General features: G+C 40.7%; 4 protein-coding genes and 1 pseudogene across 4 annotated transcripts; 3 read left to right on the plus strand and 2 right to left on the minus strand.

Moving 5' to 3' along the window:
• The first annotated feature begins 2,177 nt into the window (after positions 1 to 2,177).
• Positions 2,178 to 41,743, plus strand: LOC101616762 (transmembrane serine protease 11E). The gene is made up of 10 exons (XM_045130408.1): positions 2,178 to 2,204; positions 14,514 to 14,635; positions 24,825 to 24,946; positions 27,315 to 27,382; positions 28,386 to 28,549; positions 30,618 to 30,656; positions 33,026 to 33,206; positions 35,734 to 35,993; positions 36,877 to 37,019; positions 41,321 to 41,743. The coding sequence occupies exons 1-10, from the start codon at positions 2,197 to 2,199 to the stop codon at positions 41,480 to 41,482; spliced, it is 1,269 nt and encodes a 422-aa protein (XP_044986343.1). The 5' UTR covers positions 2,178 to 2,196; the 3' UTR covers positions 41,483 to 41,743.
• A 12,766-nt stretch (positions 41,744 to 54,509) lies between these two features.
• Positions 54,510 to 70,334, plus strand: LOC101617052 (transmembrane protease serine 11B). The gene is given in 13 exon segments (XM_045130158.1): positions 54,510 to 54,538; positions 59,669 to 59,788; positions 61,853 to 61,968; positions 63,048 to 63,163; positions 63,449 to 63,516; positions 64,357 to 64,501; positions 64,674 to 64,776; positions 64,890 to 64,928; positions 66,585 to 66,707; positions 66,710 to 66,755; positions 68,259 to 68,575; positions 69,434 to 69,576; positions 70,173 to 70,334. Coding segments are annotated over 13 exon segments (1,527 nt in total).
• Positions 70,335 to 73,451: 3,117 nt separating this feature from the next.
• LOC101607179 (60S ribosomal protein L30-like) lies at positions 73,452 to 73,766 on the minus strand. Its single transcript, XM_012950367.1, has one exon. It carries the CDS (start codon positions 73,764 to 73,766, stop codon positions 73,452 to 73,454), a length of 315 nt encoding a protein of 104 aa, XP_012805821.1.
• A 7,424-nt stretch (positions 73,767 to 81,190) lies between these two features.
• Positions 81,191 to 98,390, plus strand: LOC101617341 (transmembrane protease serine 11B-like protein). Its single transcript, XM_045130159.1, has 10 exons — positions 81,191 to 81,320; positions 84,497 to 84,661; positions 87,973 to 88,091; positions 88,180 to 88,247; positions 91,110 to 91,270; positions 91,941 to 91,979; positions 94,978 to 95,152; positions 96,545 to 96,804; positions 97,279 to 97,421; positions 98,229 to 98,390. Exons 1-10 carry the CDS (start codon positions 81,191 to 81,193, stop codon positions 98,388 to 98,390), a joined length of 1,422 nt encoding a protein of 473 aa, XP_044986094.1.
• A 17,879-nt stretch (positions 98,391 to 116,269) lies between these two features.
• On the minus strand, positions 116,270 to 116,383 carry LOC123453481 (annotated as a pseudogene).
• Positions 116,384 to 144,179: the final 27,796 nt, after the last annotated feature.

Here is a 144,179-nt window from a genome sequence, read left to right on the forward strand (position 1 = left end):
AAGGGAGGGAGAGAGAGAGAAAGAGAGAGGGAGTGGGAGAGGGAGAGGGAGAGGGAGAGAGAAAGAGAAAGAGAATGAACGCGCCAGGGCTTCCAGCCACTGCAAATGAACTGCAGACACAGGTGCCCTCTTGTGAATCTGGCTAACGTGGGTCCTGGTGAATCAATCCTTGAACCCAGGTCCTTAGGTTTCACAGGCAAGGGCTTAACTGCTAAGCCGTCCCTCCAGCCCAAGTCATTTTATTCCTTTATAGACCAAATGGAGAAGATCTAGCGCTCACTCAGCTACTGCCACCAGGGGTCAAGCTTCTCATTGCTCTTCTCCGCATACCAACGTCTTACCCACTGCTGATTGTTCCGTGGGCCCAAGATGGCCACTGTAGCTCTGTGTATCACAGTTAAAATTAAAAAAAAAAAAATAGTGAGAAAAGAAAAGATGGAAGTAGCAGTGGAAGGGATTTGTTTGATCTCATTCCTGGAGTAGCTCTTTCTGTTCATTGGCAGAGGGCACAAAAAGACCCCCAGCAATCTTCCTTCGGTTCTGTGTTAGCTAAACTAAGTTGTGTTCACTCCCTGATCAAAGACAGTCTTACCAAAAAGCAACTGACCAAGGGCCTTGGCAGGGGCACATCCCAAATAAATGAACAGAACTATGATACTATATATTGGATAACTTCCAATAAATATGCATACCACTCACCAGCGTACAATGACTTAGTGATCAGAATATAAAGGCTTCACCTTTTAGGCTGAGGATAGAGCTAAGTTGGTGGAGTAATTGTCAACATGTACAAAGGTCTAGATTTGATTCCAGCACTGCATACAACCAGATATTGGGGTACATACATGCAATTCTAGCACTCAGGATGTCGAGGCAGGAAGATCAAGAGCTCAAGGTCGATCTCTGTATAACAAGTTGAGGCCAGCCTGGACTATATAAGATCATATCTCACGGAAAATGAGTACATCTCTGTAGCCACAAGTCCAGGATGCCTCAGCACAGAGGTTCCTCATGTTACTGTTAGAATGATTCCAAACCCATCCTTCATGGTGAAATCCACTTCTGCATCTGAATGTTCAAGAAGCCTTTGGCTTACTGGATGTGAAGCCAAATCACAGTGTTTATTTGCTTTCTTTTGGTGATTTAGGAATCATCACACATATTCCCTTCCCTCTCTCCTTTTTTTTTTTTTTTTTTAAGGTAGGGTCTCACTCCAGTTCAGATTGACATGTAATTCACTCTGTAGTCTCAGGCTGGCCTCAAACTCTTAGTGATCCTCTTACCTCTGCCTCTTGAGAACTGGGATTAAAGGCAGCGTTCCTTTGTGTTAAGATTTCCTGGCCAAATGGAATGAAAGACTAAGAAAAATGCCAGCATACTGTTGAAGTGCTACAGTGTCATGAGTGCACACAAGAAAACTACCCAATCTGGTTGTGGGGATTAAGAAGGTAATTTAAAGATTATGCGTCAAGACAACACACAGATATTACACACAGTGCACAAACACATTCAAAAATATATTACTTACTTTTCATAAATACAAAAGTAATGATTTAGTTGGTATGTCTGATTCCAGTAAAGAAACAGGCTGTCTCAATAAGAGGTTAGCATTTGTAAATGACTTTCCTAGAGTCATAATACACATAATTCCAAGATGTTAATGCTTTTCTAATGTCTAATTCTTTCTAACAGCTGGTTTATAGTTAATACCAAAGGAAAACTGTCATTATCTGCATGACTGAGCAGAAAATGTGTCGGATTAGTTTAAAATAATATTGGTATTAGGCCTCGTCTAGCAGTTCACTGATAATGCGGGCATTGACCAAGTCATTTCAATCAATGAAAACTCAATTTCTTTCCTGGGAAACTGGGGAGGTTAAAAGAGGTGGCTGTAGAATTCAGTACCTGAGCTTTCCCTAAAACTCTTGTCATGTTCACATTTTTAAATTATTTTGACAACAGCTTAGAAGTTCCCACTCCTAGAAAGTGCTTGTGAATCATTTTGATTCTTACTCCCTATAAAATTTGCCTTCTGTTTTCCTAGTCACTCAGTCTCTGCATCAGCCGAGACCAGTCAGACTGGTTCGCTGTGGATCATCGGCTGCCTCCTTCCCCTCAGTGCGGCCTGCAGAGTCAGAGGCAGAGCTGGGTGAATGCACGGGCCGGAGCCACGGGCCTCTCCCTTGCGGGTCAGCCATGTATCGGTGAGTTCCCTGCCCCCTTCTGTCTCAAGGTAACTTGTACTTAGAAGTGCCACAAGCCAAACCAAGAAATGCGTGGCTCTCCAACTTACTGTCTCTAACAGACAAGCACTGTTGAGATCTTACATGACCTTATGTCAAGAACTAGACCTCACTTCTTGTGGTTGTCCACTCTCATGAGGGCATCACAAAACGTAAAGGTGGCTGCAGCCACATAGCTCCTGCTTGTTTCAGGAGTCATGGAATATTAGTAACTTGGGCTTTATTGGTCTTTAAATGATCTTTACATCTTTAAAGCGCCTTCTCTAATCTTATATCTTTCATGAGAAAGATATAGATTGGGCTCATACAAAGCGAAATTGTTTATCTCTGTAGTTCAACATAAAAATTATGGGTATTTGACAGAATAAGAAGCAATTTAGGATAGCTGTTTATACAAGTAAAGATAAATCCAGTGATGGAGCTGTAGTATCTCAGTGGTACAATACTTACTTGGCATGTGAGAGACCTTGGGGGCACTTCCTGGACACACCCCCACCCCCAGTGGTGTGCCTGACCATAACCATTTTCTATGTTGTTTTCTTTTACTGTCCGAAAGTAAATAGTAGGAAGGTGTTAGTGTAATAATTTGGACTCAAAATCATCTTGTTTTCATGTTAAAACATTTTCTCTGACATATTGTCAAATCTTTTTTGTTTGATTTATGCTTTGAGAAGAAACTAATATAAAACCTCCAGTGGCATCTGTTGTCTTCATTTAACAAAATTACTTATATTTGTTTTGTACAGAGTGCTACATACACTCTATGCATTTTAGCAAAGGGACTAAGAGTGATGGATATTATACACTTAGGGATATTTCTTAAGGCCTTCTTCATTTTGCAAGTATTTCTTTATAATCCTTGATGGCTTTGTGTTTTCTTCACGATCTTTAAGAACATTACAACAGAAACAATACTTTGAGAAAGGGCCTATCATGCTCAACAGACTAAATAGACTCTACTAGTTAGATCTGACTAAATCTGGATTTTATTGTAAATGTGTAGAGATACTATCATGAAAGGTCTGTCACATTGACTTATTTCTAGATGCTAATATGGGACAAAAGATGTGCCTATTTAAAAATATCCTACTTCAGAATACATGGAAATTATTCTCAAGAATAAAAAAAGCTTAGCCGGGCGTGGTGGCGCACGCCTTTAATCCCAGCACTCGGGAGGCAGAGGTAGGAGGATTGCCATGAGTTCAAGGCCACCCTGAGATGACAAAGTTAATTCCAGGTCAGCCTGGACCAGAGTGAGACCCTACCTCAAAAAAAAAAAAAAAAACCAAAAAAAAAAAAAGAATAAAAAAAGCTTTATAAAAAACCAACCAACAAACAAAAACATCTTAATGTGCTGAAGATTTTATGAAAGATAGAGCAAACTATGTTAGAATGGGCTTACCTGAGATGTAATGCTAAGGTAGAAAGGGATCGGATTTATTTTACACATTTGTTGGGTTGGCTTTAACAAGAGTGTGTGAGCAAAGAGGCATAACTGAAGGATATGGAAACAATGTCTCTTTGAGGGCTGAGAAGACTTGTATTAAATGGTATACTCCATCCTCTTCAGCCAAATTCTGACAGCCATTTCCCCCATCCACATAAATAAGAATCACTAATTAAAAATTGAAAGGTTAAAAAAAAGTCTCAGAGCATTATTCTTCTTATATTGTAGTTTTCTTCAAACACTTATTTTATATTAATGTTTGATCATGAAGATATTATTAACACATTAGTTTCATAAACACACATAGAAGAAGGATAAAGAAAATCCTACAAGGGAGTAGTTTATAAGAAAGATACTTAATAGGAAAAGAATGTGTCTATTGAAAATTCTTGTTAAATATTTTATTAGTGATGGGATATGTGCCATGTTCATCATTAACCAATGATGGTGAGAATTAAAGGTAAAGAGATCAAATTTATAGGAATTAACATCTATACATATTTAGATAACTGAAGGTGATGTGAGTAATACTCAAATGAAACAAAAATATACAATCTTGATTTTTACTTTCTTAAGTACTATCTTTCAGAGTGGTTCATTTACTTCTCTCCTTAGAGTTGATATGTGCTCAGTAAAAATAGAGATATCTAGCTCCCATTCCAGAAATCCTACTGAATCTGTGGTTGAGATATGGGAACCATATTTTAAACATTCACACAATGAAAGCTTACCTCCTTAATGTTTGAGAAGAACTGATGTGGTATGGACATAAACAAGAAAGGAAATTGTAAGGCAGAACGAAATAAATGAAATACCTCAGCTGTTAAAAAGAGGTCACCCTTTGTTTTATTTAAATTGGTATAATTATATCTTAATGGGAGATGCTCTCTCCCTAGTCACCTTTCCCTCTAAGGGAGAAAAGCACTCACTTATGCAACACGGTGATGGTGAAGGAGTCGAGGGTGATTACAGAAGGCATAGAAACTGAAGGGAGGAGGATATTGGGGTAGTTTGTGTCAAACAGGAAGGCTGGTCTTACCTGTACCTTAAAAATTTGTTTGTTTATGGGAAAAGCTTCCCCATAAGACTATGTCACGCCCTGAGATTAGTCAGTAGTGACTGAAAGGACTCTCCATTGGCAGATAGGCCCAAAGTTCTTCCTCATCTCTGCTACAAGCGTTTACTTGCACTTGTTCCTCTCTTACTCAAATCTGCCCTGATTCATATGACTACCTTTCATGAGTTCTCGTTGGGTACTGTGTCCTAGGCGGACTTATGTTGTGTATTTTACTAAATGTCATTTCACTAAACTTTGGTGATTTCTTGGCAGATATAGGTGACTACATCCTAGATGGTCCAGGCTTCATAAATGGGTTATAGGTTTTGACCCTTTATGGTTTTAAAGTCTGGGCTTTTTTGTCCATAACGCATTCTAATCTAGTTTAGTATGTGTCTAGTATATGCGGGAATCTAAATATAGGATCTTTGGAAAGTTTAACAGAGAACTGGAAAAGTACATACAAACACGGAGAAAATATGTATATAGACAAAAAGACAGATACTGTAAAGGTCAATAAGAAATTGTGCATGCATATGTGTATGGAGGAAGTAGAGGTATAGTTTTGCTTTCATTTGTAGGATTTTAAAACACTAGAAGAGGGCTGGAGAGATGGCTTAGCGGTTAAGCGCACTTGCCTGTGAAGCCTAAGGACCCTGGTTCGAGGCTCGATTCCCCAGGTCCCACATTAGCCAGATGCACAAGGGGGCGCACGCGTCTGGAGTTTGTTTGCAGAGGCTAGAAGCCCTGGCGCGCCCATTCTCTCTCTCCCTCTATCTGTCTTTCTCTCTGTGTCTGTTGCTCTCAAATAAATAAATAAAAATTAAAAAAAAAAAAACACTAGAAGATGGCTTAGCAGTTAAGACACTTGCTTGCCAGGTCTGCTGGCCTAGGCTCAATTCTCCAGTGCCCATATAAAGCTGGGTTCAAAGTGGGCATGCATGTAGTGTTTGTGTGCAATGGGAGGCCTAACACACGCACACACGCACGCGCGCGTGCGCGCACACACACACACACACACACCACTTTAAAGAATCCATTGATCAACTTAATTTTTCAAAAACTGTCTTGGTATGAAAGGAGCACATGACAGCTTTTCCCACTATCTCAAAGATGATCAGTGACTATGAGCACAGACCTCACGTTACCTCACCACTGTTTTCTAAAGAGATTACAACATTTGCTATATTGTGAAAATTGAGGTCACTTAAGTGTAGCCTTTCCTGGAATTGATTCATTAATCAATACTTTCTATCACTTGTTTAATGGGCCTTTGCTTTTCTGTCAGTGTCTATTTTCTTCTAAAATGCTATTGTTTCAGCACAAACATGGCACAGATTGAAACATTCAAGAGAAACAGTGTGTTGTATGCCTCAGAATCAGCAGTGAGGTTTACACACAGATGGCTTTCTGCAAAAATTGTGTGGGTTGTGGGGTTGTGGGGCGGGTACCCTGCGCTGTGTGTGGAGGACTGGGCCCTGTGACCTGGCTCTGCAGTGGTAGAGGAATGGCAGCAAGAAGTTCTTGAGCTGGGCAAGGAGGCGCACGTCAGCAGGGCTTCCCCAGTTCAAAAGGTCATGAGCAGCCTGGGCCATTTAGTGAAACTCCTGCTCAACATAGTAATGGAAAAACCAACCCAAACAAAGAAGTTGTTCAAGCACATTTCCTTGGCTCACATAAAGGAAGATAATGGGTGGGAAATGGAAGGAATGCTCTCATGGATTCGGGCTTGGTGTCATGGGCTGGAGGTCAGTAAATCTAATCAGACAGCAGGAAGGATTTAAAAAGAGGAGGAGGAAATGGGCTGTGGAGACAGCATGACATCATGCCAGAACCTGTAAACTCGGTCTTCCTCCAGGTATGTACGTGACTTGCATGGGAGGGTGATTTCTCAGAGCTTTGGAATGATAATTCTGAGGGGATGGAACTAGTTTTAGGGAAATCCAAAATACCACATAGGCATCATTAAATTCTATCTTGTAACCTTTCATCTGGTCATGTCAGATGATATCTCTGTTTTGCAGCTGAACAAACAAACAGGGGGATTTTGTACTTGGTTTAAAGTCGAGCTGTGAGTCACATCAGGACAAAGTAATAACTGCTGTCAGATACTGTACCAGCTACCTTTCCTCAGTGTCAGGTATGCTGATCTTTGCAACAACCCGGGTGATGGCATGCCTCTCGTATAGGTGACTATAAAGAAGCAGAGGCTCAAAGGGACACCATTTTTTCCAGTTGGTAATAAATGATAGAAATGGGAATCAACATAGATGTGTCTGGATGCAGAGCCCGTTGTTAACCACAGTGCTTAAGCATCATTACAGAGTCTCTGATGCTTAAATATATGGGTTCACTGGCTTAACTACCCAATTGTACTAAAAGTATAAGATTTATACTTTTGAGGGATCATTCAGGTATTCAATAAGTATTCTTTAAACTTGACCTTTGCAGCTGGTAGACAGAAGCATTACCATGGCATTTTAAAGAGTAAGAGGTCAGAACACGGCTAGGTCAGATTATTTGCATAGGGCCACAGGACTAGGTGAGTCAGTTGGTACCAGAGATAGAATCTGACCTCCTGGTACACCTCCACATCGTTAAGTAGAAGAGCCAAATTGACCCAGGTAAATACATGACCCAGGAAATGCTGCTGGTGTCATGACTAAAACCATTTGAAAATTTTATGACCCTTTAGAAATGTATCATGCACAACATGTTTGAAATGTTTATACATTGTAGAATGGCCAACTGATGAATAAACAAGTGCATTTTTTTCACATAGATTTTTGCAATGAGAAGTTAATGTCTACCGTCCATTATTATTTGTGTGTGTGTGTATTAATGTATATGATGGGTGTGTGCATATATCTGTATGTGTGTAGATGTCTATGATGGTTATGTGTGCATATATGGATATAGCACACCATGACATGCGTGGAAGTCTGAGGATAATCCACGGGTGTTGCCCTCTCCTTAGGCCCTGCTTTAAACATGGTCTCCCTTGTTATTTTGTTTTTGTTTTTGCATTTTTGGTTTTTCGAGGTAGGATCTCACTCTGGTCCAGGCTGACCTGGAATTAACTCTGTAGTCTCAGGGTGGCCTCGAACTAACGGCAATCCTCCTATCTCAGCCTCTTGAGTGCTGGGATTAAAGGCATGTGCCACCATGCCCAGCAGTCCCTTGTTATTTTGTTTTGGCCATTTTGGCATCATATATGCCAGTCTAGCTGGCTTGCAACCATCCGTATTCTCCTGGCTCCACCTCTCCAATACTGTTGTAGGTGCATTGGGTCACAGATGCATGTACCACTTTGCATCTGGCTGTATGCAGGTGCTGGGGAGTTGAACTCAGGCTGGCTGGCTTGCAAGTGTCTTTAGCTGCTGAGCCATCTCCCCGGCCATTCCTTCAGAACAAACTAGACCCTTCCAGGGCTAAGCATCTCTGGGTAGTCAGGCAGCCCTCTCCTGTTGGCCAAGATGCACATCTGTCAGCGCAAGCATTCAGTCTGTGAGGCCCAAAGACAGATTTGCTGGTGTTATAATAATCACTATCATTTCTTTCAGACATATGCAGGCACCGTTCTGCAATATGATGTGTGTTTAATCTTTACGACAACCTATAGTCACATTACACCCATTTTATGGATGAGGAAAAATGCTCAAAAAGGTACCTTTTTTCTAGTTGGCAATAAATGGGAAAACTTGGAATAAACACAGGTCTATTAGACTCCAAAACCCACGGTTTTGTGTGTGTGTGTGTGTGTGTGTGTGTGTGTGTGTGTGTAAGGTAGGGCCTTCCTCTAGCCCAGGCTGACCTGGAACTCACTTTGTAGTCCCAAGTTGCCTAGAACTCACGGTGGTCCTCCTATCTCTGTCCCCCAAGTGCTGGCATTAAAGGCATGCGCCACCACACCTGCCATGTTGTTTTTATTACCTACTCACCAGGTGGCACAATAGCGTCTCTGAACTTACTCCTCGTAGCTAACTAAAACTCTGTATTTTAAAAGTAGACTGGGGGCAGAGTTAATTTTCCTTGGCCTTAAATCAGTTAATTTGTCTTAGAGCTTAACTGTTCCACTGAACTCAACACAAAGGAGGCTTTGGCCTTCACAGAGGTCTGAGTCCTTAACTAGACCGTGCCCACCTTGGCTGACAGTGGTCATCGGGTGACTCATAGATTTTGAGCAGCAGGCAGGCCCAAGGGTTTAGGCTTGCTCACGGCTTCTCTCTCCAGCCAAACCCCTTTGTCGAATGCCGATCTTTCATGTTTACAGCAGCACTTCTGTGTGTTGATTGGGGCTGGGAGCCTCCTCTGCCTGTCTTGTTCTCTCACAGATGCAGGCAAGGTGCCTTGGGCACTCTTCAACCTACTAGAAAAGCAAATTGATTTCATGTTTTGGGTCGGTAGCACCATCTGACAACACCTAACGTTCACTGAGCATTTACTGTATGCCTGTGAGGAACCACTATCTCTGTAAGTGTTATCGCATTTGGCCTTGAAAGAATCTATGAATTAGGTTATATCACGACCCCAATTTGTTGGTGGGGAAGTGTGGATGTAGCTAGGGGAGTAACTTTCCCAGCATCACCTAGCAAAGGAGAGGCACAGATCGGGATAAACCCAGGTGGTTTGTAACCAAAGCTTAGCCTTTCATCCACCTGGCGAGTAAACAAGTCATTTGCTTGAAGTGATAGAACTTGTCACAAGAAGATCCTGGGCTAGAACCTTGGTGTCTTGAAATATTACTATTAAATTTATTATTTATATGTCAAAAAATCACATTACTATTAGAGAAAATTAAGTAAAATATTTAGTATTGTTGTCATATACACACTCTGCAAGAAAATCAGTAGTCTTGTATCTTCTCTTTTTTTTGTTATTTTGTTTTGTTTTTCAAGGTAGGGTTTCACTCTAGTCCAGGCTGACCTGGAATTCACTATGTAGTCTCAGGGTGGCCTTGAACTCACAATGACCCTAACACCTCTACCTCCCCAGTGCTGGGATTAAAGGCATGCGCCACCATGCCTGGCTAATAATCTTGCATTTTGATGTCCCCCCCTCCCCCTCCTGCCCAACAAATATCTCTACCTAAAAATGGATTTGAGGGCTGGAGAGGTGGTTCAGCAGATAAGGTGTTTTCCTTCAAAGCCTAACCTTCGGATTATGATTCTCTAGTACCCATGTATTTCCAGATGAGCAAAGTGCACCGCGCGTCTGGAGTTCGTTTGCAGTGGCTGGAGGCCCTGGTGTGCCCATCCTCTCTGTCTGTCTCTCTTTTCTGGGTCTCTCCCTGCTTGCAAATAAATAGTAAATAAATAAATTCATAAGATAAGAATCTGGGATGCCATAAATTTATATATAAAAAATACTTTGACTCCAATTGATTCGTTTTGTGTGCTGCGATGGTGCCAAACGCAGCTCTGAGTGACAGGAACCCAGCAGATCACATAAGAAATTCCATTTTGTTGAGCGCAAACTTGGCTTAGAGATAGACAGGGATGGGATCATGTGAACATGCACCAAGAAGTTAGGAACCTGGGCGCCTCTTGTTACTATTGGAGCCGTGCTACCAAAACGAGCTCGCGCTTTCTAAACCATGATCGGACAAGTGTCCCTCCGCCCGGCTGAGTCCGCGCACACTAACTACGAGACATGCACCAGGATTCTGGCCACCACACTGGCTCCACTGGACACAAGTTATTCGTATGGTGACTCTGTTTCATCGTGGCACTGGGGACTGGGCCCAGGCGCCAAGCAGGGTAGGCAGACACTCTCCACTGAGCTGTATTTCCAGCCATCATTTTGCTTTTTAAACTTTGAGACAGAGATTCACTAGGTGGCTCAGGCTGGCTCGCCTCAGCCTCCCGAATATTGGTATTGGCTATGCAAGAAAGCCTGTCTTCATGAAGCAGCTATGCACAAGGGACACTATTCTGCATGTTGTCATGTTCCCTAGCCAAATACCATGGAATTTTTTTTTCCCCCAAGGTAGAGTCTTGCTCTAGCCCAGGCTGATCTGGCTTAGTGGTTAAGAGCTTGCCTGTGAAGCCTAAGGACCCCAGTTTGAGGCTCGATTCCCCAGGACCCACGTTAGCCAGATGCACAAGGGGACGTGCGCATTTGGAGTTCGTTTGCAGTGGCTAGAGGCCCTGGTGCGCCCATTTTCTCTCTCTCTCTACCTCTTTCTCTGTCTGTCACTTTCAAATAAATAAATAAAAGCAAAAACAAAGATTTAATAGAAAAAAAAACGAGAGAAACTTGATACCATTGAGGGTATCAGACTTCATCAAGTCTGTGAGAGGTTGAAGATGGGTGAGAAGTTCAGATAAATTTCAGATGTTGGAAATAATGCTTAGACAAGGGTTTGTCCGTGACCAGGAAGGGATTAGTTATATAAGTGACTGTTGATATGATATGATATGACATTGATTTAGCCCTCCATTTACTGTTATTCTTGAGAACATTTTCTAACTATATCTAATTTGTAGCAATTTAATACTGAACTGCTTGGGAAAATGTAACTAAGAAACAATAAACTACACCTCAATAAAGGTAAACTTAAGAAAAAGGTTACATTTTTTTTTTGAAAAGCAATACAATCAATTAGGAAAACAGATAATTTTTTTCAAATATCAAATGTCTTGCAAATGTGGTTGTTATCACTATCTTTAGTAATTGAAGTAATTAAGATAATCATTCTTGATATTAGTACAATGAGATTTTTTTTTTTTTCACTTGGGAGCTCAAAGTACTAAAATGACTTAACATTTTTTACCTTCACATAGCTTATCATGTTAGAAGTATGGAGTCACAATCCTCGCTTTTCTCATGGAGAAAACAAGAGAGAGTGTTGAATCTGCTGGGATATAACTATGTGATAAATAACTTGGTGGCCATGCTCAGAAACATGCTATCTTAATTGTTTATCTGAATTGTTCTTGACTAGAATCTCTGTTGTCTTCGTCCCCTGAGAACATTTTCTAACCATATCTAATTTGTAGCAATTTACTACTGAACTGCTTGGGAAAATGTAACTAAGAAACAATAAACTACACCTCAATAAAGGTAAACTTAAGAAAAAGGTTACATTTTTTTTTGAAAAGCAATACAATCAATTAGGAAAACAGATAATTTTTTTCAAATATCAAATGTCTTGCAAATGTGGTTGTTATCACTATCTTTAGTAATTGAAGTAATTAAGATAATCATTCTTGATATTAGTACAATGAGATTTTTTTTTTTTCACTTGGGAGCTCAAAGTACTAAAATGACTTAACATTTTTTACCTTCACATAGCTTATCATGTTAGAAGTGTGGAGTCACAATCCTCGCTTTTCTCATGGAGAAAACAAGAGAGAGTGTTGAATCTGCTGGGATATAACTATGTGATAAATAACTTGGTGGCCATGCTCAGAAACATGCTATCTTAATTGTTTATCTGAATTGCTCTTGACTAGAATCTCATCTTTGTGCCCTGGTACTCCTCTAACCACCTCAGCCAGCACAAAAGCATGTCACTGAAATAATTGTCAGCAATAGAAATCAGGAAAGGGGGCACTGTGGGCGCGTGACACCCAGTGATAGGAACCTTGTTGGAAGACATGACTAATATTCCTCAGGGGATTTTAATTCTTTTAAAGTGTTCTCCCTCTCTCTACCTCTCTCTCTGTTTCTCCTGCCCCCCACATCCAAAAGCCTATTTGTTAAAAAAATCCCACCATAAAATCAAAATACCCAGAAATTCAAGTGAAAACTTCTCTTATTTCTTATTCTACTTCTTACTGTCAGAATTTCAACATCCCCTTTATTTTTTCTTTCTACCCATGACATTGTCTTATTTTTAAAAAACTAATATGTAAAATGCATATTCTTCAATACTACTTTTTTTCATTGAATATATTGACCTTTTCCACATCCGTGAGGTAAATTTACCCTCATTAATTTAATGGCTGTGTTATTTCTTCTCTGTCTTATTTAAAAGTCACTGCAGAACAAATACAACTCGTCATTGTTTGCAACTCTACACAGTAAGCACCTGATTTTTACCATATTCCATCATGTTTTCTACAAACACGAGTTCATGGGCTTCATCTGGTGTGCACAGAGAAGCCCTCCCTGCCCCACCCGCCTCTCCCCCATGTCTAGCTTACGTCTGCTGGAGGCATCTCCTTCCTTCTGTAGCAGGTGAATAGCAAGCATTCAGAGACAGAGGGACAGCGACGGGGTGGGGTGCTCTGTGGGCACAGTTGTGCACGGAAGGACGAGCTCCTCATGGGGACGGACTTTTAAATGGAAGTAATTGCCATTCTAGGAACAGGTGTTTGGAATCCTACTCAAGGGAGAGCCAGAGAGCAGAGTTCAGGAGAGGAAGATGCAGTTTCCCTGGCTCCTACCCATGGGAATATCAAAGGAACAAGAGAGGAGAGCAGGTAGTCTCTTGGGCCAATGAGGACAAACGGGTGTCTTTGGCAGGAGCAGAATACTGTACTGATGATGACACCATTAACTTATGTGACATCGGTCCTTAGAGTCCTGGCACAGGGATGTAATGACAGTGGGGCAGGACCAGTATGACAATGACATTTCCTGGTCCTACATCACCAGGTAGTGAGTCCTCTCAATTTCTGTAAGATTTTCTGTGAAGGGCTTTGTGGTTTGCAAAAGATTTCCCGACCTCAAAGGGGTGCTTGAGACAGAATGGTGTCCTAAGTCTTATTGATAGGTGGAGGAACTTAGCTCAGCATTTAAAGGATTTGAGCCTGAGTCACAGAGCTGGTAATAAAAGCGTTGGAATTACAGTCTTCTTTATTCTGATTCAATCCTCAGCACTTCTCCATGAGAACAGCACATCTCCGTCCGTCCCTCACGTACCAGGCTGATAGCACCCTCAAGAAAAGGAAGTGCATGGTGCTGATGTTAGGGGCCCAAGAAAGCACATAAATAAAAAGTTCAGAATAGCAGTATCATTGTCAAACTCCTTAGCCAGCATTGACTTGTATTTTCTCTAGCTTTTGAGTTTGCTTGCCAATGATGATAACCTAAGCAATTTTATCAATTAAACAAAAACCAGGTTATCACGATTTCTAATACACACACATATGCAATTAGTGCACAGACATATATGATTGGGTCATACTTGTAGGGGAGTGGGAGAGGATGAGATTACCTTATGCAAAGAGGATTTCTTGCAGATTCCCTGAAGCATAGAGGTAAAAAAAAAAAAAAAAAAGTATGAGCTCAAAGACTTAGGTTCTTAGGAGGAGGGCTCTGGTAATCCTTTCTGTGTATCTTCAAAGTTTGGTCTGAAATAAATCAGAAAATTAGAAGGCAAGTTAGGGTTATGTCTACGGCATGGTATAGTTTGAGCTGAAATCCACTTCACAGGCTGTATGGAATTCTCCAGTGCTACCAGCAAGCTTTATACATGTAGCTCCCACAGTCCCCAACTCTGTGGCTTGAACACAGCTTGCTCAATCAATCAGCGAACGCCCACAAGAGCTTCCTGAAAGAAACAGCTTCTACCGTGAGCGCTCAGCATTATTAAGCCTTACTAGAATCCTATCAAATAAGTGCTGGAGCTGTCGCCTTCATGCTATGAGCAAGGACACTATGGCACAGCATTCTCTTGGCGGTGGATAGCCAGAAGCAAGATTGACCTCAGCAGCTGGGGAACCATGTCAACCCCAAACCATTGGAATGTCTTTGATTTCAGGAGTAGGCATGTCGTGTGCTGTGATATAATCCGTCACCTCGCTTTCTCCCTCAGGCCAACTGTGAGGACCAGGAAAAGAGCTTGTGTGGAGCCCTGGGTCGTTGGTCTCATCTCCTTTCTTTCCCTGATTGCCCTGGCTGTGTGCATCGGCCTCACCATTCATTATGTGAGATACAGTAAGTGTGAGCTGTCGGGCATCCATCATGCGATTTACTCTGAATATTTTCTTGTGTGCCTGCGTCCCTGTTTTGATTTTCCTTGGGCCTGCTCATTCATCAGGAAGATTCATTTACATAGCCGAGACAAAGAAGTCTGTCTGTTTTGCCTTTCCTTTTAATCCTCAAAAGCCAAGGAGGCTTCGGTTTTCCATCTTTGATGCAACAATGCTTACATGCCTGCTAATTTTCATAAGAACTAATAAGTGATAATGGAGTCCTAAGTAGAGAAGATCACAGGTTAGAATCCACTGCCTTGTATTGTCTGAGGTCACAGGGCAATCACCTTGAGTGAGACTCCTCCTCAAAAAACCGAAATAAATAAATAAATAAGTAAAATAAAAAATAAAATAATTTTAACCACACGAAAATCTTGTCATCCCAGTAGACATCATGGAGAAGCAGACTCTCTTCTGGGCTAGTAAATTGGAAGGGCATACATGGTGGTATAGAGCTAAGTTCTCATGTGTGTCATTTAAAATCTCATCCTGGGATATATTACAAGTGATTGAAGAGGACAGGCTATGCTGAGAAGGCTAATTATGAAGAGATTCGCTCCGTGGTTATCGGGTATCCCTCTGCCAGATGAGCTGCTAGTTACTGTGTTATTAGAAAGGTCTCCAGGGCATGACAGATTTATTCTTCTGAGGCATAACAGCCCTTCTAAAATCTCTGTATACTGTGCCTCGGGTTTTAATTAGTTGACTCAACTCTGACCTTTGCATTTAATATCTCCCACCGTGACTAGATTGGGCTTTGATGTTCAAGGCCTTGAAACCATAGAAGCTAATCACTTGATTCTGATTAATTGGGAATTCGATGAAGGCACTTTCCTGTACAAAGAATGATCTGTAATTTGGTTATCTTCCTCCACTATTCACATGAATCCAACCTCCATGTCCAAAGCAAGGTGGACGAATCATTTCTGGATAGTTTAAAGAAAAATCAAGTACTTAAAAATAGAGATTTTTTTTTTCTATAATAGAATGTGCCCACATGCATTTCTTTAAAATTGAGGTGTCTTCATTTTCAGATGAAGGTTTCTCTGCAACATGCATTTATTGATAAAGAATTGCTGAGGTAGCATTACAATTGTACAGTTCTGTTATGAATATACTGAGTGAGCCTCATTGTACTGTAAACATCACTAATTCTCCCCACAGATGTGTAAGACTTTGTTTTGTTTTTTCACTTTTGTATTTCTAGAATTTTGCAGAATTCTGACATATATTAAGTACATATTTATTCAATACTGAGTGATAAAAACAAATAAATCATGCCTTTATTTTCTGAAGATGTTCTGACTTCACAAGGAATTCCTGGGAAGGCTAGGGCCTTGCTGAGAGAAAACGCTCCTCGCTCCTTCTCCCTTGCCTTCCCGAGCCAGCTTCTGCAGACCGAGGGGCTCCTGTGCGGGAGCAGCACTGACAGCGCTTCCCGCAGCCTGCTCAGGCGCCGTGCTGTTTGGATGATCAGTTCAGAAGCATGGACGGCGCCCACGCCACGCACCTGGATAAACAATGACTGCAGTGGTGTGTGTTACTGTTTTCCATGTGTGCCGGGCCACCTGGGGCGTGTAAACTAAGAACAGGCCAGCTATAATTATGAGTGTTTAGGACTTACAGTCCAAGATAACCAAACCAAGCACATTTTCTACATAAGGAAAGATGAGTGTCACCAGATTGGGAAAGAGCATCATTTCGAGGCTCATTTTCTAAAGGCCTAGGCAGCTTAGAATTCTGTGTGTCCTTTGCATCCAGGGTCACTGGGGCTCTATTCTTTCTGCTCTGTGCTTTGGATATAAAAGGGTGGGTTTGTCAATGAGTGGCATCACTGTAAGTTGTAGAATTACAACGTTCCTCTATGTTTTTCTTACTTTGCTGTTAATAGTCTCAATATTTTTATTTATTTTAGACATAGCATACACCTAGAAACTGAATATATGTATGTGTTCTTTTTTAAAAATTTAAAATTTATTTCTTTGTGTGAACATGTGTGTGGGCATGCCAGGACCTCTTGCCATTAAAAATGAATACCTGCCGGGTGTGGTGGCGCACGCCTTTAATCCCAGCACTCGGGAGGCAGAGGTAGGAGGATCTCCGAGAGTTCGAGGCCACCCTGAGACTACATAGTGAATTCCAGGTCAGCCTGAGCCAGAGTGAGACCCTACCTCGAAAAACCAAAAAAAAAATAAATAAATAAAAAAAAATGAATACCAGATGCTCATGCCACATTTTTGCCTTCTGACTTTATATGGGTGCTGGAGAATTGAAGCACAGCCAGCAGGCTTTGCAAGCAAGCACCTTTAACCACTGAGCAATCTTCCCAGCCCTGCGTGTATTCTTTTTTTTTAAATATTTATTTATTTCCAAGAAAATAAAGAGAAAGAGAGAGTGAGCAAGCGAGCTTTTCAGGGCCACTAGCTGCTGCAAACAAACGCGAGATGCATGCTCTGTGTTGTGCATCTGGCTTTACTTTGGTACTGAGGAATCAAACTCGGGTTGCTAGCTTTGTAGGCGAGTGCCTTAACCACTGAGCCATCTCTCTGGTCCCTCTGTGTATTCTTAATAACTAGAGGTATGTATGTATATTCTAATAACTAGAAATTTCCACAAATGGACAATATGTAGTAACACTTAGTGGCTGGCTTAAGTGTACAGGGCAAAGTAAGACACCGGTGATCCCTATGACACTACCAATATTTGACCATGATCTACACAAATGGTGTTTGTTTGTTTGCTTGTTTGTTTATTAGTTATGTGCACAGTGTGTTCACTGCCGAGGTCCAGCTTCAGCACGGTTGTAGTCTCGCAGGGGACGTGTGCAATCAGCGATGTGAGGAAATGAGGCGGACCAGGAGTTCACGTGAAGCACACTGGACACAGAGCAAAGCTCTGCTTCTTTATTTTTTACTTTTATAATACATTATTGTTTTTTTTGCAAGCAAGACATAGCAACTTATTCATGTAGGTTCTATTCTTTAAGAAATCTTGCACAATATTCCTCTTTTCCCTTAGCTTCCCCTGCTTCTGCTTAAGTCATGAACCTCTTGCCCCATAGACATTCTGATAACATCTTAAATCTAAGAAAGTCAAAGATTGCAAGCTGGTTAATATCTTACCCAGGCTAATGGAAACTAGCCAAGAGCCCCGATAGGCAGCTTTTGTGGCTATAGGTGATGGACATATTTTGACCTCAGAAAGGGCAGTGTTAGCCACTCTACATAATATTACCTTGCGGCCCAACAGTATGTTTCTCTGTTTCTAATCCAGTACTGATTTAATTATCTATGACCTTTCTTTGTTACTCCATTTTACAGTTTGGTCCTGACCTTGCAATTCTCTCCGTAAAAGGAAGATTTTGATATTTAACTCTTTTCACATCTATCCAGACCATCTTTACTCCATTAACACATGCCCCTTTATATGGTAAAGGTTGATCTATCTAACCAGTGTTTTGCATTGATGTCTTTCATTTAGGAGCCCACCAGACTATTGTTGATTCTAAAAGTTACATACTCTGTTTAACTTCCTTGTGTGGACCCAACCCGATTATTGAAAGATGTTTGCTTTTGCTCCCTAGCATTTCAGGCTCCTTTTCTAGTAAGTCATCTGTAGGTTCAGGAAATGTGCCCGTTAATTCCTGTAATCACCTTGACAACAAGAACTTTCTAGTAGGCGGTGTGTCTTGGGAACAGTTGGTAAGGCATGTGACATAGCATTGCGAGGAACACGTCTCAGGTGAAATGTACATCGGTGGTGTTGAAACCTTGTTCAAGCTAGTCATAGTTTCAGGATCCATAGTCTGTTTACCTGTTTGAACAGCCTCAGAAACTCCTGTTCAGTCATTGGTGACTGTATAAACACCTGAATTGGATTTCCCTACACTGAGAAGGGGAAAATGAAAGCAAAGATAAGCAACAGTATACTTATTATAATTCCAAAACTTCCAAGAAAGAGATAGCAGAGGCTCGGACTGTGCGCAGCAGGCGCTCTAGGCGGTGGCTGGAAGACCTCCGGCTGTGCCCAGGGAGGTCTCGGTTCCGCAGCTTCGCAAGACCGAGTCCCATCAGCGCCACACTGCAGCGTCAACTGCTGCAGCTGCTGGGCCACCGCCAGTATACAGTCACATTGGTCCCATCCTTAGCCTCCTCCCTGTCCTCCCCCATCTGCAGGGACCCTCCTCATTGGGGAATATGAGTTCGTGCATCGTGGGGGTGGCCATCAGTTACGGGTAAGAGGCCATGTCTCTGTGCATGATGACCCAACATGTGGCTCTGACCATCTTTCCACCCCTCTGCAAGTTTCCCTGAGCCATGTTGGGTTCATTTTAAGTCTCCTTCAGTGATGTAGTCTTGGGAGCCTCTGGGTATCCGGTTTGATAGGAGTTGAGTGTTCTCTGTGTCTGTCTCCTGCACCCACATGCTAGTACCAGGTTCACCAAGAAAGCAGCACTCTTGCTCATTGCCCAAAATACTCTTAGTTTCAGCTGGGGCTCTGGTGAGGTACGATGGGCTGATTCTCTCCTCAGGATCTGCATCCATATTAAAAACAGAAGCAAATTCTCCAATGGAGAGTGAAGTCAGCACCAGTTAAATGGGATAACTATTGTTATTTTAGAGAGAATTTAATAGATGCAGGCCATTTTGTAGCCCATGATTGATGGGAGCTTGTTAATGGAGAGTAGGGATATTTTTTTGGGTATAGTTCTGATTTGTTTCCCAGAACCAGCTATGGGTTCTGTTCCATTGAGCAGATCTGTTAGCCCAACCAAGAGCAGTTGGTTACCCACCATGGCTGTGTGCCACTATTGCACTTGTGTGAGCATCACAACATGTTGTTTGCTGCTGAGTAGCTTAGACCACGGGTTGCTTAGACAGATGTTGGTCATTTTCCCCCAGCCGCTCATGTAGCACCTTCTGGCACTAGACGAGCTAACTGTCTAGGGACTGAATCTCTTCCAGATTCCAGCCAGGTCACTCCATGTTCTGTACCTGCAGCATATGGTGTCTTCAGCAGTAGGGTCTTACCACTAACCTTTGGTAGGTCATCAAGTACTCTGACAGAAATCTGTCTTCTTTTGGGAAACCTTGTAGGTCTCTCTGATCAATAGCTCATTGTGGATGTTAGCCACATGCTGGTACTGGGAGTTACAAGCCAGTGCCAAGGGAAAAGAAGGAAGAAAAAGATAGGTAATATAAAAGAAATAGAGAGAAGAGAGAGAGGAGGAGATGATTGAGGTCAGTCTTCATCATACCCTCTCCAGGACCCTGTGATTCAGGTGTTCCCTCTAAGGACCTGATGAAGGTTCAACTATTTAGTCTGCCTTTTGGGATGCAGAATTTTATGATATCATTGCCATTTGGTTCCAGTTTAGTGTCACCACCCCCGCCCTTACCCTCCCCTCCTGCCCCACCCTCTCTATTGTCCAGTCTTGGAGATGTTTACTAGGTGTGTCAGCATTTAGGGCAGTTTCAGGTTAGGAGCCACAGATGAGTGAGACCATGTGGTGATTATTCTTCTGTGGTTGGGTGAGTTTGCTGAGAATTATCTGTTCCAGGTTTGACCATTTTCCTTCAAATATCATTGTGTCACTTTTTTCTTACTGCTGTGTAGAATTCCATTATGTAGGTCATTTCTGATGCATTAATACTTTTAGGTGGATTTATATTGTCTTGCTTTTTAGTGTTTCTTGTGTTATAATGTATATATTTTTGTATCTTGGATTAAGTTAATGCTTGGATTTTCTAGCTAGCTGGGTATTCTTAGCTGTATCAGTTGATTTGATGTTATATATTTTCAGGGTAGGAGCTTAAGGTGTTAGGTGTGGCTCTTAAGACTCACAGAGTATCTACAAAGGTGCTCCTAGGGGTTGAGTTTCCCTGCTATGAGAGTATTCAAGCAGGCTGAGTGGAATAAAATACAGGTAGATTCTAAAATTTAACTAAACACTGTACACATTCAATCAAAAACAGCCCCAAGTATGTATGCCAGAGTAGTTATTATTACAACCAGATCCTCTATCAACATAGAGGTTAAGATTTCTGGTCTGTTGAGGGATTCAAGTCAGTTTGTGACCAAGTGAGACCCTTCCCTGGTGCAATCCCAGTTACCTTGGATGATTTTGGTCTCAGCCAAGTTGCTGCCTGGTCGTCGGGCTGCTGTTCTGATTTCTGGAGCTGGGCACTGGCTTTTCCTGCGGGGCAAACCGAGCCTGGCAAGTGTGGCCCAGCAGATCAGCACCCCCGCTGTTGGAACTGCTTCTGCTAAAGCTGCCTCTGATGGGTCTGTCAACAGCTGAAGCTGCTGCTGCTGGGCCCACTGCTGCTGCCTCTGCTGCTGCTGTAGCTGCCACTGCTGGAGCCACTGCTGCTGCCGAAGCTGCTGCTGCTGGGTCCACTGCCGCTGCTGCCGCTGAAGCTGCTGCTCCTGGGTCTGCTGCTGTTGGGGCCTCTGTTACCAGTGCCGGAGCTGCTGGGTCCTGCTGTCAGCCCAAGTTGGCGTGGCCGGGTCCCGGGCCGCTGCTGTGTTCGCTGGAGCTGGGTTCAGGCGGTGGGGGAGGGGAGGGAGCCGCGGCTGCTCCGGTTCTCTCGCTGCTCCACGTGTTCTTCTACCTCGCGGTCTGCTCCTCCGCTGCTCGCTGCCGCTCTCCCCTCACGTTTCCCGAGTTGCGGAGAGCGCGGTGTGAGGGGAAAATCCCCTCGCCTGGCGGCTTTCTGGTGCGCCGCGGCCGCGGCGGTTGGCCGAGCTGCCAGAGCCACTTTTGCCGGCCTGTGCGGGCTCTGGATGCTCTGGATCTCTTCTACTTCTCCGCTGCTGCTTCAATTTCCTATGCACCTCACTTTTTAGTAAAAGTGTGTATTTTGCTGGGTTTTTTTTTTTGGTCTTTTTTCCACCCCAGGCTGCTTTGGCGTGGCACCTACGCTGCCATCTTAACCAGAAGACTTCGAATTCCATTATGTAGATGTACCATATCTTGGTTACCCATTCGTGTAATGATGGCCATCTGGGTTGATTCCAGCTCTTAGCTATTATGAATTGAGCAGCTATAAACATGGTTGAGCAAGTCTCTCTGGACTGAGGTGTGGAGATTTTAGGGTAGATGCCCAGTCAGGGAACAACTGGGTTTGTTGGTGACTCTATGGTCAACCTTTTTTGGAGTCTCCATGTTGCTTTCTGTAGTGCTTGAACCATCTTACATCCCCACCAAGAGTGGATGAGGGTTCCTATTTCTCCACATTTCCTGGCCAGCATCAAATGACATTTCAAGTGATCCAATCTAATAATTCATAAAAGCCAAGCTTCGTTTATTGTCATAGTTCCATTCTCACAGCACTCAATCAGAAGCACCTGATGGAAGGAGAGGGTTTATTTAGACTTAGGGTTTTGAGGGAAAGCTTCATGATGGAGGGGAAAGCATGACAGGCAGACAGCTGGCCGTCACGTTCCCACAGCAGCAGGGAAGGAAGCATCTCAGGAAGCTAGCACTGACAATGGAGGCTGGCTATAATGTCCAGGCCTGCCACCAAAGCCGGCCCCTTCCAGCAAGGCTCCACCAGCTGCGCAGTAAGTGTGAGGCTTACACACACATGGGGCTGTTGGGAACATGTTACATTCGAATCACCACCTTTGTAGAACCTTGCTGTTGTATGTGAGCAATACCAGCTTCATCAGCATCACCTCTGAACAGTTAGAAATACAAACCTCATCTCTAACCTTAGACCTCAAGTACCAAATTCTGTATTTTAACAGGATTCCTAGGTAGTCCATTTGTACATTACAGTTCGAGAAGAAACACTATAAACCAATGAATACAGCTATACAGAAACTTTCATTTAACCACAAGCCAGATGTTTAAAACATAAATCAGAATAGTAGCCTATTTTATTTTTTTTGTAAACCATGCAATAATGTCTTTTATTAGGCACAGGGTTTTTAAGTTTGTCTCTCTCTCCAAATACAGGCAAAAATAAATGTGCCATTTAACATATTGAAACCTGCACTTATTCATTACCCAGAGAAGGGAAAATTATCCCAAACAATCTTAACCAGGAGACCATTTATTCTGCTGACCTCCAAGACCTGGAGAGGATGTGACAGACTATCTCCCCCAGCGTCTTCATTCTCTGCCAGTCCATAACCCCTCTTCAGGCCAAGATCAGCAGCACATTTCTTGCCAACTATCATTAAATGGCTAAGACTTTCATCACCATCTTCTGCTATAGAAATCTGCATTATTGGTTTCTTGGGCACCACAGAAAATATGCTGGTGCTTGAGGGGAAATGTGAAAGGCAAGACACCAGTCATTCTTGAAGATGATCTTGGCCAGGATTTCCTTGAGGATGATCTTCCCAAAGATGGTGCTGCCTCCAAGCCAGGAGACCTGAGCTTTGGCGATCTTGCTCACCATCTTGGCCTCCCTTGTCCACCAGGCAGCTTCAAGGAAGGTCACAATAGAATTTTTAAAAGAGTTATGTTACTTTTCACTAATTTAATAAATTAAAAACCTGACTCAAAAGTGCATATATTTCTAGAGGTCTGCTGACATTTCATGACACCCTGGTCATTCAGGAAATTGTCACTCAGATAAAGGCTGGTGAGGAAGGTTAGAATGGTCAGAAGACCCTGGACTTTCAGTGTCACCAGCCTATTGTCCCTCATAAACCACCCTCTGCTCCCCACACCTGTCAGGGCCTGGCTGCCAGCTTCTCTCCTATCTGACTAAATCCTCTGAATGGCCAGTGCAATTTTCAAATTTACCAGGGTTTTGCATAAATTAGATATTAAAAATCCTATAGCTTAAACGATTAGCTTTATTTTCCTCAAAGAAGTCTGTGCTTAAAGAGGTAATCCTTGTCTTGAAATTAAATTCTATCTATTCTGGCTATGTCAAATTAGTTTTGGCATTTGATTTACATTTCTGAGATGAGAACCCCCTAACCATGTGTGATACTTCCTTCTAATGGAGTTTTAAGTTAAATGAGGTGTGTAAACATGCTTTAGACATTGTATTCCAATTTAGTTTCCATTTCCTCTGAGGCTTAAGTGAAGCATGAAAAGCAACAAGAGGAAACACGTCGAGACTGGATCAGACAGTCCTGTTTATTTTTTAAGTATATATTTAAAAAATATTTTATTTGTTTGCCTGCAGAGAGAGACAGAAAGAGGCACACATGCACGCATACACACATACACCCATACAGAGAGAGAAAAAGAGAGACTATCAGTGAGTCAGGACCTCAAGCCACTAAAATTGAACCCCAGACATGTGGGAACTAGGGAATCAAACCCAGGCTATAAGGCTTTGAAAGCAAGCACCTTGTAACTGCTAAGCCATTTCTCCAGCCCAGCCTTGTTCTTATAAGAATCACATTCAACTCTCCGGGTCACTGTTGTCGTCGTAATTCTGGACAGTGTCTCTCACAGAAACGCAGTCAGCATTACTCCTCACTGAATGAAGACATGTCTGAGGGCTCTGGCGATCTTCCATTAGGAGGAACCTTTGTTCCTAAGTAACTCTTCAGCAGGCCACACCTGTGGGTGGTGTGAATAAGAAGCAGAGAGTGGGCATGGTGGCTGGGCTTAGATGCAGACAGTGCATCCTGGGTACCTCGTGGGAGAAAATAAATGTCAAGATGCAGGAGCCCAGAGACACAGCAGAGGGTCCTTGCAAAGCTACACCAGGTACTTCCTCAGGCTCTGCAAACATCTACTTACTGAGTCACTAACATTTTTCTTCCTACCTTCATTTTAAACACCAGCCAAAATATATTTCCTTATACTATACACTTGGTGCTATCTGATCTAAATCTGGAATAAAAATGCAACCTTGGGAATCTTCTGAAGACAACCTTGTTTGTGTGCTCAAATGGCGTGGCTTGCTCTCGTTTGTGACTAACTTGGGAATGGGTACCAGCCTCCGTGAAGGGCTTGTACAACACTCCCAGAGCGTCAGGCACCTCTCCCCACGTCCACATCTAAGTCATGAAGGTGAAGAGTGTTGTCTTTGAGGTCGCTGTGAAGCCTGGAGCGCGCTGATGGAGTTGACAGCATGACGGACCCGTCAGGTCTCTGTCCTTCTGGCATCACCAGATGGAGTGATAACGGTACTTCCCACACATCTGCGGGTCTTTTGCCTTTTCCCTTGTAGATCAGAGGAAGACTTACAATTACTACACCACGCTGTCATTCACAAGTGACAAGCTATATTCTGAGTTTGGAAGAGAGGCTTCTAAAAATTTCACAGAAATGAGCCAGAGAATTGAGTCAATGGTAAGTAACTTCTTGCTGGGGGTTTTGGTGGTCACTTTATTCATATATTTTAGGATCACCTACTGAAATATCCATTTACTAGATTCATGTTTAGGCATCTTTCAAAATGTTGAGCTCATACTTAAGGGATATAACATAAAAGTGGCAATCCATGACCTACACAAGCCTTAGCCAGCCTCACCAGACCACATGACCTCTGGACACTCAGGAGTGTCTTTCTGCTCCCCTGTCTTTTCACTTGCACAGCATTCTGGACCAGCCTGGCCCACAAACTCTAGGACAGGCATGCCCAAAATTTGGCTGTTGTACCCTGGGCGCCTTGAAGAAGAGATGCAGAGCAAAAGATTATGGCGATTCACACTATTCAAAAACATACATAGGTAGCATCTTAGCTCATAAAAAGCAACATCTGTAAGGCTACAGGAAATCCATAGATAGTTATCGCTGCCCTCAAGGCATCAATATGCATCCTGAGTGTGGAAGCTAATACTTAAGAAACGAGAAAAACAGCAGTATGTACCAAAAGAACAAGGGCCTGAGAGATGAATTCCCATTCTCTTCATACTAAAGAATAATTTGGATATGTCCTGTAAATCTGTGTGGTACATTTGTGGTATGATGGGATGGACAGAGAACTGAATTACAAGGTAGAATATCTAGCTCTAATGGCATCAGCCAGTCAGTGATGTGTCGCTCGGCATGTCAATTTATTATTATGGACAAATTTCCAAACATACACACACACACACAGATACATTGCATTATATAATTTGCACATTTTTTTCCAGTTTCAATATTCAGAATAAGAATAAAATAGATATAACCTGCATTAGCCTATTTTGCTTTACAACAGAGAAATACCTGAGATAGCTAATTCATAAAGAAAGGCTTACTTTGGCTCATGGTTCAGGAGGTATAAGGTCAAATAAGCTGGTGATGCATCTGGTGATGGCCTTCTTGTTGGCAGAATCTCAGGGGGTCCAGGGCATCACCTGGCAGAGAATGAGAGCAAATATGAGTTTTCTGCCCTTTCTTTTGTAGTTGCCAAGATTCAATCATGGGGCTCCACCCTAACAACCCTATCTAATCAGGAGAGTCTCTCAAACCCTCACCTCTAAAACACCTTAGTGGGGTTAAATTTCTATCCCTTTAGTATCCTAGAAAGGGAATTAAATTTTAATGCATGAAACCCTGTGAGCCATTCAAATCATGTCTAAAACATAGCATGACATCCAGTCCTTTCCCAGAAAATGTGTACCTTGTGGAGTAGGAAGTCAAACCCTGGTTACACTTGTTCTTGAAAACAGCAGATGAAGAAAATGCATGAGAACTTTCTCTAAGACCAACAAGCACATTAAATAAGGAAAGAAAATAGAACTCAAAAAGTCAAGGTGTTAACTGTTTCCCTTGTTGTTTGTGCCATTTGCCAAAATAAAATTTGTACGATACAGATCAACTTAAATCTAAAGGAATATAGAAAAGACTATTTAATACCTTCAAAATTATTAGCTTTAAATTTCCTGATGAAAATAAATCCTTTTGTAAAATCTTCCCAGTAAGTCCCTCTCTGAAGGTCTTATTTATACTGTGTTGATTTGTCTCACAGTTGTGAGCTCTTCTCTGTTGTGTGGTACCGACCCAGAAAGTCGATTAAATGTAAATAAAGATAAAAAATTCATTGTTCGGGTTAATCACGAGCTTGTACTAAGTGTGTCTAGAAAATATCCGCATGAAGAAGCCAAGAAACAACTGAAACTCCCATGCTGTAGAGAAGCTTCACAGCTGTGGCTGTGAGGCGCCCCAGCTCCTGGCTCTCCTGAGGGCACTTCCGATGCTGATCTGGGTCCACATGGCAGTGTCTTCGCCAGGTCTGACCCTGTCACATGCTCGTTTCTATGGCCCAGCCCTTACTATGGACAGCCATCCCGTTCCTCTTCTGAACCCATGGGACAAAGCACACGTCTACTCTGGTTTTGCTCAAGTGTTTTGTCAGTGTGTAGGTCGGCACAGTAACCATAAGAAATGCATCACTTTTCCCCCATGCAGTAGAAGACCTTATCTCCCGGGGCATCAACAGTGAATCCTGCTTCCCCAGAAGCAATGCGTTCGTGTTTGTATCTGGTCATTTGGAGCGGCACACAGATGCCTATGGGCCATGATTCTCCAGTCCTGTCATCCCCAAGGCAGAGTTCAATCCCAATTTCTAGGTGGGATCAGGGAGGATTCCCCAGGTTCAGGGCATTGCAAAATGTTGGCCAATTTTCCCATTTGTTTTGTCTTGTATTTTAATATTCTCTAGACCTTTGAATCAAGTTGTAGAATTTTAAGAAACTGTTCTCGCTGACATGTTTTAAATATTTTTGAACAGGTGAACAATGTGTTTTACAAATCTCCTCTAAGGGGAGTGCTTGTCAAGTCTCATATTATCAAGTTCAGGTATGTAGACCTAACATGCTCATTTTATTCAGTTATTTATTTAGTGTTTTTTTGTTTTTGAGGAAGGGTCTCACTGTAGCCCAGGTTGACCTGGAACTCATTCTGTAGTCCCAGACTGGCCTTGATTTCACAGTGATCCTCCTACCTCTGCCTCTGAAATGCTGGGATTGAAGCTATGTCCCACCATGCCAATCCTAAAATGCTCACTTCTGAACTTTACCTAAAGCTGCACTTCTTAAACCGCACATACATGTCTTTAAACACATAAGGGTATAGTTGAAAATTTAATATCAAAAGTGATACATGCACTGTCAGAAAGGGTGGATATTCAAATATATAATACATATAAATTTTTCTTCATTCTTTCCCTCCCTTCTTTTCTCTCCTCCCTTCCTCCCTCCCTCCCTCCCTCCCTTCCTTCCCTTCCTTCCTTCCCTCCTTCCTTCCTTCCTTCCTTCCTTCCTTCCTTCCTTCCTTCCTTCCTTCCTTCCTTCCCTTTCTTCTCTTTCTCTCTCTTTACCTTATTTCCTCCCTTTCTCCCTACCTCTTTTTCTTCCCCCTTCTCTCCTACCCCTCTTTTTGTTTTGCTTTTATGGGTTTTTCGAAGTAGGTCTCACTCTAGCCCAGGCTGACTTGGAATTCTATGTAGTCTCAGGGTGGCCTCAAACTCACAGTGATCCTCCTACCTCTGCCTCCTGGGTGCTGGGATTAAAGGTGTGTGCCAACACACCTGGCTCCCTTTTCTTTCTTTCTTTTTAAAATATTTTTATTTATTTAGTTGAGAGAGGGAAAGAGGCTGAGAGTTAGAGAGAGAGAGAGAATGGGCATGCCAGGGCTTCCAGCCACTGCAAATGAACTCCAGATGCATGTGCTACCTTGTGCATCTGCCTTATGTGGGTCCTGGGGAATTGAACTGAGGTCCTTTGGCTTTGCAGGCAAATGCCTTAACCGCTAAGCCATCTCTCCAGCCCAACCCCCTTTTCTTTCATTCTGTGGTCCACAGTCAGGAAGGTGATGGAGTATTGGCTCACATGCTACTGATTTTTCGATTTCGCTCTACGGAGGATCCTGAAACCGTACATGAGATTGTTGAACATTTTCTACATGCAAAGCTGCAGAATGTTGCAGGACCCCCCAAAGTTGATCCTGATTCAGTGGAAATTAAGAGTAAGATGGTTTCTCACATCAATTCCTTTTCCCCGAAATAACCCCCATGTTGGGCTTGGGCACTCATTTAAATTAAGAGTAAATTGGATGGAGGGTAGATTTGAGAGTGGGAATGGGAGTGGACTGAAGGAATTATTATGGTTTTATTGTCTATACTTATGGAAGCTGTCAGTAAAATGTTAATAAAAAGAGTAAGTTAGTTTTTCACATTTATTCCCCTTCCATGGAATAATTCCATGTTGGATTTGGGCACTTGAGATCTCTTTAATTCTTAGTTCTTGTCACTTACACATTCATTGATTTGGAACTAAATTGGTCCTAGTAGAGTTTTTAAATTTAAAACAGTGCTCTAACTCACACATCTCTTGCAAGCTTGCCATTAACTCAAGAGAAAGGTGCAGAATCCAATTAGAAATGGAGGAAGTGGCTTTGTATGCCACGCTTGTTTTTTCTAGTTTCCACAATAAGTTCTGAGAATATGATATTTAGGAAGGTTGGTGTCATCTACACATTTATTTTCATGAGTATACCTTGTCATAACTGCTTTTCTTATCTCATTTACCTAAAAATATATTTATTGATACTTAAATTTAGTATGTTTTACAAATACAACTGAAAATCTTAGGTAGACTTTTTGAATGACAATTTTATATATGTACATAACATATTTGATCACAATTCCCTCCCACCATCACACTCATTCACAACTCCATACCCTTTCCACTGATCCCATTTCTCTACCCAACCAGTTACTCTTTTTTTTTTTTTTTTTTTTTTTTTAGTTTTTCAAGGTAGGGTCTTACTAGCTCAGGCCAAGCTGGAATTCACTTTGTAGTCTCAGGGTGGCCTCAAACTCATAGCAATCCTCCTACTTCTGCCTTCTGAGTTCTGGGATTAAAGGTGTGCACCACCACACCTGGCCCCTCTTCTATTATGATTTATTTTTTTCTTTCACCTTCCTTTATCATCCATAACAATATGTTGATGGGCCCAATATCATGCAGGTAAGGACTGCAATGGCCACCTCATGTCTAGAGTACAGAGTTCCAAAGCACTCTTCCTTGTCCTCTGGCTCTTACATTTTTTCTGACACCTCTTCCCCAAAGTTCCCTGAGTCTTAGCGGGCTAGGCAGACTTTTTAATGTTGTTTGTTTTTCCAGGTCCACAAAGAACATAATACATGGGAAAAGGCTCTTATTAGACAATGAGACTCATGAGATCCTAAGTGGAACGAGTAGACATTATGGTCCATTTTAGAGCTGCATTATATATGTTTGAGTAGAGCAATCATACTATGTGGTCTAGAAGTAAATTTTTTGATACTTATATTAAAACAGTGAACATAAATATTTGAAGTTGATTTGAATAATTTGCATAATTAGCTCATTATTTTTTGTACTAAGGCTTTAAAGTCTAGTGTACATATATTATTCTTTTTGTTGAAACTTTGCATAGATACATCATGTGTTGGTGCCACCATTTCCCTTCTTCCTGCCCCCACTTCTTAGTGGAATTTCTGGGACTCTCCATGGAGTTGTGGGTTATGAGTTGTAAGATCAACAGTCAGTCATTGTCAGGGGGAGGTAATGCCTCTGGATATCCCTTCCCACTCTATGGCTCTTACATTCTTTTCACCCCCTCTTCTGAGAAATTTTCTGAGCCTTGGTGTGTATGTACATATTCTCTTGATAGCACATTTTAATTTAGACTAGCCACACTTTAAGAGATTACTGGGTGTGTGTGGTTATGGGTACAATAAGGCATGCAGTAGAAGAAGGAAGCAGAGAACAGAGGTCAGACAGACAGAATTATCATAGAGTGCTAACACAAAAGCTAAATGATCTAAGGAGAAACCCAAACTGATGGTAACCAATCCTACTTGCTTAGAATAGGAAGCCTTAACTGGGACAGGGCCAGTTACATAATTTGTGCATGTCTATGCAACGTAAAAATGTCATACTTTTGTCAAAAAGCAAGAGAAATACGTTTGGACATGTTACTAAAATGATAAGGCTTTTCTTTGTCCTATGAGGCTCTCTCAAATTTTAATCATCTCTGTGTATTTCAGAAATCAACAAGACAGAAACAGACAACTATCTCAACAACTGTAAGTGAATACACTTATTTTTTTAAAAAATATATAATTTATTATTTATTTGCAAGTAGAGCAGGGAGGGAGATAAGGAGAAGGAGGGGGGTGGAGTGGATAAACAGCCTCCTGCACTGTAAATGAGCTCCAGAAGCAAATGATGCTTTGTGCCTGACTTTACTTGGGTACTGGGGATTTGAACCCAGGCCATCAAACTTTGCAAGCATGTGACTTTAGCCTGTTAACAATCTCTCCAGCCCTCAATATACTTACTAAGTCTGCATTACCTGAATGTGACGGGTGAGTAATCACTCACTTTCTTTGTATTGGTTGGTTGGAGTTGTGGGAACAGAATGGAGCTTGAAAGTCTATGTTCAGCTCATAAGCACTGACCTTAGCTCCAAGGTCCACTAAGAGTAGCAGAAGTGGGAAAGCTTCAGAGGATAAGCAGGTTCCCTTGACCATGGGTGTTACCTTTATGTTGCTTGGATTAAACACTCAACCAAAAGCAGCTGATGGAAGGAAAGGATTTATTTTGGCTCATAGTCTTGAGGGGAAGCTCCATGATGCCAGGGGAAAGCATGGCATGGAGCACTGGACATCACCTCTGCCACAGCAGGTGGGAAATAGCAGCAGGAGAGTGAGCTGAGCTCTGCAAGGCAGAGCTGGATAGAACCCTGCCAAGCCTGATCCGGCAATACGCCTACAGCAAGGTTACATCTCCCAAATTACCACCAGCGAGGGACCAGGCATTCAAAGCACATGAATTGATGAGGGACATATGATTCCAGCACCCCAAGTTGGAAGTGAGTTGGACAACTGCTAGAGGCAAAAACTCCAGTAATTACATTCCATTTGCATATTTATATTCATACACTTTTCTGAAGGTTATGTAAAACGCAGCCATATGTTTGTATTTTTCAGTAAGAGGCAGAAACTTAATGTCAGTCTACTTTACATAAAATCATCTTGATGCTGTTACTTTACAATATGGGAATGTAGGCAATTATAGTGCTGAGGTATATTTTGATGAAATTGCAGATGGCTCGAAAATACTACATATACATATATATGTGTGTATGTATTTGTCTTTTCAAGGTAGGGTTTCATTCTAGTCCAGGCTGACCTGGAATTCACTATGTAGTCTCAGGGTGGCCTCGAACTCATATCAATCCTCCTACCTCTGCTTCCCAAGTGCTGGGATTAAAGCCGTCCCCACCACACCAAGCTGTGCGTACATATTTTAAAGGTGCCGATTCTGGATTTAGTCCTTGTCTCTCTTACCGATCAGTTACTCTAAGTGATCATGTTTCAGAGAACATATTTAATAGTTAAAAAATTGTTCACACTATATTTCTCTTCAAAAAAATCTGGAAGATGTGTTATTCAGTAGCTCAGAATGTTGGTTAATTCGTAAACGTCGCTAAGCCTGGAACTAAGATATACAATATAATCCCTTTCTCTAATTGACATGTGTTGTTAGCATAAATATTGATTAGGAACTTTCCATGTGCTAGTACTGTGTTAGGAAATAGGGATGCAAAAGAGGCAAAATGTAACCCTTGCCTAAATAAAGCAGTGTGGTCTCCACTATGACCACACCAAGGAGACTGACGTCTTAATTCTAAAGTAGCAGCTCTTAAGCAAGTGCCTTCTAGTTACACAAGGTGTCATCTACTGCGGCCTTTTGTCCTGGTTGTGTGAGGGCATGGCAGTCATAGCTAATATGTAACAGGCCAGGAGTTACATTAATCCTTCTGGACATCTGATTATGACATAAGCTTACATGGTTTAAAGTGTTCTGGTGGCCAGGTTGAAAAGTAAACCCTATTATAAACAATGCGGAGGAGCACACACACAGACACATGATATATGATTGTGGCTACTGTTAGTATTATTATTAGTGTTATTGTTAAGGAAACATCAAGGAAGTCATAACTAATACACTTTGGAAGCAGAAGTCATCCTTGGAGAGATAATGGCTAATTTAAATATTATAAGAGGGGCTGGAGAGATGGCTCAACAGTTAATGGTGGTACTTGTTTCCAAAGCCTGTTGGCCTCTGTTTGAGTCCCCAGAACCGGTGGGAAGCCAGATGCACAAAGTGGCACGTGCATCTTGGGTTTGTTTGCAGGGGCAAGAGGCTGTGGCACAACCATTTCCTCTCCCATTCTCTCTGTTTGCAAACAAATAAAAATATTTAATAAATAAATAAACCCTACAAGAGAGATAGGAGCATATGTAAATGAAATGTTACAATTCGCAGAGAGATAAAATGAGAAAATATTTGATGCTGTTTGAACACAAAGTACAAGAACTTTGGGATGTACTAACACGGTTTGATGCTTAAGACATGTGCTCCTACGTGTGTCCTTACTGCTTGGCAGGCTGTGGGACACGCAGGAATAAATCCACAGCTCAGACTAGTGTCAGGATTATTGGTGGGACCCCGGTGGAAGAGGATGAATGGCCATGGCAAGCCAGCCTGCGCTGGGACGGGGCTCATCGCTGTGGAGCGACGTTAATCAACAAGACATGGCTTGTGAGTGCTGCCCATTGCTTCCGAACGTAAGTTCTGGGCCTTGAGAATGTGATAGGGGAGGGGCATGCGCTGGGCTTTTGCCAGTGTGTTCATTAAATCGCTTGTGAATTTTATAGATAGGTGGATTTAGTATAAATTGAAAATAATGTTTTCATCATAAAAGGGAGTAGGAATCTCATTAAAGTTAGTAGGAGGTTTTATGGTCTGGAAGGAAATGGTATAAAGTATACATTACTATAAAATTATCCATTCATAAATTCATGAGTTTGTCAAAGAAAAAAGTAGGAAGCTCCAAAGCATCTCTCTTTATTTATTTATATTTTGTAAAAAGGTCTGACTCTAGCTCAGGCTAACTTGGAGCTGACTCTGTAGCCGCAGGCCAGTCTTGAACTCAGGGCAGACTTTCTACCTCTGCCTCCTAAGTGCTGGGATTAAAGGTGTATGCCGCCATGTCCATCTTAAAGGCAGCTTTGACCTTTGAGCTTGTTGTCAAAGAGAAGAGCAGGGTAACCACTGAGCATCTCTGTCACAACCCGAGGCCGGGAGAATGGTCGATTTGATCCCAGTGGGTAAAAGTTCAAGCAAGAAGAAAGATAATAAAAGGTGAGGCAGTTTGAGGGTAGCAAATTTTATAATGCACTAGATTCACTAGTTACATTATGAGGAATGATGGATTTTTCAACCCAATGTCAAAATATCAACAGTATAGTATTAGTACATAATGGTGACCTCAGTGGTATTGGAAGAGTGCGGGCTGGGCGAGGGCGTGGACACCGCGGCCATGCGGGCCGGGCGAGGGCGTGGACACCCGGCCGTGCGGGCCGGGCGAGGGCGTGGACACCGCGGCCGTGCGGGCCGGGCGAGGGCGTGGACACCCCGGTCGTGCGGGCCGGGCGAGGGCGTGGACACCCCGGTCGTGCGGGCCGGGCGAGGGCGTGGACACCCCGGTCGTGCGGGCCGGGCGAGGGCGTGGACACCCCGGTCGTGCGGGCCGGGCGAGGGCGTGGACACCGCGGCCGTGCGGGCTGGGCGAGGGCGTGGACACCCTGCCGTGCGGGCTGGGCGAGGGCGTGGACACCGCGGCCGTGCGGGCTGGGCGAGGGCGTGGACACCCGGCCGTGCGGGCTGGGCGAGGGCGTGGACACCCGGCCGTGCGGGCTGGGCGAGGGCGTGGACACCGCGGCCGTGCGGGCCGGGCGAGGGCGTGGACACCCGGCCGTGCGGGCCGGGCGAGGGCGTGGACACCGCGGCCGTGCGGGCTGGGCGAGGGCGTGGACACCCGGCCGTGCGGGCCGGGCGAGGGCGTGGACACCCCGGTCGTGCGGGCTGGGCGAGGGCGTGGACACCCGGCCGTGCGGGCTGGGCGAGGGCGTGGACACCGCGGCCGTGCGGGCTGGGCGAGGGCGTGGACACCCGGCCGTGCGGGCCGGGCGAGGGCGTGGACACCCCGGTCGTGCGGGCTGGGCGAGGGCGTGGACACCCGGCCGTGCGGGCTGGGCGAGGGCGTGGACACCGCGGCCGTGCGGGCCGGGCGAGGGCGTGGACACCGCGGCCGTGCGGGCCGGGCGAGGGCGTGGACACCCCGGTCGTGCGGGCCGGGCGAGGGCGTGGACACCCCGGTCGTGCGGGCCGGGCGAGGGCGTGGACACCGCGGCCGTGCGGGCTGGGCGAGGGCGTGGACACCCTGCCGTGCGGGCTGGGCGAGGGCGTGGACACCCGGCCGTGCGGGCTGGGCGAGGGCGTGGACACCGCGGCCGTGCGGGCTGGGCGAGGGCGTGGACACCCTGACGTGCGGGCTGGGCGAGGGCGTGGACACCCTGCCGTGCGGGCCGGGCGAGGGCGTGGACACCCCGGTCGTGCGGGCTGGGCGAGGGCGTGGACACCGCGGCCGTGCGGGCTGGGCGAGGGCGTGGACACCCGGCCGTGCGGGCTGGGCGAGGGCGTGGACACCGCGGCCGTGCGGGCTGGGCGAGGGCGTGGACACCCTGCCGTGCGGGCTGGGCGAGGGCGTGGACACCCGGCCGTGCGGGCTGGGCGAGGGCGTGGACACCGCGGCCGTGCGGGCTGGGCGAGGGCGTGGACACCCTGCCGTGCGGGCTGGGCGAGGGCGTGGACACCCGGCCGTGCGGGCTGGGCGAGGGCGTGGACACCCGGCCGTGCGGGCTGGGCGAGGGCGTGGACACCGCGGCCGTGCGGGCTGGGCGAGGGCGTGGACACCCTGCCGTGCGGGCTGGGCGAGGGCGTGGACACCCGGCCGTGCGCGGGAGACTCGTCCCTCCTTCTGTACAGCACCCTGTTTCCATGCGCCCCGTGCAGTCATGGAAGACAAGGGTCCAAGGATCTGGAGGGACACTGTGGGCTAGGGAGTGACCGAACCTGTGGAGGGAGCCGCTGTGTCTCCGCCTGGCCTGATCCCTGGGCCTGGTTCTTGGATTGGGAGGAGTTTATTTCTGTTGATGTGAACTTTAAGATGAAATTTTATACTGACGCCTGCAGATTATACACACACATTGATGGTATGGCAAGCTAGAATTTCTCGTTTTCTCTCCTTAGGCACAAGGACCCATCCAGATGGACTGCGTCCTTTGGAGTAAAAATAAACCCCCCCAAAATGAAACGAGGCCTCCGGAGGATAATCACCCACGAAAAATACAACTACCCATCACATGACTATGATATTTCCCTTGCGGAACTTTCTAGACCCGTGTCCTGCACAAATGCGGTGCATAGGGTTTGTCTCCCTGATGCAAGCCATGAGTTCCACCCAGGACAGCGGATGTTTGTGACGGGATTTGGAGCAACAGAAAATGAGGGTGGGCAGCTGGGGAGAAATCCAAATCATAGTGACCTACTTTGGTGTTCTAAGGCATTTAAGGAGAACAGGCATATTTTGTGGAAAAGTGTTGGCTGGCTGGAGAGATGGCTCAGTATATGAGGTGCTTACCACACCAGAACGCATGACAGCCAGTCATGGTCCCATGAGTCCTCAGGTCCCAGGGCTGCAGAGAGAAGGGAGGTGGTGAGCGTCCATCCTGGAAGTTCACGGCTCAGCTAGCCGTGCTTCTCAACCCAGAGCCTGCCTTAAACAAGTGGGAGATGAACTCGGAGTTCTCATCCGGCCTCCACACACATGCTGTGGGGCACTCACGCAAATGAACACCCACACACACACCCCAAAAAATTAATGAAAGGAAAGATAATTGTGCTGTTTGCTTGGTCGCATGGAGCAAGACTAAGGCAGGTTCTCTGTCTCCTGGAAAATGCATACCCTCCTTCCTTTCTTTAGCTACTGTTTATTGAATTTCTTCTGTTAACGTAAGGATGTTTGTAAGTTACCTGAAGAGCAAATGCCCCTAGCCATTGCATTTCTTACCAGAGAATTAGCCATGAAGGAGATTAAGGTTCATTAATGAAGTGAATGTGAATCGTGAATGTCACACAATCATAAAGCCACTGTTCTCCAACAACAAAATTCCTTTCTAACCTCAGTAATGGAGCAGAACACCTGGAAACTCTTTCCTAGGGAACTAAATTTTCATTTCAACTTTTTAGGAGAGGATTTTCTTTCCAAATAATACCATGTCTAAAACCAACATATCCTATGATAAGATTTGATAGTACTATCTTATCTAACAGTTACGCGAGACACACACACGTGTTCCATTATATGTGTAATGAAAACTGCCTTCCCTTTAGGTTACGCTCAGAATCACCTTCGTCAGGTACAGGTGGATTACATAGACACTGAAACCTGCAATAGACCTGATGTTTACAATGGTGTCATTACACCTAGGATGTTGTGTGCTGGCTTCTTGAAAGGAAAAAGGGACGCATGTCAGGTATGTAGTTTTGCTTATTCATATGTTGTCTAATGTCTTACTCAACTTTGAGTGACATGCGCCCTTTACTCAATTTTCTCCAATGGTCACATGTCACATAGCTGATTAAACTATAGGAAATGTAAGTGCAGTGTGTGTCTAGGTATGTGGTATTTTGTCACATGGGTATGTTTGTGCAATTGCCACTGTAGTTAAGACAGAGCATATTTAATCACAGAAAGATCTATGTTAAGAGGAAAATCTCTTTATCTCCTCTGTCATCTCTAACATCTGGCATTTGCTATTTTTTCTTTAACCCTATAATTCTGTAATTTACAGAATGCTAAGTAAATAAAATCATACAATACTTTTGAAATTTCACTTGGGTTCATATCCTACTATTTTTGGCTATTTCCTTGTAGAAAAATTTCAGTAGTACTTGTAAGTTATTTGTTATATATGTATATGTGTGTGTGTGATATGTGTGTATGTGACATATATATAATAAAGGTTGTATGTGTGAGTGTGTGTACAGTGAATGTGCATCTTATCACAGTCTACTGGTTTTGACATTTCACTAGTTTGAGTAGAGTGTTAAATGGAAAATGCACCTCATTTTAAGTCTCTTTCCTTTCTCCCCTTTGGTGCATGTGTGTGTAGCGTGTGGTGTGGTGTGGTGTGTGCAGATGCACATGTGCCATGCACGCACATGCCGAGGTCAGAGGAGAATGCTGGGGGTCCTCCTCTATTACTTACCCTCATGTTTTTCTCAAGACTGAGTCTCTCATTGAACCTGGAGCTATTGTTCTTGGTCAGATGGGCTGCCTAGTGGGTCTGCAGCGTGCGCGTCCACAAGACTGGGATTACAGGCAGGCGAGGCCATGCCAAGCTGCTTGACGTGAGTGCTGGGAGTCAAACTCAGACGACCAGGCTCCCTTAGGCTCTCATCCTTTGACCTGCCGAGCCAGCTCCCTAGCCCCATTCCTCTTAATCAAATATATATCAAATGTGAAAACAAATAGATATGAATGAAATAAATCTGAAAAATAAATATGCACAGTAAAATTTGCTATATGTTGAGAACTATCTGAGGGCGTATTAGGCAGTGTTTTGCTTCAAATGTGCAATAGAACATTAAAAAAAACTCTAGTGGAGAAGCGTCCACTTACTCAGTTCTGTTCATTTCTCATTCCCTGGATTCTTTTCTACTCGTTTCTGTTTTAGGACCTTCTCATAGCCATTCTTTAAGTGTTGGTTCTCTGCTGACAAATCCTCTGAGGTTTTCTTCACAGAACTTCCCCTCCGTGTCTGCAGCACACATTTTGCAGACACAGTTTGACTTGGGCTGATGGCCTGTGTTCTGTACTTGCACCACAGTTCTAGCGAGATGAGAGCAGAACGTAACACCGTGTTCAAGAAGTTTTCTTTGTTTCGCTTTTCAGACGTGTGATTATATATTTTAGCATGAATTTATTTTTTCATTTTGTTATTATTATATATGGACATATCTAGTATGTAAACATCAAATGTTGGTACCATCCTTTCCCTCCTCCCTGCCCCTTTTTGAAGAGGCCTTTCTCATTGGGGATGCAGGTCAACCCCATGGGGATTGTGGGCCATACATTATTGGGAAGTGGAGGCAATGTCTCTAAAAAAAAAGTCCCAACTTGTAGCTCTAACAATCTTTCCATCCCCTCTTCTGCAAAATTCCGTGAGCCATGCTGGGAGTGTTTTATGTCTACTTCAGTGATGGGCACTTAGGAGCCTCTGGATCTCTGGTATTGCAGGTGTTGAGTGTCCTCAGTATCTTTCTCCATCACCCTTGTTATCAGCTTAAATAAGAAAGCAGCACTCTTTCTTATTTCAGTAATTCCTCTGGGGTTTCAGTTGGGGCTGGGGTGGAGTGTGCTGGGTCATTTATCTCTTCAGGTCCAGTTCCCATCTGAAAAAGAGAAGCAGATTCTCCAACGGAGAGTGAAGTCAGCACCAGTTAAATGGGATAACCATTATTAATTTAGAGGGAATTAAAAAGGTTTAGACACTTTTATAGTGTAAGGTTAGTGGGAGCTTGACACTGGAAAGCAGAATCATCTGGATATGATTCTGACTTGTTTCCCAGTTCCAGATATAGTTTCCTTTCCACTGAGTGGATCTGTTAGCCAATCTAAGAGCAGTTGGTTACCCACCATGGCTGTGTGCCACTATTGCACTTGTGTGAGCATCATGTTAGCTTGTTTGCTTCTGAGTTGCTTAGATTGAGTGGCTTGGGCAGATGTTGGCCACTTTCCCCTGGTAGCTCATGTAGCACCTTCCAGCACTAGATGGGCTAATTGTCTGAGGATTGGCCCTGCTCTGGATTCCAGTCAGGTCTCTCCATGGTCCATGCTGATAGCGATTGGTGTCTTCAGCAGTAGGGTCTTACCATTAACCTCTGGTGGGTACTCAAGTGCTTTGAGTTTGTTTTGGGAGATAGTAGGTCTCTCTGATCAACAGCTCATTGTGAATGTAGACCACATCCTGGTACAGGGAATTACAGGCCAGTGCCAAGGGAAAAGAAAAAAGAAAAAGCCACAGAAGAAAGAGCAACAGGAGAAATTGGAGGTTAGGTTTGGTCTCACTCTCTCCAGGTCCCTTCGATTCAGGTGCTCCCTCCAAGGTTTGCTAGAGGGTTCCACCTTTTAGTCTGATTTCCGGCTATAGGATTCTATGGTACCAGTTCAATTTTGGTTCAGATTTTGTGTCCCCACCCTTTCTCTTCCCCCAAATCCTACCCTCCGTATTGTCCAAGCCTCAAGATGCTATTCAGTTATGTCAGCATCTTGGGCTGATCCAGGTTAGGAACTGCAGATGAGTGAGATCATGTGACAGTTGTCTTTCTGTGATTGTGTGAGTTCACTTAAAATGATCTGTTCCAACTTTGACCATTTTTCTACAAATTTCAATGCGTCTATTTTTCTTACTGCTAAGTAGAATCCACTGTGTAGATATACCACATCTTGGTTATCCATTCATCCAATGATGGGTACCTGGGTTGATTCCTTTTTTTTTTTTTTTTTTTTTAGCAACTATGAATTGAGCAGCTATAAACTTGGTTGAGCAAATATTTCTGAAGTAAGATGTTAGCGTGAATTTCTTTGGGTTTATTCTGTTAGAGATTTGCTCAGTTCTTTTTTTAAACTTGTTATTGACAACCTCCATACATATAAACAATATATCAGGATCACAATCCCCTTCTACCACCTTCCTTTTTCTCCATTCTCTATTCTCCCTTCACTGAATCCTTTCTTCTTTCCAAGTAATATCTCTTCTCTTTTGATGTCATCATTTTTCCCTCTACCTTGTGCATGTGGCTTTGTGTGGGTACTGGCGGGTCAAACTCAGATCCTTAGTTTTTGCAGACAAGCTTCTTAACTGCTGAACAATCTCTCCAGTCCCTAGATCTGTTTTTTTCTGAATCTGTAGGTTCATATTCTTTGCTAAATCAAGGTTATCTTCAGACATTACTTCTTTGAATTTTTTTTTTTTTTTTTTTTTTGGTCTCATCTTCTTTCCCCTTTTCTTCTGGAATTTTAATGATAAAAATGTTATTTTTTTTTGTACTACTCCCAGAGGTTCATGAACTTTTCTTCATTATTATTTCCACCCTACTCTTCTCTGTTCCTCAGGTTGGGCAATTTCTTTGACCCTGTCTTCTCTGTTTCACACTAGAGGACATCTTGTGGGATGGTCATCCACATCCTTGTTCCTAGGGCTTCTATTAAAACAGAACTCTGGGGCTTTCAAGGGATGAACCATTGGTATTTGTGGTTTTATAGGTGAATTTCCTAATTTCTACATAGTGCTATAAATTTCACTCTCTTAATCTTTTTTTGTAGTCATCAGAGTTGTTATCAAGAGCACCTATGAGTAATTAAAGGTCTTAGCAGGCTTTGAAAGCTCAAACTTGAGATCGAATCCAGTTGTCTGTCTCCAATGTATGTTTTTATCAGTGGTAGACTCATCACTCTTTTCTTGTGACTTATGTCACACTAATGAGGAGGCGTCTTGTGTAGGCAGTTATTTTGTCAGATGCAGTAGATAAGCCCAGAATACTGGTCTTCAGGAAGATGATGCTTTCATTCTCAGTGTACTGGAAGCTTTGGCTAAGCTGGGTTTGGAGCACCTCCTCTATGTGGGTAACTGACACACAGTGGGGAGAAAATCGCTTCTGTGTTCCAACATGCTGAAGACTGGAAGGTCAATATTCACATTGTATTCTCAACTTGCAAAGTTTCAGTAGTGAACTGCATGGTGAATTACTAATCTCTCACTCTTTTCTTTAGGGTGACTCTGGAGGACCCCTGGTTGCTTCAGACGTGAGAGACATATGGTACCTTGCTGGGGTAGTGAGCTGGGGAGATGAATGCGGACAGCCCGGCAAGCCCGGAGTGTACACGAGAGTGACGGCCCTCCGGGAGTGGATTGCCGCCCACACTGGCATCTAGGAGAAATGATGCAGAGGGACGCAGCGGGTGCTGTAGCGAATCACGCAGCTCTCTCCTTCTCACTAGTCCATCTGCTTGACGAGGAAACTCATTTCACTCCCAGTTTTGCTCCGCACATGAACCTCTCCCTTCAGCCTGATGGACGTTACCAATCTGATCACATATATTCTGTGGAAGTGCCGTGTCATCACAATTTTAACGTGTTGGCACACAATCCCCACTCAGATCTGCAACTTGAAACAATGTCTTCATTTCCTCACCTTCTTTCATCGTAGTGGATTTATGTTTTCAAGGTCTAAACCAAGAAATTGAAAAAAAAAAACCGTAAAACTACTTTTTAAAAGTTGATAACTTTAGTACATGAACATATTGCAAGTTGTTTTATAACTACGTTTTTATGTATAGAAAGACATTAGGATTTTTGGAATGTGACTAGTAATGTTCATCATAAAAGATCAATCAAGTTGGGCTGGAGAGATGGCTTACTGGTTAAGGCACTTGCCTATGAAGTCTAAGGACCCAGGTTCAATTCTCCAGGTCCCATAAGCCAGATGCACATGGTGGTGCATGCATCTGAAATTCATTTGCAGTGGCTAGAGGCCCTAGTGCACCCATTTTCAGTCTTTCTCACCCTCTCTCTCTCTGTCTCTAATAAATAAAAAGTAAATCAGAAAAAAAAAAACTTGAAAAAAAAGATCAATCAAGTAGAAGTGGTAGCAGGCTACTTAAAACTTCATGATAGGGCTGGAGAGATGGCTTAGTGGTTAAGCGCTTGCCTGTGAAGCCTAAGGACCCTGGTTCGAGGCTCATTTCCCCAGGAGCCACTTTAGCCAGATGCCGAAGGGGGTGCACACGTCTGGAGTTCCTTTGCAGTGGCTGGGTGCCCTGGCATGCTCATTCTCTCTTTTTCCCTCCATCTGCCTCTTTCTCTGTCTGTTGCTGTTAAATAAAAAATAAATAAAGCTTCATGATAGATAAAGACTGGAGAGTCACTTGAGAAAATACAAAGAGAAATCAAGATACAGTTTTCCTTTTACAAGCACGTGTCTTTAGCTTTTGAGCTATCTCTTCAGCCCAAGTTTAATTTTTATTTGCAAACAGCCACCAAAATCAGAGTCAGAATGACTGTTTCCTTGTGACTATGAAAATCACATAAACTCTTTGTAATATACCTGTTCTTAACAAGTTAAAGGAAATAGTGTTTATTTAACATTGTACTTCTGAGGATGCCGATATATTACAACAATGAAGAAAGCAAATCACCTGCGTGATTGACGTGATAACATGATAGTCCAAGTACAAGTAAGATGAGGAAAATGTTACCATTCAATTTATTGAAAAACATCTTACAACTTGGGTACAGAATAAAAGTTTATTTCAGAATGATCTCCATGCCTTATTTGGCAAGACAGTTGTAGTGAGTGGGCATGAATGAAAAGAGACGCAGTGAAATACTGACTGAAATGGCATTATCACAACTTCTTCCGAGCTGTAGCGCTTGAAGAAAATAAGGTGCAGGTGCCGCTGTGTCCTGTGCGCGGTCCTCTGATCGGGGTGGTGGCCGATAGACGCCTCCTGCGGTCACTTCCATTGTGCGCGTGGAAAGGGGCCTCGTCTGGACAGCTTCTCAGACTCAACTGGGATGACGCCACAGGAAGCTGCTTCTTGGGGACACTTGGCACACTGCTGAGTGGCTAGCCACCTGGATCAAAGACTGAAGAGCAAAAATCTAAGACTGGGTGCCTTTCTAATGTTCGCCTGGATGAATTACCAGTCCTCGAATGCAGCTGTAGTATTTGAATACGAGTTAGGACTGATGTTCTTCTAGATGTCCATGGTGAGAGTTCACCAAGTCTCCCGGCAAGCCTGTCCTCATTGCTACGGTGGTACAGAGAGCACAAGAGAACATATACGAAAAGTACCGTGGGAGGCCCGGAGAGAGGGCCTCGCGGTTAGGGCTGCTGCCTGCAAAGCCAAAGGACCTTGGTTCGACTCCCCAGGACCCATGTAAGCCAGATGCACAAGGGGGCGCATGTGTCTGGAGTTCGTTTGCAGTGGCTGGAGGCCCTGCTGTGCCTATCTCTCCCTCCCTCTCTCTGCCTCTTTATCTCTCTCTCAAATAAATAAATAAAAATAAAGTTAAAAAAATACTGTGTGATACAATCAATGCCATCAGGAAATGTCAATTTTTATTAACTCAATACTCACATGCTGAACTGATAAAACTTAGGCGCTTGTCTAAAATAAGATATGAAAACATATGAATTATTAGCCTTAAGTATTTTCTATAAGACATTTTATTCTAGTGAGTAAACTCTTTTGAGTAAATTGATAAAACTATGAATATTAAAACAGCTAAATTACTTCCAGTATTGTTAGAAATTGATACTGGAAATACATTCTCCACATAGGCCTCTAGGTGGCACCCTAAAGCTGTAGGAAGAAACAGGGAAGGCCGTCTGAAGTTCAGACTATTTATTTGTACTTTGTTTTATTTTTCAAGGGAGGGTCTCACTCTGGCCCAGGCTGACCTGGAATCCACTGTGTAGCACAGGGTGGCCTCGAACTCACGGCGATCCTCCTACCTCTGCCTCCCGAGTGCTGGGATTAAAGGCGTGCGCCGCCATGCCCGGCTCCTATATGACAATTCTTTAATAAATGCTGTTGAGTGGCTCTTTTATTTTTGCATTATGTAGAAAATAGCATTATTATTATAGTCATAAGCCATAGAAAGATATTTCTGTCCATGACACACCACATGCAGGATGGTGGTCCCACCAGTTTGTAACGGTGCTAAAAGTCCCTGTCACCTTATGATGTCGCTGCCGTGCACGGCTTTATGCGTGTGCACGGCTTTATGCGTGTGCACGGCTTTATGCGAGTGCACACAGGGACTGCTGTACAGAGGCCCACCGTGCTCGCCTTCCCATGTGAGCATCGCCAATGCAGCCAGGTTCCATCACTGCATTTGGCAATGACAGTGAATGATTCTAACAACAGTTTATGTACTTTCTCTTCTGAGAACTTTATTGTTGCTTTAGGATTCTTCCTTCACTTATAAAAAGGCTCGCTATAAAACACAGTGTCATATTACACCTGCAGCGGCCACATCCAGCTTGTGTTGAGCAACCGGGCTACTGTGCAGGTTTGCGCAGGTCCATGCTGTGACATTCACCGTTGAAATAGCTCAGTGAGCAGTTTCTCACGTATCCCATCAGAAAGCAATGCATGGCCATATTTACATTTATTTGAACTTTAAAAAACGAATTCTAGATTTTACACTAACTGTGTGATTTAAACCAGTTATTTAACTACTGTAAGTCCAAATCACTAGTCTGTAAGACAGAAGTAACATCTACTCAATTTTTTTAAATAATAAACACATAATACTCAAGATGTTTCTTAGAATAAATAGCACTGGTATTCAACTAATGGGAGCTATTGGTACTGTTACTAAAATTAAACTGTAGTCTTGCTTGAAACGATATGATGTCTGACAGCTAGTTGCATACATTGTTTGAAATGAAGGAATGATTTGATTGACAAGATGTGTTGGTTTCTTATTTTATTTTTTATATTTTATTTTATTTTATTTTTTTTGAGATAGGGTCTCACTGTAGCCCAAGCTGACCTGGAATTCACTATGGAGTCTCAGGGTGGCCTCGAACTCACAGCAATCCTCCTACCTCTGCCTCCCAAGTGCTGGGATTAAAGGTGTGTGCCACCACGCCCGGCCTGGTTTCTTATTAATTCTTCTCCAACAAAAGAGTGACTGGGATCATTTAAAAATGTAATGATCTAAGTGATCTCTCCTTGTGTAGGTTTGTTCTAGACTCAAGTTTTAAAAATGAGAAAGCTTGTTCACCATAGAATGACTGGATTATAAAAAACCCCCAGTCTACTTTCAATGTTGCCTCCTTTACAAAGGCTCTCTTTGACTTTCAAAGGAGGTGGCAATTGTAGATTGCATTTCCATACACATTCAAGGATTTCTCATGCTGCCCACAGCTAACAACCTGTACTTAGGCCTAAACCCTGGCAACCAACAGCGTGTTCTCCATCTGTGTAATGTTATCGTTTCAAGAATTTCATGTAAGTAGAATCACATAGTGTACTGTCCTCCCATGTTAGCTTTTTAATCTCAGCATAATCCCTGGAACATTGCAAATTGCTGTGTGTGTCTATTATCCATTCCTGGTTTTTAAATTTTTTTTTTTTTAGTTTTTATTTTTATTTATTTATTTGAGAGCGACAGACACAGAGTGAAAGATAGATAGAGGGAAGGGAGAGAGAATGGGCGCGCCAGGGCTTCCAGCCTCTGCAAACGAACTCCAGACGCGTGCGCCCCCTTGTGCATCTGGCTAACGTGGGACCTGGGGAACCGAGCCTCGAACCGGGGTCCTTAGGCTTCACAGGCAAGCGCTTAACCGCTAAGCCATCTCTCCAGCCCTGGTTTTAAAATTTTTATTGCTGCATAGTATATCGTAGTGTGGGCATGCTATAGTTTGTTTGCTAACACATCAAAGGGCATTTGGGTTGTTATTTATTTGGAGTTATTACAAATAAAATTCCTCTGAATATTTATGCATGTGTTTTTTAAATACACACACACACACACACACACACACACATATATCGTTTTTTCAGGTAGGGTCTCACTCTAGCTCAAGCTGACCTGGAATTCACTATGTAGTCTTAGGGTGGACTGGAACTCATGGTGATCCTTCTACCTCTGCCTCCCAAGTGCTGGGATTAAAGGCATGTGCCACCAAGCCCAGCCCGGCTTTTTAAAAAATATATTTTTGTGTATTTTTTTATTTATTTGTGAGCGACAGAGAGACACAGAGAAAAAGATGCAGATAGAGAGAGAATGGGTATGCCAGGTCCTTCAGCCACTGCAAACAAACTCCAGATGAGTGCGTCACCTTGTGCATCTGGCTTATGTGGGTCCTGGGGAATCAAGCTTCGAAACAGGGTCCTTTGGCTTCGTAGGCAAGAGCTTAACTGCTAAGCCATCTCTCCAGCCCCTATGTCTTTTTTTTTGTTGTTTGTTTTTCTAAGTAGGGTCTTACTCTAGTCCAGGCTGATCTGGAATTCACTATGTAGTCTCAGGGTGGCCTCGAACTCATGGCAGTCCTTCTACCTTTGCCTCCCAAGTGCTGGGATTAAAGGCATGCACCACTATGCCCAGCTTATGTCTGTGTTTTTATGTGGATATAAATCTTATTTCTCTGAGACTAATGGCTTAGAGGCAGTTGCTAAAGCATACAGTAAGTACATGTTTATCTTGTAAGAAATTGTCATATTCTCTTCAGTTGGCTTCTTTCCACTTTCAACCTCTCAATACTTATTCTGGGCACTTGCATCTATTTTTTGACATTTCTCCATAGATGTCATGTCAGTGACTAGACTATAGAGCTTCATGAGAGGGAGGGGACATAACTAATTAATTCTTTTGCAGTTCACAGGAAAGTGGTCTTAATGATAAGTGCTAAGTATAAGTCTATTAAGTAAAAGATTATACTAGGAATAAAAGTAAACCACAGAAATATATGCAAAATTCTATAGAAATTAGGTAGAAAATGACAGTGTTGCCTCCATGGATGTATTAGGACCAACTTTCTATAACTTTAGACTTAATCTTAGTTTATATTAAGTCTTGTATTTCTCTTCACCACATTATTTTGGTCAGATTAAAAAGCATATTTTGCATAGGAAATCTACCTTTGTGTGTGGATTCGCTTCAACACTGTATTTATGGAGTGCATTGCCATAGAGGCTTAAAGACAATAAACATTTATTGCTTAATGCTTATAACCATGACTCTATAATTTGTCCTAACGTAATTATTACACAAATCTCAAGGTTGTATGGCAGTCCTGAGAAGTATAACTGTAAGGTCTCCTGTGGTTAACATGAATCCGTCCATCTCTTTGGCATAACTGTATCCGGTTTAAACTCTGTATCCAGTCACTCTACACTCTCGGGCCTTGCCACTCTGTGACGCTCACTTTTATACTATCTTGTTTTAAACCATGCTCTCTCCCTTCCTTCCCTTTACCACGTGGGCATGCATGTTTGCAGAAGATGCAACTATCCAGACCAGTTGTGATAGTTACTTCCACATTGCTTGGATACCTAATAGAAAATAGGTTTATTTTGGCTCCTGGTTTCAGAGGGATTCAGCCCTTTCTTCAGGGAGGGCGTGGCGAAATCCAGGAGGCAGAGCGTGAGGCTGAGCTTGCGCACATGGCAGAGCAGGAAGGGGGAGTCGGGTCAGGTCTGAGCTAACGGTCAGAGCCCTGCCGCTAGAGGCCTCCATTTACCAGCCAGCTCCAATCCCGCTTTTTTTAAATTTAATTTTTAGTTATTTTTTTTAGTAGTTATGTATGTAGTGTGCACACAGCCATGATGGTACCATCGTTAGCGTTCTCCCTCTCATCCTCCCATGAGGATTGTGGGTGTTGCATTGTGGGGGGTGGCCATCAGTTATGGGGGAGAGGCAATGTCTCTGTGCATAATGTTCCAACGTGTGGCTCTAACCATCTTTCTGCCCCCTCCTCTGTGAATTTCCCTGAGCCATGTTGGTTTGTTTAGGTCTACTTCAGTGATGAGGTCTGGGGAACCTCTGTATCTCTGGTTTGGTAGGAGTTGAGTGTTCTCTTTATCTATCTCCTTCACCCTTGGTTCACCAGGAAAGCAGCACTCTTGCTTATTTCCCCAATTAGTCTTTGGCTGTATTAAATTCTTTCTAAAATAATAATGGGGATCCATGTATCTTGCACTGACCTCACTCTCCGTTGGAGAATTTGCTTCTCTTTTTCAGATGGACGCAGAACCTTAGGAGAGAACCAGCCCATCGCACCTCAGCTCCCTGCTCTAGATGCCGCCACAGCCTCCCACCACAGCCACCAGCTTGGGCATAAGCATTCAGTACCCAATCACGGGAGCGCGATCCACACTGAACCACAGCTCTAGTCACCACGAGTTCAAACACACGGCTGCGCTCTCTTAGTGCTGCCCTGCCCTTGCGTGTCCCAGCTATGCCCCGAGCTTTCTGCAACTTTTTCTCCCCACAGTCTCTTTCACATCTCCCATCAATTACCCTTTCCAATGATGTTTTTTTTTAAATACTTTTTAAAAACTTTATTATTATTATTATTATTATTATTATTTTACTTATTTATTTGGCAGTGACAGACAGAGAAAGAGAGAGAAGAATGGGCACACTAGGGCCTCCAGCCACTGCACATGAACTCCAGATGCATGTGCCACCTTGTGCATCTGGCTTACGTGGGTCCTGGGGAATCGAGCCTTGGACTGGGGTCCTTAGGCTTCAAAGGCAAGTGTTTAACTGCTAAGCCATCTCTTCAGCCCTAAAAATACTTTTATTTACTTACTTATTTATTTGACAGAGAAAGGTGGGGGGAGAAAAGAGAGAGACAATGGGCATGCCAGAGCCTCCAGCCACTGCAGAAGAACTCCAGATGTAACATGGGTCCTGGGGAATTGAACCCAGGTCTTTGGCTTTGCAGGCAAACATGTTAACCATGAAGCAATTCCTCCAACCCCCAATGATGGCTTTGTTTCTTACCTCTTCCATTGAAAATGGAAGTAATTTGAGTAAGATGTACTCAGGCTCCCTCCTTCACCTCTCCACCTAACACACTGCTCACCTGTTGTTCTGAAGTGAGGTCAGACCCACCACCTTCACCTGAGCCCACTGTCTCTCATCTACAAAAAAACTCCCTCTTCGATGTTTCTCTCCCTCTCCTTTCTGATCAGCTTTTCTCCTTCTTACCGCCTTGATCTCAAACATCCAAACACCTTATCTTGTCTCCACACCTTCTACTAGCTGCTGCCTCAAGGCTTTACAGCAAGCATTCCTGAAACGATGTACCTGTCTGTCTCATCTTCCTTCCCGTTCTCCATAGAAAATGAATTGGTTATTTCTAAATTAATGTCAACTTGAGTGAGTCTCAAGGTTCCCAGATTCACATTAGTTCAGACGTGTCTGTGATGCTGTTTCCTGAACAAACTAGCATCTGAATCACAGGATTCAGGAAAGCAGATTTTTCCTTCAATATAATTATTCAATCATTTAAGGGTCTGAACAAAGCAAAAGGAAGAGGAAGAAGTACTTTGGACTGTATTTCCTTGCTTTACTTTTTCAGCTGAGACACCTCATCTGCCCTCTCACTGGGATTTTCATTGTTAGCATTCTTAATTCTCAGAACCTCAGACCCGGACTGGATTATATACCACGAGCTTTCCTCCATCTCATCTGTGGACGGCAGATGGTAGAACTTCTCAATGTTGGGAATCGTGTAAGCCAGTGGTCCTTGACCTATGATGGCTTGACTTACAATGTTTGATTTTTTTTTTTAAATTTTTTGTTCACTTTTATTTATTTATTTGAGAGCAACAGAAGGAGAGGGCGGGGAGAGAGAGAATGAGAGAGAGTGGGTGTGCCGGGGCCTCCAGCCATTGCAAATGAACTCCAGATGCTTGCATCCCCTTGTGCATCTGGCTAACATGGGTCCTGGGGAATCAAGTCTTGAACCAGGGTCCTTAGGCTTCACAGGCAAGTGCTTAACCACTAAGCCATCTCTCCAGCCCACAATGTTTGATTTTATCATGCTTAAAGGGGTATGTGTCCAGAGGAAATGACACTTCACACTTTTAATTTGGATCCTTCCCTAGACCAGCCATATGCCCTGCAGTGCTCACGAAAGGCTGGACAGACATGGCACAGTTCCCAGTGACCCATGGGACCAGGAGCACAAGCGTCGAGTACTCCAGTGTTCCTCTTAACTCGCTGAGCCGTCGCCCCAGCCACACACAAGCTTATTTTAGAGAGAACCTACCAAAATCATGGACTTTGAAGTCATGGTTTTCTCCGGGTTTTTCATTTAATAATCCAATAATGGTAAGTTTGGATAAAATACAGGTAAATGTTGCTTCCAACATCCTGAAGGATGAAGCAATGCATTAAGCACTACTGGGGCCAAGGAGTGAGTGCTCTGGGCCCTGGGGAGACGACAGGAGGTGGAGCCTCCAGGGAGACGCCGCTATGACTTTGCCTGCTTCTTGGCCCACTTAGTGCTGCTCCACACAGCAGAACGCTGGAGACTGGGCAGGTCATTGTAAGCAACAAGAAGGATCGGCTCACGGTTCATTCTGGACTCTGGAAAGTCCATGCTTCAATAGCGTCCCATGAAGACCTTCTTGTCTTATCATCCCACGTGGAAGCCCAGAAGGGCATGGCTTGTCCACAGCATGCTGGTGTCTGACTTCGGTACGAACAGCAAGCTCTCCTCCGTCAAGTCCACCTTTACTAGTGTGGGCCATCTCTTTTTATGCGGTCAGAATAACTAATAACTTCATGATATTTTCCACTGAGATGAGCTTGTGGATTTGTTGTGTTTTTACTACTCTGTGGTTATTTCAGCACGAATCAATTTCATTATTCTGCCAGCTTTGGGCTTAGTTTGCGTTTTCACCCTAGTTTCTTGACTCATAAAAATGGGTTACATATTACATGTATATTACATACACATTATATATATTACAAAGTCTTTGCAAATTTTAGCACTTAATGTAATATAATATAATATAATATAATATAATATAATATAATATAATATAATATAATATAATACAATTTTTGGAACATTTGCTTCTGTTTTTATATTTTTACATGATTTTTTAGTTTTTTTCTTTTTTTGTTTTGAGGTAGATATAGATAATATACCATGATCATAATCCCCTCTCTCCACTGTCCCATTTTTTTACCCCTCTGAATCCCCCTCCACTGAATCCCTTTTACTTTCCAACTAGTCTCTGTTCTATTTTGATGTCATCACTTTTTTCCTCCTTGTATACAGATCTGTGTAAGCAGTGTCATCCACTGTGAGGTCGTGAACATCAAGGCCACTTTGTGTCTGGAGGACAGCATTGTAAGCACCCTCCCCTTCCTTCGGCTCTTATTCTTTCCACCACCTCTTTCATAATAGTTCCTAAGTCTTGCAGGCTGTAATAGAAATGTCTCAATTAGTGCTAAATACTCCGCTGTCATTTCTCAGCAGTATGTTGAGTTTTGTGTAACTTCAGTAGTCACTGCCATATGAAAAGAGAAGCTTCTCTAACCAAAAGTAAGAGGAGCATTAATATATGGACATAAATATAAGTGTTTAGAGGGTGGGCATAATATATCCATTTAGGTAGACAACAGTGGTCATTACTCCCCTAAAGTCTTATGACCTTCACAGCCATAGGCTTCTGACTAGATTTCCAGTACCAAAAATGTATTCCCTCCCATGGAGCAGGCCTCAAGTCAAACCAGAGAGCAGTTTGCTTTCCTCATAGCAGACATGCCTGGGTGGCCAGCGGTAAGGCTTGCAGGGTCCACTGTTGTTTAACACTGTTTCTGACTTCTGTCTCCGCTAAGCTGCATGCAGCACAGCTGTTTCCAGCATTCCGACAGCCAGTCAACGGGGAGGAGGTTTCTACCAGCTCACTCTTGACCTGGCTTCCTTCTTTGCCATGATGAAACTTCCCCTTAAAACTGTCAACTGAGGGCTGGAGAGATGGCTTAGCGGTTAAGGTGTTTGCCTGCAAAGCCAAAGGATCCTGGTTCAACTCTCCAGGACCCACATAAGCCAGATGCACAAGGGGCGCCTATGTCTGGAGTTCCTTTGCAGTGACTGGAGGCCCTGGCATGCCCATTCTCTCTCTCTTTCCACCTCTTTCTCTCGCTCAAATAAATAAAATATGTTTAAAAAAACCTGTCAAGTGAAATCAACCCTTTCCTTCCCAAATCAGCTTCTGGTTTGGTATGTCATGCTGGCAATGGGAAGGTAACTGCTACACCAGAGAAGATAGTTTAAGACTCATATTCTCTATTGACAAATGCCTGACACACTGAAACAGTCTCATTTATGTGGGTGTGTTAAAATAAGACTATCTTTAGTCTCTGTCTCAACTTCCCTCCACAGAGCCCCTAGAACTCTTGGCTTTCCTGAGTGACAAAGTGTTTTAGTTATTCACAACGAGTCTCTTTAGACTCTTGAATTGTGATAATAATAACTCGCGTTGAGTCAGCCAAGCAGCTAGTTAATAGAGCACCAAGCCAAGTGTTTGCCTCTCTTTTTCGTCTGAACTTTACATGAAGTCCTGTGTAAACACACATTAATCTTCAGCCCTAACTTCTTCTGGTGCACAAATACATGGGCAAGAGGAGATATCACCCCTTTAAAGCAGATGTTTAGAAGAATTCCCAGGGGACTACCAGAGGGTTAAAAAAAAAAAATCATTCGGTGATTCTTTCCATCTTTTGTGAGTTTTGCAAAAAATTTATTACAGAGTCATCTTTCTTAGGTCATTAAGATGTCTATTGGATGGCAAGATCCCAATGCTTGATAATATAACAAAATCAAGCACAGATCTCCAACACTGTTTGCTCTGTGGAAACTGAAGCCTGGTAACTTTAGAGTGGAGTTATTGACAGTTATGAGATAACACATCATAACTGAGGCCCAAATTAAAGTAGAGCTAGTCTTATTTGAGTGCAAGTGGATTTGCAATTTGGAAACACAGGCTCAACTTGACTGAGCCAGTGTGTTGAAAAGAGTGACTGGGCTTGGGCCTTAAGCAAGTCCAGAAGTTGGAAACAGGTTCAAAGGATGGTGTATTAGTGGCTTTCCCCATTGCTGTGACAAAATAACTGACAAAGCAGCCCCAGGAGGGGAGGGCTTACCTTTGGCTCATGATTGGTCAGGGTAAGGCCCATCCCGCGGAAGAAGACCTGGTGGCGGGAGCATGCAGCAGCCAGCCACGGCCCACCTGTGGTCAGGAAGCGAGGCGAAGTAGCTCGGTTCTCCCCGTTCGGGACCTCAGCCCATAGGCTGGCGTCTCCCATACTCAGGGTGTGTCTTCCTGATTCAGTTAAGCCACTTTGGAAACGCCTTCATATAGACACCCAGACATGTGTTTCCATTATAATTCTAAATCCGGTCAAGTTGACATTGAAGGTTAACCAACCCAGATGGTCATAAATTTTCTAAGTTCATTGGATTCTCCTAGTCATGAAGCAAACCTGGCCACTCCCATAGCTCTTAAATCTTAAGTTGTTAGGCAATATTACATTCTGGAAATTTATTCCCTCTGGTAGACTTTAGTTTCCTACATAATGCCTGTGTGGCAATCTTTCTCATGTTAGTCAGTCTGCATTGCTTAGAAACTTTTTCTTTTCTTGTGTGTAGCATGTATGCTGAGAATAGTGTAGGCACCAGTGTGTGCAGTTGCATGTACCCCTGTATTAGAGGCCAGAGGAGGTCTTCTGGTATTCCCTTCCGTCATTCATCTGCATGTTTCCTTGAGACACAGTCCTCTGAAGGCAAAGCAGCCATTTCCATGAACCTCGGCTTTGATTCTCTGGTTTCTGCTCATGAATGGAGTGGGATTGCAGGCATGTGTGACCATGCCTAGCTGTCACAGAGGTGCTGGGGAATTGGACGTAAGTAGTCTCAGGCTCTGGTATGTTCTCACGCTTGCAAAGCAAGCACTTTTATGTACTGAACTATCTCCCAGCTCCTAAAGTACATTTTATTTAATATAGGTTCCTTTGATTGTTCTTTAAAAATATTTTATTTTTGTTTATTTATGAGAAAGAGAGATAAACAGATAGAGAAAGAATGGGTATGCCAGGGCCTCTAGCTACTTCAAACAAATCCCAGATGCATATGCCACCATGTGCATCTGGCTATACATGGGTACTGGGGAACCAAACCTGGGTCCTTAGGCTTCTCAGGCATGTACTTTAACTGCTAAGCCTAAGCCATCTCTTTAGCCCTCTTTTAACTATTTTAACAAATTAATAGAAGAAATGAGATCCAAAGAAAGTTTCAGACCTTTAATCAGGCAGTGCAGTCATTTTTTCTCTCAATGACGTGCTGTATTACAACAAAAGTAAAAGGTAAAACCCTTTGATCCGCTGTCTTTTCAGTCTCTAGCCCATGTAGTGGAAATGAAGGGTAAGGACCGAAACAGGACAAGGTAAGAAAGTAAAGTTTAAACCGGGCCTGGTGGCGCACGCCTTTAATCCCAGCACTCAGGAGGCAGAGGTAGGTGGATTGCCGTGAGTTCGAGGACACCCTGAGACTCCATAGTGCATTCCATGTCAGCCTGGGCTAGAGTGAGACCCTACCTCGAAAAACAACAGCAACAACAACAAAAAAAAGGACAGCCCGGGCTGCAATGGCAAGTTCTAGGTTAGCTGGGGATACTTAATGAGGCCCCAAACAAATAAAGTCAACATGAACCAAAATAAAACAAGAAAAAGAAAAAAGATAATTTCTCCATTAGCTTTCCATCCAAGAAATCTAAAATAGTATTGCAAATAGAGCTGGGCGTGGTGGTGCAAACCTTTAATCCCAGCACTCGGGAGGAAGAGGTAGGAGGATCGCCATGAGTTCAAGGCCACTCTGAGACTACATAGTGAATTCCAGGTAAGCCTGAGCTAGAGTGAAAGCCTAACTCAACTCCCCCACCCCCCAAAAAAGGGGCTGGAAGGATGGCTTAGCAGTTAAGGTGCATGCCTGTGGTGCCAAAGAAGCCAGGTTCAATTCCCCAGGACCAGATGCACAAGGTGGCACATGCATCTGGAGTTTGTTTGCAGTGGCTAAAGGCCCTGGTGCACCCATTCTCTCTGTATCTGCCTCTCTCTCAACTAAAAAAAATTAATTAATTAAAAAAGTAATAAAACACCCAAATGTTATTGCAAATGAAAAAGGATGGTAGGCTGGAGAGACGGCTTAGCGGTTAAGCCCTTGCCTGTGAAGCCTAAGAACCCTGGTTCGAGGCTCAATTCCCCAGGACCCATGTTAGCCAGATACACAAGGGGGCGCATGCATCTGGAGTTCGTTAGCAGTGGCTGGAGGCCCTGGCTCGCCCATTCTCTCTCTCTCTATCTGCCTCTTTCTCTTTGTCTGTCACTCTCAAATAAGTAAAAATAAACAAAAAAAATTTTTTTTTAAAGTGGAAAAAGGGTACGGCAGTAATAAACCCCAGAAGTGTGTAGTCTACACTGGGAAGGAGGTGTTTCTTCCTGTTCCATGTTGGAAGAACCACGGTCAATCTCCAGGGCTTACTAAGAACCTGTGATATATGGGAAATCAGTCTCATACATAAACCCTAGTTCCAGGAGCATATGTTTTTTGTCATGACACAATGTGGCGCAGGCATAACAACTATTTGGTATGTGGCAGGACCTGTAGCCAGTGTAAACCAGCCCCAGATGCACGCACCACTTTATGCATCTGGCTTTATGTGGGTACTGGGGATTTGAACCCAGGTCATTAGGTTTTGCCCGTAACAGCCTTAACCACTTAGCAATTTCTCCAGCCCTAAAATTTCTTTAATTTGCTAAAGATGACAACAAAGATCTTATTAATGAAATTCTGGATGCTTTTCATTTTTCAGGGACATGACAAGGGCCTCTTTTCAGTGTACTGGACTTCAATGACATAAGGCAGATACCGTATCAACCTAAACTAAGTGAGAAATAATATAAGCAAACAAAAGTAAGTGGACTACTGCTCTTCTTAGAAGAGCACATAATGATGGAGGTGCATTTCCAAAATCCAAAAAAGCATTTAACTGGATATGGTGGTGGTCTTCTACAATCCCGTGCCTGAGTGGCTAAGGCAGGAGGATTACAAGTTCTAGGCCATCTTCAAAATACGATCATATAGGGCTGGAGGGATGGCTCAGCAGTTAAGGCATTTGCCTGTAAAGCCAAAGGGCCCAGGTTCAATTCCCCAGAACCCACATTAGCCAGATGCACAAGGGGGCACACTCGTCTGTAGTTCATCTGCAGTGCCCATTCTCTCTCTTTCTCCCTCCCTTTCTCTGTCAAATAAATAATAAAGGATTTAAAAAGATCATATAAAAACACCAAAAAGAATAGCCAAATAGAAAATTAAAATGAACAAATTTTTGATAAGTTAAGCTTTTCCTTTTAAAATATTTTATTTATTTATTTATTTATTGTTTTTTTTTAAGATAGGGTCTTACCCTAGCTCAGGCTGACCTGGAATTCACTATGTAGTCTCATGGTGGCCTCAAACTCACAGCAATCCTCCTACCTCTGCTTCTCGAGTGCTGGGAATAAAGTCATGAGCCACTCAGCTCATCTTTATTTACTTATTTGATATTTATGTGAGAGGGAAAATGTGTATTCAGGTTCTTTAGCCACTGAAAATTAAATCCAGATACATGTGCTGCCATGTGCATCTGGCTTATGTGGATTCTGGGGAATTGAACATACATCCTTAGGCTTCATAGGCAACTGTCTTAACTGCTAAACCATCTCTCCAGCTTTTCTTGATATACAGCCAATATTAAAATATTAGTTGTGCTTATAAATGATAACATATATACACTAAAAAATTAATCCCTTTAGGTAAAAAGATACTATTTAATAATAAATGTCAAATTGTACCCAGTGAATTCTTGGTTAGGTAAATATAATTAACTGATATCCAGAATATATGTCCTTAATTATGCAATAATATATATTATATACATAATATATATAATTACACAATTATATATAATAAATATATATATATTCAAAGAAAAAGATTAATAATGTAATAAGGAAAAATGGGCTAAATTTATTAAGAGTATTCTGAGAGACAGAAATCCAAACTTCTCCTAAATAAGTGAAAAGTTGATCTCTATTGTAATTTGGGAAATACAAATGTGAACAAAAACTACAGCTGAATGGTGACAATACTACACTAAAACTGTTACCTTATCAAGAATCATTTGAAAGGAGAGCTAACTGGTTATATTTAATTCCTGTTCAGAAGGCATAAAGGCATAAGCCAATGGAACTGGTTACATAGAGTGTGGGCTATTCCTTTTTAACCAGAAAACTGTTTCTGCAGTGTACCTCTTAGATGACTAGTCCAAATTTGGTTATTAATTTTGTCTAAATAGCCAACTGAAGGGATTTTCATTTCCTGGATGACTCCTATCACGAAACCATTGAAATGTGACTTCATTACTGTTAGTCAGACAAGTTTCATTGTGTTTGTTGTTTACGTTTTACCCTTCCCATAAAAACCAACCAACCAGCCAACACTGGATGTGACAAATAAAAACCTACAACCAGAAGTGTTTTATTTCTGTCATCACTGTCATCGTCATCTTCATCACCACTGCCATAGAGTCAGAATATTATGTACAGGTAAATGGACTATTGGGAGCAAGTCTGAAAAATTTAACAACTTGTCACAAAGTGTCTTTAGCTTTTTTAAAAAATTAATTGGTTGCATGGGAGGGAAACATCATGGTTCCATGGTTTGTTGTCTGTAAGTATAGAATTTGTCAATCATTCATATATATATATATATATATATATATATATATATATATATATATGTAAAATTAAATAATATATATATATTTAAAAAAGAAAAAAATTAATTGGTTGCTTTTTCTAAGTCAATTTTTTTTTTAAATGTTTTTCGAGATAGGGTCTTACTCTGCTCCAGGCTGACCTGGAATTCACTATGTAGTCTCAGGGTAGACTCGAATTCCTGGAGATCCTCCTACATCTGCCTCCTGAGTGCTGGGATTAAAAGCATGTGCCACCACACCCAGCCTTCTGAGTTAATTTTTAAATTTTTAAATTTTAAATTATTTGTTTGACAGAGAAAGAGGAAAGAGAGAGAGAAAGAAAGACAGAATGGGCAAATGGACATCCCAGGGCCTCCAGCCACTGTAAACTACAGATGCGTGTGTCTCCTTGCGCATCTGGCTAACATGGGTCCTAGGGAATTGAACCTGGGTTCTTTGGCTTTGCAGGCAAATGTCTTAACTACTAAGCCATCCCTCCAGCCCTCTAAGTCAATTTTTAAGTGTGTGCTCTGTTGATGTCTAAAGTTCCTTTAAAGTCACAGATAATATTCCAAAAAAGTAAAAAAAAAAAAAAAAAAAAGGCTCTGGATGGGGAAATAAGAATTTATCAAGATTTTTCTAAATTTTGTTTTACCTGGGAAGAATATAAACTCAAGATTGACTTGAAACATTAAGCAAAGAAGTAATGGATTTTTTATTCCTTACCCATAAGGGAACTACAATATTTGTTCTCTAATAATGTAATTGAAATAGATTTTAAAAATTTGGTTATTTTTATTTATTCTATTGAGAGTGACAGAGAGAGAGAGAAAGAGGCAGAGAGAGAAAGAGAGAATGGGTGCATCAGGGCCTCTAGCCACTGTAAATGAACTCCAGATGCATGTGCCACTTTGTGCATCTGGCTTACGTGGGTACTGGGGAATAAAGTCTCGAACCAGGGTCCTTAGGCTTCACCAGTAAACGCTTAACCAGTAAGCTATCTCTCCAGCCCCCCTCTTTTTTTGAGATAAGATCTTACACGTACTTTGAACTCAAGATTCCCCTCCTAGGTTTCTTGAGTGCTGGGATTAGAAGCATGTGTCACCAGGTTTGGCTTCAATTTTTCTAACAGAATGTTTTTTTAGAAATCATTTAAAAATTTGGATTCCATTTCACATTTTAAGTAAAAATATATTTTACAATATAGATTCTAATTTAGCAAGTTGCAGAGAGCAGGGATTTGTCAAATGCAGTAGATTTATAAATGGGTTCCTTTACTAGGCTCCATTCCTTGCCAGAGCTCTGTTGGAGAGCAGAGATAGGAGCCGCTCAGCCTAATCAATTATTATGCTTTAGGGCTGTCAGTATTTATGACTCTCACCCTAGTGATTGAAAGTATTTATTTTAATTTATTTGTTTAAAATACTTATTTACTCGCAAGCAGAGGGAAAGAGAGAGAAGAGAGACAGAGAGAATGGTCATGCCAGGACTTCCAGCCACTACAAACGATCTCCAGATGCATGGACCACCTTGTGCATCTGGATTTACGTGGGTACTGGGGAATCAAACCTGGGTGGTTAGGCTTTGCAGACAAGTTCCTTAACTGCTGAGCCATCTCTTCCACCCCAAAATGTATTTATTTTTATAAAATTCTGGGAATTTGGCACTGGAATCTTGCTTTAATTCACTTCCTTAATAACAGTATTCAGGTGTATCTAATTTGAAATATTTGTAGATCGAATTCTGTTAAGTGAAAACTACATTTTTGTGTATTTGTAGCTTAATAGCCAAAGCTACTCTGGAATGTGGTTATAAGGAAATCTGCCCTAGGAAAGGACACCACTCATTGACTCTGCAGATAGAATCAAAGTGGGACGGATGTTTGAATATTGTGATAATGTAATTACCTTAATTTTTTATAAAAGGTGTCTTTATTGAAATATGAATTCTCTGGAATTTTTCATCCAAAGGTGCTTTTCAGAGAATGTCTCATAAGCTATTGTGTAGTGATTATTTGCATAGAAACCACTTCATCACTCTAGAACAATGACTTAGGCTATATGATGTTTGAGTCTTTCAGAATAATATGCCCAGCCCAGAAACACTAGCTACCAGAAGTTAAATGGCTAAGTAAAAACAAATGTTGGATCTGACTCTCACAGTACACATTTTATAGTTATTGTGTGAGAGAGACATGTGGTAAAGTAGTAATAGGGTTAAAATATTCTAGAAGGAACATTACATCTGATTAGCCTTTTTGCCCAGAGGATGAGATTAGTCAGCAGTGCTCCAATATGAAAACATAGAATGAGTCTGACAGAGGGAGTGTTGCTTTGACAAGCTCTTGAAAAGTCATGTTTCTGGGAAGCATCAATTAACAAGTCATCAAAAGAGACAGGTACAAGGAAGAGGTGGGATTAAGCACAGAGAATGCAGTAAAAAGAAAATAAGACTAGGTGGAGTTGTGGTATAAGGTAGGTAATGCTGAAAAAAAAAAAATCCCAAGCAAAACAAAAAGATGAAAATATAGACCTACCTACCTAATAATAAGAGCTGACTACCCAACACTTGATTTGTTCTGGAAGTGATGAGAACAGTGCTACCATATTCACAGGGAACATTGTGTCTGCCCAATGTGTCCCAACAGCAGATTGGATGATTACAAAGGCTCATTGAGAGTGATGTAGAACAGGCTGGAAGACAGTTGAGGTTACTTTCTAAAATTGGAAATAAAATCTGTGTGTATTTCATAGCTCTTCTTTCAAAGAGGCAATTACATGACATCATGTCTTTCAAGATATAAGAGATAATTAGTGTCCAAACCTCATATAGACTATGCTAAACGTTGCCACAAAAATCTAGCCATCGCCTTAAACTATCCTATCCACACAAGGACAAGCCATTATATTTCATAATTCTTTTTTCATGTACTCATTTAATTTTAATGACAAAACAACTACCTGATCATTTAATTATGACAAATAAATAATAGTATTTGCTGTAGGAAAATAAACAGGTATAGTAGAGGAAAAAGTAACAAGCAAGGAAAATAATCTATCCATAATTTTATAATACAGAGATTACTGAAGTTGACATCATAGTGCTTCCTTCTACATTCAGTAAGCTTGTAAATGATATTATATGGATTTAATTGTGTCTTTGCATAGCTGTGTGCAGGACATGGCTATAGTTTACAAAAACAGAATAAGATTTCACTTATTCTTTTATAATCTGCTTTACTATTATTATTATTGTTATTATTTATTTATTTTGGTTTTTGGAGGTATGGTCTCACTCTAGCCCAGGATGACCTGGAATTCATTATGGAATTTCAGGGTGGCCTTGAACTCACAGCAATCCTCCTACCTCTGCCTCCCGAGTGCGGGGATTAAAGGCGTGTGGCACCACACCTGGCTTTGCTTTTTTATTTTTGAGAGATAGAGAGAAAGGGGGGGGGAGAGAGAGAGAGAGAGATAGAGAGAGAGAGAATGGCATGCCAGGACCTCCAGCCTGCACCGAATGAACTCCAGACACATGCGCCCCTTTGCAGCGCATGCGCGACATTGTGCACTTGCATCACTATGTGTCTGGCTATGTGGGACCTGGAGATTCAAGCATGAGTTCTTAGGCTTCACAGGCAGGCTCCTTAACTACTAAGCCATCTCCCCAACCCTATAATTTGCTTTTGATTTATGGTAAGTCATTTTTTTCCTCAGTATTCATGAGAGCAGAAACAACATCTATTTTGCTCAGTGATGCAGCCCCAGCACTGAACACAGTCCTCATATATGAATTTTCAGTGCATGAGCATCAGGATCCATCCTCTGGGACATTTGAGGCTTGTATGTTTTAAAGTTACACAAGGAATTAATATACAAATTGTAAACCTTGTATGAGTTGAATGGAAGCCAGCTAGATTTGGAACATCTAGCATCTAATTTGAGCCATTTTCCCCTTTCCTAGACCCAGCGTATCCTCCCAGAGATCTTGGCCGCAATGGATGATGATCCTTATTTTTCTTGTAGTGGTGGCCACTTTGGGAGTAACTATTTGCCTCCTTGTTCATTTTCTTGTAGTTGGTAAGTATTCACTACTCACAGCTTTAATCCATACCACTAAACCTCTTTTAGTTCACAAGATTAAGAAGAACCATGAATATTAGATTTCTTCAGGCTTTTCTTACTTGTCTACTATGTTTTTTTAAAAAAATGTTTTATTTATTTGAGAGGGAGAGAGGCATATACATAGAGAGAACATGAGAATGGGTATTCCAGGGCATCCTGCCACTGCAGACAAAATCCAGATGCATGCACCACTTTGTGCACCTGGCTTTACACAGGTCCTGGGGAATCGAATCAGGGCCGTCAGGCTTTGCAAGCACCTTCAACTACTGATCCACCTCTCCAGCCCTACTATGTTATTTTATATTACCGTGTTCAGTTGTTACTTGATTCCCATCTATAAAATTTTGAAATCACATACCTCCTGATAAGCTATGTCATTAATTATGTCAGGAAGGGTCAGTCTGTACTGCTCAATGCTGGCACTCACATCCAGAGCTTATTTGCTGGGCTCCTAGGTGGGTTATTGAATCCTTCAGCACAGTGTAGGAACCCTTATTCACAGCTAAGGTCTGCTGTTGGCTGTTAAGATACAGAGGTAAGAAGCAATGCATAACCCGTAAATGACTCTCTTTAATGTAGATCACTAAGCATGGTTGGATGTCTGTTTGTACAAATTTGATTATATTTTTTAACACTGTATTAATAATCACACTGTTTGGTTTTCCAATTTATTTTTACCTTTGAGAAAAATCAGCCCTTAAACTGTGATTTGATCCATTTTAAGAGTTTTGACATCATCTTTCTACTTGAGTCTCACAGGAGCCCTTTGAGTTAGAGTGGCGCTGTGAGAAGTCAAATGGCTGGCTAGGCACCGTCGGCTTTTCAGTCGCATAGCCAGGCACAAGCCCAGGGCTCATCATTTCTTTCCAGTGCCCTGGACAGAATCTTAAGCCGAATAGGACATTTGACTTTCATATGCACTGGTTACTATAAGGAAAAAGGTGTGTTGATGCTAATTTTGAGGCAGAAATATGGATAGAATTAAGTCTCATTCCTGTTCCAAAATTCTTTGTGTACTTCTTGATTTTTTTAAGGAAAGATGCACTATTATCAAGGTGACTTTCACCTTTCTGGAGTCACATACAGTGACAGCTGTGACAATGCTCCTTCACAAGCAAGCAATGACCTGAGCAAAAACATCGAGACTGAGGTAAACTCTAAATTAACTTCGCTGAAGTTTTGCTTGAAATACACATGGTGAGGCAAGCATGGGGTCTCTCTCCTGTAATCCCAGAACTCAGGGGCAGAGGCAGAGGGACAGAAGTTCAAGGCTGGGCTAGAGCATTTAGTGACACCCTGTCTCAAGTAAGGGAAAGAAGGAAGGAAGGAAAGGATGGAGGAAGGGAGGGAGAGTGGGAGGGAGGAGTAGGAAAGAAAGAAAAATAAATAAAAGAAAAATATACATGGTGGAACATTTTTCCCTTTCTTTCAACAGATGCTAAGTGCATTTCAAAATTCTAGTATATATAAAGAATATGTCAACTCCTGGGTCATCCAACTTCTGTAAGTACAATTGCATTCCAGATACTATGTAGTGAAGTTCCCAAATAAGACAAAAGGCTAAGTTGACCAATCAACCTATTTTGTGACAGAAAAACAAACCTTCAATGATCTTCTCTTTGATCATAGTTATTTGAAAATACAATTATGGATTTTTAAAAAGAATTTGAATTAAAGTTTGGTGAGGTGGCACACGCCTTTAGTTTCAGCACTCAGGAGGGTTGCTGTGAGTTCTAGGCTACCCTAAGAGTACTTCCAGGTCAGCCTGGATTAGAGTAAAACACTACCTCAAAAAAAAAAAAAAAAAAAAAAGTTAAAAATTTTTTAAAACTGGGAAAAATCAGTATAGCCTTTTGGGTATATTTAAGGACTGTTATTGCCCTTCCCTGAATGATGTGAATCTAAAAGGCAGGGAATACGCAGACGGGTAACTTAGGCTGTAGCAGGCTGTTGGTCCTCCCGTGTCTGCTCAGCGGGCTGGACACGAGCAGACCAGCTGTGTTCCCAAAGAAACTACAGGGAGACGCAGCGCTGGCTCACGTGCTTACAGGTCCCGTTGTCTTTGGATTTTTCCACACTTCTTGTCATAAATTTTTCATTGTTCTTTTTTTTTAAAAAAAAAGTGCACTTATTAGAAAAAACTTCTACGTGAGGCACTTTGTTGTGCCATAGCATAATAAAATTTCATGCCAATCACTTGCAAGTTAGTATTCAGTTCCACGTAAAGCATTGTACATATTTTGATTCCTAATTTGGGGTCTACATCATGTTCCGTGAAAAGTACCTGTGAGCACTAAAGAATTTTAGGAATGTCAGCAACTTGAATGTTTCTGTTGTTTCTAGGCCGCATCCGAATGGGTCCAGGGTGCAGCTCCAGCGGGTTTCCTCCAGGAAAGAGGCGCGCGTGCCGACTCGCATCAGAGGCGCCCTGCACCGGGTGCTGACGCAGAGCCGGCGCGCTGGAGCGCAGGTCCCGCTTCGGTTACAGGTACGGGTGCTTCGCTTTCACTCATTTTACTGTTCCTATTAGGACTTTGGATTAGTTTTTTTAAAAGTACTATAAAAACTGAATGAGAGTTGTAGGAATGTGCCAGACTTTTTATTAACACATGGATAACCATCAACCTTTCAAAGTAAATTATCACTGGAAAAATGCAAAGAATTTTGTGTCATCTTTTAACCTTTCTGAATATTTTGTTGAAGTTCCAAGCAGTGAAATGCTGGTCATAATCAGACTGGCAAAGGTCACGCTTATGCACCCAAGTTGGCATCACCTGTATGGCGATCTTTTATTAATGTCACATTTATGTACCCGAGTTGGCATCACCAGCTTGGTGATCTTTTATTAATTTTAAGGTTTTCCTCTTCATTTTCAGAAATTAGCAAGGCTAATTCTGAAATGCTTGTCAACAACTGTAAGTTAACAAACTTCATTGCAAACTTAATGCACCTATTTCTATGTTTTTTTTTTCTAAAAAACAAAAGATTTTAAAACTTTTTAAAATTGAGAACTTTAATACATGGACAAACTGTAGTTTGACCTTATTCCCACCCTCTTGTCTTCTTTCGCCTCCCTTGCTCTGCCCCCATCCCATCCAGGACCCTTCTCTTTCCAAGTTGCCCTTCCTCTGTTTCGATGTCTCATTCTTTTTGTCCTGCTCCATCCTCCATGTCCAAACGTTGGTGGGATCAACACACTGAAGTTTTTGTGCAGGAACAAGAGCTACTCCGAGATCATAAAAGTACCAGTTGGTTCATGTTGGCAAGGCAGAGTTCCACACTACTCCTTTCCAGCCTGCCGGTCGCTCTCACATTCTCCTTCCCCCTTCTGCAGTGTTCCCCCAGCCTTGAAGGGGCGAGAGAAACATCCTTTAGTGTTGAGCTCTCAGCAGCTCTTATTTTCAGGGTTGATGGAGTTTTGAGTTTCCTCAGTGTCTACCAGCATCTCCTTGGAGAAGGTCCTCAGACCAGCAGTGAGAGCAGCCCTGTATCCAACCTGTCCTTTCCTCTGCAGTGGTCCTTGGTCCTGGCAGTGCCATGGAGCTGACATGCCCAGTGCTCAGCACTAGGCTTTCTTTTCTCCTTGTATCTTGTTGAGTCTTGAGTCTCCCCAGCATTCATCACCACCTGTAAAAAGAAGCATCTCTAACCAAAAGGGAGAACAGCATTAACCAATGGGCATAAGCACATACATTTAGAAGGCCTAACATATATTTTTAGCCAACAAACAGTGGCAGCTCTTCACCTACAAGAGATTTCAATACTTATCATGTAGAGATTTGTAGTTCTGTTTTATATAACTGGTTATACCAGATATAGATCTGTAATTCATTTTTGAAAAACCTCAGGCTGTTAATTTAATACTTGTAAAAATTTGAACAAGAATGATTTCAAACAATGGCACTATGAGTAAAGAATACGATATGTAAATAAGTTCAAATAAAAAAGAAGGCGAACAGGGGACAATTTAGGACAAAAACATCACAATGCAGATTATATCAAGTACATTTTCTATAAAACAAAAACAATTGTTCATTTTAAAATAAATTATCTTTGGAGTGGTCATGTTGTTCACAAGATACATAGATATATTCATTTAACTCCGTCCATGTGTGTATGTGGGGGGGGGGGTACTGGGGATTGGACTCAGGACCTTGAGCATGCTAGGCAAGCAGTCTACCGCTTAGCTACATGCTGAGCCCAACTCAATGGACTTCATAGACTACTAATATCTACATGGTGCCTCACAGGTAGGATAGAATATACTAAGTAAGATCTGTTTTTGTTATTCAGGAGACAAAGACTGCCTTCAGAAACTTTGCAGTCAATCTGGGGAGAGGAGAATTTTAACAAGTAAGCAAAATAAAAGTCAGTGAGTGGTTATAAGATGATTGAGGCTGGAAATGAGAGTAAGAGTGAGGAATATAGTCAGGAATCATAAGAGTGCATTAAAGCCAAGGAACAAAGTCAATTAAGTGATGCTGGGTAATGGGTTTCAAGGGAAGTTTTCAGATGATATTTCTTAGAATGCATAATGAAAGATTCCTGTTCCTGGGTAAATCTCGCTCCAGGTTGTGGGAGACAGCTGGCCCACAGAGTCACTACTGGCAACCGAGTTGTGAATGGGAAACATGCTCGGCAAGGGGTGTGGCCATGGCAGGCCAGACTGAGATGGAGAGGCCAACATGACTGCGGAGCTCCCTCCTCAGCAGCAGATGGCTGTTGTCTGCAGCCCACTGTTTGTGAAGTAAGCTCAACAGTTTCGCCACATGTGGGGTGTCGGGTGCCATGTGCATTAGTTTATCCAAATGTGTGGAAGATCATCAAGCCTATACAAAATTTCCAATCAAATATAAAATTTATTATTACTTGCATAACTGAAGCACAAAAAGCATTTTAACATGAGAACAGACTGAGAATTGAGCAAAAGAAAGAACGGCTTTAAATACCTATTTTTGTCTGTCCTTAAACGCCTTACTAATCTCATTTGATTTAATCATATCAATAATTATTGAAGGATGATATAATTTAACCAATTTAAAGATGAAGAATTGAAGGCCCATAAAATGTAGTATACTTATACTTAATTTGGCTAAGATGAAACAGCTTTCAAACAGAAACTGAATGCACGTTCTAGTATTCCAGTCATGAGATTTATCTTGTAGGGATCTTCTATGTCATTGAATGAGGACAAATGGCAAACATTGAAAGGGCAAGGCAGCAATTATCTGGTAAAGTTATATATTCAACTGACAGAAAATGCTGTGAGAGAAAGCATAAACATTGTGGCATAAACATGTGAGGTTTGGTCTGGACTGTAGCTACGTTTCACTGATACAAGTGGGTGGATGAGGAAGGAAAATACGCTCGGGAAAGCAGCTTTGTTCAAATGTGTGGAGCTGGCACAACATCAGCCATGCTCTTCAGGTAGTAAGAAGAGAGCAGTTTAAAGTAGATGATATTTTATAAAATTTGGCCTTGGACAATATGCTTATAAAATTTAGTCGCATTCATTGTGGATAAATAACAAGGAACTCATGGAAGAAGTATCTTTTACAAAGTATATTCACAGGATTTTCCTTCCAGAAGTGATGTTGAAAGGTACCCAGTGGCCAATACCCACTACCTAGGCATTGCTTGAAAGTGTCAACCCTTAAACAGCTCATTGAGCCTTTTAAATATTAGTCTTTGGAGGTCCGGTCCAAAAATAAACTTGAAATAGCACTGTGGTTGATCACACCAGGAGTCTCTAAAGGTTTCAAATGGAAGACAGAATATGGAAGTCTTACACCCTTAGAAAATAGCTGATGTTTTGAGACAGAGGTGAAAAATAGCAGAGCATTATATCCTAAGTTAAGAGTCTCTGAGGAAGTGGAGGAAATGGTCAGGAAATTTAAATTGTAAATGAAGGCTCATTGACAAGGCAAAAAGTAGGAGTGGGGAGAGAGAGAGAGAGAATGAGAACTGCATTTAATGCACACAAGTGTCCAGATCCTGCCACAGGGTTTCAGAATCTGGGTGCATAGCAGTGTGGCTAAGCTGAGCCCATCTGTTTATGAGTCTTGTCCAAATAAATCATTCGCAATCTGATGGAGTTAACATAGCAGAGCTAACATCATGAATCATTGCTGGGAAAAGTAGACAGGTAGAACCATAACTGTATGCCATGCAAAGTTGATACCATATCAGAGACATTTTTTGAGATAAGACTTTATAGTGCTACTTGAAAACCTTTTGCCTTAAAGTTATGAGATCTTGATTGATAAGATTTCAATGTATTTAAATAAAATTGTGTTCTCCAGGAGAAATAATTCAGATGAATGGGCTGTCAACTTTGGAATTGCTGTAAATCAACCAATTATGACAATAAAAGTAAAAAACATAATTTTTCATGAAAATTATCATAGTCCTGGGGTTCATGATGACATCGACCTTGTGCAGCTGGCTAAAGAAATATCTTTTACAAAGTATATCTGCAGAATTTGTCTTCCTGAAGCCAAAATGAAACTTTCTGAAAATGACAGTGTCATAGTTACAGGATGGGGAAAACTTTATTTGGATGGTAAGGGTTCTTTTTGTCCTTTTTCCCCTAGATGTTGTTGTCGTCTCCTCCTCCTCCTCCTCTTCTTCTTCTTCTTTTGAGTAGGGTCTCACGCTAGCCCAAGCTAGCACCCAAAGTGATCCTCCTGCCGATGCTGGGATTAAAGGTGTGCACTATCTCCCTAGCTTGGTGTTGCAGTCCAGTTCGCATTGCTGGTAGAAATCACCCAACCAAGAGCAGCTTCCTGGAAAAAGAGATTTATTTTGGCTTACAGGCTCGAGGGGAAGCTCCACGATGGCAGGGGAAAACGATGGCATGAGCAGAGGGTGGACATCACTCCCTTGCCAACATAAGGTGGACTATAGCAACAGAAGGGTGTGCCAAACACTGGCATGGGGAAACTGGCTATAAAGCCCATAAGCCCACCCCCAACAATATACTCCCTCCAGGAGGCATTAATTCCCAAATCTCCACCAGCTGGGAACCTAGCATTCAGAACACCTAAGTTTGTGGGGGACACCTGAATCAAACCACCACACATGGTTTTAAAAAGTAATTTTTTTCCATCAGCATAATAGATTCACAGAAATCACCATGGGAACAAGACATCCATCAACCACGCTTCCCCCACAAAATTAGCATGTTGAAAGGAAAACCAAGTAGCTGGCCATAACACTTGGTGTCCTCTTACATTAAATATCTTTGCGAATGATATTTGGAAACATATTCTTTTGTGCAAGGCAGACAGTTGTAATATAAACTTGAAATAGGCTAATGTAGCCTGAGACTTGTCAGGTACTTAGTGACAAAATATCTTACTCTGAAGTGGTCTTGATCACAAGGCTAAGATCTATAACACACAGCATTTATGGTCTTTAGGTCCTTCTCCAGTGATGCTTCAAGAAGCTTTTTTGAAGATTATTGACAACAAAAATTGCAACGCCCCACATGCATTGTCTGGTTTGGTGACGGATACGATGCTCTGTGTAGGATACATGTCAGGAGAAGCTGATGCCTGTCAGGTATGTCCAGTTGCTCTCCCATCATTTTCTCCCCAAAGGCCAAGTAAGCTTTTATTCAACATAAAATCTGTTTACAAGTTACTTATATCCACACAGTTCTTTTCTTATTTTCCATTTACATCAATATCTCTTAATCTTATTGTGGACAAACAGCAGACTAAATGTAAGGATGAACACAATTCCTACCTCTGTGGAGTTTTCAGTGTAAGAATTCATACAGAGAATAAAACCAGAAATAACTAAGCTTAATCTTACTTTGTGGTCAACCTGAAGATGGGGTACATTCCCTCCTCTTTCTTCAGAGATGCTGCAGGAAGTGGAGTGTTTGTGGGGCCATGCCTCAAAGTGCTCTTCTTAGAAACTCAAGCTCAGTGCAGTGTGTACAGCTGCTAAATCACCTTCTCTATACTCAAGGATGGGAAGTCAAACTCTGATCTTCCCAACTGAACCTCTGCTAGCTATAGGGCAATAGTTCCATAAACCTAAACCCACACAGAGTGAGTTGTTTTTTGTCTATACCCAGGTGGTATTGGTAAGTCCAGAAGAGAAACAACATTCTTCAGCAAAATAGGAAATATTTATTTTTCTTCTTCTAGAATGACTCAGATGGACCACTAGCTTATCCTGACTCCAGAGATATCTGGCATCTTGTTGGAATTGTCAGCTGGGGTGAAGGATGCGGTCTAAAGAATAAGCCAGGTGTCTACACAAGAGTGACTTCTTACCATGGTTGGATTGCCGCCAAGACTGGCCTTTGAAAGGAAAGTGACTGTGAAGTGGAACATAGAGACAAGTGCAGGACCTTCTGTGTCTATTGCTTTAAGATCTCTTTTTAAAAAATAAATTGACGGTAAATGGCTTGTTTTCTTATACAACGAAATATAAGTATCTTTGTTAATGTTTCATTATATCTAAAGTAGTCTATTTTTATTCATTTAGCACATATATAGGAAACAGAAAGAAAATAAACCAAAGAAGACCAAAAGATTTAGTCTATTAATAGATGAATCGTGATTTGTCTTTTCATTATATTTGGAATTGACCTAAATATGTTTTTATCTATGAAAAGAAATATGTGTTGTGGAGGCTTGAATGTAAAATGTTCCTCATAGGCTAGCCTGTTTGTGTACTTGATCCCCAGCTGGTGGTGCTACTCGGGAAGCGCATGGAGCCTTATGGGTAGAGCATTGTGAATAGAGGAGGTTTGTTCCTGAGGGCAGGCCGAGAGGTGTCAGCGTGTCCCTGATTGAGGCACCTTAGCTGCCTGCTTTCTCCCTACTGATGTACAGATGTCACACCCGCTGTCTGCTCCTGCCACACTTTCCCTGACATGGGGGGGACTGCCTCTCAACACTGTAATGCAAAACAACCCTCCCCTTGACAAGCTGCTTGTGGTTGGTCATTTGTCACAGTAATGAGAAATTAACTGCTACATTTATTTAAAGTATGAAAATATCCATGCTCAATCCACCAGATAAATAATTTTATTCTGTAATTTATAAGTTATTTTTGTTAGACTGGAATGTATAAGGTAAATAATGTTCATTCACTTATTTACATGTAAGAGGGTGTGCAACTCAAAAACTGTCATATTTGGAGTAGAAGAAAGAATATCCAATGTTGATCTATGCTTAGCTTCTCAATTTATAGTTCAAAAATCAAAAGATTAGAGAATTTTTATTGAAGTTATTATTTATCACCTCTAATGACTTCAATTCCATTGAGTTGATATATAATATTTGTCTTCAAGAATTAAAGGTGATTCTTAAATTGAAATTACAAATCTATGTTTGTCTTTACATCCTTTGTCATTTATCTTCCTCAGTAAACGTGTGTGACATCATTGGAGGAACCATGAGGCACCTATTTCACTAGCTCTTTAGGTGAAAATGCAACTATATGAAAGCTATAAATCTCTGTGCATAATTTTCGTGGTTTCCTAAAATAAAAAAAAAAACAAACAAAACAGACCCCTGAAGAGAGCTAAAATCAACTAAAATGTTCCTGTCTTCGTTCTTCTGTCGTGTCACGCATGCCTCGAGTGGCGTGCGTGGTGGCAGCCAACCCTTCCCAGGCAGGCGCTGCGGGGTGGCCTTTCCCTATCCCCGCTTATGCTAGCCAGGCCTCTTTACTGACCGGCTGCGTATGCAGGACCCAACTGGTGACAGAGAGCATCTTCAAGGATGTTATTTTTAGTAGGGATAAACATGATAACTTGACAATAAACATACAAATAAATATTCCGTTTTGTTTTTGTATTTTTTTTAGACAAGTCTCACTATGTAGCCTAGAATGCCCTCAAAAACCTGACTCTTGTGCCTTCATCTCCTGAGTGCAGTGATCACAAGCATGTGTCACCAAGCCTGGCTTTCCACGAGACAATTTGAGCTTATGGTAAATGTTATAGAGAAAACAAAAGCAATAGGACAGAAAAGTGTGAGTCAATCAGGAATACTTTAGACTGGGATGTATAGCCTAATGACGCAGGAGTTGAGATGGGCCTACATGACATGAAGCAAAAGACTCCAAGCTGTCTCGAGTCCGGACGTGAGGCATATACGTGGGGCAAAAAGGCCAGTGTGACCAGAGGCTGGTGAAGGAGAGAAGATGAAGAAAGTATGAAAGAGGTAGCTGGCAAAACGGCAGACATGGTTAAACCTGACTCCTGTGTCTTGGCTCATGGACCCTACTTACTGACCGGCCATGTCGGAAGAGCACACCTGAGTGACTAGCCTCACTTCACTATCACAATCTCAAGCCACGGCCAGGTCTTTGATGTTCTCTGAATGTCCCTTGTAATGCTACAGCTCAAACGTCCAAGCCTCCAAATAGCCTATTCACTCATTCTCTCCTTTCCTTAACTCCAGCAATTCCTTCTCCTTTAAACTCAACTTATGAGAATAGTCATTATCTCACCACACAAACATGACAAAGAAAACAGGAAAGAACCAGAATTTCCATTGGCACTTACCATAAATGTCTAACAATTGGGCTGGGGAAATGGCTCAAATAATAAATTTCTTGCAAACATGAGAACCTGGTTTTGATCCCCAGTACACACATACAAAAGTGCTAATATTTGTTACAGCTTCAGAAACAAACTTGTAAAATCGGAAAGCAATTTCTTTTTTAACAAATATATTTTATGAGCTGGAGAGATGGCTTAGTGGTTAGGTGCTTTCCTATGAAGCCTAAGAACCCCAGTTCAAGGCTCGATTCCCCAGGACCCACATTAGCCAGATGTACAAGGGGCACATGCATCTGGAATTTGTTTACAGTAGCTGGAGGCCCTGGAATGCCCATTCTCTCTCTCTCTCTCTATCTGCCTCTTTCTCTCTCTGTCTGTTGCTCCCAAATAAATAAATAAAAATAAACAAAATTTTTAAAAATATATATATTATTTATTTATTTATTTGAGAGAGAGAAAGAGGCAGAAAGAGAGAGGGGGGGGGAGGATGGGCACACCAAGGCCTCCAACCACTGCAAACAAACTCCAGATTCATGTGCCCCCTTGTGCATCTGGCTTACGTGGGTCCTGGAGAGTCGAACTGGGATCCTTTGGCTTTGCAGGCAAATGCCTTAACCACCAAGCCATCTCTCCAGCCCACAATTTCAATTTTATAAAAAGCTAGGTACCCATATGGTTTTCTTCTTTACTAAGGAATTAAATGAGTTGTACTTCTGCTAAAAGTTCATCTGCTGACACAGAGACAGATGTGGAATGCCTTGAACCTCCATCTCATTGGTGACCCCCACTTCAGTCTCCTAGGACAGGAAGCTATTTATTTTTATGTTCTTTTTTTTTTTTTTTTTTTTTTTTTTTTTTTGTAAAGCAAGCTTCTGGCAAGTTTTATTAAAGAAAAATATTACTTAGCTTACTTTTCACCAGTCTGCTTTGGCATGCTTCTAATAATGTCAGAATCATGTGGATCAATGATAGGCAGTGTGCATACTCTGAAGTATTTACCACGTGCTGTGCCCAACTCAATATTATCGTCACTATAGTGATGGACACCAGTTTTGGGCTGCATAGCATAGTATTCTATCTCCGAGTTCCTCAGCGTTGGGTGGCTGTTGGCGAGGATGACCGATTTCACTTTGCCCAGCACATCCTCTCCACTCCTCACAACAAGCTGGAGCCTGGAGATGATGAACTCCAGGGAATGTTTCATCTTTTTTGCCACCACCATCTTCCTGCCTTAGGTGTGGGACAGGACCCAACCAAGAGCAGCCGCTAAGATGGCAGGGGAGAGAGAAAGCCATTTTTCTGTTTTTAATATTTTTATTTATTTACTTGGTAGAGGGGAGAGAGTAATAAGGAGAGTAAGTATTACTGTACCAGAGCTTCTTATAGTAGGACATCAGGCTTTGCAAGCAAGCACCTTCAACCATTGGATATCTTTCCAGCCCCAGGAAGCCTATGTCAAAATCTCACTGTATATTGTAGCACATCATCTAGTAATGTGGCCACAACTGATTTGCTTGCACTTGACACAAACCTCTCTCTCAGCTCTTGGTCTGCGTTGTGTACAAAGTTATCCTTCATATAATATATTCAAAATTATCCCAATATGACTTCAGAGCATCATTCAGAGCTACAAAACAGACATAGATAACGTTATTTCTGTTTCAAAAATGCACATATCCCAAATTTCCACTTTTCTGGAAAAGGCAAAACCCAAAGTCACACCCTGTGGGAGGCACTTTACAGCAGGCTTCTTGTGTGTCTGTGGGGCAGACAGCCCACCTTTTCCTCATTACAGTTCCTCTGTATAAAGATCCATTGTCAAAGCAGCCAAATAAAGAACACTAGGAAAGAGCTTCCAAAATGCATCAGGCTCAACATTTCCCTTGGATATGTAGTTCTGAAGTCCTGGGCCAACTCACACAAACACTAAGCCTCCCAAGTACTGTTGACTACCTTCTACTGAAAATACTGCATGCCACCTCAATTGTTCCTCCTACTATCTCTGAAGTACTGTAATAGTATTTCAGAATTCTTCCCAGTGCAATGGGAGGTTTCTGCATGGTTCTGGGTTCCGGGCACCTTATTTAAAGCCTTGGAAAAACAAACACAAACAGCAAAGCAACAAGAAACCTCACTAAGAGTAAAGAGAGAATAAGTTGCCTAGAGGGGCAGTGGGCCACCTGAGTGGAAAAATACTCAAGGGTCTCATGCCGGTGACATTGGCAATTCAGCTTCCTGACAGCTAGACTGATCTCTGTCTACTCCAAAACTGATTCTCAGCACACAGAAGATGGAGAGCAGACAGTGGGTACTGCTGCAGGAAGCAGTACATGCCAATGACCTTTGACAGGAACACCATAGTAAATCACTTCTGCCTTCAAAGGCCTCTTGGTAGTTTCATCTAACCAGAAGGAGCCCAGTTTGCAAGACTATGAGAGGTATACACTTTAACTTCTCAATTATAGCTTCACAAAAGGGGACCTTGGAATGGAAGAAGAGTTAATCCACAAGATTTACTATGACTTCATTCCTTTTAACAATTCAGTAGCATTTCATGTCACATGAGCTATTTCACTTAACTATTCCTTTGTTGAGTAATTTTTTATTATGAATTTTATATATATATATGATCTCTGTCTACTCCAAAACTGATTCTCAGCACACAGAAGATGGAGAGCAGACAGTGGGTACTGCTGCAGGAAGCAGTACATGCCAATGACCTTTGACAGGAACACCATAGTAAATCACTTCTGCCTTCAAAGGCCTCTTGGTAGTTTCATCTAACCAGAAGGAGCCCAGTTTGCAAGACTATGAGAGGTATACACTTTAACTTCTCAATTATAGCTTCACAAAAGGGGACCTTGGAATGGAAGAAGAGTTAATCCACAAGATTTACTATGACTTCATTCCTTTTAACAATTCAGTAGCATTTCATGTCACATGAGCTATTTCACTTAACTATTCCTTTGTTGAGTAATTTTTTATTATGAATTTTATAATAAATTTCATGATATATTCCTGTTTGAACATATATACTCAATAGATAACTGTTTGATTATAGGGAGATCATTTTAATCTTCAGATGCTACTAAAACTGGCCTCTATAAAGACCCACTTAATTTAAACTGTCATCAATTTATGAGACTATATTCATCCACAGTCTTAAAAGTCTTATGTTTTATTATTAATTTTGCCTTTTAATTTATTTATGAGAGAGATAGAGAGAGAATGAGTGCACCAGAGCCTCTAGCCACTGCAAACAAACTCCAGTTGTAGGCACCATCAGGTGCGTCTGGTTTATGTGGGTCCTGTGGAATCCAACCTGGGTCCTTAGACTTCTCAGAGAAGCACTTAGCTGCAAGTCATCTCTCCAGCAACTTTGTCTTTTTTTTTTTTTTTTTTTTTTTTTTTTGGTCAGGGTCTCACATAGCCTTGGCTGGTCTCAATTTTGCTACATAGAGCTGAGAGTACTGTGTATCTCCCAAGAGTCCTGCCTCTACTATACTCTCTTCTACAGAATGTTTACATAGTAAATGCTTTTGATTTTAGTAGTGATCTGTTATTGTTTCATGTTTGTTTCTATAGCTGCTGATAATGATGAGAATAAACCCCCTTTATATGCTAATTGGCCACATGTATGTTATCTATGAAGACCCTACCAGAACTATAGATATGTTTCTATATACTTCTTATGCTTATGTAATATATTTTATTCACTTTTAGGATATATCTTACATATATATGTATATGGATATGTAATATTGGATATTAATTTTATATTTGAAACATTACTTTGCTGAAACATTACAGAATATTAAATGTTGTGATCATAAGTATGTGATATATATAGTTCTTACCTTAAAGTTCAAGACATTTGTACTTGGGGTGATACAGCTACCTAAAACACAGACTTTCATAGGAAATGATATAATAGCAGGTAATAAAATTAAAAAATTAGTATTGATGAGGGCAGAGGGGTTGGGAGAAGGTGCTGCTCTGCAAGCCAGCGTTGGAGAAAACAATGTAAGTAGGCTGGACCACGAGGCACACAGGAGGACTGACGGCAGACGTGCGGCATGCGGGGTATTAGACGGCTCGCATACGGTCACTAAAGCGGGAAAACACTTCCCAGTTATTGTTAAGGCGAAACTACGTCCTGGGCATTGTGACAAAAACTTGTAGTACGTGGTCTCAAATGACACAACAGTTTTACAAGCGTGGTAGGTACTCTTTTTTAATATTTCATTTTTATTTATTTATTTGAGAGACAGAGAGAGAACGGATGTGTCAGGGCTTCTAGCCACTGCAAATGAACTCTAGACATATGCGCCACCATGTGCATCATGTGCATCTGGCTTATGTGGGTACTGAGGAACCAGACCCAGGTCCTTAGGCTTCATATGCCAATGACTTAATGCCTGAGCCATCTCTCCAGCCCACATGATAGGTACTCTTATTCCACAGGTTTCTCTTTGAGAAAGTGGAAGCTCAGAAAGATTACTGCTCCACCCATCTCATAGCATACTGCATACAACATGGATAGAGAGAAATGACATTCCCAAAATACGTGGAACAGCAAACAAATACATTTATATTTCATCCTGTGAGCAGGTGAGAGTTGTAAAAATTTTTTTTAAATTATTTATTTACAAGGAGAGAGAGAGAGAGAGAGAGAGAGAGAGAGAGAGAGAGAGAGAGAGAGAGGGAGAGGGAGGCACCAGAGCCTCTTGCAGCTATGAACTTTAGACACACGTGCCACTTTGTGCATCTTTTATGTGGGTACTGGGGAATCTAACTCTGTCAGTCTTTAAGAACGTGCCTTTATCCATTGAGTCATCTTCCAGCCCCTAAATATTCTTAAATAGAAAAATATCATGAATATGTATTTTAGGCAAATGATCCATACCAGTAATCATCACTGCAAAGCATCCTCTTCAGAGAAACTTTCCTGAACATTCTATAGATGGCTAGTCCATCCCACTCACTACTTTGTACCCAATCACCTTGCTTTATTTTCCTTGAGCATGAATGACGTTCTCATGCTTTTTTAGGGTTGCTAGTTTTTCCCATTAGAGAATAAGATGCATGAAGGCAGATCCCTTGTGATACATATTGCCCAGTTGCCTGCTCTGGGAGCACCAGGAACCTGCAGGAAGCACGCCATTAGTAGTTAGGGTAAGCATGTTCTTGCAGATATGGAAAAGGCTCCAAGTATCTAGAAATGTGTATGCCACACATCTAAATGACCTCCTGAGTTTTGCCTTTATAAGAATTTGCTGTGGTCACACAAAACCTTCATATATTCAGTTAGTCAAACTAATCAGCTAAATGACTAGTTGCATCCCTGCAATGACCATAAGAACAGAAGCATTTCTTACTCAAACTTACTTTTCTCTGTAAATCTATTTCTACAAAAATATGTACAAAGCCATCATGGTGGCACATGCCTTTAGTACCAGTACTCCCTAGGCAGAGATCACCCTATTACTACATAGTGAATTCTAGGTAAGACCCTATCTTGATAAGCCAAGTAGATGGATAGATAGATAGATAGATAGATAGATAGATAGATGATAGATAGATAGATAGATAGATAGATAGATAGATAGATAGATAGATAGATAGGAAGTGCCCCAGTGGGTATTTTTAAATTATACAGGTTTCAAATGAGTAAATGCTCTCATAGAATTGTTGTAAGCAGAACAAGACAGCTGAGACTTAAGTCATCAGAGGCACTGCTCTGATGGGTTTGTTGGTTTCGCTGGGGAGGTACCATGTGCCAAAAGAATGGATGAAACCTGAGTCAGAACCCTGATTCACTGATCTGTGGTGCTGTTTTCTGGGTGGGCCTCTCGGATGACCAATCTAAGTAATATCTATTGTTTTTATTCTAAGTATCCAACTCAAAGAGAATTCTTGTTTCTTCCTTTAAACTCAGATCTGCACCTGTCACCACACTTGTTAAACAAGTTTCCTTCTAATTACTTTCTGAAATGCCCAGCCCTTAAAATCTCAACTATCCTTGTGGTTTGCACATTCACCCTACAACCACCGATCAGCATAAAACGACTGCAGAGGTTTACTCTACCTTTATTAGCACCGGCAGCCAATATATCAGCACGGTATGTACAGGTAAGTGTAGACCTACCTCTCTACAATTTTGACAAAAATAGACCTCCACTTTCTCCTCAATCAATATGAATCCCACCTAGAGCTTGCAGTAAGGGGTTTGACTTCAAGTGGGACATGTACAGTGTTCCCATAGCATTCTGGACTTGCACAAATGCATACTTATGTTTGCAATATACAGCTTCAAGCACTAACTTGGGGAGTGCTTCAGGAATGTGGCATGCAGCTTCATATCCTGAGGACGAAAATAGTATGTATGTGTGTCTGTGCTCCCATAGAGAGACGGGAGCAGAGAGAAATTTTCTTTTCTCATAAATTAAATGCTAAATGGTTGTTAATAATGATAATGTTTGTTGTTTCCTTGCATTTGTTTAACAGCTCATGACTTCTTGACTATTTCCCAGTAACACTACTTCAGATGTTCTCTGTAAAACCATATCTAAATACATATATGTTTATTTGTTAAATATTCGCAAACCAGGATAGTTTAACCATATAGTGGAAGCCTTATTGAGTATCTAACTAGATAATTGCTGCCTTAAGGAAAGAGTGATCATTAATAAAAAATTTGCCTTTAAAGAAGTTGTCACCAAAGTATATGGACTACAGCCATCTCTCCAGCCCAGAGCTACATTTGGATCTGTGTGAACATATTAGTGAAAAGTTCATGTCCAGGATTTGTTAGGGAAGCTTCTAGTTTGTACTCTACCTTATCTTGCAATAACTTGTATGTGGTTTTCCTGAAGAATTTATGTACAGACAACTGAAATTAGCTAGTAGATGATTTATTTTTCTTTTGTGCTTAAGAAGTATCTTTATTTTAAAGTATCTATCATAAATCTCAAATTTGACCCAGGCCATAAAGTACTTAGATTGTGTGTTGAAGATAGCTAAAACCCAGAAAATTTTGAACTGTGACATGAAATAATAAAAAAGAAAAAGGGACAAGGGAATGGAAACATAAAATCCTAAAGCAAGTTTAGAGAAATAAGATTGAAATTTAAGAAGTTGTTTCAGTTTTCACCTTTCCAAACAATGTCTGCATGCATTCTAAGGCATCTTATCTGAGAAAAAAATAGAAGTGTATTTTTTGTGGCTTTATATGAGCGTAAATGACAAAGACAAAATTCAAAATCCCCCAAACTATGTAAAGCCCTGAGCCAAATTATAGTTTTACAAGTAGAACTAAACATAAGAAGCATGTAAATGTAGCCTTAATCAGGAGATAACTAGAAACTCATAATTTATAAAAGTTTCTGGGATTCAGAGAAGAAAGGGTGTGGAGTGGGATTAGAGAACCTGCAGTGCACGGCCGCGTTGGTGGGTCTGAGTGCTTGCGCGCTGAGCTAAGGGCTGAAGAGAGGTGAAGAGAGCCGGGCGTGGTGCTGCGCGCCTTTAATCCCAGCACTCACTCGGGAGGCGGAGGCAGAAGGATCGCCATGAGTTCGAGGCCACCCTGAGACTACATAGTGAATTGCAGGTCAGCCTGGGCTAGAGTGAGACCCTACCTCAAAAAATTGAAAAACAAAAGCCATGTGAGGAATGAGAGGCTCACACTTTAAAGTCTCATACTTTTAAGAAGTGTCAAGAATGAGAATGCAAGATGTAAGATGCATATGAAAAGCTTTTGATAACTTAGTATTGCTAGATTGGTAGCAAATATATTCCTGAGAAGGAGGAAAATGAATTTTGTGCAATATTTTATACAATAAACACTTTTCTATATCAATTCAGTTTCATAGCTTCCATCCTACCCGGTCTGTGATTCCCATTTTTTAATCTACAACCATGACTCCTCAGCTAATCACTAATATGACATTCCCAATTTGTGTATTGGAAATTGAAGTATCTTCAAACTCTAGATTTAAAAAGAAATTATATTTTCCTTGCTAAATTATCTCCTTTAGGCTTTATTTTGCTTTCACCTTATTCTGAGGTCAAATCTTATGCCATCTTTAACATATTTCTGCTTATCAATATAGTTTATTAACTATCAAGTTTTAGTAAATATTCTAATTCTGTAAATGCTCCCACATTCTTCACTTACTTTCCTTGCTACTATCACCATTCAGATTCCCATTTCTCCACCCCAAAGGGTTAGAATAGTTTCTGTTGCTCCCTTTAATTCCCCCTTAAACTATGACACAGCCTGCAAAATTTGATCTCCTAAGCACTCTAAATCCCCATGTTAGTAATTTTTCATAGAATAAAGACAAAACCCTATTAAAAAGCCCAGAAAGCCTTATAATCTGTAACCTTGTGCTTTCTTTCCCCTCTAAGCTGTAGTTCTTGATATGCCTATATTCATTTATTTAAGCATTCAGCCAGTGTTATCCATGATACTAGGCACCATGCTATAATTTGAGTATAAAAATAATACATTATAATGTAGTAACAAATCACATGCTAATGCCTAGAGCAAAAAGAATGTCATGTAAAAAATAAAAGCATTCTTAGTGTGGGACTAGAACAGGACTAGCTTGGCAGCCCTGGAAGTGAGCGTCACAGGCTCACTTCATGGAGGACTTCAGTGGACAGGAGAGGCCACAATATGGCATCTCGCCGGGGAAACGTGATGTGGACACGCGGGAAGACCAGTGTGCAAGGACGTGCAGTGTGCAGGGTCGGGAGCGCCACAGAGCTGTGAGTAGCTTGAAATGGTCCGAACTGTGGTTATCTGTGAAAGAGTGACAGGGGATTGGGTGCAGAGAGATTGGTCTAGGATAGCAACAGGTCGCCTACTTGCACAAACATAAGCAAAAAAAAGAAAAAAACAAAAAACTTGCATGTGGGACAGAGATGGTTTCCCAAGTGTAATGATGGATAATTAACTTTTTCTTCGTGCCTTTCATTGTCTCAGTGAGAGTAAGAATCCACCTGACAGTGCTAAGGGATAAAAAGAAGTATTAAGCCAGGCGTGGTGGCGCACGCCTTTAATCCCAGCACCAGGGAGGCAGAGGTAGGAGGATCGACATGAGTTCAAGGCCACCCTGAGACTGCAGATTGAATTCCAGGTCAGCCTGAGCTAGAGTGAGACCCTACCTAGAAAAACAAACAAACAGCAACAAAAAAAGAAGTATTAAATCCTATTTTTTTCTAGGAGAATTATCAAGCCTCAATAAATTTAACAAAAGATCTTGTTATATCTTGGAAACATAAATTTAATCTCTGTTTACCTATGATTCCATATATCATATACACTGCATCCATGTGCTATCTTAAATCTGAAAAAAATCTGATAATATATCCAAAGAGATTAAATTTATTTCAATATTTCTTATAAAGATAGACCATAGGTTAGTGAGAATATGCAAGAATAGGAACGAGCAATTCCCCAAACTCCTTCAGGAATTCAAATTCACTACATCTGGGCCTGTGACGCTCACTTCAGATTCACTACAGCTGGGCCTGTGACGCTCTCTTCAGATTCACTACATCTGGGCCTGTGACGCTCTCTTCAGATTCACTACATCTGGGCCTGTGACCGCTCACTTTAGATTCACACCTGGACTTATGACTGCTCACTTCAAATTTACTGCATCTGGAGTATAATTGCACTATTTGCACATGAAAAAGGACCTTCAAGGGACGGAATAAGCCCCCAGTCACATTTGGAGGGTCCTCAACATGGAAGAAAGAATCTCAGCACTTTGTGTGACATCAAGTGTTATTTTTCTTGCTGCTGTGTACCTTTCCACATTCTTCTGACAAACAGAAGAAACACAAGATAGGGACGGAGGTGGTTATAGAGACCAGCATAAAGGTATAGCTCTATACACACATTCCTGTGTGCATACTTCCATATATATATATGTTATAAATGCACACACACACCACGTCTTTTCTAAGGAACTGGATCACAATTATGAGGTTGACAAGTCTGAAGTCCATAGAACAGGCTGACTGACCAGAAACTCAGGCAGCATCTATATGTTGCGATCTTCAGGCAATATTTTTTTTTTCTCCAAAAATATCAGTTTTTGCTCTTAAGACACTTCACTGAGTGGGCAGGGCTTGCCTACATGATTAGAGGTAGTTTTATTAACTTCAAATCAACTAATTGAGACTATTAATCCAAACTCTTGCAAACCTTCACAATATTATCTAGGTTAATGTTTGACCAAATAGGTGGCTATCATAGCCCACCCAAAGTCAATACCTATTATACTGTCATAGTGATGAAATTGATCCGTTTCCCTTTCAGCCAATTCATGACTTACAAGTTTGGTGCAAACTGATTGAATGACTGGTCATTCTTCTTGCATTGGCTGCAGCCCACGTGCATGCCCACACTGGCCAGAGCCGGGTGTGAAGGGTTCCCCTCCACAGCTCCTCAGCTCCTTCTTGTTTCCATACCTGATCCTGGAGCTTATTATATTTTGCCAGCCTGGGCGGTTCCCTGATCTCTTTTCCCCCCTTCAGGACTGGGTTCAAAGGTCCACGTGACCATGCCCAGCTGTTCATATGGGATGTGGAGATTCAAACTCAGACAGTTTCTGGACTCCTGCTTTCTCAGAACATACACTTACCACTGAGCCATCTCCCCAGCTCATTCGCCATCCTCCTCTGCAGTCTGCCTATGGCTTTTTGAGAAATTCCCACAGATCCTTACCTCAACCTAGGCTGAGGATTTTGACCTATATTTGCTGCTAGTGAAGCAGCAGAAATTTCTAACTTACAGGTTTTTAAAAATTTTTTTAATTATTATTTTTTATTTTTCATTTATTTATTTGAGAGCGACAGACACAGAGAGAAAGACAGATAGAGGGAGAGAGAGAGAATGGGCGCGCCAGGGCCTCCAGCCACTGCAAACAAACTCCAGACGCGTGCGCCCCCTTGTGCATCTGGCTAACGTGGGACCTGGGGAACCGAGCCTCGAACCGGGGTCCTTCGGCTTCACAGTCAAGCGCTTCACCGCTAAGCCATCTCTCCAGCCCAAACTTACATTTTTTAACTAAGGCTTTTTTTTTCTGGAAATGATTTCTTTGAGACACAACAGCAAACAAACTGGTAAGGTGAACGGACAATGCTCTGATCCAACTCAGCATTTCCTACTTACGCTGTTTGGGTATCATAAGGTCATAATCGTATTGTTTCATAACCATGCTTGAGATCTCATGATGGTCTTAGGCCAAAGACATTTGCAAGACATTCCTCCTCCTCTCCTCTCCTGCCTGACCTGACAGTGCCTTTGGTTACTGGTGAGAGCTCTATGCCTACCCATTGACCATGAAAGAAAGTAGATTCCAGAAGAGCTGACTCAGCAATAACAGCACATTCTGGAAAAATATCTTCATGAGATCTGTGGTGTTTGATTCAGGTGTCCCCCATAAACTTAGGTGTTCTGAGTGCTAGGTTCCAAACTGATGCAGATTTGGGAATTAATGCCTCCTGGAGAGAGTGTATTGTTCGAGGCCAGCTTATGGGTGTTATAGCCAGTTTCCCTATGCCAGTATTTGGCACACTATCCTGTTGCTATGGTCCACTTTATGTTGGCCAGGGGGTGATGTCCACCCTCTGCTCATGCCATCATTTTCCCTGCCATTGTGGAGCTCCCCTCTCGAGCCTGTAATCCAAAATAAACCTCTTTTTCCCACAAGCTGCTCTTGGTTGGGTGATTTCTGCCAGCAACGCAAACCTGACTGCAACAATATCAATCCAGAAAAATGCGCAAAACATCATAGCATGAAGCAGGTCACAAGCTTCAAGGGAAGCACCTCTTTTCTTTCCTCTCTTCACCCCTTCTTCTTTGTCTTCTTTTTACTGTGGGTAACTGTGGAGATTGTAGGGGTCGCTAGAGGAAAGCAATCTAGGTTTGAAAAGATTTGAGGTTTTCTGATGCAACTTTCATTCCTGTGACCTTCATTTTCAGGCCAGTGACAGCCTCCCGGGGAGCCCCGCCTCTGTGGGTGATGGCCCTTGCCGCGTTTGCAGTCTTGGCAGTCATTGGAGTAACTGTTGGTCTCTTGGTTCATTTTCTGGCAGTAGGTTGGTAAACATTTGCATTAATTTCGTCATGCTGTACTATTTGTTTCCATTTCTGTGAGATAAAGAAACAGTGAGCGATCTCCCTTTCAGATGGCATCAGACACCCTGGATCCTGTCAGTAAGCATTATTAGTATTTGCCTATTTGCCATATATTCAGAAATATTTTAAATGTACACAAGTAAAAGGGTGGCTATGGATTTATAGATATGAAGGCATAGATAGTTGGTAGATAAGCAAAATTTTCTACCAAGATGATGTTTTATGTTATTTTATAATTAAGACATCACATTGGTTGTATATATACAGGAGAAATATCAAAGGATATTGAACCTCCATTTATTATTATTTATTTATTATCATTAACTTATTATTAATTATTATAATTATTTATTATTAATTTGTTATTATTAATTTATTATTAATTGCAAAGACAATAAAAAAGTCTCTTCTATAAAAAAATCCCTTCTATGGGATGGAGAGATGGCTTAACAGTTAAGATGCTTCCCTGCAAAGCCTAGGGAACCAGGTTTGATTACCCAATGCCCACATAAGCCAGATGCTCAAGGTGGTGCATGTGTCTGTAGTTTGTTTGCAGTGGCTAGAGGCCCTGGCATGCCCATTCTCTCTCTCTCCCTTCCTATTTCTCTCTCTCATAAATAAGTAAATAGTAAATAAGGATGAAATCAGGCTAGAGAGATGGCTTAGCAGCTAAGGCACTTGCCTGTGAAGCCTAAGGACCCAGGTTTGATTCCTCAGATCCCACATAAGCCAGATGCGCATGCTGGTGCATGTGTCTGGAGTTCATTTGCAGTGGCTAGAGGCCCTGGCATTCTCTTTCTCTAAAAATACTTAAAAAGAGATAAAATCATTTTAAAAATTCCCTTCTACAAACATTATTGAAAAAGTTTTAAATTTAAAAAATTTAAAAGCAAGACAAAAGCTGGAGACATTTTTAAGTCCTGTTTTAACTTTAGAGATATCATTTATACCACACTATAAGATAAAGTAAATAAGCATTTCTTCACTCTAAAATACTTTGTTAGTAATATTTTTTAATGTTGTCAATGCTTTAGCACTTTATTCTGGTTTGGAATCCATCTTTTTCCAGCTGTTTAATTTTGTATACTTATTTAGATAATTCACAGGCTCCCTATCCATATTTTCCCATGACTTTGTCATGCTTATGTGCTGTTTATCTTCTCCAAAAATTAGATATACTCATAGTTTAAAGAGATAATAGAGCTTTTTAAAAGTCTTTATTTTTATTTATTTATTTATTTGAGAGAGACAGACAAACAGAGACATACAGAGAGAGACAGACAGACAGAGAGTGGGTATGCCAGGGCCTCCAGCTGCTGCAATCAAACTCTAGACACATGCGCCACTTTGTGCGTCTGACTTACATGGGTCCTGGGAATTGAACCTGGGTCCCTTAGCTTTCCAGGAAAGCACCTTAACCACTAAGCCATCCCTCCAGTCTGATAGAGCTCTTAGTGACAAACACACCTCTTCCACTACCCCTACTTCTCATTGATTTTTCAACTCTTTCAAGTGATTCTCAATATTACCATCTCCCTGGTGTTTTAGTTAGTGGCGTTATCTATCCAATTTCTCTTATGGAAAATGAGGAGTCCATAGGCATTTGTAGCTTAGCTGCATAGTGGCTGTATTGGCATTTATCTTCAGCAGATCCCCAGGATTCCCTTGAACTGTCTCTCAAATTTAATCCTTAAACACTTGAGCTGAATATTGACTTTATATTATCCTAGTCACTAGAATGTATGTACATATATATGTGGGTGTGTAATTTCTTATTTTTCATTATTTAAATGTTTTCTTATATAATGCCTTGGCATGATTGCTTTTGAAATAAATCTCAGAGAATAATAATAATAAATTTCTTTTGTCTGAGTGATCACTATCTTCCAGGATTTTCTCTGTTTATTTGGATATATTTCATATTAAACACTTTTCTCAAGTGTATGTTGATCTTTTTTGTCTTCTAGTATTTAGATTAAAGATCAAAGAGCTGAATGGAAGTTCTCTATGCAGGAGGTGTACTTTCAACTATGGCAGATGCCTTTGATAGTATCTCTCACATATTAGAGATAAGATGTGACATGTTTCAAGTATCTTTGAAGATTTAGGAAGGAAATATAAATGATTAATTGAAGGCTTTGGGATAAGACAGAATGACTTTTGATCTTTGGATCTTCTTAGGTATGTGGCATTAGGCAACTTACTTAATCACTGTGAGACTAAATTTCTTCTAAAAAAGTTTAGGTAATCTGAAAAGATCATTGTAGGGACTGGAGAGATGGCTTAGCAATTAATATGCTCGTCTGCAAAGCCTAAGGACCCACGTTTGCCTCTCCAGATCCCACGTAAGCCAGATGCACAAAGGTGAGGCAAGAATAAGGTCGTACATGCCCAGGTGGCACAAGTGTCTGGAGTTCAATGACTACAGTGACTGAGACCCTGACGCACTACTTCTCTCTCTCTCTAAAAAATTAAAAATAAAAAAAAATGTTGTAAAATATCTTTATATAGTGGATTATTTTCTTTTAGAGGGTGGTTCCAAGGTAGGGTCACACTCTAGCCCAGGTTGACCTGGAATTTACTCTGTAGTCTCAAGGTGGCCTTGAACTCACGGTGATCCACTTACCTCTGCCTCTCGAGTGCTAGGATTAAAGGCATACATCACCATGCCTGGCTTTTAGTGGATTCTTAATAAATGGAAACTTAAAATTCACAACCTGGCAACTGATGACACAAAACAGAAGCCGATAGAGTAGACAGTACCTTTCCAACCAACATGCTACACTTCACAAAAAATTAATAAAAGCAGGTACTTTTATTTATTTATTTAGCTATTTAAAGAGTGAGTGAGAGAGAGAAAAGGGCAGCTAGAGAGAAGGAGAATGGGCGTGCCAGGGCCTCCAGCCACTGCAATCAAAGTCCAGATGCATGCGCCACCTTGTGTATCTGGCTTAAGTGGGTCCTGGGGAATCAAATCTTGCTCCTTTGGCATTTACAGGTAAATGCCTTAACCACTAAGCTACCTGTCCAGCCCAGCTACCTTTATTTATGACCTTTAATTAGTGTTAGTATATGTATGTGTGTTCATTGTCATACTATTGGATTCCACCATGCCTAGGTTAGGTACTCAACTATACCAAAAAGAGTTTCATTGGGTAATCAATATATACTGCACACAGTACATACCAGTGTATATTATTATGCAACTTGTATTTTGATTTGAAGTCCACATAATTTAAATAATTCTTGAATCATTTTTTTTATCTCACAGAAAATAAAACCTACTATTACCAAGGTAGTTTCAAAGTGTTGGATATTCCATATAATAGAAATTATGAAAGAGAGACATCACCAGAAAATAACTATCTTAGTAAAATCCTTGAAACTAAAGTAAGTCAGTATTTCTTACATATTTCATTCTTTGGAATTCGTATGTATTTCTGTGATTTTGCGTGTGAGTCTATGCTCTCTCTAACAGATGGCTGATGCGTTTCAAAGTTCCAGCATCTACAGACAGTACATCAACTCTCAAGTCATCACACTGCTGTAAGTACCTATCAGTACTCATCAGAAAAGATGAGCACAACACTCATCCCATAATAATTCAAGTCATCCAGGAAAAAATGCAACTGGTATCTTGCAGTGATTAGCCAACAAATTATAAATATCTAGCATTATCATAAATGTCAACACAATCACTCAAGATAAAGTCAAAAAGAAAAATTGAGTTTTCATTATCGAGTTCATTGGCTCTATTGAGAATACATTACTCCTTAAATTACATTTAACCTATCCTTCTCATTTGCTGAGTATTTATGTCCATAAAAATTAGATAATTCCTTAGTTCAATGTTTGATCCTCTTTGTTTCCAGAAGAAATACAGATTTTATTTTCTCCTGTCTTTCTACTAGCAAGTTAGTTAATCATCTTGTGCAACTTTTCTAAGGGCTCTTATTTGATATATGACAGAAGGAAGAATATCTACACCCTGCTTTGATTCTAATAGAAAATTTCCATTCAGCATAACGAGAATTGAAATATGCTGGGTTCCCTGGGCATGGCTCTGGAACCCCAGAGACTAGCAAAGGGAGCCCTAGAATAGTAGTTCTAGATTTCAAGCCCAGTCGCTGCAGGGCCTTAAGAATATCTCTAGACCACATTGATACATTTTTCTGTCCCTTGAAGAATTAAATAATTAGCATTAATACATTGCCCTGCATTACTCACAGATTTGTACTCAGAATCCAAAAAGCTAATGGGTGCAGAAATATTTGGAAACACATTTCTGATAAAAATGACTCTTGCTGTTACTTCCACCAGTACCCACCCTTCTTTTCTGGCTTCTGGACTCTTGTGACTCCTGCAGGTGGAGCGTGGGTCACAATTCCAACTGGAATTGACTGAGGAAGGTCAATTTTACTACTGAACAGAAATGGAAACCAAAGTAGAAAGGCCTGGGTGCTTCTTGGAAGTGACTACCCCCGCTGAGAGGAGGTGCATGGGTCTTTGAGTATCTGTGGGCAGCATGACTTAAGAGGCAGCGACAAGAGGACTTCACTTGGGCATGCATTGCTACAAAAAACACACGAGGGGTGGGGAGACGGATGAGGAGCTTGCCGTGCTAGCATATAAACAGCGTGATGATAATTCAGACGAGAGCCTGGGGCTCCTTGACAATCTCCACATGCCCACTGGTCAGTCGTTCAGGCTGTCCAGCATTGCCTCAATTCCAGACAAGTCTCTCCAGAACATCACAGCTCAGGGACAATTTTTCTCAGTATCTTCTCACTAATGCTTCACTGTGGCTAGCATTAGAGGTTCTTGTACCTGAACCCAATCTCCTCGACAAGGGAGACACTGGGTGATGAAGCGGGGTGACAGAGGCATAGTGTGAAGAGCCCGTGGCCTGGGGCATCTGCATGGAGCACAATCCCCACTTTAGTAGGTATAACTTTGTACTTCATTCCTGAGGACATTACACAAATTCTCAAAGATTCAAAATTGTCTGTTATAAAATAAGATAATGAGCCAGGTGTGATGGTGCAGGCCTCTAGTCCCAGCTCTCGGGACGCAGAGGTAGGAGGATCGTTGTGAATTTAAAGTCACCCTGAAACTACATAGTGAATTCCAGGTCAGCCTGTCCTAGAGAGATACCCTATCTCAAAAACAAACAAACAGGGCTGGAGAGATGGCTTAGCAGTTACGGTGCTTTCCTGCAAAGCCTAAGGACGAATTTTTGACTCTCCAGATCCCACATAAGCCAGATTCACAAGGTGACATAAGTGTGCAAGGTTGTCCATGCACAAAAGGTGGTGCACATGCTTGGAGTTCGATTATACAGTGTCTGGAGGCTCTGGCATGCCAATTATCTCTCTTTATCTCTTTTTCTAGTCTCTCTCATTAAAAAGGCCTGCCTGTTGGGCTTGCCTCAAACAGATAAACAACCAAAAAACCCTAAAACAAATAAAATGAGATAATGAAACTTATGCTACAGAGTTGTGGTGGAGATCATCAAGCATCTGCTAATAGATGTGACAAAGACATCCTTGGAACATAGTAATACCCAATATGCTAAGCAATGTTAGAACCGTCCAGTTATTTTATAGTATAAACCTCCTTGACTCTATTTGATGAAAGTTTCTGTTTGATGACAAAGTAGAAATTAAAGTAATTTAGGGCTGGAGAGATAGCTTAGTGGTTGAGGCACTTGCTTGCAAAGCCAAAGGACCCAGGTTTGCTCTCCCAGGACCCATGTAAGCCAGTTGCACATGGTGTTACATGCATCTGAAGTTTGTTTTCAGTGGCTGAAGACCGTGGTCTGCCCAATCTCTCTCACTCTCTCCCCCCTCACACACAAATAAGTGAAAATTTAAAAATGTATTTAGGGTCCAGTGTATTAGAAACATTCTCACAAAACTGATCCTTAATAAAAAAAATCATTCAATGTTCCTCCGAGTACTTCTAGTTAAGATAAATACCTTACTGTTATGGCTGGCTTAATATGGTCATTTACATATATGTCTTATCATTCACTAAGCTCTGGAAAGTTCTGGAGGAACTGTGCTTTGGTTATTGCCAAACATCATTTAGCACAGTTACATATCTAAAAGAGTAGCTTGATAAATGACTTAAAGATGCATGAAGAAATATCACAGTTCTTACTTGGGGTTTCTCAGATCTTTTTATTTTTCAAGATTTATACACTTGCACGTCCTCCATATGGAATCGCAGAGCTGCACACATTTGGTAGCACATAGACCCTGGGAGATGGGTGATCATAAGCTTAACTTAAAGTGAAGTTACTGCATAAGCCCATTAAAGAGCAAAGGAAATCCAGATATTAAAGGTTGGAAATTGCAGAATAAATCCTATTTTTAGCAACATATGCAAACTTTCTGTGGCTTCCAGTCCCGAGAGCAACACTCTGACAGCAGAGGTGTGGCTGGTATTCAAGAGTCCTCAGTCAAAGAAGGAGAACACAAGGAGAAGAATCGAAAGCGTCTTACAGCAGATGCTGAGGAACCAATCAAGATCCTTGACTACAGACCCCAGTTCTCTTAAGCTCACGGGTAAGTTTATGTAGTGGATGAGAGCAGTGCACTTCATTATTTTTGCCCTAACACATTATCACAAACACTAAGCACAAATATGATCTTCAGTATAATTTCAAATGAATTTTTCTATCAGAGCAGTCATTTAATTTTTTTTTTTTTTTGCTATTTAAATAAAACATTCTTGTCACCTTAATGCTACAATGTGGACAAGGAGGGACCGCTTCTCATTCTAAAGTAGATATTGACACCATAAGAGAAGCTTTAAAAGAAATGGTGTCTTTCATCTTTCTCTTCATGACTTGTAAAAGTTAACATTGCATCTGCAAGTGTAAGACTGGTCACTTTTTGTAAATGTTGTTTGCATATTGACAGAAATTAGATGTACTTTCTCTTTTAAATGGCTAATACTCTCAATTTTCCCCTGCAAGTGGTGTAGGATACAGTTCCAACTAGTGAAAAAAATAGTTTCTAATGTGGAACTAGAAAGATGACACTTCTATATTATATGTACATGAGTAGCAGAAAAAAAATTTCCAGTAGGCCAATTTTCTTTCATTTCTGTAGACATTGTGTCTCAGGATTCCATGCTATTTCTAGGGTAGTTCTATGGAAACTACCATCTTTCTCAATGGCCCAAAGGTCAGCCAGGTATGACATTTCATATCGACTTTTTGCTCTTTTTCAGAAATCAGTAAAGTTGATGCTGAAAAGATTATCAACAATCGTAAGTGCAAATCCCTTTTACATTAAATATTGAGATCATGAAAACTAAAATAATCAAGATGGTTACTCATGACCAGGCACAGTTCTAAACACTCACTGAATCTTCATAGGAATCTTTGAAATAGGAACTGTTGCATTCCCATTTTAGAATCAATATTGAGGCACAGAGAAGGGAAATGATTTTCCAGATTGATTCAGCTCATAAATGGTGGGGACAAGGTTCAAATGCAGGGTCTTGTTGCAGAGCCCGTGGGTTGACCATAATCTTTCTTTCAATAGGACTTCCCAGGGCACAGATGATCCAGTGACCATAGTGATTCCTGGATGTATTACATTCTATTCATAGTAGTGCAAGAAAGCTTCAGATATAACTGTACAGGGACAACTATATTTAGCTCTGCTCTTCATTGTCATCAATAAACATGTTCTTTCTATTGTCAATGTAACAAAACTGACACTTTTAAATATTTTTTATTTTATATAAATTATAATAGGTTTTTTTATGCCCTCATCCCAGCTCCTATTACCCTGGTGGCCCTACTCAGTGGGGTTATGGTAGTCACTGTGGAGTCATGAAGGCCTCAGTTCTTTTCCTGTGGGGTAGCAGGGTACTGTGCCTCAGGATATTCCTACCAAGTCTGTGGTTCTAACAATCTTTCTGCTTCCTTTCCTGCAGTGTTTCGAGAGCTGTGGCAGATCTGTTGTCAGTCCATTTTAATATTGAGTTCTCTGTAGCCCCTGGATTTCCTTTCCTTTTATTAAGTAGAAACTTTGTACGGACACATCATGTCTCGGTATCATCATTTCCCTCCTCTCTGCCCCCACTCCCATGAGGGCCCTCTTCAGTGGGACTGCTGGTTTTCACCATGGAGTTGTGGGTTATGAGTTGGGAGAGCAGTAGTGATTGTAGTGGTGGGGGCACTGCTTCTGGATATTTCCTCCAACCCTGTGTCTCTCTTTTAGCTCCTCTTTTGCAAAATTTCTTGAGCCTTTGTGGGTGTGTTTTAAGTCCACTGTAGTGTCGTACTCTCAGTAGCATCTGGATTTCTTCCTGGGTGTTTTTGAGTGTTCTCAGAGTCTGTCTGCATCACTCTGGTGCAGGTTGTCAGGATCTCCATGGAAGAGCACTCTTGCTTATCTTGCCAGTTCCTCTGTGGTTTCACCTGGGCCCTGGCTACTGTGCCAGGGGTGGTTTATCTCCTGCCAGGGAGTTGGCTATCTATTCTTGTTATGTTGATTGATTTTGGTTGTCCTCAGTTCTCACTGAAAAAGAAAAACCGATAAGGATAGGTTAAGCATTGCTAATTTAGAGAGATTTTGATGGATGTACCCTCATGTTTGGGCAAAGACTAGTGGGAGCTTCTCACTGGAGTCCATAATCTTGGTCTCTACAAGATTCTGACTTGGTCTACAGATCCAGGTATTGGTTTCTTTCCACTGAACAGATCTCATAACCAATGAGAGAATCTTTTGTTACCCAGTTAGGCTGTGTGCCATTATTGCACATGTGTGTACATCTTGTCAGGCTGGCTGCTTTCATGTAGCAGGGTCCCCTGCTTGCTCACAACATTGTTGGCCATTTTCCCTCAGCAGCTCACGTAGTGCTTTTCAGCACTATCCAGGCTAATCATCTGGGAGCTGGCTTCCTTCCAGATTCAGCCAGATCTCTCCATGTTCTGCATTAACAGCATGTGGTGCCTTCAACAATTGGGTCCTACCTTTTATTTCAGGCAGGTAATCATGTGCTTTGACAGAAGCCTGTCTTGTTTTGCAGACCTTGTAGGTCTCTCTGATCAATAGCTCAGTGTGGGTGTTCACCAATTTATGATTACTTGGAGTTGCAAGCAAGAGCCAAATGTTTTAGGGTTAGGCTTCATCCCTCCCTCCTCAGGGCCCTTCTTACAAGATGATCCCTTTTTGCCCCTTTTGAGGGTTTTGTCTTTTAGTCTTTTATCTAGGAGGAAGGTTTCTATGATACCAATTCAGTTTGGATTTGGTTTTTTGTGTATCATCCACCTAAGTACCCATTGCCTTCCCTCCAAACCCTTCCATCCCTTATCTGTTCCTCGAGTTGCCTGTGAGGTGTGCCTGTAACTCAAGCGATTTCCATTTAGAAACCACAAGTGAGGGAGAACATTCAGCATTTGTCTTTCTGTGCTGGGTGGGTTCACTTAGTAGGATCTATTCCAAGTCTGAACATTTTCCTACAAATATCATTGTGTCATTTTTCCTTCCTGTTGAATAGAACTCCATTATGTGTATATGCTATGTCTTTATTATCTGTTTGTTAAATAATTGGCATCTGGGTTGAATCCAGTTCTTGGCTATTGTGAATTGAGTAGTTATAAACAGGGTTGAGAAAATAACTTCGAAGTGAAGCATGGAGCCTTTATGGTAGATGTCCAGTAGAGGAATGGCTGGGTCAATTGGTAGCTCTAGGTAAATAAACTTATTGTACTTTCATTTTGGGATTCATTTTCTGTTGTCTCCTCTATGTTTTCATTGGAGACTACCATTGTGGGACTGGGCAACCTTGGTGGAGATCTCTTGATCTGTTGTCTTATTTATTTATTTATTTATTTATTTAGCATTAGGGTCTACCCATCTTGGTATAAAAGTCTGTTTTATTTTATTAAGCCAAAACTAAAACCACACCACAAACAAGCACACTTCAGGAACTCTAGGCACTTCACATATCTTCATATTGGAATTTCAAATCCACCACCCCACCTTAGAGCTGAACCCTAACCTCCACCCAGTGACACCTCCAGCCAGGTGGCTGGAAATCCAAGATGTTTTAATAAACTCCTGACTCTGTTGAGGGGGAGCAGGGCATCTATTCAAACTACCACACCTGGCAATGGGATCCTGACTTTCTTTCCAGTAGGAGATATGAGTTCTCCCCCACTGAGCAGGCCTCATGTCCAATAAGAGAACAGTTGGTTATCCACAGAGGCTGCATACCACTATTGCACAAGTAAAACTGATGCCTTTGACAGGCTGTGGGAGAAGACCAAGGATGTCAGCTACCTATGACAGAATCAAAGGAGGCTCCACAGCTCAGGAAGGAGAATGGCCATGGCAAGCAAGTCTCAGTATGAATGGTCGACAATACTGTGGGGCATCCCTGATCAGTGAGAAATATCTGATAACTGCGGCTCACTGTTTTAAAAAGTAAGTCCATTTTGTTCTCTATGGCTAGGGAAGCCAAAGACCCCAGGACAGCCCCTGTTTGTACTTGTTATCCCTTGAGAATTTTGAATCTCACTCTGTCACCCTCATGGGTGTCTCTATTTGAAACGTGAATCATATGGCAAGCCTACCCTAAGCCTTTTCTAGCTTACCATTAAAAGTGAGGCTGGAGAGATGGCTTAAGCAGCGAAGGCATTTGCCTATAGAGGCAAAGGACCCAGGTTCATTTCCCTGGGACCCACATAAGCCAGATGCGCAATACGGTGTATGCATCTGGAGTTCATTTGCAGCAGCTGGAGGCCCTGACATGCCATTCTCTCTCTCTCTTTCTCTCTAAAATAAATGTAAATAAAAATATTTTAAAAATAGGAAGACTCAGTCATTTGAAAAATATTTATTTACTTATTGATTTTGTTTACAAGGAGAGAGAGAGAGAGAATGCAAATGGGTATGCGAAGGCCTCCAGCTGCTGTAAATGAACTCCAGATGTGTGTGCTGCTTTGTGTACTTGGCTTTATATGGGTTCTGGAGACTCAAAACTGGGTTATTAATTAGGCTTTTCAGGCAAGTGCCTTAATCACTGAGCCATCTCTCTAGCTCCTCCAGTAATTTTTGATTTTTTTCCACATGCAAATCTCATCTCCCATCAGTTTATATTCCAGATCCTAAACTACTTGCAATTACTAAGATACAACATCCTGTCTCATTCCTCCCTCCCTCTCTCCACATATCTCTTGATATTTTTGGCAAATATGACTCAGCCATATTTCAAACACTATTAATCCCCCACCCAAACAACAAAGCAATAAAACTTTTCTGTTCACTAAGCTTACAGATTTTTAATGTCTCCACTAATTAAATGCACAATCATGGAACAGTTATAACTGTCTATGTGTGTGTTCATCATCTTTTTTCTGGATATAGGCTTCTTGGAGCTGTAGTTATTTTCCTTCATTTCTTTTTCTTTCTTTCTTTTTTTTTTTTTTTTTGGTTTTGAGGTAGGGTCTCATTCTAGCCCAGGCAGAACTGGAATTCACTATGGAGTCTCATGATGGCCTGAACTCACAGTGATCCTCCTACCTCTGCCTCCCGAGTGCTGGGATTAAAGGCATGCGCCACCACGCCCAGCTTTTCCTTCATTTCTATATCCTTATTTAAGCCTTACATGGTATACTGTGAAAGGACTCAAATAGGATTTTCTGTAAATAAATTTTTAAAAATTAGACTGTATCATTGGGATGGATAATACAGCAAGAAATTATCAATGCTATGAACATGTATAGCAGATATGGAATTTCTATATGACAAAGAATGCAGTATTTCTATTGTTTTAAAATAAATACAAAAATAAGTGACTTTTGTTTTTTTTTTCAGTACAGATGATCCAAAAAAGTTTACAGTTAGCTTTGGCACTAGAGTAAGCCCACCCTATATGACACACTATGTTCAACAAGTTATTATTCATGAAAACTATATCAAGGGGGAACACCATGATGATGTTGCAATCATAGTGCTCACTGAAAAAGTGTCATTCAAGAATGATGTCCATCGAGTTTGCCTCCCTGAAGCCACACAGGTCTTTCCACCAGGCGAAGGTGTTGTTGTTACAGGATGGGGCGCACTTTCCCATGATGGTAAGTCTATTAAAAAAAAAAAAAAAAGGTATAGTATAAAGTGAGAAACATGTGCACTGATCAATCTAGGAACAGAGTTGGAGTGTTATTCTACTTCTTGATGCTCTACTGTAGTTCCGGGCAATCTCTCAGGAAGTGTTGGGTATGGAGTCAATCACTGTCAATTGCTCTAGATTAGATCAAAGGAGACCAGTTTAGTGTGTAGAACCTTACTTGTCCAGAGGACCTACTTGAAAAGATCTAGACTGATGACATACAAGGGAAAGAACTTTGGGCAACAGTTGAAAAGTGTTTCAAATGATAGTGTGAACATTCTTTTTTATTCATTAATTTGAGTGACAGAAGAATGGACTTTCTCATCCTATGAAAAGGCAATATCCAAGTATAGGTATTATGTACAGAAGATGAGGCAAGCTGCCTACCCTGCTCTGGTTCTGGGCTGGTCTTTTGCTGATAGTGTTTACTTATTTTTAGGTAAACATCCATTGCTACTTCAGAAGGCATCTGTGAAAATTATTGACTCAAAAACTTGTAATGCTAAAGAAGCTTATAATGGTTTGGTATTGGACACAATGCTATGTGCTGGTTATGAGGAAGGAAATATCGATGCCTGCCAGGTAATTCTGGACCCTATTCATATTGACACATGGTATACAAAGAACTGGTATTATTGGATGACAGCCACCAACACAGAAACAGTTCTATGCTCCAGCTCATTTGTTTTCCCACAGTCCTCTTAGTGTCCTCTTGGCTCTGACACTAAAGTAATCCTTCCCTGCGGACAATGTGTGTTAATCACTATTTAACAAACAACATGTGGGGCTTGCTCTGAGCTTTGAAGTCTGGCCTAAGTCCTTTACAGTTATTAAATCATTATATCCTCATCACAATCATGTGATGCAAGTAATCATGTTACTCTCAGTTCATAGATCGAGAGGAAGAGGAAAAGGAGGGTCTGGTGCCTGGTGCCTGGTCGCACATCTCGTAAGTGGCCGGGTGAAGGCACTCCCAGGCTGCCTACTGTCAGAGCTCATCCTCTTCACCACACACTGCAAAGGTTCAGTCTCAGAAATGTTTTAGTTATTTTCAGCCCACTTGGAGTTTCTTCCTCCACCCGTCATAGCTTGGGTTCTGTTTACTTTTCTCAGATATGAAACCCTGAGCTTCAAGTACATTCATGTATTTCTCCTAAAAGCTTTTTTGTGAACTTAATTTGGTAGATTATCATATCAAACTTTCAAGTTCATGTAAATACACAGTCATAGGAATGCATCTTGGCCAGTCACAACTGAGGTTAGAGAAGTTCAGCATATTTATATCACTCATAACAAGTTTATATCTATGAAGTGCCAACTACTCACAAACTTCATCTGGGATTACTGGGCAATTGACACATGCAATTTGTTTTTTTTTTTTTAATGTAGGGTGACTCTGGAGGACCACTTGTTCATCCCAACTCTCGAGACATTTGGTACCTTGTTGGCATAGTGAGCTGGGGAGTTGAATGTGGCAAACCCAATAAGCCAGGGGTCTATATGCGAGTGACTGCCTACCGTGACTGGATTGCCTCCAAGACGGGTCTCTAAGAAAAAAGCATCACGTAGCAATGAATGCAAGGCAGTTTTGCCTGGTACTATTAAACCTTGTTTAATATGCTTTTTCAAAATCAGTGTATTCAATTGTTGCTTTGAAAGGATTATAGCACTGAAATATTTATGAACGTTTAAGCAGACTCAACAAGACAAAATAATAAGAAATCTCAGGTAATTTGGTTCAAAAAGGCTTGAAACAAGAAAGTCCTCTCACAAAACTGCTATTAGAATACTATTTGTTTTCAATTTCATTAATTCACATCATATTATAATACCTTACCATAACACATCGCTCTTGGTTTTTGTCATGAAGACATAGAATGCTGGAAGCATGTCCTTGCCTAGGCCAAGTTTCTGGGCAGCATGGTGAGAGACTGGAGTCAGCACCCTGGGAGGTTGTGTTAGAGCGTGCTCTGTCTGCTTCTATGTCATAGCTTTTGTGGAAGGTGCATGGCTGTGACCTAATCTACTCTCAAAGGCGGTACCAAATTACAACATCTAATTTTTACTGAGGTTCTCATTACTCTTAAAATAACTGTGAAAGAATTTCACCCCAGTAAAGCCAGCCTAAACAGCACACTTTAAACTCAACATTGGATACAGTAATTCTTTCATGTTGGTATAAATTCTTTATATTCTTCATGTGTAATATATTTTTAAAAGTAGCTGTAATATATATATACCATAAAAATATGTAATGTATTTAATTAAAACTGACTTAAAGGGAGACAATTCTTTTCAATGACAATTTTTTCTTGTTTGTTTACTTAAGAGTTAACAGATAGCTTCTCCTTCCTTCTTCCCTCCTTGTGCGGGAAGTAGAGGTGCAAAGGTGTGGGTATTTCTGTTCACAATGAAGATGAGCTCTCGTGGCCTTCATGGTCCTCAGGATGCTGCCTCCCTCACCCTGGTCACTTGTCCTACTTTCTGATATCACAGATGCACTTCGCTGCTAGTTCAGGAAAGTGTGTCATGCTTCCCAGGGAGGTGGAGAGAGAGAGAGAGAAAGAGAATATGAATGAAAATGGAAGAATGAATATGGGCATTTCAGGACATCTTGCCACTGTAAACCATTTCCACATGAATGCACCTACTCCATGCATCTGGCTTCACATGGGTAATAGGGAGTTGAACCCAGACAGGTATACTGTATAAGCAAGCATCTTTTTTTTTTTTCTTTCTTTTTTTGGTTTCTCGAGGTAGGGTCTCACTCTAGCCCAGGCCAACCTGGAATTCATTATGGAGTCTCAGGGTGGCCTCGAACTCACGGCGATCCTCCTACCTCTGCCTCCCGAGTGCTGGGATTAAAGGCGTGTGCCACCACGCCCGGCTTCTAAGCAAGCATCTTTAACCACTTAGAAATATCTCCAGAATTTAACAGGCATTTTAAAAACAATAATAGGCATTTTCTCTTTTATGTCACATGACCCCAGTTTTTAAAACTTTTCAAAGGCTAAACCTTTAAAGTATAGCTTTAGAATATTAAAGTTCAGTTGCGTTTACTTAGTCTACTTGGTAATAACACCACATTGCATTCATCAAGATCGTCATAGCAATGAATGGAACAATAATGTTTAACGTCCACTGAGATCTCTCTGTTGTATCAGAAATGATTCCAGTGATCTCACCCCTGTTAATACTCTGTCCAGTCTATGAAGCACGCTATCACCATCCTACCTGTACATCTGAAAATCTAAACACATGGAGGTTAATAATCTTGTCCAAAGGCACAAAGTAACACACACCCTCCCCGCTGCTGCTAGTCATGGAAACCTATCCTTAGGAAGCAACTTTGGCTAGAGACATTGAAAGCTGATGTTCTTATGGACTACTTTTTCTTTGTTGTCATAGTTTTTTTATTTTTGTTTAGACCTTTGGCTCCTTAAAAAATCAAGTCAGCAACGGACTATTGTTGGGAAGAACTCAGAGTTTTCACAAAGAAACAGCAGTGAGCTCTGATCTTTGACCAGAATGGTGGGGAGACTTCAGATGTTCACAACTTTTAGAAGTAGCATAAAGTTCTCTGTTGTATAGATTTCCTTAATGTACAATAATCAAGTGTTCTGCCTAGTATTGGAGAATCTTTTTTCACTAAAGTGAGGACAAGAGGGAAAAGAAGCAGGAAGCATGTTGAAAGAAGCCTTTAGGATTACACAGATTTGTGTATCATAATTTTAAAGAGAAAAATACAAAAACTGACATGTAACATGGCCATTTTATATAAAAATATGATTTGAAGGTGTAGAAAGAAATGCAAGATTTATTTTTATAGTTTGTTCTAGTGACATTACAAATGACTTTTATTTTCTTCTTTCTATCATATTTTCCATAACAAGAATAGTTGCTTTGTAACAAAAAAGTTGTTTGAAAATGACATATTTTCTGTAAGTCACAGAAAATTAGATGATACTAAGAGATATTCATGAATATTATGAACATATTTTCTCTACCTGAAACAGGACTGAAAATTTGTGTCAAACAATCTTGGAAACCCCTGTGGTTTCATAGCAACAAGGAACTGAAAGTACTTGCTCATATCTCTCTAAACTGAAATGGAACATATGTGTGTGCGACAGGGTTATTATTTACTTTTGCTCTCCACAAATGCACTGGTGACATTAGTGTTAATTGAAATTTTATTAACTGCAGTATGAAGGAGGAAAGGAGTCTACGATGAGGCGAGGGTACATGGGGGAAGGGGAAAAAGAGGAAAAGTGATATAAAACCCCAAGTTTGTGAAATACAGTATCATGAAATCTAATCCGTTATATGCTAATAACAATAAAGTTTTAAAAAGAAAAATTACAAAAATTTAGCATTTAACTAAATGTAATATCTTGAATTATTTTGTACATATTCACACTTATATTTGTTTAAAAGATGACAAGCAAATATAGTAATCATTACTTTGTCTTGAGGCCTTCAACGTTTTCTTTTATGATCACTAAAACACCCTCGTGTTCCATCATTTCTCACAGCAGAGGGCGCTGGGACCCAAGTATCGGACGTCAGGTCTTTCTCCAAAATGCCAAATGTGGTTAATTACAACTCTCATGAAGGAGAAGAGAACAGGGCTGGAGGGGTGGCTTAGCGGTTAAGGCATTTGCCTTCAAAGCCAAAGGACCCAGGATCGATCCCCCAGGACCCACGTTAGCCAAGTGCACAAGGGCGTGCATGCATCTGGAGTTCATTTGCAGTGGCTGGAGTCCCTAGTGTACCCATTCTCTCACTCTTACCTCTTTCTCTGTCAAATAAAAAAATAAAAATAAAAAGGGAGGTCATCCTGGGATACAGAGTGAGTTTCCACTAGAATGAGACTCTGTCTCAAAAAAGAGAGAGAGAGAGAGAGAGAGAGAGAGAGGAGTACAGCCTCAGAAATCAACTGAACAGTGACTTAGAAAACTCCCCATCCAATCTTTCTTTTTGTTAAACAATGGATGCAAACCAAGATGACTTAATGCACATTCTTATCATTTTTTAAACCAAATAACAAATGAAAGAGAAATAAATTTTGAAAGGGCTGCATGATAACAGAGATACATAACATGCTCCTAAAAATAAGCATAAAGTCCCTTAAAAACTCCATTCAGTATCAGGTCCATTGATAAAGACGTATATGGATTCTGCTCTAAAACCATATGCTTTTAAAAATATATTTTTTTTAAATTTTTATTTATTTTATTTATTTGAGAGGGAGAGAAGAAGAAAGAGAGAGAGAGAGAAAGAGAGGATGGGTGCATCAGAACATTAAGCCACTGCAAACAAACTCCAGACATATATGCCACCTGTGTATCTGGCTTACGTGGGTACGGGGGAATTGAACTTGGGTCCTTTGGCTTTGCAGGCTAGTGCCTTAACCATTAAACCATCCCTCCAGCCCTAAAACTATATGCTTTACTGAAAGTATAAATGCATGATACATTCAAATATAAAGTATAAAAACTGCCCAGTTTAGATCATAGGCTCAGTTTCGTATGTCTAGTTGCTTGCTTGACCACTCTAATGCCTACATTTCATCACGTGACTTCCAAGTGCATTCCTCATCAACTCCTTGATCATTAACTTAATAGATTTTCTGTCCTTATTAAGTTGTTACCATCTGTAATTTCTCCTTCTATGCTATCTATCTGTGCTCACTCCAAGAGTCCTCTAGACTTCTTGGAAAGAAGGACAGATTCAGCAGCAGAGGGTGGGGGGAGGGAGCAGAAGGTAATGGGAGGGGTTATGATCAAAATACATTATTTACAGGTATGAAAATTGTCAATGAAAAGTTATTTTTTTAAAAAAAATACATGGTGCTCTGTTGTTATAGAAGTAGGTATTGATGGGAAGCGAAGATTTGGAAAGTGCTGCTATTTCCGACAAGGATTGAGCAATGCACTGGGAAAGAGATGCACTTAAGAGCAGAGGGATGAGGCTGGGCATGTGTGTAAGTGAGCCGAAGCCCGAGGGGCAGGACGAGGGTGCGGCGTTGACCAGAGACCCTCAAACCCACCACCCCTCCAACCGGCATGGAAGACTGGGTGTGCAGCTTCTACCCTCCAGAGAATGAGCAGGTGTCGGAATACTTCTTCCACCACACACTCACTTAAAAGAGCACGTGAATTAACAGACACTTTGACTTTTATCAGTGACTACCCTTCAAATCACAGCCTCATCCCCCGAGAGGATTCCTTGCATCGAGCTGGTACAGTTCCACGTCCTTTCCCTTAGCCTGGTTCAGCCTATGTCCTAGCCCTTGGAAGAACTGGGCAGTGTGGGTTGTGGTTTTCATTCATTCTCTGAATAGAAGTTACAATGAAGGCCAGGGTTTTGCAGAATTAGCCACCACACCTTGAATCACACCTGCATGTGGAGGGAGTTTCGTGAGTCTTCACTGAAATATCAACTTCACAACTTTCCACTAAGGCATATGAGCTGATTATGTTACATGTAACTATTTTCATCTTCTCAGTGAATAATCCAGATTAAAACATGTCATGTGACTCTTCATAGTCCTCTGACTCTGTGTAAAAATGGTTCTCAGAGGAAGGGATGCCACAGAAGAGTGAGCCCAGTTGTAATTCTCAAGGATATTTTCATTCCATTTCCTTTCTATAAGAAGAATGTAGTAGTCATTATGGTGTGTTCCTTCTTCCCTCAAATCTGTTATTCTTCAAATGTAGTGCCTTAGTAAATTTGTTTGGATATTTGGCCATGGACGCAGGGCATCCAGTGATATAAATCACAACAGCAGTCAAATACACACACGTGAGATGACCTGCTTATCCATATGCTGTTCTATTGCTACATCAAAGTTATTCCTGACATGTCCATCCCTTATAAATTCTGACCTCCACCTCTTGCAAATCAAGCGAGATATTTTCAGTGCGAGTGACTGGAATAGTTGAGTGTGGAACTCCCTTCCACCCACCACGCTGTTTTCCGTGTGTGCAGCGCCGAAGTCCAAGGCAAGACGCTTCTCAGCGCTCTCCTACTGCGGCAGGCTCCACTCTCCATCGCTCAGTAAACGTGGTTTCCTTTTATGTTCCTCATTTGAATCGCAATCAATTAATGATAAGTCTAAAAATATTTCCTTATCATAAATTAAACTTATCATTGTGAAGATCATGAATATAATTGGGCTCTAGCAAAAGAGACCAATGCTAGTTAGCCTTTAGATCACAGCCATTGTCATCAGGACTTCCTAAAAGAAAGGGGAAGAAATGGAAGGAAGAAACATCACTTTATAGGATATGTAATTCTAGGAAAGGACAGAGGGGAAAAATAAAGAATAGATGGAGAATGAAGGCAAGGGGTATATTACCAACTTCCCGAGAGACTCATATCAAGCTAGTGGGATATATTTGGAGACTTGACAGGAGATACTATGGTTCTAAAGGCTGTCCAAGGAGAAAAAGGGAGACAAATTTTCTTTCCTTCTCTCCACTTAACTTGTAAAACGTCCACCCCGTCGTACATCGTCACAGTGACACAGGAGCGGAGACGCACCGCAGGCTCGGCTCCGGCTCCGCGCGCCCGCGCCGGCTGGGGGTGGAAGCGGTCACCGAGGCTCCGCACCTGTCCCCGCCCAGTCTGGAGCGCCAGAGACCCGCTGGGCAAGTCGCTGACCTGCACAGAACCCCAAAGGCAGCAAGGGGACCCAGATACAAGCAAGGGGTGCAGCAGGACCTGCGCTGCAACGCGCTGTGGATCTTCCTGAGACCCTCCTGAGGCTGGCGGCGGGAGCTCCGTGGAGCCGCTGGCCAGGCTGCTGCGCAGCGGGCAGGGGGCGGCTGTCCCCCTGCGTGGCGGCCGGGAGCTTCCCGCGGAAAGCGCGGCTCTGGCGTCCGCGGGATGCGCAAAACTGGCTCCCACATACTCGGGCGGCGGAGAAGCGGGGCTCGTGACAGAGGAGCGCGTGTGAGAAAGACTGACTTCTGGACGTCAAGCTTCTAAAAGAAGAAGAGCTTGGGACGTTGTAAAGAAAGAGTCATTTCTTTTTCCTTCCTTCCTTCCTTCAATTAAACAAGACTTGCTCTTGAACAACACAGTTTTTATCCCTCAGTTATGTGCCCCATGCAAATATCCGTGCAGATCTCTTCTACCAGCTACACAACACCGATTAGTTGGGCACTGGAATACTTTTGCTGTAAAGTACTTAAGGTTTCTGCTGAGGTGTCAAAAGAATTTCCAAAGTGATTGCTCTTAGAGCGAGTATCTTAAAACAGTTCAGGAATAATAGCTGTCATTTGGTAAGCATTTGTGCAACAGATGGGTGAGTTGGGTTCAACATTGATGGTCTTAACTCCCCAGCAGCTCTACGAGGTGAGAACAGACCATTTACGTAACCTTCAGAGTCTAGAGAAAAATGGAATATAAAACACCTTAAGCTTCCATTTAAAATCGTGTATTAGCAATGCCAGGTGCTGTGCTCAGCAGGAAGCAGAGCCTGGTAAGAGATGCCAGCCAGCACGACTGGTGGAAATAACCAATCCAGAAGCTGTTCTTGGCTACCATGTTGTGCTAAATGAAAAATTCATTCTTAGATCATTTCTTAAATGTCTGTTTACCCACAGCAACTGGTGGTGGCTTATGCTGTTGAAGTATCAACACATTTTTCTTTTTTTTTTTTTAGAAAAAAAGGGCAATGTGCTCTTATTAAGACTAAAATGAAAAAGCAAATAATGATGTCTGTGGTACTCATATTGTTAGTAGATTAAATGTTGTGGGATGAATGAGTGGCTGAAATCACATTGGAGCTCACTTTCTCAATGATAGTTCTGTTCCATTCTGAATCACAGCCGGGCGGCAATATTGTTGGCTAACCTTGGGAAACTTATTTAATAAAGGTCTGCCTTGTTCCTACCCTATAGGATTCTTACTGAAGAGATGGTGAGTTATTCCACATAACACACTTAAATTGTCTGGCTATTTTGTCTTCAGTAAACTCCAGCCTTTACATAGTGTCAAGATTTCATATATTTGTAGGTATTCATGAGAAAGACTTAGGAAAATTTGAGGGAACCCCCAAATTTAGTAGAAGTCATATCCAGATGACAGGATTATAGATTTGTATTTTTTAATATTCTCTTCTTTTCTTTGAGATAGGGTTTGGCTATGAAGCCCAGGTTGTCCTTAAACTTAAAATCCTCTTGCCTCAGCCTCTTAAGTACCGAGGCTTACAGCCTGAACCATAATATAAGGCACATTTTGATTTTTTCATAATTTATAAGGGTATTATTTAATAAAAGAAAAATAATTTTTAAAATCAGAAGCATAAAGAATATTATATTACTTATCATTACTACTCCATCTTAAATTATCCAAATTCCATCTCCTCTCCTCGTCTACACACAAGTAACAATATAAACAGAAAAATATGTAGACAAATAAGTAAATATGCTGTGAAGTAAAATCTCAGATTTATCAAGTAAAAATATGGAATATCCAGCTAAATTTGAAATTCAGTAAGCAAAAAGAAGTTAGTAGTAACTCTGCCCTAAATATGTTTATTCTAGAAAATAACTGGCAGGTTCTAAATTTGGGCAGAACAGTGAGTAAGGTGGGGGAGTGACAAATGATTGGCGGACACCTAATAAAAAATATTTGTTATCTGAAATTCAAATTTAATTGGGCATCCTGTATTTTATCTGAATTTCTAGTCCTATTAATAGCATGACACTGATGTCCCTTCCTAGTTTTGTCTTGCTCGATATGTAATCTGTGGGAGGGCTTTCTTTCAAGTTTTTCAACTAAGGTGTGATTGCCATTTGAAAGAGCAACATGGCAAGGCGTGGTGGCACACACTGGTCATTCCTGCAGCCAGGCATCACACAGCGAGCTTGATGCCAGCACAGTGTTGCACTTAGATGCACATTGCTGGCAGAAAATACTGGACCCAGCGCAGCTTGTGGGGGGAAGAAGGCTTATTTTGGCTTACAGACTCAAGGGGAAGCTCCATTATGGCAAGGGAAAACGATGGCATGAGCAGAGGGTGGACATCACCTCCTCACCTACATCAGTTGGACAACAGCAATAGGAGAGTATGCCAAACCCTGGCAAGAAGAAGCTGGCTATAACACCCATAAGCCTGCCCCCAACAATACACTGCCCCCAGGAGACTTTAATTCCCAAGTCTCCATCAGCTGGGGACCTAGCATTCAGAACACCTAGGTTTATGGGGGACACCTGAATCAACCCACCACACCTGGATAACATAGCAAGTCTCAGGCCAGGCTAGGCTATATAACAAGTCCCTGTATCAACCTCCCTCTTATACTTACAAAGAAGTTATACATATTCAATGTGTGTGCCTTGATCGGTTTGAAGATAAGTATACACTCATGAAACTATCATCATAAACACGTGCATGACCATAGACGTCCATAGTTAAGTATTTCTCCACAAAATAAAACCTAATGCTCAAAGATCTAAACACTTAAGTTTTGCTCATCCTCCACCTGCAAGCTCTTATTGTATCGAACACACAAACACAAAGCCGAGCAGTGAGTTGCCGTTCCCTCTTTTCTACCACACTTCCTTCTTCCCACCACTATAATGACTCACCATCTCTTTCTTCTGGTCTATAACATTTTATTCTAAGGGTGTAAGAAAACATAACTAAAACATCACTCTACGGAAGTAAAATAGTCTGAATCAGAGTGACAGATCCTGTTCTTCCTGTCCCCTGCACCTGGCCATCTCTCCAAGTACTGTGTCAGCTGTGACTCATGGTCCTCCCTTGGCTTGGCTAGAACACAGGTGACAGCTCCTGGGGAAATGCTAGTGTCACTTGCTGGACTGATGAGGAAGATTTTTTTCCAGAGTTAAATTGGCCTTCAACTGATTCCTTGGCTCCTTTTCTTTTTGATCCTTTTCTTGTCTTTCTTTTCTTTACTTTTATTTCTTTCTCTCTCACGCATGCTCTTTCCTTCTTTCTTTCTTTCTTCCTTCCTTCCTTCCTCCCTCCCTCCCTCCCTCCCTCCCTCTCTCTCTCTCTTTCTCTCTCTCTCTCTCTCTCTTTCTTTTCTTTTCTTTTTCAAGGTAGGGTCTCACTCTAGTCCAGGCTGACCTGGAATTCACTATACAGTCACAAGTTGGCCTTGAACTTACAGCGATCCTCCTGCCTCTGCCTCTCAAATGTTGAGATTAAAGGTGTGCACCAGCACCTGGGCTCTTTTTGATTCTTTACTTAGTATTTTCATTGGTTTCTTTCCAACTGAGGACTTAGCCTATTTATGTGTCAGTAACTATATTCTACAACTTACCTTTAAACTATTTATTTTTGTTGCATTTCCTTTTAATAAGGTCAAGAGATATTTGTCTTTTTGGATTTTTCCCCCTTTTTATAATAGCTTTTTTTTTATAATAGCTTCCAGACAAAGGTGGTGAGACCACGAATGACTTAATTCTGTCTGTCCAGAAGTCCGTGGTGTCTGTGAAGATACAGAGAGGCTTCCGTTCACCTGCTGGAATCTGATGGTCCTGAAGCTTATGGATTTGGAGCTAGGAGCAAGAGGTAATGGTAGTTTCCAATACTCCACAACCTTTGCTTGAATTTTGGAGTACAGAGATCTAGGAAGCTTTAGTATAGAAGAGAGATCAACATACATTAATATCTTTTCCAAAATTAATAGCTAAAATAGTGCAAAGGAAAGAAAATTTAGCAAGTTGAAATCTTGGCCCTGTCGCTTACTAGCTACATGATAGACTTTGTTCATTAACTTCTCTGAACACTGTTTCCTTTACATTTTAAATACCATATTTTCAATGTTCCAGTATGAATGTAGTTTTACATCATGTGACATATGATCTATGACAAAAACTCAATAGTTTTCATCTAGATATTATATTTTTCCAATTAAAATTTCAATGTCAAAGTTGTTATCATTTTTCTTTAAGTCATGATATTGCATTTGTGAAATTTGGCTTTCCTAATGATTTGAATGTGCCCAACATAATTATTCTATGATAAAATAGAGGAAGCAGTGATGTGTCCTTTAGCTATTCTGATAAGGACATAAGTCACATATTATTTCATCACATTGGAAACCTCCTTAAAATACATGCTGAAGAATCTTTCAATGTTACCTAAGGTTCTACTTAGGGAGAAGCCCAAAGGCATTACAAATGTCAGACCTATATTTTATGTTCTTATCTTACGTAGGCACATTTATACTACAATTGCCCAAATACATTTACTTATTTTTTAAAAAATATTTTTCAAGGGGAGAGAGACAGAGAGAGAATGGGAACGCTAGGGCCTCTAGCCACTGCAGACAAACTCCTGATGCATGTGCCACTTTGTGCATCTGGTTTTACACAGGCACTGGGGAATTGAAAGTCATTAGGCTTTGCAGGCAAGTATCTTAAGTTCTGAGCCATGTCTCCAGCCTTCCCTAATATATTTTTACGTACATGAATTTAAATGTGGACTCAAGACTTTAAAAATTTATCAGTGGGAACAATTGCTTCTAACAGTGAATAGAAAGTTGGAAAAACTCATTAAAGTTCTAGAATGCAAGACAGTTAAACTGATGCACTTTACTTTCTATAGACTTCTTTTTAAAAGTATTTATTTACTTGTGTGGCATATCTTTCTCTCTGTCTGTGTGTGTGTGCACATTGTGTACACCAGGGCCTTTAATCACTGCAAGATAACACCAGCCACCGTACCACTTTTTATACTCAGCTTGCACGGATGGCACGGGAATCAGACCAGGCCAGCAGGCTTTGTAAGCAATCACTTGTTGAGACATCTTCCTAGCCCCTCTGTACATTTCTTGATTGGCAATCTCTAGGATCTTAATGATGTGGCAAAGGATAAATATAACTATGTTGATAACTTGAAGTATTTCCCCACTTTTGCCTCTACCCCGGTTAGAGTTTAGATCTTACATTAAATTAAGGTCCTTGATCGATTTTGAGTTGATTTTTATACATGATTAGAAGGATCTAATTTTGTTGTTTTTAAAAAATATATTTTATTTATTTATTTATTTATTAGAGAGAGAGAGAGGGAGAAAGAAAGAATGAGAATGGGCGCGCCAGGGCATCCAGCCACTGCAAATGACATCCAGACACATGCGTCCCCTTGGGCATCTGGCTTATGTGGGTCCTAGAGAATCAAACTGGTGTCTTTTGGCTTTGCAGGCAAATGCCTTAACTGCTAAGCCATCTCTGCAGCTTGGTTTTTTGTTTGTTTGTTTGTTTTGTTTTGTTTCTGAGGTAGGGTCTCACTCTAGCCTAAGCTGACCTAGAATTCACTATGTAGTCTCAAGATGGTCTTAAAGTCATGGAGATCCTCCTACCTCTGCCTCCTGAGTGCTGGGATTAAAGGCGTGCACCAGCACACCTGGATAGAAGGATCTAATTTTAAGAAACTGAAATAATTTTGAGAGATAAGCTATTTCAAGACAAAAAAGAAGTTTCCAAATTATTTTGCAAACAATTATGCTTTCTCATCCAGGCCTGGGCAAGATCACTAAATCCTTTTCCATCATTGTAGACAGGTGGTGCCTTTTTCAAAAACAAAGAGAATTATTGTCTCAGAGAAGGACCTTCGGAAGTTAGGTAAATCTGTGCTACAGAAGAAGCAGCAGCCATTCCACCCTTCTGATGAGGTGACTTATGGGGAGCAAGAGAATAGAGATGGCCGCCTCTTCATGCTTTCTCTTGCGATAGAACTCCATCTGGAGTGGATTGAGGGATAAGAGAAAATAGAAATGGGTGAGCTCCAGAAGGCTGGAGATGTGATAGCTCAGGGGAGTTGTGAAGCCCCAGGAAAGCAGTGTATTTATGCACAGCTCTGCCCACATGCTGTGGGAGAAGGGTAGCACTCAATGGAGGAGACTGGCTAGCTCCATAAGCCTATTCCGCATGGCCTCAGGTACAAAGGGGAAAAACCATTCCCACATACTTCCATGAGGAAACTTGTGAGTGCTTCGAGGGCTCAGGAGCTGACAGAACTCCAGGCTTAGACTGGCGAAAGCAACAGCTGTGACTACAGGCAAATGGGCAAGACGCGGCTATAGTGGTGCAAGCCAGGCAGGTAGCACTACACCTAGATGAGAAATGTGTCGCATTGGTGTTACCAGGGCCAAGGACTAGGCCAGAGCTCAGTGAAGGTCAAGAGCCTCTTCCATCACTCTGAAGCCTCCACTGCTAAGCTGCTCTAAGTAACAGGTAGTATTCAATCATGCATTAATATACTATCCTGGAGAATATCAGCATTAAGAACTCAAACAAAAATTATAAACAAGGACCTCTTATCTAAGCATAATCATTTAATCATTTAGGCAAGCCCTGATAAACTTTGGATTCAAGAAACAAATGGAGTTCAGTTAGAGAGTGATACATTAAAAATAGTTTAAATGGAAAGGCACAAGTTTTGAATATCACCAACAACAAGGAACATTAGAAGAAACATACCATACCATCTTTGATAGAAAAAGGAAAAAAATGACTTCTAGTTTTAAACCTAATTTCATTTTTACCAAGGTTATACACTTATCTTTCCTCTTTCCCACCCCCAGACCAGTGAGGACCCTCCTCGGTGGAGCTTTTGGTATTCAGTGTGGGGTCAGAAAGGCCTTGGTCAGTCTCTGCGGGTGGGAGGGCATGCCTCCGTGTCATGCTGCCCACTCTGTGACTCTTACATCCTTTCCACTCCTGCTTCTGCATTGTGCCCTGAGCACTGGTGGATGTGTTAGCAGTCTGACTTAGTGCTGAGCTCTCTGCTGCTTCAAGGTATCTGCTTTGGTGAGTTTCTGAGTGACCACAGTGCCCGTCTCCATTTCTCTGCACTGGACTTCAGGCTGGCAATGAGAACATTGCTTGTGAAGCCACTTCCTATGCAATTCCTCTGGGCCCTGGCAGATGGGAAAGAGGTGACGTATGTCATGGTGGGTGGTCAGCTATCTTTTCTTAACATATTGATGAACCTTGGGTCAGCCCGGTATTCTGTCACCTGTAGAATAGAACAGATTCTACAACCGCAGGCAAGAGAAGCTTGAGTTAAAGGGGATAAGCATAGCTATTTGAGAGACTTCTTTTTGTTTGTTTGTTTTTTGAGGTAGGGTCTTGCTCTCTAGCCCATGCTGACCTGGAATTCACAGGTTGGCCTTAAACTCACAGCAATCTTCCTACTGTGTCCTCCTGAGTGCTGGGATTAGACGCATGTTCCACCTCACCCGCCCGAGAGACTTTTTAAATGTGTGTCCACTCTCCTTGGCAAAGGAGCACTGGAGGTTCACTCCGGAGTCCATGAGTTGCCTATCCATGTGATTCTGATGTGGATCCCAGAACCCATTATGAGTTCTCTCCCACTGAGCAGGTCTCATGCCGAATCCCAGAGCAGTTGTCATGAGCAATGGCTGTGTGCCACTGTGGCAAAGGTGTGTACTTCTTGCCTGGCTGATTGCTTTGGTAGGTTGCAGGATCCCGTGCCCAGTAAATAGTACTTTATATATATATAGAAAAGGAATTATTAATACCTGTTTTAAGTAACTATCAAGAATTTTAGAATATGTTCAATAGTGTTTTTTTTTTATTAATTAGTTTTGTACTCAGTGAATACAGTCAAGTTGGTACCATTGTTAGCCTCTTCCCTGTCCTCCCCCTAACTCCTCCTTGTTGAAGTATATGGGTCATGCATTGTGGTGTTAGCCCTCAGTTATGGGTAGGAGGAAATGTCTTTGTGTATCATGACCCAACATGTGGTTCTGACATTCTTTCCGCCTCTTCTTCTGCAAATTTCCCTGAGCCATGTTGGGTTCATTTTAGGTCTGCTTCAGTGATGAGGTCTTGGGAGCCTCTGTGTCTCTGGATATCTGACTTGGTAGGAATTGATTATCCTCTGTGTCCATCTCCTTGACCATTGTGCTGGTACCAGGTTCACCAAGAAAACAGCACCTTGCTTGTTTCGCCAATTATTCTTAGTTTCAGCTGGGGCCCTTTTGAGGTATGATGGGGTGATTCTCTCCTTAGGATTTGCATCTATCTGAAAAAGTGAAGCAGATCTTCTGACGGAGAGTAAAGTTAGCACCAGATAAATGGGATAACCCTTATTTTTTTGTAGAGAAAATTTAATAGGTGTAGGCCCTCTTGTAGCCCATGATTGGTAGTAGCTTGATAATGGAGAGCTCATGTTTGGATATGGTTCTGACTTGCTTCCCAGATCCAGCTATGGGTTCTGTTCTACTGAGTGGACCAGTTAGCCAAATCAAGAGCAGTTGGTTTCTCACCATGGCTGTGTGCCAGTATTGCACTTGTGTGAGCATCATGATAGGTTATTTGTTGCTAAGTAGGTTAGACCATGAGTTGCTTGGACAAATATTGGTCATGTTTCCCCATTCGCCCATGTAGCACCTTCTGGCATTAGACGTGCTGACTGGGGACTGACTCTCTCCAGCTTCCAGCCATGTCACTCCATGTTACGTGTCAACTGCATAGTGTCTTCAGCTGTAGGGCCTTACCACTAACCTTTGGTGGGTCATCAAGTACTCTGACAGAAATATGTCATTCTTTTAGGAAACCTTGTAGGTCTCTCTGATCAAAAGCTCATTGTGGATGATAGCCACCTGCTGGGCCTGGGAGTTACAGGTCAGTGCCCATGAAGAGAAGGAAGAAAAAGATAAGTAATATAAAAGAGTTAGAGAGCAGAGGGAGGGAGGGAGGGAGAGAGAGAGAGAGAGAGAGAGAGAGAGAGAGAGAGAGAGAGAGAGAGGGAGAAGCTGTAGAAAATTAAAGTCAGTCTTCATCATACCCTCTGCAGTGCCTTATGACTCAGGTGTTCCCTCTAAGGGCCTGGTGAAGGTTCAACCATTTGGTCTGCCTTTTAGGATGTAGAATTGTATGGTACTATTGCCATTTGGGTCCAGATTTGTGTCCCCCTCCTTTGCCCTCCCCTCCTTCCCCACTCACCCCACTGTCTGGGCCTCAAGATGCTTGCTGGGTATGTTGGCATCTTGGGTAGATTCAGGTTAGGTGCTATAGATGAGTGAAACTATGCAGTGATTATCTTTCTGTGATTGGGTGAGTTCACTGAAAATGATCTGTTCCAGATTCAATGATTTTTCTTCAAATTTCACTGTGTCGTTTTTTTAACCTAGTCTAATTACTAAAGAAATATGGGAGACCAATGCTCTAACAAGACACAAACAATACCAGAACAAAATGTTCAAACTTGCAGATACAAGTTCTATAAACCTAGCAGAGTTGCACAATTCAATATTAACAGGCATTCATCTGTAGCATTAGCATAACCTAGAATTATACTGGAATATTTGCCACAGAGTCTTATTAATAAACACAACATCATGCCAAGTGCTACAAAAAGTTTTGGAAAAGATAGAATATCTACAGATACAAGTCAACTGGATTCCTCTGACTGAACTTTGAAGATCATCTTTCCTCCTGTTAGCGAGAATAATTTCAACAACCATAGTTCTCAAACTGGTTTTATCTTTGATGTCACTGTCATTAGGCGTTCCTTTATTTTCATTTTGAGAAACAAATCTCAAAGAAAAATTAACAGCACTTGTTTCCCTGTACCATTTGTATATGCAGTGGTCATTCCTCATTAGTCCCACAGTAGAAGGCGTATTTCCTGTACATGAGTACATAACACAGCAAGAGCTCCCATGTCCAGAAGCTGACACTGATCAGTTTCTACCACCCTATCCATGTGCCTTGTTCAAGATTCAGTGGTTAGCCCAGCTACAAGCTTCACTACAAAAACATCCAGCATCATACTGGAATCTGAAAGAATTTTGAAATCTTTCTTTGATCTTCATGATCTTGACAATCATGAATACTATAAGATGCTTATTTTGCAGGATACCTTTCAATTTTATCCTTTCTATTTTTAGGCAAAACTATCACAAAAATCATGCTATCATATTCTTTTTACATCTCTTCTGCCAAAATGCAATTTGCTTTCATTGCTAGTACAGCAATTTTGATCAATTTATTAAGGAGATATCTGCCAGGTTTGTCCTTTGTAATATTGGTAAAGTTAATACGTCTTTCATTAGAGCTATATTGAGTCTGTGAATATTATATTCTCCCCCAACCTTTATTTACTAGACATAAGACACATTGATAAATAGCTCAGTCATTGTCAAATGTCTGTGCAGAAAGAATTGTTCTAGATTCTATCATTAGTTTGACATTTATTGATGAGCATCTCTTTACAAGGATAAACTGTTTTCTCATTTCTCAATTCCATTGTCTCTTATGACTATTGCTTTTCAATTCCCAAGTCTACTTATTGGATTATGATGTGGTATTATTATTTATTTTTGATTCGATAATTAATCAAGTGTGAATCTCTTCATGCTAAAGCAGTTTTTGACATGTCCCTATAAATATCTGAGCAATTCTATACTGTCTGTTAGAACAAAATGTTCCAGGCTCAGTTTATGATTTCTGTGACTCAGCCTCAGAACAATCTAGACCTCCAAAGAACACTGGCTGCTCTAGAGAAGGGCAGCATTTGAAAACAAGACATGGACACTGATGTGGTCACTGTCTTTACCATATTGCTGCCTCCAAGCCCTCTTTATGAACAGAGCTATAGAACATATACATAGTCATGTCTGTAATGTTATGTGTGTGTATCTATGTTTGTTTCTTCTGTGTGGATTAATTCTTCATTGTATCAAGGTCCTCTAGATTCCCTATATACAGAGCTACCTCCATCAGCTCCAACTTACAGGTTTGCAAGTGAATTGGGTGAGATATAAGGGCACAAACTAAGAATGAAGAGAGAAGTCCAGGCTTAAGAGACTTCTAAATCAAGACTATGCTAACTTTGAAACTTGAGAAGACAGTTTATCTTTCCTTAATAGTATATGAGACTGCCTTCTGCCCATTCCAAAGGTCTGCTGTGAAAGGTTGTTCAATGTGTTCTTTTTAAAAAAAAAAATTTAACTTATTTATTAGAGAGAAAGAGAGACAGAGAGAGAATGGCCAGCCAGGACCTCCAGCCACTACAAACAAACTCCAAACACATGTGCACTGGCTTATGTGGGTTTCTAGGGAATCGAACATGAGTTCTTATGCTTCACGGGCAAGCACCTTAACCAGTAAGCCATCTCTCCAGCCCTATTTTTTTATTTTTATTTTTGTTTATTTATTTGAGAGTGACAGAGAGAGAGAAAGAGAAATAGAGACAGATAGATAGATAGAGAGAGAGACAGAGGGAGACAGAGAGAGAGAGAATAGGTGCACCAGGGCCTCCAGCCACTTCAAATGAATGCCAGATACATGCACCACCTTGTGCATCTGGCTTTCGTGGGTCCTGGGAAATCAAGCTTTGAACCAGGGTCCTTAGGCTTCACAAGCAAGCATTTAACTGCTAAGCCATCTCTCCAGCCCCAATTGTTTTTTAATGTAGGAGAAATATGCTACTAGTCAACCTCTACTGTAAGGTTGGTCGTGTAGCATGTGATGGATGTTCTCCTCCTCCAAAAGGAATGACGAGAAGGCATTTCCACATGCAGATAGCATATATTTTATTTTATTTTTATTTGAGACACAAAGAATGGGAGAAAGAGAAGGAGAGAGAGAGAGAATGGAATGGTGTACCAGGGTTTTCAGCCACTGTAAACAAACTCCAGATGCATGTACCACATGTGCATGTGGCTTAACCTGGCATCTTGGGTCCTTAGGCTCATAGGCACATGCCTTAACCTCTAAGCCATCTCTCCAGCCTCCCTCCAATATTCCCTTTTAATGAGTGAAAATGACATATCCTGCATTAAATTGAAATTTCTTTGGTTTTGCATTACATTTAGATTTCTCTGGTTTCTATTGTGGGTATATATTTCCCAATGCTTATTTGTTTCTTTTTAAAATACTTATGAGAAAGAAAGATAAAAGAGAGAGAATTGGTGTGCCAGAGCCTCTGTCACTGCAAAAGAACTCCGTATGCATGTGCCACTTTGTGCATCGGGCTTTATGTGGGTACTTGGGACTTAAATCTGGACCATCAGGTTTTGCAAGCCTTTAACCACTGAGCTATTTCTCTAGCCCTGTTTATTTTATTATTTTTGTGTTTTTGAGTCAGGGTCTTGCTTTATTGCCCAGGCTAGCCTTGAATTTGTGATACTCCTGCCTCTGCTTCCTAAGGGTTGGGATTACAGTCATGAGCTGCCAAAGCCTGGTTCTTTTTAAATTTTATTTACTAAATAGTACTATTGTCGACATTTTTCTCTCAAGTCTAAAGGACACAGGGCGGCCCAGAGTGGGACAGTGTGGAGGGCTAGGTCCTGCACCGGGGACACCCACGGTCAGCCCCAAGGAGACCCTCAGATAAGAAGAGTTTTCTCACGTGTCCTCAGAAGGGAGAAGAGGACAGAGCGTATAGGTAAACATACAGACTCCTAGGTGAGTATGGAAATTAATTTTTAATTCCTTCAATTTCTTCAGTAAAACTGTAGGAGCCTGACAGAGAATACAGAAAAGCTATTTACAAAGAGAGTACAGTATAAAATAGTTGGCTAAGGGAATATGGATAGAGAGAGAATATATATGTTTACTACGTAATTACAGTAGAGTATTAAACAATAGCATTAGGGATCATTTGAAGAACACAAGTTTAGAAGCCAGAGAGTTGAAAGTATATATAAGACAATGATTCTAAAGAAATGCCATGCTATTTAAATTAGGTAACAAAGAAAATGAGACTTCCCGTTAAGATGGTGTTGTAGGAACCATGCCAAAGCAACCTACGGGAGAAAAGGCCAAAAAAAAAAAAAAAAAAAAAAACCCAGCAAAATACACTCTTCTACTAAAAGGTGAGGTATGGAAGAAATTACCGATGGCAGGGGAGAAGTGGGAGAGATCCAGAGCACCCAGAGCCCACAAAGGCAGGCATTAGCAGCTCCAGCAGCAGTGGCACCAGGTCTGCAGCACAAAAAGCCAGGTGAGGGATTTTTCCACTCACACCAGAGCTCCTTGCAAACACAAGAAACGTGGAGAACCACAGCGAACAATGGAGGAGCAGATCAAGAGGTAGAGGATCACATGGACCAGCTGTAGAACTACAGCCACCATCCACAGCCTCCCCTCCCCCACCACCAGCGCCAGCCAGCACCAGAGACCAGGGAAAGGGAGATCACAGCACCCAGCACCAGTGACCAGAGCAGCAATCCAATGACCCAGCCAGTGTGCTTGAACCCACAGAGCACCAAAGAGGGACCCAAGCAGGAGCACAGCATAACAGACCAAAATCATCCCAAAAGCCTGCTTGAATATTCACATAGCAGGCAAACCCAACATCTAGGGTCACTTTTGTAGACACTCTGAGAGTCTTGAGAGCCACACTTAGCACCTTAAGCTCCTACCCTGAAGATATATAACATCAGATTGATTGATACATCTGATAATACTGCAGCTAACTAGAAAATACAAGCATTAAACTAATCCAAGATGCAAAAATATATACACTATAACACGAGAAACACAAAAAAACAAGACAATATAAATCCACCACAAAGTATTAATGCATCAGAAATGACCTCCAGTGAGAATGAGTTAGGGGAAATGCCTGAGAAAGATTTCAAAAGAATGATTATAAAGAAGTCAAACAGGAAACCAAAGGAATCAAAGAAGACACAGGACACCAATTTAATGAAATGAAGAGGTCAATACTACACATAACTAAGGAAATAGAAATAATAAAGAAAAACCAGTCAGAATTACTAGCAATGAAGAACACAGTTAATGAAATAAAAAACTCTATAGAAAATCTCACCAGAATGGATGAAGAAGAGGGCAGAATATCTAAGCTAGAAAACCAGGTGGCAGATCTAATACAGTCCAACAAAGAGAAAAACAAACTAATAGGAAAGCATAAATGGGAATTTCAAGATATTTGGGACACTATGGAAAGATCAAATATAAGAATTCAGGGTATATTAGAAGGAGAAGAATTTCACTCCAAAGGAATAGCATTTTCAATGAAATCATAGAAGAAAACTTGCCCCCAAATTGGGAAAGAGGTGCCAATGCAGACATAGGAATCCTTTAGAACACCAACCAGACAAAACCTGGAAAGGAACTCTCTTCGCCATATTATAATCAAACTTCCAAACACACAAACCAAATAAAAAATATTGAAAGTAGTCAGAGAGAAAAATCAAGTTACCTACAAAGGCAAGCCCGTTAGGATCACAGCAGATTACTCAACACAAACTTTAAAAGCCAGAAGGGCTTGGAGTGATATATTCCAAGTTCTGAAAGCTAACAACTGTCAACCAAGGTTACTTTATCCTGCAAATCTATCCATTCAAATAGACACAGAAATAGGGACATTCCACAACAAAAGCAGGCTAAAGGAATATTTGAAGACAAAACCAGCTCTACAGAAAATACTTGAAAGAATTCTCCATGCTGAAGAGAAAAAGAAGGAACCTAGAAAAAGCAAGCCATACTCAAATACTAGTTAATACAAGAAAGCAAAGGTAAAGTGGGAAGAACTACCAAAAAAAAAATGGCAAAAATTAATACACACCTTTCAATAATATCTCTTAATAGCAATGGTCTCAATGCCCCAACAAAAAGACATAGGTTTGCAGACTTGGCTAAAAAGCAGGATCCTTCAATTTGTTGCCTCTAAGAAACTCACCTTTCTACAAAGGATGGATACTATCTTAGGGTGAAAGGTTGGAAAATGGCGTTTCAAGCAAATGGGCCTAGAAAACAAGCAGAAGTTGCTATCCTAATATCTGACAAGGTAGACTTCAGTCCAACATTAGTTAGGAAAGATAAGGAAGGTCACTTTATATTGATTAAGGACACACTCCAACAGGAGGACATTACAATCCTAAACATATATGCACCTAACATGGGAGCTCCCAAATTCATCAAACAAACACTATTAGAACTAAGGTCACAGATAACACCAAACACAGTGGTAGTGGGTGACTTCAACACCCCATTCTCATCAATTGACAGGTCATCCGGGAAAGAATAAACAGAGAGGCATCTGGATTAAATGAGGTCATAGAAGAAATGGACCTTACTGATATATATAGGACATTTCATAAAAATGCTGCAGAATATACAATGTTTTCAACAGCACATGGAACATTCTCTAAAATAGACCAAATGGCCAGATATGGTGGCGCATGCATTTAACCCCAGCACTCAGTAGGCAGAGGCAGGAGGATCACCATGAGTTAGAGGCCACCTTGAGTCTACATAGTGAATTCTAGAGAATCCTGAGCTAGAGTGAGACCTTACCTTGAAAAATAAAAAAAAATTAAAATAGACCATATGCAGGGATGGTTCAATATATGCAAATCTATAAATGTAATACATTATATAAATGGGTTGAAGAACAAAAATCACATGATCATCTCATTAGATGGAGAGAAAGCATTCGACAAAATCCAACATCCTTTCATGATAAAAGTCTTACAGAGACTGGGAATAGAAGGAACATATCTCAATATAATAAGAGCTATTTGGGCTGGAGAGATGGCTTAGCGGTTAAGCGCTTGCCTGTGAAGCCTAAGGTCCCTGGTTTGAGGCTCGGTTCCCCAGGTCCCACGTTAGCCAGATGCACAAGGGAGCGCATGCGTCTGGAGTTCGTTTGCAGAGGCTGGAAGCCCTGGAGCGCTCATTCTCTCTCTCTCCCTCTATCTGTCTTTCTCTCTGTGTCTGTCACTCTCAAATAAATAAATAAATAATTAAAAAAAATAAAAAATAAAAGCTATTTATGACAAGCCTACAGCCAACATATTACTAAATGGGGAAAAACTGGAAGCTTTTCCACTAAAATCAGGAACAAGACAAGGGTGTCCACTGTCCCCACTTTTATTTAATATGGTTTTGGAAGTCTTAGCCATAAACAATAAGGCAAGAGACACACATAAAAGGGATACAAATTGGAAAGGGAAAGATCAAGTTATCATTATTTGCAGATGACATGATTCTATACATAAAGGACCCTAAAGACTCTACTAGCAAACTGTTAGAGCTGATAAAGAAACCTACATCCATGTAGCAGGATACAAAATAAATACACAGAAATCAGTAGCCTTCATATATGCTAACAACAAACACACAGAGGATGAAATCAGAGAATCACTCCCATTCACAATTGCATCCAAAAAAAATAAATTACCTTGGAATAAACCTAACCAAGGAAGTAAAGGATCTCTACAATGAGAGCTTTAAAACACTCAAGCGAGAAATTACAGAAGACACTAGGAAATGGAGAAACATCCCTTGTTCTTGGATGGGAAAAATCAATATTGTGAAAATGGCAATATTACCAAAAGCAATCTACACATTTAATGCAATCCCTATCAAAATTCCAAAGGCATTCTTCATGGAAATAGAAAAAACAACCCAAAAATTCATTTGGAATCACAAAAAACCTCAAATATCTAAAATAATACTGATCAACAAAAATAAGGCTGGTGATATCACCATACCTGATTTTAACCTATACTACAGAGCCATAGTAACAAAAACAGCATGGTACTGGTACAAAAACAGACATGTAGATCAGTGGAACAGAACAGAGGACCCAGATGTAAGTCCAGGTAGCTATAGCCACCTGATATTCAATAAAAATGCCAAAAATACTCATTGGAGAAAAGACAGCCTCTTCAGCAAATGGTGTTGGGAAGACTGGATATATATCTGTAGAAGGATGAAAATAGATTCTTCTCTCTCTGCATGCCCAAGAATTAAGTCCAAATGGATTAAAGACCTTAACATCAGACCTGAAACTCTAAAACTGATAGAGGAAAAAGTAGGGGAAACCCTTCAACCAATTGGTCTTGGCAAAGACTTTCTGAATACAACCCCAATTGCTCAGGCAATAAAACCACAGATTAATCACTGGGACCTCATGAAATTACAAAGATTTTGCACTGCAAAGGACACAGTGAATAAAGCAAAGAGGCAACCTACAGAATGGGGAAAAATCTTCGCCAGCTATATATCTGATAGAGTATTAATATCTAGGATATACAAACAACTCATAAAGTTAAATAATAAGGACACAAAAAAGCCAATCAAAAAATGGGCTATGGAGCTAAATAGAGCATTCTCAAAGGAAGAAATACAAATGGCAAAAAAGCATCTAAAAAAGTGTTCTACATCACTAGTCATCAGGGAAATGCAGATTAAAACTACATTGAGATTCCCTCTCACTCCTGTCAGATTGGCTACCATCATGAAAACAAATGATCATAAATGTTGGCGGGGATGTGGAAAAAGAGGAACCCTTCTACACTGCTGGTGGGAATACAATCTGGTCGAGTCATTGTGGAAATCAGTGTGGAGGTTCCTAAAACAGATAAAGATTGATCTACCATATAACTCAGCTATAGCACTCCTAGGCATATATCCTAAGGACTCATCTCATTTCCTTAGAAGTACATGCTCAACCATGTTTATTGCTGCTCCATTTATAATAGCTGGGAAATGGAACCAGCCTAGATGTCCCTCAACTGATAAGTGGATAAGGAAGTTGTGGCATATTTATACAATGGAGTTCTACTCAGTAGTAAAGAAAAATGAAGTTATGAAATTTGCAGAAAAATTGATGGATCTGGAAAGGATTATACAAAGTGAGGTAACCCAGGCCCAGAAAGCCAAGCGCCACATGTTCTCCCTCATATGTGAATCCTAGCTACAGATGATTGGGCTTCTGTGTGAGAAGGAGAATACTTAGTAGCAGAGGCCAGTAAGTTAAAAAGGAGATATAAAGGGCAGAGAAAGGAAGGGAGGAGGGTACTTAATAGGTTGGTATTGTATATATGTAAGTACAATGATTGAGATGGGGAGGTAATATGATGAAGAATGGAATTTCAAAGGGTAAAGTGCGGGGGAGGGGAGGTATTACCATGGGATATTTTTTATAATTATGGAAAATGTTAATAAAAATTGGGAAAATAAAAAAGAAAGAAAGAAAGAAAGAAAAATAAAAAAGTTAAATTAAAATAGACCATATACTAGGACACAAAGCAAATCTTAAATGTAGGAAATTGAAATAACTCCTTGCATTGTATCTGATCACAATGGAATCAAACTACAAGTCAATAGCAAGAAAAGCTATAGAGTATACACAAAATCATGGAAACTAAACAATACACTACTAAATGATGACTGGGTCAATGAAGAAATCAAGAAGGAAATCAAAAAATTCATAGAGTCAAATGATAATGAGAACACAACATACCAAAACCTTTGGGACACAATGAAGGCAGTCCCAAGAGGTATATTTATAGCTTCAAGTGCCTATATAAAGAAACTAGAAAGATCTCAAGTAAATGACCTAATGCTTAACCTTAAAGTCTTGGAAAAAGAAGAACAAGGCAAACCGAAAATCAGTAGATGGGAATAAATAATAAAGATTAGGGCAGAAATTAATGAAATAGAAACAAACAAAAATCCAAAGAATCAATGAAACAAAGAGTTGGTTCTTTGAAAGGATAAACAAGATTGGTACATCCTTAGGAAATCTGACCAAAAGAAAGAGAGAAGTGTCACAAATTAATAAAATTAGAAATGAAAAAGGCAACATCACAGCAGATACCAGAGAAATTCAAAAAATCATAGGGACATACTATAAAAACATATATTCCACTAAGTATGAAAATATGAAAGAAATGGATGATTTCCTTGATTTATATGACCTACCTAAATTAAATCAAGATGAGATTAATCATTTAAATAGACTTATAACAAGTATGGAGATCCAAGCAGTTATCAAAAATCTCCCAACTAAAAACAGTCCAGGCCCAGATGGATTCACTGCTGAATTTTACCAGACCTTCAAGGAAGAGCTAACACCATTGCTTCTTAAGCCTTTCCATAAAATAGAAAAAGAAGAAATCCTACCAAACTTCTTCTACAAAGCCAGCATCACCCTGATACCAAAAACAGGCAAAGACAGAACAACAAAAGAAAATTATAGACTAATCTCCCTCATGAACACTGGCAAAAAAAAATATTGGCAAACAGAATACAAGATTATATCAGACAGATCATTCACACTGACCAAGCAGGCTTTATCCCAGAGATGCAGGGATGGTTTAACATACACAAATCAATAAATGTAATACATTATATAAATGGAGTGAATGACAAAAATCACATGATCATCTCATTAGAGATGCATTTGACAAAATCCAACATCCCTTCATGGATAAAAGTCCTACAGAGACTGGGAATAGAAGGAACATATCTCAATATAATAAAGGCTATTTATGACAAGCCTATAGCCAATATATTATTAAATGGCTAAAAACTGGAAGCTTTTCCACTAAAATCAGGAACAAGACAAGGGTGTCCACTGTCTCTGCTCTTATTTAATGTAGTACTGGGAGTCTTAGCCATAGCAATAAGGCAAGAGACACACATAAAAGGGATACAAATTGGAAAGGAAGAGATCAAGTTATTGATATGATTAGATATCATGACAATATTATATGATCAATGGCTAATCCCAGTGGAGTTCAAGATTTTTTTAGAGTTAGTCTACTAGTGAGGTATTATTGTGTAATTGTTAGCACACTGGACTCTTGAGTTCATTTACTAAAAGGAGTTCATTGTAGAGACAGATGATGGTTAATGCAAAGTAAAGACTTTATTTCTTCTTTCCATTAAATGACAATATTTCTCAAGATGGAGTTCTGGCTTATTTTGTCTTAGACATTTAGAAATATTATTCTAGTTTTCTCATTTTGCATTCAATTCTTTTTATCAAGGCAGGGTCTTACTGTAGCCTGCTGAACTGGAACTCACTCTGTAGTCCAGGATGGCCTCAGACTCATGGTGATCCTCCTACATCAGCCTCCTGAGTACTGTGATTAAAGGTGTGAGCCACCATGCCCAGCTACAACCTCTTCTGTTTTTCTGCATCCTATTTTAAAGCATTGGTGTTTTGTTTTTTTTTTTAGCTTTTACTGTCAAGCTTATGAATTGTTTTTTATGTTTATTGTTCAATCATCTTTCTTGTTAGTCATTAGTACTCTTAAGTATTATTGAAATATTTTATAGATAAGTGCTTTTTATGTACTTTATTCTACCCAAATATATACCTTTAGCTCTTAGAAATTCTAGGCTACTATTTCTTCAAATTTTGACTCATGTCTACTCTATTAATTCTGTCATCATTTTGACAAGATACCAAATAAAAACACCGTGAAAGGGAAGATTTATTTTGGCTCACTGTTTCAGAGGGCTCAGTGTAGGGTTGCTTGTATTAAGCCTTTGCTAGGACTGGGTAGAGTATGGGAGAAGTATTTATGAAGTTGTTATTAAGCTGTGGACATGCTGAATATAAGATGTCAAGTTGAAATACAAGTGAACATGATGAGTAGATATTTAGATATGTGAGTCTAGAGCTCAGGGAGAGATTAAGACAGGAAATGTAAGCCTGAGAATCATGGGTATATAAATGGCATATTTCAAACAAAGACAATGGATGAGAGTGCATATGGTAGAGAAGATTAAACCCTGAGAACTTGAAAGAGTTTGTATCTGGGAGGAAGTGCAAGACTCAGACCAAAGATTTCTGAGGTGTTGCCCCACAATGAGATGCTATTAAGGTGTCTTATCCCTGTTAGCTCTCAATCTGGCATGTAAGGGGATCAGCCATAGCATAGATAGTATACAGTACTGCAAACATATCTTCTTTTCAAATTAACAACAACTTACAGCCAATGCCTAGCTGTAGTTATTTTCTTAGGATATATGCTCAGCATCCTTTTGAACTGGATGCTTGAACTGAACCTAAAGATGTTGCTAACAATTTAATTATGTAATATTAACATCTTCCCAAAGTTTTCAAGTTTTCTTTGGGTCATGTTTTATGTTTTGTCTTGTTTTGGGGTGTCTGTTTTCTATTATAATATCATAATACCACAATCTGGGGAATTTATAAAGGAAAGAGCTTGTTACAGAAGATAGAAAGTCCAAAATCAAAGTGATGCATCTGTCAAGGGCCTGTTGGATCCATCATCACTGGTGGAAAGCAAGGTGGGAAACGGTGGGAGGGAGAGAGGAAAAGAGAGGGTTCAGAAAGGAAGTGGGACCTCAACTTATAAGCACCTCTCAGGATATTGATTCCTTCCATGGCATTAATCCATTCATCAGGGCAAAACCTTCATGACCTAATCACTTCATTAAAAGCCCTGACTTTCAGAGGACTGGGGAAATGGCTTAGCAGTTACATCATTTTCCTGTGAAGCCTAAGGACCTGGTTTGATTCCCCAGGATCCACGTAAGCCAGATGCACAAGGGGGCACATGTGTCTGGAATTTGTACACAGTGGCTGGAGGCCCTGGTGTGCCCATTCCCTCATTCTCTCGTTCTGTCTCTTTCTCAGTCATAAGTACGTAAATATAATTTTTAAAAAGCCCCAACTTTCAGGATCACTGCAGATCAACACACAAAATTTGAGGGACACATTCATATCGCAGCAGTGTCTCAGAGTATATCCTGCAGTTTGAAGGACTGAATAAATGTTCATTTTATATATCACTGATAGATATTTTATAATCACAAACTAATATTGTTTACTGGCAAAGAATAACCTAAAATTATTTACAGTATTATTTTCATTTATTTTCTTTAGTGGTATAAAGGAATATGAATGAGGAAATTATATTTCCTGAAGTAAGGATTCCATATCTAAGTTTTTTGGTTAGTGTACCTGTTACCAGTGCGCTGAAACTGGTCAAACTATACAACCTTCATAGAAGATGAGCACAGTAATGTTCCCTTTCTACATGTGGAACTTGCAAGACCTGATGGGTTATTTGCTGTCCCGGAGCTCTCTGGCAGGAAGCCACCAATAATGACAGTGGTGCTTACAGCTTGTTGTTAGATGTCTCAATTGACCAGATGCCATTTGTAGCACAGGCCTGTGATTGGCCAAGGGAGAAATGTCATGTGGCTAGCTTCAAGGCAAGAACCCTCTTGAGTCTGTAGCCCATGGGTGAGTCAGATGCAAAGTGTTAAATCTTGGCAGAAGGAGTATAACTGCAAAACTTCCATCTATCTTGGATCTCTGAGAGAAGCTTCCAGAGTTTTCATTCCAGGACCATTTCCAGAGCTGCCAGCCAAAAGAGCAGATGCAACCTAATGACAGACCTATTTCAAGATTAGTTGCCACAAGGTATGAGAAACAATACAGGGTTTGATGCACATTTTTACAAATTATTTGTTTTCCTTATGTTCTGTGATAACTTCTTATGGTATGATTTAAAAAGAAAAAAACTCCCTACACTTATTTTGAGCTTTAGTCATGTCAAAATTTTGTTCTCTACTGAAACTTAATGATTTTACATTTTAATTTATTGTCAAGAAATGCACTTTCAACCAATGTGGAAGGATCTTGGGAGGTTTAAAATGGCATTTATCTCATTTGAAAAATTCAATTCAGTGCTTCTTAAATTTGGACCATGTCTCCTGGGGACTCTGAAGATACTCAGGTTGCAGTAAATCATCATTTTCTATTTTGAAGGTACTAGCAATATACAATAGATTCAGAGGGATTCTTGCCTTGAAGGTAGATCTTCTGACCTTTGACTAGAGACAGGGACACTGGACTGCTGGCTGTCTCATCCTTGTCATTTCCAACCACTCCAGAAAACAAAATTAGTTCCATTTTACTTAGGTCTGTTATCCACAAAGCAGTACAAATTGTGATTTATCAAGTCCTGGCTCCTGGGTACAGATCTCTTAATGTGCTGCGTAGCACCAGCGCGGCCTGCATGGACCCTCCAGTTCATGTGCGGTCAATGACCTCCGTGAGGAAAGCCTTGAGCATTTGAGTTAAAAGCTGAAATAGCTACTAGTTAAGACAGAAAACCATTCTAGTTGAAATCACACTGACACACCAGGGCTATTTAGACAGGTTTTGGGTTGGAAGTTTATCAAAAATTAATGAAGTAAGCCTAATACTTCAATTACTTTTTTTTTTATTAGTGGTAAATGTAAACTCTTAAGTAAAAAATTGAGACTTTTTTTTAAAGCCTATATGCTATCTTGTGAGTTCACTCCTTGATACTTAAGGATATATTTGGTAATGATGCTGGTGTTGATATTAAGTAATGCTGTTTTTATTATTATATGAAGAAATGTGTCAACATTTGAGAGACCTGTTTACATGCTACAGACTAAGTGAAGGAACACTCACGGGAGCCGGTGCAGGTAGGACAAAGTCATACAATCAGAGAGCCACTCAGGCAGGACCGAAAACAATCAGTTTTAGAACAACACATTATAAATTATCTCATAGGACTTCAGAGTCTGCATTAAAATAACCTTTAAAAAGTTAATAGTTTTCAAATTTTAGGGAAAACCAGAGCATATCTGCAATTAGTTCAAAATGCTATCTAAGTACCCAGGTATACTTCCTCTAACTATGGAGTTGTGTAAGACAAGATTTTTTTGTTTTGTTTTGTTTTTTGAGGTAGGGTTTCATTCTAGTCCAGGCTGACCTGGAATTCACTATGTAATCTCAGGGTGGCCTCGAACTCATGGTGATCCTCCTACCTCTGCCTCCCGAGTGCTGGGATTAAAGGCGTGTGCCACTATGCCTGGTTTAAGACTTTTTAAAATAATGCTTCCATAAAAAAACTGCATCAAAATATAATAAATTCAAAGGGAGATAGAAAATGGCATTCATTATTTTTAGATATTATTTTAGAAAATAAAAAGACACACATATTGCTTTAGTATCATTTAAGTAAATCTATCTACCTATCTATATATGATTTAATTCTATTGTTTAAATTTCTAATACAGTGAATGCTGATAGTTTACATAAACCATAATTCTGAGGTCTTTAATGATTTTTAGGAGTATTGAGGGGTCTTGAAACAAAAGTGTGTAATTCTGGCTTGAGATTTTAGACAAGAGAAGTCAGACATAACAGAACCCTGTAATGATAGGCTACACGTTTCTCACCCTTAACACTGGATTAAATATATTTATCTAAACCCACAAAAATGTGACTGTTCTTTTTCTCCTCAATGACTCGGTTCTTCCGGTATTTCACAGTCTGATGACACACTAATGACCTAAGGGAGGCAGCTTTAAATGCCCAATGCTGGAAGGCTAGGTGGCATTTTTAATTTTAATTAATGCTAAGCTCCAGTCCCCAGGCATTTTAGCTTCAGTCATTTCCATAATCATAAAAAGGATCTCAAATAATACATATATTTTATGACTAAAACTTTGATCCTAATAAAACTAGGAGTAAGTTTTTTTCTCCTGGATGAGACAAATCCTGAAAGTATAATTATTTTAGAACATAGACAGAAATTAGAAATGATGTCATCCAAACTCTTAAGATAAAGGTGGAAACAGAAGTCTGGAGACTTATAGAAAATACATCAGATAAAGACCAGGCATGGTGGCGCACGTCTTCAATCTCAGTACTTGAGAAGCAGAGGTAAGAGGATTATGGTGAGCTTGGGGCCACCCTGAGACTATATAGTGACATAGCACATTCCAGGTCAGTGTGGAGTAAGACCCTGCCTCGAAAACCAAAAAAAAAAAAAAAAAAAAAAAAGGAAAGAAAGGAAATACATCAGATGACAGGCAATCAATTCCTGGACTGGGACCTGGCTTTCTGACCACATCACATGCCCCCTTAATGCTCATGTTACTTGGTTGCTGTTGGTCTCCACATGCTGATTTGCATAATCTTTCTTCTGAGGACAAAATGCTGAATCACTGTTTTAAGGCAGTTCTGAAAACTTAAACCAGAAATCTTTGAGATTTTTACCTACTCCTCTGGTCCAAGAGAAGATGCCCATTTTTATTAAATTAATGTTTTCAAGTTGTAAATTAGACATTGGCAAATTTAATACTGAAAATCAAATTAGAAATCCTAGATGAGCTTTCCACGTAGTAATGTCTCCACTGACGCACATGCATATTCACTATATATATGTGTGACCCTTACATTTGGAATTTATCACCTGTGATTACTTGGGCGATATTGCAATGTGAGCTGGTGCCTCTGAAAGATTATAGATAAAAACCATTTGATGAGTGATGACCTGAGAACATTCTAAAATTTATATCTCCAAGAACTATTGAGTATTATTAACACCAGAAATTTATTCTGCCTGCATTCTTCCTTTATTTTCCAGCCACTTTCTTCTTTCTCTTTGCTACTTCCCAAACTACTTATCTTCCTTCCCATCTTAAGTTTATTTAATTTTTTTATGTTTTGGTTTTTCGAGGCAGGGTCTCACTCTAGCCCAGGCTGACCTGGAATTCACGATGGAGTCTCACGGTGGCCTCAAACTCATGGCAGTCCTCCTACCTCTGCCTCCTGAGTGCTGGGATTAAAGGCGTGTGCCACCATGCCTGGCCATCTTAACTTTAGTATAATTTTTCACATTTGAAAAGGTTTGAAAGTAATGTTACTTAAATAATTGTATATTGCCTGATTTCATATATAGAAATAGTATTTGGCCATATGTATATCTTTTTTATAACATCTTCCATAGAAAAGGCAAATACTAGCATTTTTGCTTTTGTGAGTGAAATGATCATTACTTATATTTCCATATTAATAGTAAAACAATTAAATTTGGTATATTTATATCTTGTGGCAAGTCAGTTTGAAATGTTTTACTAGTTTGCCAATTTCTTCTTCCTTAGCTTGTATTCTCTGGTAGAAAAATAACATTGCCTTTAAAACAGTATTTTTACCCATCAGACTTTACTAGTTAAATGTCTTTCTAAAGATTATTTATTTATTTGTGTGAGTGTGTGTGTGTGTGTGTGTGTGTGTGTGTGTGCGCACATGCGCACACGTGTAGACATTCTCTTGCCACTGTAAATGGCATGCCACAGACATGCACCACTTTTTGTGTCTGAGTATTTGTGGATATTGGGGAATTGAACCCCATGCCAGCAGGCTTTGCATGAAAGCATGCTTAGCCCCTGAGCCACCTCCCCAGGCCATACATTTTTTAAATAATTTCCTGCCATATCATAGTATCATGAATATTTAGAAAACTGTTAAAAAAAATCAGGGCTGAAGAGATGATTTAGCAGATAAGGCACTTCCTTGCAAAGCCTAAGGATCCAGATTCCATTCCCCAGTACCCATGTAAACCAGACAGATGTACAAGGTGGCCCATGCATCTGGAGTTCATTTGCAGTGGTTAATGACCCTGGAGTGCCCTCTCTCTCTTTCTCTCTCTTAAGTAAGTAAATGAATGAAATGTTTTTAAAAATTTAAAAAGGAAACTTAAAATCAAAGTACATATTAGCACTAACTAGTAAACAGAGGTACACATATTTATCTGTAACTAATCGCTACAATCCTTATGGGAATAGGTTTAAGTTCCCCTCACTTGTCAAAATAACTGCGTGACTATGACAAGCAGAGCTTGTACCATCGCCTTTCAAGTCTTTCCATAAGGATATTTGATAAATTTCAGTTATCTGTGACAATTTTTTGGAAATGAAGATGATTGCCTTTGTTTACAATCAGTCACTATCCTAAACAAAGTGTAGATAAGAGAGGAATATTTGTAGATTGTAGTACCTGAAATGTGTCATTACATATAAACCTTTTATCGTGCTGTTAATTGGGCATGCAAATATAGCTCTCATAAGGAAATCCTGACCAGCAAAAATTGCATCATAACTGGTTTCATTCATGAATTACGGGCTTAAAGAAGCTCCTCCAGTGACAGGTACTTAAATTATGCATAAGTAGTAAGAGAGATAGCCAAGGAGTTCATGCACTTGCTGGAGGTGAAGGAAAGATGACACATGATTAGCGAAGGACATAGATGTGTAACACTTCAGTGTTATATGAGTTAGGAATTAAATACAAAGTTGACCAGAATTTAGTGAGAGTAGTGAGTACGCTGTAGGTAAGGAGTAGGGTTGGGGAAAATTCGAGAGACGGTGCTTAGGTTGGGGCAAGACTTGTAAGTAGTAACCAAAGGACAAAGGTAGGTAAGTGCCGGATGTAACCTCACTTAACCTGGGTATTGTCTTTTGTTGTCTTTGCCAACTACTGTCAGTGGAAGGAACCAGAGCTTCAATTTCCATTTTCATCCAACACCAAGGTCTAGTTAGTCTCTATTTTGAATTATATCAACTTCATAATAATTTATGAAAATTACCTAATCCATTCTTGAAATCTTCATAATTTCCATGAGAGGACTAAAGATCAAGTTAGAGTAACTTTTTAAATATTTATTTATTTACTTAAGAGAGAGAAAAAAGGGGAGAGAGAGAGAAAGAGAGAAAGAATGGGCACACCAGGGCCTCTAGCCACTGCAAATGAGCTCCAGATACATACCTCCCTCTTGTGCATCTGGCTTACATGGGTCCTGGGGAATTGAACCTGGGTCCTTTGGCTTTGTAGGTAAATGCCTTAACCACGAAGCCATCTCTCCAGCCCTAAAGTGATGTTTTTCAAAATTCAGTGTCAAACCTGTTAGTATGAAAGACAACTGCTTATAAAACACACATTTATATTTCTGTGTCTATTATGCTATGATATGAAATGTATGTTCACTCTCAAACTCAATACAAAAAGTTGCACAAGCACATGTCAGAACTGCCATAGAGACTAGAAAAAGTCTAATTCCTATGAGGATAATTTCCAAACAGAGATGTTGGAGGTAGGAAACGGGTAGGTGTCTGTGGGTGTAGTCCACCTCCAGCAGGGAGGAATATTTTATCCATGATGTTGCTGGTGCAAGGTGGTAATAAACATACCAACTTTAATCAGTTTCCTTGTTTTTTTAATTCTTTATAGGTTATATGTACCCCTATTTCCTATATATGGAATAGATTGCTTTATCATTCCTGACACAAACTTGGCAAGCCACTGTTGAATAGTATCAGCATTCTAAGATATTAGATACTAAAGTTGTCTCTTTGATCAATGACTGAATATTTGTATAATTCACCACAAAATCCTGTGTCACAAAGGAAACAAGAAGTGTTTAAAAGAAATGGTCACCATGGTTTTGGTTTATGTATAATGTATTTTAAAATTGTTGGTTTTCCCACTAAAGAAAGAAAACAAAATACTCAGATTTCTATAAAGGTAACATTGGATTTTCTATATGTGTAATATTATTATTTTTCTTATTCCCCAGGTTAGTCAGGTTGAGACAAAATAGCAGGACTTAGGGTAAATACAAATAACACATTGCTGCATAAAAGCAAAAATAATCTAATTAATGTTAAATGGAAACCTACTATGGTTCTATAGTTCATACTAAATAAAAAATAAGAAGTAAAAGATCTGAAAGATTTTTTAAAAATTTTGTTTATATTTATTTGAGAGCAACAGACAGAGAGAGAGAAAGAGGCAGAGAGAAAGAGAAGGAGAGAGCGAATGGGTGCACCAGAACCTCTGCAAACCAACTCCGGATGCATGTGCTACCTTGTGCATCTGGCTTACATAGGTACTGGGGAATCAAGCCTTAAACTGGGGTCCTTAGGCTTCACAGGCAAACGCTTAATGGCTAAGCCATCTCTCTAGCCCTGGTCCTTAAGATTTTTATTTTTATTTATTTATTTTCTTGTCTTCTGATTTTTATTAAGCATACATAGTTATCCCATTGTGAATAAGTGAAACAGAGCAAAAGCCCCAAAGGGAAAAACATTACTTTTGTTGACATAATTGTACAAATAGATGGGGTACAGTATGATGAATTAGACAACAGAATGTTATATTGCATGGCATTTCCAGCAAATTCCAAAAAATAAACCTGGTTACATTTGATCTCTCCTAATTGCATTTAAAAATAACCTATGATAGTTATATATCAAAGACTCTACAGAGACAATGCATGTTTCCCTGAAGACATCTGAGCCAAAAAATGTAAATGACCATAAATAAACTGTGCTTAAGGCCAGAATGATTTATAACTGACTTTTAGCATTTCTTCCTCATTCCTAAATCTAAACAACACCCTTCATAAATTCACCTTAAAACTTTGTTTACAAAAGGAGATTTTTTTAAACATTTAATCCTTACTGTAAATTATGCTATTTAAACCATGTAAAGGCCACAAGATCATATTAGTTATTGTGAAGGCACCTAAGGGTAACTCTCTCCCTTGAGAAGCCTACCTTAAGATTTTTAAATGAAGCTGAAGAAATAAATCCAGAATACATATGATAGTAACTACACAAACCTGTATCTTTTTTATTTTATTTTATTTATTTATTTATTTGAGAGCGACAGACACAGAGAGAAAGACAGATAGAGGGAGAGAGAGAGAATGGGCGCGCCAGGGCTTCCAGCTTCTGCAAACGAACTCCAGACGCGTGCGCCCCCTTGTGCATCTGGCTAACGTGGGACCTGGGGAACCGAGCCTCGAACCGGGGTCCTTAGGCTTCACAGGCAAGCGCTCAACCACTAAGCCATCTCTCCAGCCCACAAACCTGTATCTTATTAAAGTCTAATGACAGAAAGGTCTACCAGAGGAGAAGACAGGAGCAATAGAGTAACATACCATCACTGCTAAATTATTGATGATGATGTAATGCTTACTGAGTGATTACTTTTGTTAGATAATATTGCAAAGTATCTCCATTTATTATTACATTACTACTCATCACCATTCTAAAAGACAGATAATATCTTCATATTTCTTATATGGACAAGCCACTAAAGCACAGAAAGGTCATGTGGCTTCTTGAAGGTACCACAAGCAATAACAAAACAAGGGCTTTGGTCCAAACATGTACTCCCAAGACCTTCACACTTGAAACTGCTCCCTAAACTGGAAAAGATTTCTCTGAAGGGGTAGTAATTAGGTTAGGTTTTCACAGTAATTTTTAACTTTTCTTTATTTGAGAGAGAGAGAATGGTCACTCCAGGGTCTTCAGCCACTGCAAATGAACTCCTGAAGCATGTGCCACCTTGTGCATCTGGCTTATATGAGTCCTGAGGAGTTGAACCTGGGTCCTTTGGCTTTGCAGGCAAGTGCCTTAACTGCTAAGCTATCCCTCCAGCCCCAAAGTCATTTTTAAATAAAGTAAAATTATAGTGAGAACACCTCAATGGAAAGGAGATGGTGATATCAGACGAGAAAGTACCAAGTTAAAATGTGAATTCCACATCTTAAAGATGACAAAGATTATGAGATTAGAAAGGCCAATATGTGATGCATCATGGGAAATGAATTTGGGATGAATGTGCTTAGAGGATTCTGAATTTTATGTGACAATGACAAAATACTTGACGTGAACAATGTGACAGAATAGAGATTTGCTTTATGCACTGTTTTAGAAGGTTCAGTAGTGACGGGTTGGCCCCACAGTCCTAGGGAGAATGCTGTGGTTGGAGCATGGTGAGGAGTTTCTTAACTTCCTGGCAGACAGGAAGCAGAAAGAATCAGGAAGGGAGTAGGCTACGTACCCTTCAAGACACACTCCCAGTGACCTCTGTCCGACCAGGCCCCGTGTTTCAGTCTCAAGAACACCCCCAAATAGTGATGTTAGCATGGGACCATGTGTTCAACACCTGAGTGTAAGGGGGCTTTTATCATTCAACAATTGGCTATAGTAAACCAATTGTTGAGAAGGTAGAAAATGGAGAGCCATTAAAATAGTTTAGTAGTCGTGTGACAAGGCTGATGGGTTATGGGTCATTGATGCAAATGAAGCATTCTGCAAGGAGAAAGGAACAGTACTTGTAGAGCTGAGCTTGAACAATATGGTAGTAGTCTAAGGTAGTTTGAGAAGCATGAGGAATAACAATTTGAAGGAATAATGATAACAATCTTTGGCTAGACACAAAGAATGTTATTGAACACCTAGTCACATATATCAAATTTTGAATGCAAATGATTAGAACAGAGGGCAGTATTGCTGAGTAATACAGAGAAGACTGGAGGTGCAAAGATTAGTTGAATTTGGGATAACTGGTCAAACTCTTCGAGAGTGGCACCATGTAACATTTACCTCTTGAGACAGGCACAGTGCCTGGAACATGGTAGATGTTTAAAATATTTTTTAAAATATGTTGAACAAGGGCACTGGCAGGTAATGAAACAGAGACTCTTAGTGGGTATGCGTCACATCACAACTGTGGGTGTTAATGGGGCTATCACTTTAGGAATTATCTGAATGGAAAAATATTCTACAAGTCATGAGAATGGATTGGGTCATGAAATAGTCCAAATCCAAAGTACCTATGGTAAGAACCTCTACCTTGAAGACATATATGTAACAGAATAGGTAAGGATACCAGGAGTGTGTGCAGTCCCCTGTTTCTCTGTAACACCTCAAGTTTTTTGGAGATTTAAAAGACTGGATTAAAACTTCAAGGGATATTCTTTCATACTGAAAGCAGAGGAGATAAAGTTAGTGGGGAAGCAGAGGTAGAAAGAATGTCAGATTGGTAACAGCCATTCGGGCCAGTGTTTCCTCACGGAAGAAATTTTCTAGAACTACTTGAAGGACAGTTGCTGGAGCACGCTAGTATAGTCATTCTATTATTTGAGGATCAGTAGACACTAGCTTCCCACTTTCACTGCTGAGAAAACAGATTTACAGAACTTTTACAAAACAATGTACAGTAAGACTGGAGAGATTGCTTCGTGGTTAAGGCACTTGCCTGCAAAGCCAAAGAACTCAGGTTCGAGTCCCCAGGACCCACATAAATCCAGATGCACAAGGTGGCATATGCATCTGGAGTTCATTTGCAGTGGCTAGAGGCTCTGGAGCACACATTTTCTGTTTCTATCTGCCTCTCTCTCTTTCTGTCATTCTCCCTCTCTCTCACACACTCTCTGTCAAATAAATAAAATAAGCTGGGCATGGTGGCACACACCTTTAATCCCAACACTTGGAAGGCTGAGGTAAGAGGATTGTAGTGAATTTGAGGCCACCTTGAGACTACAGAGTGAATTCCAGGTGAGTCTGGGCTAGAGTGACACCTCACCTCACAAAACCAAAAAAGTAATAAATAAATAAATAAATAAGTAAATAACAAAGTGTAAAGACTATACAGGGTAAAAACTGCTTCCACAAAACATTTCAGAGTGGCTTGCCACCTGAAAACTGAAGTACATGATAACCAGATGGAGAAAGATGTAGATTCTTTCATTTTTTAATTTTTTAAATTGTTATTATTAACAACATATTTAGAATGGATATAGCATGTGTCGGTATTTTTAAAACAGAAAATATCCACATGGAGAATTACATTATAATAAGGACGCTAGTTTCCTGTCCAATGTGTGTACGATTTTTGTGCAATAGTCTCAGTGCTCTCTCCATTCATATTCTGTTCGTACATTCTCAGGGAGTTCAAAATACGTCATGGTTATGAAGAGAATTCATCTTATTATGGCCAGCACTAATTACCAGTTGTATAAAAATATTTTTATGCGGGCTGAAGGGATGGCTTAGCTGTTAAGACGCTTGCCTGCAAAGCTAAAGGACCCAGGTTCAATTCCCCAGTACCCACATTAGTCAGATGTACAAGGGGGCACACGCATCTGGAGTTTGCTTGCAGTGGCTGGAGGCCCTGGTGTGCCCATTCTCTCTCTATCGCCCCTCCCCCTTCTTGCAAATAAATAAATAAATATTTTTTAATGAAATCAGTGAAATGTCTCGTAACTATAACTTCCATTCCTTGGTCTTGCTCATGCCTGGGGCAGCAGAAAACGGAGTTTACCTCATTGGCCTGACAACTGACAAGCTCATGAATTTCACTTAGCATGATTTTCTTGTTAAGCAGCTTTGATTTTTCAGGGAGAATTGGAGATGGCTGCATGCATAAATGCATTTGTGCACGAAATTTACATTAGAAAAAAGTACTCAAACTCAATCCTTTGAAAATGAAAATAATCTCACAACTGTATTACAGGGCCATACTTTTCAATATAACATTGGTTATGAATATTTATATCGGGAAACTTAAGTATAGTGATATTTCCTGAGTATTCAAAGACCTTATAGTTTTATGTATATTCAAATGTACAATTGTTCATATCTGGTAATTTACTCTGATAATCATGAACTGAAAGAATGATGGGGGAGCGATGGGGTCATGTGAAGCTAAAAATATACCTTGAAAATAGAGAGCTAGAGTTTTTCTCCTAGAATCTGCCATGAGTTATTCAACTTAGCTTTGCATAAAACATGAAACAAGAGCTGGAAAGATGGCTTAATGAATAAAGCATTTGCCAGCAAACCCAAAGACCCAGACTGGATTCCCCAGTACCCACATAAAGCCAGATTACAAGGTAGCACATGCATCTAGAGTTCGTTTGCTGTGACTAGAGGCCCTGGCGTGCCCATTCTCTCTCTGTCTCTATCGGCCTGTTTTTCTCTCTCTCCCTCTCAAATAAATAAATAAAAATCTAAAAATATTTTTTAAAAAGTAAAATAAAATATGAAACAAAGCATTATGTAAAACTCTTTATTTTCCCCAACCTTCCTTGTAGGACTAAGTCTGATAGATTATGAAGATATATAACCTGGCTATGTCTACAAAGCATTCTGCACATTGATATTTAATATTTACAGGGCTTTGTAGTTAAAACCCATTCATATTTGGTACAGTGGAATAAATGCACACATATATATGCACACACGCACACGCACACGTGCGAAATGGAGGTGTTTGGCTTCTCTGACTCCAGACTTGGCTGTAATGGTCATCTGCTCCCGTACAGTATCATATATTTCTGCTATCATAACTTGCTCTTCTGATTTGCTTGACATTGGTTTTCTTTTTCCGACAATAAGATCTTTGTTGACAGAAATGCATGTTGTTTGCTATAGTGTGCTCCTCAACTACACTGCATGGCCCACCATGGATGCCCAGTAAATAGCAGTTCATGTCTATGTGCATTAATAAATAAGAACTTGAATTTAATATCTGGAAACATTGTTAATTTTAAAACTTCTAAAGATAACCAAGTGACTGGATTATTTAATGTGAGCATGTATGTTGGATTAAGATATATTCTAACATAATTATCCAATAATTTTAAAAATAAAACATTTGACTGCATATTAACTATACATATGCAGCTATAATATATGTATTTACATACAAATATACACTAAAATAAATGCACATTACAGTTGTTTTCATTAATGATCTTGAAGAAACAATCATATGTTAAGACAGCAATTTTGGTTATAATGTATATCGAGTTCTTCCTCACTTCCTCCCCATCCTCTCTCCCTCTTCATTTTCTCTTGCTTCTCCCTCATTTTTTGTACTTTATTTATTTATTTATTTGCAAGAAAATAGAGAAAGACAGATAGAGAGAGTGAGAAAGGAAATGGGTGCCCTAGGCCTTCCTGCCATTGCAAATGAATTCCAGATGCATGTGCCACTTTGTGCATCTGGCCTTACATAGGTTCCAGGGAACCAAGCCTGTGCAGTCAAGCTTTGCAAGAAAGTGACTTTAACCACTGAGAAATCTCTACAGTCCCCTATCTTGGTTTTTAAATTTACTTCCTATTCATTTTTAAATTTCTCTTTTTTGTTTATTCTTTTTCTCTTGTCTCTCCTCCTCATACATCCTTTCTTACTCTTTCGTTCTAATGTATGAGGCATTTGTTTTTTATCTACAGAGGGCAGTGAGTGAAGTTATATATAGAATAAAATCAAAACCAAAAAAGGGAAAAAAAGAGGGTTGAAATCTAGAAAAACAATACGAGAGAACAGGCAGTATCAAGACTACCCTGATATTTGGTCGCAGTTTTCCCACACATACAGAAATGCTCTTGTCTGTACACTTGCCCACTGAGGCTTCAAGAGAATAAGCTGTCCAGTCAACAAAGTGTCATGTTAGTGACAAGCTAGGATCGAAAACACAGGGAAATAGGATCTAACCAATCAATAGGACCCCAAAGATCATCTACTCCAACAGTTTTTGATGAGATTTATTTCACAAGATTATATAGAAAGTTATTTCTTCTTAAAAAAAGTATATGCAGGGCTGGAGAGATGGCTTAGCCATTAAGCGCTTGCCTGTGAAGCCTAAGGACCCCAGTTCAAGGCTCGGTTCCCCAGGTCCCACGTTAGCCAGATGCACAAGGGGCCGCACGCGTCTGGAGTTCGTTTGCAGAGGCTGGAAGCCCTGGAGCACCCATTCTCTCTCTCTCCCTCTATCTGTCTTTCTCTCTGTGTCTGTCGCTCTCAAATAAATAAATAAATATTAAAAAAATTTTAAAAAGTATATGCATATATGCAGACATACATATATACAAAAGTTTATAATTTATTTTTTTGTTTGTTGTTTGGGTTTTTTTTTTTTTTTGAGGCTCTAGCCCTGGCTGACCTGAAACTCACAGTGATCCTTCTACTTCAGTCTCCTTAGGTTTGAATCTAATTCTTAGATTAAAGGCATGATCCACTACACCTAGATAATATTTTATAATTTCAGTAAGTCCAAATGAAAAATATCAGCAAGAACCCACTAATAGTCTGAGTTCTGAAATGTTCTATCATCTATATCTATCTTTCCTTCTTTTTTTCTTTCTATCTATCTATCTATCTACTTATCTATCTATTATCATCTGTCTAATCATGTATCATCTATCTATCATGTTATATATCTATTCATCCACACATCTCTCTACCAATAAAATGAGATCTAGAACCTAGGTCTAGTGGTGCAGACTTATACTCCCAGCTGCTCAGTGGTTTGAAGCAGGAGGTACATGAGTTCAAGGCCGACTTGATCTACAGAGTAAGTTTAAAACCAGCCTGAACACTTTAGAGAGACTCTCAACATACACATTGAAAGAGGGCTGGGGATTTATCTCAGTGGTAGAGTGCTTGCCTATTATGCATGAGATGTTGGGTTCAATTCCTAGTACTGATGAAAGAAAGAAACAAAGAGGGAAAGAAAGAAAGGAAGAATGAGAAAGAAGGAAGACAGAGACTTAGAGGGGTCACCCACAGTGTTTAGATTTGCCCCTCCAAGATGGCTGGTTTCTGATCATGTTTCTTTGTATTCTACTTCTCAGAAAAAGAAAAAAGATTGAAGACAATTTTTTTTTTGTATATCTCTTCTTTTCTTGTACTCTTTTTTTCTTTTTTGCTATTTTTTTTTTTTTTGGTTGTTTTTTCAAGGTAGGGTATCACTCTAGCTCAGGCTGACCTGGAATTCACTCTGTAGTCTCAGAGTGACCTCGAACTCATGGTTATCCTCCTACCTCTGCCACCCGAGTGCTGGGATTAAAGGCATGCACCAACACGCTCAGATTCTTGTATTCTCATAGATTTTCATTTTAAACAGTTCTCACTTTTTATTTCAAAACCTAATCTGGGCCAGGAAAGATGGCTCAGTGATTGAAGGTGCTTACTCGGAAAGCCTGACGGCCCTGGTTTGATTTTCCAGTACCCATGAAAGCTACAGACACAAAATGGTACCGTGCATGATTCTGGGAGAAGGTCTGGTGCGCCTGTTTCCCCCTCTATCCTTCTGCTTATAAGTAAATAATAAATAAAAATTTAGAAAACTTATCCAGCTATAAGGATATAAAAGATTATTTTAGTTCAGTTTGCACATCTGGTACTGAAAATTTCATATGTATTAGATCATGTCAAAAGAGTCCTGTAGTTTTCCACATAGCTTTCCTAATTCAAATAGAAGAAATCATTTTAGCAACTCTATTTCCAACCACTATTCTCCTTATATTCTAAGTAAGGAAATAGTCCCCTACTGGTGAAGGTAAAATCCCCTCACCCTGTAAAAGCAACAGATTAAGTTGGGTAAAAGTATTCTACTAAGCTTAAAGTGAAACTTCAAATTCTTAGTCCAGCAACTTGTCAACTGTTCCTCTAATTGTAAAGAGGGATCAAATGACTTATCAACACGTCATGACTCCTACACAGAGTGAACACCAATAAGAAGAAAGAAAAATAATTTTATTTATTTATTTGTTTGTGTGGTGGTGGGGGGAGGGAGGGAGAGAGAGAGAGAGAGAGAGAGAGAGAGAGAGAGAGAGAGAGAGAGAGAGAGAGGGAGAGAGAGAGAGAGAATGAATGAGAATGGGCACGCCAGGGCTTCTAGCCACTTCAAATGAACTCCAGACACATGAGCCACCTTGTGCATGTGGCTTATGTGGGTTCTGGGGATTTGAACCTGGGTCCTTTGGCTTTGACAGCAAATGCCTTAACCACTAAGCCATCTCTCCAGCCCAGTTCATCACTTTGCTAGAGAATTTCAGTATAGAAGAAAGGGCAACTCCTCCAGGGCTATGCACTTTCCATCATAGTTGGATATGGTATTATAAACTTAACATGTAGAAAGCTTTCCATGATGGGGTCTGTTCGTTGCTCTTAATGAGTTTTGTCAATTCCTTGGATACCAGTTAGCCTAATAATTTGAGGCATTTTCCCTTTCTAATGATGGAAACCATGTTCACTCTCTGTGGGGTACCAGGAAACCCTTCCTGTATCACTATTTAGCCAAAGATTATTTGTCATGTGAGATTTTACAATCTGGTTTTAATGCTATTACTATCTTCAGAAGATAATTTTAAAAATATTTTATTTATTTATTTCAGAGGGGAGGGGGAGCAGATAGAAAGAATGGGCATGCCAGGGCCACTGCAAATGAACTGCAGACACGTTTGCTACCTTGTGCATCTGGCTTATGTGGGTACGGGGAAATTGAACCTCAGTCCTTAGGTTTCATAGGCAAGTGCTTTAACCACTGAGCTACCTCTCCAGTACCAGAAGATAATTTTTTTTTTTTGATTTTTTGAGGTAGGGTCTCACTTTGGTCCAGACTGACCTAGAATTAACTCTGTAGTCTCAGGGTGGCCTTGAACTCATGGCGATCCTCCTACCTCTGCCTCCCGAGTGCTGGGATTAAAGGCGTGAGCCACCACGCCTAGCAGCCAGAAGATAATTTTTAATGATTAATTCACTTGGTAGAAGGATTCTTGGCATGAAAATTTTTAGTTATTTTTAAAAGTATTCATTCATTTATTTATTTGAATGAGAGAGAAAATGGTCATGCTACGGCCTCTAGACACTGCAAACGGCTTCCAGAAGCATGCGCCACCTTATGCATCTGGCATATGTGCATACTGGGGACTGGAACCTGGGTCCTTTGGCTTTGCAGGCAAACACCTTAACTGCTAAGCCATCTTTCCAGCCTCAAATTTTATGTATTTTAATTTTCTTTACTCTACTCTACCTTACAGCATTCAAAATGCCTATCAAGATGCATACCAGGCTTAAAACCTTTTCATTTCAAAGATAACAAGTGTTAATCTACAGACATCATCACCACACCACACAGACACATGCATCACCAGACTTCTTCAGCCATGTGATATGAGATAACCAAGATGTTACTAACGTTTTTATTTAGCAGAGCTATTCATTTTGAAGAATGGGTGCCTAAAGTATTACCAGGGCTGGAGAGATTGCTTAGTGGTTAAGCACTTGTCTGTGAAGCCTAAGGACCCCGGTTCGAGGCTCAATTCTCCAGAGCCCACATTAGCCAGATGCACAAGGGGGCACACGCGTTTGGAGTTTGTTTGCATTGGCTGGAGGCCGTGGCGTACCCATTCTCTTTCTCTCTCTCTCCTTCTTTCTCTCTCTGTCTGTTGCTCTCAAATAAATAAATAAAAATAAACAAAAAATTTGTAAAGTATTATCAAAGAAAATAATCTGCTTTCTGTAGAGATCTAGAGAGTATGGTGAAGAAATTTTCAGATATTTAACCTAAAGTTAATGAATTATTCTCTTACAACAGAATCTTACTATTTTTCAGAGTTAAGGTATTTGTACATGAACTATTTTCCTGTCACTTAACTCAAAGAATGAAAATAAATAGTTGTCTGAATACTGAAAACAAATGTTCAATGCTGACATTATTCCATTCCTTTTTGGCTTAACTGTTATTTCTTTTTCTTCTTTCCTTCTTCCTTCCTTCCTTCCTTCCTTCCTTTCTTTCTTTCTTTCTTTCTTTCTTTCTTTCTTTCTTTCTTTCTTTCTTTCTTTCTTTCTTTCTTTCTTTCTTTCTTTCTTTTGTTTTTGTGTTTTTCAAGGCAGGGTCTCTCTCTAGGTCAGACTGACCTGGAATTCACTATGTAGTCTCAGAGTGGCCTCGAACTCACAGAGATCCTCATACCTCTGCCTCCCAAGTGCTGGGATTAAAGGTGTGTGCCACCATGTCCGGCTTATAACCCTTATTTCTTACAAATCTGTCACATTCTTGCATTTAGGTGAATCAAAAAAGTAAAGTGAATTTCACTTGCAAGAACATAGATGCTTATTTTTAAGACTGTAAAATAACTTATGCAATAAATAGTATTATAAAT

Source organism: Jaculus jaculus, chromosome 11, assembly GCF_020740685.1.
Source record: "Jaculus jaculus isolate mJacJac1 chromosome 11, mJacJac1.mat.Y.cur, whole genome shotgun sequence".
Lineage (NCBI taxonomy): Eukaryota > Metazoa > Chordata > Mammalia > Rodentia > Dipodidae > Jaculus > Jaculus jaculus.

What these genes read in the sequence shown, in the direction of transcription:
- LOC101616762 (XM_045130408.1), top strand. An exon ending in TGATTCAGTGGAAATTAAGA is followed by an intron (nt 28,550 to 30,617) that starts GTAAGATGGTTT and finishes TGTGTATTTCAG; the next exon opens with AAATCAACAAGACAGAAACA. An exon ending in GCTGCCCATTGCTTCCGAAC is followed by an intron (nt 33,207 to 35,733) that starts GTAAGTTCTGGG and finishes TTCTCTCCTTAG; the next exon opens with GCACAAGGACCCATCCAGAT.
- LOC101607179 (XM_012950367.1), bottom strand. Translation starts at nt 73,766, where the DNA reads ATGGTGGTGGCAAAAAAGATGAAACATTCCCTGGAGTTCATCATCTCC.
- LOC101617341 (XM_045130159.1), top strand. Translation starts at nt 81,191, where the DNA reads ATGGAGGACTTCAGTGGACAGGAGAGGCCACAATATGGCATCTCGCCG. An exon ending in GTAAAATCCTTGAAACTAAA is followed by an intron (nt 88,092 to 88,179) that starts GTAAGTCAGTAT and finishes TCTCTCTAACAG; the next exon opens with ATGGCTGATGCGTTTCAAAG. An exon ending in GGGCGCACTTTCCCATGATG is followed by an intron (nt 96,805 to 97,278) that starts GTAAGTCTATTA and finishes ACTTATTTTTAG; the next exon opens with GTAAACATCCATTGCTACTT.